Genomic DNA, 127,537 nt, shown 5'->3' with positions numbered 1-127,537 from the left:
ATTGCAGGAATGCAGCTGGTCTCCTCATCTTCTGGCACCAGTCTGTTAGCCGTGGGACAGATCCTCCAGGAGGTGCGATGACGTCATATCATTGCGCCTGCAGGAGACATCACGTCTCGGCTGCTCACAAAGTGCCAAAAGCCTATGACAATAAATAGAGCAGCAGGACACTGACAGGTCCTGCTTCTCTATTCTATTCCTTATGTTCAGCCCGCTCACCCTGCAGTGAGTGGGCTGAACATTTCAGTGGTGGGACATCCCTAGCAGATGTACTGGGTCTGCACTAGACAAATCAAAAAATATGTGTCAGCTAAAAAAGGGTGTAAATTCAATGGTTAAGGAGTGCATACTCGTTTTGGGTACATGTATGCAAATTTACTATATATGTACACAGTAAAGGTGTCCATACTGATTTGATTACCATTGATAAAAATTAATGATTTTAACCAATAGGGTCATCCATCAGGTGAAATTTAAATGATTTTGCTCATGAGTACTCAGAATAGGGGATAACTATCTGATCATGGGGGGTACTATTGTTGGGACTCCATGATCTTCAGAACGTGGAAAAGAAAATCTCACCTGAGAGTAGTGGTCACATGTGTGTGTCAATTTACTCTGTATATGAACCACAGAAAATAGCTGAAGGCTGTACTTGGCTATTGTCAGCAGTCTTGTTCAGGAAAGCTCTTTTTTTCAAGAAAGAACATTTGCAAGAAGGATCATATGTCCTCCACCTATTGTCATTGATCATGTTTGGCCATACTGGACAACTATAATTGAGAATATGGCCTAAAATAATCCCAATAATATTAAAATATAGCTTGGAAAAAAATATTTTTTCATTTACCTGTGGATACACTGTGCATACTCTCATCAAAGTAAGAATAATAGCAATAAAAACTAAAATTTCTAGAAATATCTATGCTCCATCTTTAGCTTCTTACATTTGTGGATCACTTACAGCAGATTCAGTAAAGTACCAACCAAATCTATGCAAAGGTGCTGCCCCCTGCAGTCAGAGAGGGGTTCTACCTGAGGGCAGGTTGGTGGCGATTGGTGAACCACTAATGTTGATTTTTGAACACCCATATTTTCTCACCCAGCAAATGAAAACAACATACAAAGAAATAACTATTAAATATACATTTTTATTGACACAAAAATCCAATAATTAAAAACACCCATTAAAATACAGATGGGGGGGACTAGGTACCGGTATATAAATAAAATAGGATAAAGTAAATGTACAGTGAGACTGAATCTATTCAATAAATATGATATCACAATTTATCTCCATAATTTCAAAATTGATTTATGTACATATAAAATGATAGTGCAATTAAGTAAAACAAAATAAATATATGGCAGATACAACACATATGAACGTATATATAAATATAAAGTGCCTGTGCAATGAGGTAGACTAAATTCATTGACAATGTCAAAATTATGTTAGGCACAATAGGCACACAATTACTATGTCCTAATGTAATTCCCCATCAGCCCACATCTTAGACCCTATACCGGACCAGAGCCACAAATCCCCATACCGTGAGCGCCTCGACGCACATTTCGCTGCTTGCTTTATCTAGAGGCCTCTTGATAAAGCAAGCAGCGAAACGTGCGTCGAGGCGCACATGGTATGGGGATTTGTGGCTCTGGTCCGGCATAGGGTGTGAACTTAGCTTTAATGTAGTCCTGTGTCTGGTAAGGCCTTTTGGAGCAGTGCCCCGCCCTGGAGTCAGTGAAGTGGGCTGGCCAGGGGCGGAGGAGCACCCTGGGGGCGGGGCAGTGCTCCAAACTGCCATACCGGACACAGGACTACATTTAGGCTGGGTTCACACTACGTATATTTCAGTCAATATTGTGGTGCTCATATTGCAACCAAAACCAGGAGTGGATTAAAAACACAGAAAGTATCTGTTCACAAAATGTTGAAATTGAGTGGATGGCCGCCATTTAATGGCAAATATTTGCTGTTATTTTAAAACAACGGCTGTTGTGTGAAAAAATCCTTTCTGTGTTATTAATCAACTCCTGGTTTTGGTTGCAATATGAGGACCACAATACTGACTGAAATATACGTAGTGTGAACGCAGCCTTAGGCTTTGTTCACACTACGTATATGTCCGGCCGCATATTTTCGCGGCCGGACATATACCTGTTAAACTCTGGCCAGGAATTTACGCAAGTTGCGGCCGGCTACGTATGGACCGCAAACTTACGCCCGTAGTCTACTTACGCTTCCCGAGCGCCCTACGTAGCGATCTGACAGCAGTCTTTTACTTGGAAATCTTCGCCTAGCCCCGGACACCCCACAGAACCTTTTGGATCGGCACAAAAAGCTTGCAAAATTAAGAAATCACCACTACGTACTGGACCGCATGTTACGCTACGGGCGTAAGTTACGGCATTTTCGTCCTCAAACAATAGTCTGGTTCATTTTTTACGGTGCCGCGTACGATCCGGGGCGTAAGTTCGTACGTAGTGTGAACTGTGCGGCCGTACATCGTATACTTTCCATTGTACGCAAACTACGTAAGTCTCCGGCCGCTTATTCACGGAACGCGCTACGTCCGGAGACTTACGTAGTGTGAACATAGCCTTAAACTGCACAGGAACAGTGACAAGGATAACGGTAATTATCCTTAAATAAATAACAAATATCAAAATATATCAGTATGTTTTAACACAATGAAACTTGAAGAATAACAGGAAAGTGAACTTTATTAATGAATTGATAAAATATATATTTTTTTAATTAAAGTGAAAAACACAAAACAATTCTAATATTCTAATACTATTTAGTTGAGCTCAATAAAACTGACAAAAACTATTTTTTAACTAGTAGTAAATTGACATTCCACTTCAATGAGGAAAAGGCAGAGTATGATCTGTAGACACATCACTGGTCTGACAATTTCAATAGCTCTAGTGATAATGTGAAATGAAACACACAGGAATCAGGAAGGAAATATCTGTTGTTACCTCTAGAGACCCCATTGTTTTCTCTCATCCTTTACAGCATGGGTAACATTTACAGACATCATTTTTTTCACCTTTTGCAATGTCGATCACTGACTACGTGGATTATAAAGCTGTCTTCAAAAGATTGCTTGCTTGGGTAATTGTCCAGCACACTTTCCAGGGAACTTATGGCAAACTAGTCATTTGCCTTTTACGTTTCTTTTATTTAATACGACAGATTAAAAAAATAATGTGAACATTGTAGTAATAGTCAGCCAGTAACCATAAAGGAAAATGTCCACATTTGAAAGCCATTATTTAAAGGAGTACTCCGCCCGCTGATGATCGCTGTTGCTGTTAATCTCTTGCCGGCCACATCCCTGTCATCTTCGTCCGCCATCCTCGGATCTCCCTCACTTCTAGGTTGCTGAGAGAAAGGCTGCTGGTGCACATGCTGGAGCGCATCACATGGCTTCCACCTTGCTCAGCCAATCAGGGCTGAGCAAGCTGGAATCCATGTGATGCACTCAAGCCAATGAAAAGGCTGCTGGTGCGCAAGTGCACCTGCGCTGGGCCACTCCGCTGAGAGTAGTAGGTGGTAGTACTGGGTAGGGACCCGGTTAGCCACTTGCTTGATGGCATGTCACGGTATGGGCACGAGGGATAGCAGCTGTAGACCGGGAACCTGACCAAGCGGAGGCCGAGCAATTCTTCGTTGTCCTTAGTCAGGGCACCAATAATTACACCAATGCCAAGGTTCAGAAACAACAGTAGTTGTGTATTTATTATAACGGTGGTAACTCGTAGCAACAGTCTCTCAAGATGCAACGGGGTATAAGGCAGACTTGGATATGGCAGAGTAATGGGTGATGCTGCAATAGGCTGTGAGAGTAACGTGCTGGATGATGGGAGTAGTAGTGATACTGAAGTTGAGATGCTGGGCGGAATGAAACTGAGATGAATACTTGAGAAGATGATGAGAGGAATGACTGAAGAACGGCACCCAGATCTTTAGTATAGATGAGGATCTTGAGACTTGAGAATAAGGACACAGCCAGGAACACTTCTGGTAATGCTGCAGCAGAGCACACGTCCTTCTCTCACCTGGCAGTGGAAAGCGGTCACACACACCCTATCCCCTTGAAGGTAGGAGATAGGACTCAGGAACAACAGAGCAACACACCCTTCTCCCCTAAAGGTGGAGAGAGGAATGAGGTAGGACAGAAAGTCACATGGTATTCCCAGCCAAAGCTCGATAGCCATTGGGGTTGCCATGGAAGCAGGGGACATTCACCTGACACCAAGCCATTGCATCATCACACCATTAGGACATATTGGACTGAATATACATGAGAAGTACCATACTTGAACACTGGGGGGGGGCGACATAATACCATTAGGCACTGATAACTGAATATGCATGAGAAATAAATGAAATAACAGACCTGAATACTGAGAGGGGTGACACAATACACACAGTTTGCAGTTTCCAGAACAGAGGCAATAACATATTGACTGACTCAGATATAAAGATACACTTTGAAGGAAACAACAAAAGAAGGAACTCTGTTCTGGGACACTGCACACCAGCAGCCTTTTCCTCTCCCATTCACTGCTGTGGAAGACAGCAAAGAGGAAGAAGACCAGGCCCGCCCCCTGCTGATGACATCGACCCAAGCAGGGGCGTAACTAGAAAAGGCTGGGCCCCATAGCAAACTTTTGATTTTGCCCCCCCTTCCCCTCTGACCACTACGCCATCAACATACCCAGCTCTACACAGGTTCTGTACTCCATGTAAATTACAGTGCAGTTATATTAAGTGACTCACAGGGGACGTCTTCTTTGATCAGAGTTGTTTCCTTTTCATTTTCTTCTCTATCTGCCTGGACCATTATGAGAGTTTCTTCACAGAATCTGCCAGACAAAGATATTAGGTTCCTCACTCTGGCACCATCCTTATCTCTCTGCAAACTGCACATCTGTATTGACTCCTATACGCCCTCATTTAGTGGGTAGGCTGACTCTATGTGACCCCCCCCCCATAGCATATGCCCCCCTCTGTGTAGCCTCCTTATAGATGGCCCCTTGTTCAGTCTTCCATATAGATGGCCCCATGTTCATCTCCTTGAGAGGCCCCCTCTGTGCAGTCCCCTATAGTATATGGCCCTCCTTTCTGTAGCCTCTCTGTCCCCTTATAGATGGCTCCTCTGTGTAGTCCACTATTGTATATGCCCCCCCATGTAGTCCCCCTTATAGATGGCCCCTTTGTTGCCCCCCTTATAGATGGTACCCCTCTGTGTATTTCCTATAGTATACGCCCCCTCTGTGTAGTCCCACTTATAGATGCCCCCTCTGTGTAGGGCCCCTTATATATGGCCCCCTATATGTAGTCTCCCTTATAAAGTATATGGCCCCCCTCTGTGTAGTCTCCCTTACAGATGCCCCCCTGTGTATTCCCCCTTATAGATGGCTCCCTCTGTGTATTCCCACTTATAGATGTCCCCTCTGTGTATTCCCACTTATAGATGTCCCCTCTGTGTATTCCCACTTATAGATGGCTCCTCTGTGTTGTCCCCCTCTGCCCCCTTATGGATGGCCCCCTCTGTGTATTCCCCCTTATAGATGTCCCCTTTGTGTATTCCCCCTTAGAGATGGCCCCTTCTGTGTTCCCCCCTTATAGATGGCTCCCTTACAGATGCCCCCTGTGTTGGCCTCCTTATAGATGCCCCCCCTGTGTTGGCCCCCTTATAGATGCCCCCCTCCCCCGTGTTGGCCCCCTTATAGATGCCAACCCCCCCTGTGTTGGCTACCTTGTAGATGCCTCCCCCCCTGTGTTGACCCCCTTATAGATGCCCCCTATGTTGGTCCCCTTATAGATGGCCCCTCTTTGCAAAGCAGATGAAAAGAAAAGAAAAAACACAACTCACCTAACAATACGCTCCCCCGTCGTGGCTCTCTTGTCTCCGGCTGATGCGCAGCTCCCAATAAGCTCAGTGTCCGCCTGGGCTGATACTTCTGGTAAAGGGAGCGTCTGTAAAACGCGCTCCCTGTGCCGGAAGTCACTGCCGCAGGCGCACTCTGAACTAAGCTCACTGGTGCCTGCGCTGCCTGGGGATAGAATAGGACATTCCGTCCTATCCTCAGTCAGCGCAGGCACCAGTAAGCTCAGCTCAGTGAGCGCCTGCGGTGGGGACTTCCGACACAGGGAGCGCGTATTACAGACGCTCCCTCTGCCGGAAGTAACAGCCTTGGCGGACACTGAGCTTATTAGGAGCTGTGCTGCCCAGGAACCCCCAGGACACCCCCTCCACCGACCTGACTCCAAACTGTTGCAGCACCTGCTATGGTAGTTGCTCCCCTGGACCCAAGATGGGGCCCGGAAGAAGAGGACGGGGTCGACAGTAATTTAATATGTATACTTTATTTAACATCCGGGGGGGGGGTGAAATAAGAGCCTTTAGATGGTGTCAGCGGTGTTAGGCAGCTGATACGTGTAGTGTTAGTTTGACTGTTTCAGTCAGTTCCGGGCCGGCTCTTATTGGGAGCAGGCAAAGTGTTGGGTGGGTGCCTGCTCCCCATGTTCCAGGCCGGGACTTGTTGGGTATATCTAAGTCAGCAAGTCAGCTGACTAGGTGTGGCTACTACCCTGGACTAACTGTTTTGGCCCTGGGAGAAGGAAGACTGGAGCAAGCCAGTATCTGCCACACATGGTTTTGTTTGGTTTTCTAAAAGGTATAGTGAGGGAACTTACCTGTATAGTAAGTGCTCAGACGAGCAGGTTTTTCTTTATGTTCTGCATGTGTTACTGCTGTATGCATCTTATGCTGTAATAAACCCATAATACGTGAAAACCCCGCATTTGCAAGAAAGACTGCTCCTGTCTCTGTGCCATAACAAGGACTATGCTACGATCCCAGAGCTGTAAAGCTCACATATGGTGGAGGATGACGGCATGTTAAAGAGACAGTACTCTTAAAGAGACATTACCACAGCATTACTAACCTATGTCCTGGGTGAAAGCTGCAACTGCGCAGTCATTATCATCAGCTAAAATGGTTGACCTGGTGATACAGCTGATCCAAGCTAATGCTAACCTCCAGCTGATGGCAGCCAACCAGCAAAAGGCGCATGAGGAGACAATCCAACGCCAGGCTGAAACCAATCGCTTGCTGATGGAATCCCATCAAGCCACGGTGAAGGAGCAGCAGCAGGTGAACCAGTCTCTGCAGCAGCAGCTAAAGGCCTTGGCTGGGAGGCCAGAGGGAATGCCAGGCGGGCAGTCCACACCCCACCAAGTGGTGCAAAGCACGATGCGCAAAATGACCAAGGATGATGACATTGAGGCGTATCTTGGGACCTTTGAGAGGATTTCTGAGAGAGAGCGGCTTCCCGTTGATCAGTGGGCAAATGTCCTGGCCCCCTTCTTAACCTGTGAGCCACAGAAGGCCTACTTCAACCTGAGGGTCCTAGATGCCAAGGACTACGCCAAGCTGCGAGGAGAGATACTAGCCCGACTAGGGGTCACTTTAGCAGTAAGAGCCCAGAGAGTCTACGCCTGGGAATTTGAACCTGAAAAACCAGCCCGATCCCAGATGTACGACCTCTTTCATCTTACCAACAAGTGGCTAGAGCCAGAGACTCTCACGTCAGCCCAGGTGGTCGAGCGAGTTGTCTGTGACCGCTTTGTCCGTGCCCTTCCCGTCAGGCTCCAGTGGTGTGTGGGGTACAAGGACCCCAAAAGCGTGGACGAGCTGGTTGGGGTTGTGGAGAGGTACAGTGCCACTGAGGAGTTTCTTCAGGTACTTCATCCCCTTGGGAACAAGCAGGCGCTTATAAAGGGTAAGACTGTTCCTGCCCAAAAAGGGGAAAGAAAATGTCCTGAGGGGAGGGGGGTCCGGGCTGGAGAGAGGGGGGGAAAGGTCACCCACCCAAAGAAGGGACCCTGTAAATAGGGCCCGGGACCCCATTGTCTGCTGGCGATGCCAAGGACTGGGACATGTGGCAGCCCGTTGCCCAATATTGGAGGAACCCTTGGAATGCAACCTAGGGAGGCGTACCTCCTGGTTTGCCAGACCGTCGTTAATGGACATACTGTGCAGGCTCTCTTGGACTCTGGGAGCCTGGTGAGCCTGGTGCAATCCAGGCTGGTGAACTCAGACCAACTCCACCCACGTCGTAAAGGGGTAGTCTGTATTCATGGGGACATCAAGGACTACCCGACTGCCCAACTTACAGTAGAGACTCCCTGGGGGAGGGTACAACATGACATGGCCATTGTAGCCAGTTTGCCTCACAGTGCCATTATTGGGTGTGATTTTCCCTTGTTTTGGGATATGTGGGAAAATAAAATGAGTGCCATGTATGAGGATGTACCACCCGTAACTGATGTGTGTAAAACTAGGGATGCCGCTACAATAGAACCCAATACATTCCCACAATGCGTTCTGGCTGGAGATGCGGAGGAGACCCCCTCTGAATTAGACATGTCATCCCTCCCAGTCTCCAGGGGAAACTTTGGGACCGAACAATTGAGGGACCCTAATCTGGTGAATGCATGGAAAAACATTAAGGTAATTGATGGTAAACCCCATGAAACAGGGGAAAGGTTGGTATACCCTCATTTTGCAGTATACAATGACCTATTGTACAGGGTGAAAAAGACACCAACTGAGGTGGTGGAGCAGTTGGTGGTACCACAAACCCATGTCCGCATGGTTTTAGAGTTAGCCCATTCCCATGTGCTGGGGGGACACTTAGGGGTGGAGAAAACTAAAGAGCGGGTGGAGCGGAACTTCTACTGGCCGGGGATCTATAGGGCAGTTGAGGAATATTGCCAATCCTGTCTGGAGTGTCAGATTAATGCCCCTAGACCCCATTTCCGAAGCCCTCTAATTCCTCTACCTATAATCGAAGTGCCTTTTGACCGGATCAGCATGGATCTGGTCGGGCCCCTTCCTAAATCCGCCAGGGGACATCAGCATATCCTGGTGGTGGTGGATTATGCCACCCGCTACCCAGAGGCCATTCCCCTTAGAAACACTTCCTCTAAAGGGATAGCAAAGGAACTTTTTACCATGTTTACCCGTACAGGTATCCCAAAGGAGATCCTAACCGACCAAGGCACTCCCTTCATGTCCAAAGTCACCAAAGAACTATGTTATCTCCTGAAAATTACCCACCTCCGTACTTCAGTGTATCATCCCCAGACCGATGGCCTGGTGGAACGTTTTAACAAAACGTTAAAAGAGATGTTAAAAAAGGTTGTTGATAAGGATGGTAAAGACTGGGACCGCCTGTTGCCCTACCTGATGTTTGCAATCCGAGAAGTTCCCCAGGCATCCACGGGTTTCTCCCCGTTTGAGCTTCTATATGGTAGACATCCCCGGGGGCTCCTAGACATAGCCAGGGAGACCTGGGAACAGGAAAATACCCCATACAAAAGTGTGATTGAACACATAGCAGAGATGCAGGATAGGATTGCGGCAGTCATGCCTTTAGTAAGGGAAAACATGCAGCAGGCTCAGGAAACCCAGGCCAGGGTGTATAACAGGGCAGCAAGGGTCAGAGTCTTTCAGACAGGTGACAGGGTGCTTGTACTAGTCCCAACCGTTGAAAGCAAATTCCTAGCTAAATGGCAAGGCCCCTATGAGATCAGTGAAAAGGTTAATGAGGTAAACTATAAGGTGTTCCAGCCCGGGAAAAGGAAACCCTATCAGATATACCACATAAACCTCATAAAGTCCTGGAAAGACCGTGAAAGCCTGGTAGCTTTAAGGGAGCCCAGGGAGGCCTCAACTAAGGAATTGCCCCCTGTACAGATTGCAGAGTCCCTGTCAGAGGTTCAAAAGCAAGAGGTAAGGGAGTTCCTACAAAGGAACCGAGGGGTCTTTTCTGAAAGGCCAGGCCGAACAGAAGTCATTAAACATGACATTGTTACAGAGCCAGGTCAGAAGGTACGGTTACGACCATACAGGGTACCTGAAGCCCAGAGACAAGCTATCTCTAAAGAGGTGGGGGATATGTTGACCCTAGGGGTAATAGAGAAGTCACAAAGTGGGTGGTCCAGTCCCATAGTGATTATCCCCAAGCCAGACGGTAGCTTACGGTTTTGCAACGACTTTCGCAAGTTAAATGAAATTTCGAAATTCGATGCCTACCCCATGCCAAGGGTTGACGAACTGATTGAGAGATTGGGACCTGCTAGGTATATAACCACATTAGACCTCACCAAAGGCTATTGGCAAGTTCCCCTCACAAATGAAGCAAAGGAAAAAACAGCCTTTTCAACCCCAGAAGGGCATTTCCAGTATGTTGTCCTTCCTTTTGGCTTACATGGGGCTCCCGCTACATTTCAAAGGTTGATGGACCTCATCCTGCGGCCCCATAAAGAATACTCAGCCGCTTATCTGGATGATGTAGTCATATATAGTCCCAAATGGGGGTCCCATTTAGCCAAAGTACAGGCAGTTCTAGATGCGATAAGGGCAGCAGGCCTTACAGCCAACCCAAAAAAGTGCGCAATAGGACTAGAGGAGGCCCGCTATCTAGGATACAACATTGGGCGAGGAGTCATCAAACCCCAAGTAGATAAGATTGAAGCCATCAGAAATTGGCCCCAACCTACATCTAAGAAGCAGGTCAGAGCCTTCTTGGGGATAGCAGGGTATTATAGGAGGTTTGTACCAGGCTTTGCCTCAATAGCTGCCCCTCTTACAGACCTCACCAGGTCCACCATAGTAAAGTGGAACCAGGAGGCTGAACAAGCATTTCAAAAGCTGAAGGAGGTTCTCTGCAAGAGACCAATACTAATCACTCCTAACTTTAGGAGAGAATTTATAGTTCAGGCAGATGCTTCAGAAGTGGGCTTAGGAGCTGTGAAGGACACCTTCACCAGGAATGAACTCCTCTCTGTTTCCGGCAGTTGCAGTAGAGTCCTGGCCGTGTATTTTAGCTGGCCCCTCCTGCTGTATCATAGGGGATGCAGTGACAGAGCTCTGCTCGGGCTAAACTATTGTGGCCTCTGTGGGCTTGTCCAAAACTGTAAGGGGGATAGAAAACTGTGACATAATCACTAATGTGGTTAGATATTTGTTTTCAATTAAAAGCTACCTGGTAGCCTGAAGTGTCTGTGACGCAGAATTCCTTCAAGAAGTGCAAATGTAGTCTCTGTATGTTCTCTGATCAGTTGCAAATCTCAAAAAGAAATTTCATGATTCTTGCGCTGTCAAAACATACTGTGATCATTTATCTTAGCGTGATCAAAGTCCTACAAATAATCTATATGGCCCAGACCTAATCAATCTCTTCACCCTATATGTGCTAGAGCTGGATGTGCTCTCCTTCATGCACAATTAATGGAGCCAAGAGGAAATGCCCATCAATACTTCATTCACTGCTTTTGGAAGTTGTGACTAGTAGAGCACTGTAGAGACAAAGGGAAGCATATGGGTCAAGTGAGGTGAGAATGTTCATAGCCAAAACCACACAAAACTAGTGAGGAGATTTATTGTAACAGGATAGCAATAACACACTTCAGCTTCAGTGCTTGTTTCAGGCACAGGACGCTTTGTCCTCCACATTAACTTGGAATAATAGAGGTCCTAGTCCTGACTATTATACCTCTGTATATCAATCTCTCTATACCTGTCCATTAGAGTACCAACGGATCATTTGGTGGGTCCTGGCACTGTTCTAGGAGATGAGAACCCCATTTGGTGCTGATTTTGAAGACAATCACTTTTCACTTGGTCCTTTTTCTTGAGGATTGGTTAACAAACTAACAGTTATAGTGTGAATACACAGAATAATAGATATGGTATTAAAAGAAAGCATAACATTCTGACAGAAACCTATAAAATAGCCAAAACAGTAAAATATTTTAAATAAGTTAAAGGAGAAGTCCAGCAGATTATAAAAGCTGGCTGCAGGCAGGGGGGAAATTGATTACAAGTACTAAGTACAAGCACGTGCGCGCGGTGAGCAGCGGGACCAGCTGCAGGACCCCCATGCTCTCCGGGATCTCTAGAGCTGCTCAGCCGGTCAGTGACTAGGGTGGGACGCTGCTCCAGTCACTGATTGGTTGAGAGGGCTGTCCATTAGCCGGGACAGCCCTTTTCTTCCAAGTTGTGACATCATGACAACTCTGGGGGGAAATGCCTTCCAGCAGGGGTCCTGTGGCCGTTCCCACCACTCACCGTGGGCACGTGAAGAGGTAAGTTAGTACTTGTAATCAATTTCGCCCCTGCCTCTGGCTGCTGATGGTTTTTATAATCTGTCCGACTACACATGGTTTGTTTGTAGTCTGTAACCATAGAGACACATAGGTCTGCACAAGAGCTGGATACATAAAAGCAAAATATTTTTATTCTACACAAGCTTTCGCTGTCCAGGCATTATGGGAATTATAGTTTTTCAACAGCTGGATGGCCGCAGGTTGACACCCTCATCTAGACTATATGCAAAGTCAGCTCAGTTTATTGTGGATGCAAGATGATGTAGCAACAAACATTTCTGGTGGACTCAATCCTTGAAGGAGGGTTCCTTCCCAACTCTAAACTCCTTCCCAACTCTAAACTCCTTCCCCTACACAAGTAAGCTCATCAAGTTTGATCAGCGGTTCTGAAACTAACTCAATATAATGAAGTCATGTTAGACACCACTATGGTATCACCCCACCTACCTTATTTTTCCGAGTCACTTGAACCACATTTCTGGATACAGCATGGGATATGTACACTAGGTAATATATGCGTACATCAGGTATTTTGTACATTCCAGCATTTGCAATCTAAATATGACTTACCTAGAGGCTCTATGTACAGATACCTACAATTGCGCCACACATTCAGAGCCCAGTTTCCAGGACCTAATCTTCCCTTTTCCAATTACCCACTAACAGGTGTTTTCAAATCTCAAGGCCCACGTGGGCTCATTTCAGCTCTGTATGCATTTTTGATTCAGGCTAGACCGGCATTCAGTCCTCTGAAGGTGGAGGAGCGATGGAGACAGGCTTTGGGTACTATGGAGGAGCGGGAATGGTCTGACGTCCTTTCGTCCCATCTCCCGGTTTCGCCAGCTGCTAACAATCGCATGACACAATTGTATATAACGCATGTTACCTTACCCCATCATGTATGTTTAGAATGGGGCGCTACCCTACAACAGAACGCCACAGGTGCAGGCACCCAGATTCAGATTTTTGGCATATGATGTGGGCATGCCCGGCGATCTCCAGTTTTTGGTCAGCAGTTATGAATCAACTATCTCAAATGATAGGCATTCTGGTTCCAAGCTCCCCAAAAATTTGTCTTCTAGCTGGCCACATTATCATAGAATATTTCTCAGAAAATCATTATTTATGGCGTGCAAGGCGGTGGCGATGCGATGGACGGACGTCAGGCCTTCTTCTCTTAGTAAATGGAAAAAACTGACTAATGCTGTCTTTTCGTTTAAATATGTTGTATTTAAGCACAGAGGATGCCCAGGGAAGTTGAAAGGGGTTATCCAGCGCTACAAAAACATGGCCACGTTTCCCCCTACTGTTGTCTCAAGTTCAGGTGCGGTTTGCAATTAAGCTGCATTTACTTCAATGGAACTGAGTGTCAAAACCCCACCCAAACTGGAGACAACAGTAGGGGGAAAGTGGCCATGTTTTTGTAGCGCTGGATAACCCCTTTAATAAAGTATGGGGATGGTGGTATGCTTCTCCGCTAACTAACTTCCAACCAAGCCGCTATGTGAGGCTAAATGATGACTCTAAGCCCTGGAGGGGCATTACCCCTCTCTTATGGTCATTTATGATGATGTCATTCCTACACGAGATGATATTAATGTCTGCATTTTTCTTTAATTGTGTTCTTTTGACTGGTGGTTACAGTTATTTATACCGGTAGATGATATATTTTGTTATTTCACAGATAATGTACCAGATGAGTGATTATTCATTTTCCTTTCTGGACTATTCTATGTCAAGGGATAAGACGTATTGCTGTATGGAAAGGTTATTCACCTGTGCATTGTCTGTATTATGTATCTCCTTCAATAAACTCAGTTTAAAAAAAAAACCAAAAAACATTTCTGGTGGACTAAACAGTAATGGTGGTCTTATCCAGCTTTCCTGGAAACAACTATAAGGAATTGACAAATAGCATATTTAATGTCAGAAATGCATGTATTGTATTTGCTGAATATTTTCTTTTAATCTAGGAGGAATAATCCTTGCTAAAATTTTAGGATTTTAATTTATTGGTCAATTGGTGCACATGAAAGTCTGACACCACTACTGTGGTAGATGGCTGAGATACAGCCGGACCTTTGGGTTTTGTCACATGACGCCAGGTGTGATGGCACAACTGCTTTTAGAGTGTAAGGCCGGTTGTACCCTTTTCCCCTGTGGTCGGTGTCCTGTCGGGTTGCTGCCGGGTCCCTTGGGATAGTGTAGTCACAGATGGTCAGAGCGATGTAATGACCCTCCCGAGGAATAGTGGGACCCCCCACCCACAGAAAGGGGAGATGTCCCAAGGTTGCAGTGTAAGTGCTGTGCAGGTGGTAGTGAAGAATCACAGACTCAGTTGATAACGTTGACTGGCTTTACTACTTGTAAATGTGCAGCAGGTAATACAACGAATCTTGATATACACTTGATACAGTTCCAATAAATACAATTGATACAATAAATACTCAAACATAGAACCACCAGTTCTGTCTGATAAGTGCTGAGTAGGATGTAGTGAAGTTGGTAAAGTTGTACTGAGGTAGCGTAGTAGAGAGGTGGGTGCCGTGAGAGTCTCAACCCAAGTAGTAATGTGCTCTGCCAGGATGTTGGAGTGTATAGAATACTTGTAGAAGAAGAAGAAGAAAACAACAACCTGTGCCTGTGTATTGACTTTCCTATAGTCTTCACACCACCTAATCCCCACTAGCTTTGGCTGAACCATACTAAAGGGTGACACAGGCCCCAGACCTTGTTACGTGGCATGAGCAGAGTGCTGAGGGTTTCCTGCTGACACTCACGTTGCGAGATGGAGTTCATAGACTTTCCAGTAACTTTGTTCCACCCGGATCAGTTCCTAGCTCTTTGGCTCTTTATTGGATACTGTCCTGCACTGTGGTTACTCCTAGTCCTTGGCGTGGGTTGAATTGATCTGTTGGCTAGTCCTCTCCTGAAAGGGTTAGCACTGCATCACACAGCGTGTGGGTGCTTCAGGAAAGAAGTTTGTAAGAGGGCTGTGTCCTACCCATGCGGGGTACTGACTAAGACTGCGACTGTTAGGGGGGACCCTAACCGGCAGTGAGCTGCGTCCTTTCTCTACAGAATCTCAACTAAGACTCCTCCTTCACTCAAGGGACTAACTTCCTAAACAGCGTGTAAAGTGCGCTGTGGATAGGTGAAAAGAGTGCAACAGAAGAGAAGAAAGGGAAGAGGTGATAGGATTGAAGAAAGGAAAGATCCTACTGGTTCACAGAATCTGGTACATACAAATACAATAACCCTTTGAGACACTTCAGCTGTGCAGCTTCCATACTTCAGTTATATAATACAGCGACATTAAGTGGTCATCTTTATTAACACTTTATCTGCAATAAGACCACAAAAAGTACTGACTTTTACAAAGGGTGTGAATAATAGTAACACCCCTAGTGGGACACCACATATATGTCATATTCACTAAAAGGAGTGCAAAACCCCATATGCACAGTGTGATTGGTGATTTCCATTACACTAAGCAGAGTTACCTGTGGCCTTTATCTGGCAATTACACATGTAGAATAACAGAGTAGACTATACTGCTCAAATTATTCTAACTAGTAGACTATACTATTCAAAACCAATACATCCACCTGATGCATACCTCCAACATAGACTAAAAGTGTGATGCAAACAGAGCTTGAAGGGGTATTCCCTAAAAGTTATATTTCACAATACAAAGGACCTGCTGGGAAGAAAGGGGTATTGAGGTCAGGGCTGGCGTCAGCACAGGGCTTATCCAGGCAAGTGCAAGGGCCCACAGCACCTCTAGGGGCCCAGAGAAGGAGAGGGGCCTGGTTTTCTAATGTTCAGCCCACTCACTGTAGTGCAGGATGAGCAACCTGAACATCAGAAGACACAGGAGACAAAGCAAGACCTGTACAGAGAGAGAAACAGGTGAAGGACCTGGTCAAAAGACCTGAAGGTCCTCAACCTTACAGTGTGGAGAGCAGACTGACAGAGAGGAAGAAGACTGAGCTGTAAGTGCTATGAGTGGGTGTCTGAGTCAGTCAGTGTCAGTCAGTCAGTGTCTGTGTCAATAATGTGTTATTGTGTATGTTAGTGGTGTCTCAAGTGATTGTGCATAATGTGTGGATGATGGGTGCATAGTGGATGGATGAGGGGCCTCTATACATCTAAATTTTAGCAATATATATACCTGTCACACTACAGTGTATGGGTATATTAGAATACAATGGCATACCCACCCATAGGTAATAAATAAATGAATGTATCTTGTACAGTTTTTTTCTGTGTACGTCTGTGACCTACTAAGCTATTCCATGTAGTAAATAGATGACAAATGATATACTAACTGCATGGTTTCACTGTTAGATAACAATGGAAAATCCCATAAAATGCTTAAAATTATAATTCCGAAGGTAATTCGAATTTTAAGTTCGTGTTTCACAATTCTCCCTCTCTGAACAGCTAGCACTCCTTTATAAGACCCACATGACCAAAATTAGCAGGATATGTCTGTGCTCACATGTCTGGACCTTATGTCTTTCCCATTCTGTGAGAGCAGCAATGGTAAGTGTAATACCATATCCATACTTGTGTCGTTTGGGGGCAGCCTTCCCCGCCGGTGGTGCTGGCTGGGTTTTGGTGGGGCTTTTTGGGTCTGGTCCTGTGACATTGGGGTTGCAGGGCCGTTCCATGGCCTCCCTTCCCTGCATGTGCACGCTTTGCGGGGTTGGCGGTCGCTGACCGACACGGTGTGGAGTTAGCGTAGGGAGCCGTGTGGACCAGAGGACCTGCACGTTAGTACACGGGGCAATATGGCTTGATCAATTCATATACAGACACTTTGGTGCCATAGATGGGATGTGCAGCCGTTCCATTCTCTCAAGTTCGTGTTTTAAAGTTTTTAATTATTTGCCATCAAGAATTCAATTCATATACCACTGAACAGCTGATAATCTAGTGTGCCTAGACTCAAGTGTATTTTCCATCCCGCCACTAGATGTCCTCCCAGATATAGCAATCACACAGCGAGGGAAAAGTGACATAGTCATTATCTGCTGCTCCAGGCAAACATTTGTGACACGTAACCTAGAGGGGACCTGTATGAAAATTCCCTTACTTTGCTCTATGTCTTGTATATTATACAAGGAAGACTAATTTCACATTTTCTTGGCAGTGTTAACGGAGTAGTGTGGTGTTTAACATTTATTCACTAAATAACACACATTACAAAGTTATACAACTTTGTAATGTGTGTTATTTAAGTGAATGGCCCCCTTCCCTGTGTCCCCCCACCCCGGAAGTGTGATGCCGTATACTCACCGAATCACTGTCGACCCCGGACGCCATCTTGGGTCGAACACGTCATCTTCAGGAGGCCCGCCGGACCGCTCCAGCCCTCCCTCATGCCGGCCGCTCTCCAGCGCGTCATCAGCTGCTCAGCTGCGATTTAGCTTTGGCTGTCCATGCATGATGGGAGTTGTAGTTTTGCAACACCAGGAGAGCCAGAGTTCCCTACCCCAGCTCTACAGGATATGTCATGAAGTCTGATAGATGTATGTCCACCTTTTTTGTATTGTTCAGGGGAGAAAAAGAGCGCTGCACCTCACACCTATGGCTGACACTAGTGCCTCTCGGCTGCATAAAAAACATCAGAATTTTGTGTATGAATTGATCAAGCCACACTGCCCCATGTACCGCGTGCAGGTATCTGATACACATGGGTCCCTACACTAAGTCCACACTGTGCCGGTCAGTGACCACCACCCCCGCAGGCGTGCACAGTCAGGGAAGGGGGGCCATGGAATGGCCCTGCAACCCCCATGCCACAGGACCAGACCCAAAATGGCCCCCCCCCCAAAAAAAAAAAAAACTCCCAGCCAGCACCGCCGGCGGAGGGAGCTGCCCCCAAACAGCACAAGTCTGGATAAGGTATTGCGCTCACCATTGCTACTGCAGATAGAATGGGACAAACAGGAGGGATAAAGGCACATGCACTCAGGTGTCTCCTGCTAATTGCGGTCATGCACATAAGGGGAGGATCTCCTAGTATTCTCCCATTCTACCTGCAGAGGAATGGAGAGAGGTAAGAGCTTGTCCACACTTGTGTTGCTTGGCGTCCACTTTTTCCGCCGGTGGCGCCTGCGGGGTCCTGGGGGGCCCTTTAGGGTCTGGTCCTATGACAATGGGGTTGCAGGGCCATTCCGTGGCCCCCCTTCTCTGCTTGCGCAGGTTTTGCGGGGATTGTGGTCGATGACCGGCACAGTGATGTTTTTTGGTTAGGGACTCATGTGTATCAGAAGACCTGCACGTAGTACATGAGGCAATATGGTTTGGCCAAATTATATACTAACTTCTGATGTTTGTTTTAAATGTAGCTGAATAAGCTTTCGTGTCAGCCATGGGTGCGATGTGCAGCCATTTCTGTCTTTTTGACTTGTGCATCTTTTTTGTATTGTATTGGCCATACACCTTTGGGCTGGGTTCACACTACGTATATTTCAGTCAGTATTGTGGTCCTCATATTGCAACCAAAACCAGGAGTGGATTGAAAACACAGAAAGGATCTGTTCACACAATGTTGAAATTGAGTGGATGGCCGCCATTTATTGGCAAATATTTGCTGTTATTTTAAAACAACGGCTGTTATATTGAAATAATGGCAGTTACTTATTGTTATATGGCGGCCATCCACTCAATTTCAACATTGTGTGAATAGATCCTTTCTGTGTTTTTAATCCACTCCTGGTTTTGGTTGCAATATGAGGACCACAATACTTACAATACCTTTAAGGGGTAATCCGCTCAAAAATAACTTTTTATATGTTGCTACCCATTGTGAGACTAACAGTTTATTCCATACTTCATACTTTATCTATTCAGTCTCCTTCCCCCAGTTCTGAGATGCTGCTTTGTGCTGAAGGAACAAAAACTGTGTGAGCGTTTCTCTCCGTTTCCACCCTCCGTTTCCTCCTCCTCCCCCCTCCCCTCCTTATGTAAACAAGTCCATATCTGCAACTTTGTAATCTTGAGAGAGATAATCACAGTGAGTTCATCAGCAACTTGACCTCAGATTAACCTTTGCAAAAGCTACAAAGTTGCAAATTCAGCCTGCCATTGTTTCGTTAACATCAGCAATATTGGAAGGGATGGGGAAGGAGGATTAGATGGAGAGAAAAGCTCATGCACAGATTTTTGCGTCTTCAGCAGAAAGCAGCAGCTCAGAACAGGGGGGAAGAAGACTGAATAGATAATAACAAGTATGGAATGAATTGTTAGTTTCTCCATGGACAGCAACATATGAAATGTTATGTTTGAGTGGAATACCCCCTTAATAATTAATCGCTCAGCCGTCAGTTGTCTCTCCCATCCAGCGACCCTCCTCCCCATAGACACTAACGTTCGGCACGGCTGAGCGTTTTTTGTTCTCTGACTGCGGCTTATCTCTCCCAGAGCAAGCAGCCATGTGGGATATTTTCACCATTTTGCATAACTCGCATTGACTTTACAATTGAGGTCTCTTGACCGTACTGGACTTGTTTGTCCTGGCTGTGAAGACTGTACAGAGATGCTATGTGATGACTTATAAACCACAAAGAATTTGCACCAGAGAAAGAGAAATCCTGACCAAAATGACTAAGGCTGGGCTATAGCAGGGTATTTCAGGGCATTTGGTCCCCAATAGAAGCTAAAAATATCTAATAGTAAGTAGAATTTTTTCCTGCCCTATTTTGAGGTGGATTCTGCCATGTGTGAGCCCGGCCTTATACTGGTATTTATTGAATTAAGATTGAGCGCCAGGAGAGACATTATTCTGGTTGCCCAGGAAACTACTTTCCTCTATATTCTTACTGGAATCAAATGTATTGCCATTTTGAGATCAGAGACTAAAATATATTGTGTCAATCAGATTCCCCCTTGGAAAAGGATCATGAATTAATGTACTATATTACAGTGTTATATTATGTAGTATAAAAGTCATTGCTTCAAATAACTGCAAATATATTTTGGCTTTTTTAAGGCAATAGACGGAGGGTAACTTCAGTAGTCGTTCTTTACAGGCCTAGGCCATGTTTACACATGTTATGAGACCGGCCGTTCTGTGACCCGGCCAGGTCACAGAATGGCCGGTGTTACTGAGGATCATCCCTGCAGTATTGCCCAGATGATCTTCATTTCTGGTGAATTCAGATGTGGGCGCATCCGTGTGAACTGGCATCCCAATTCACCTCTGCACATAATGGAGTGTGCGGCCGGAGCTGCACGCTCCATTGTGTGAACTGACTGGTTCTCTGCGGCCACTATTCAATGAATAGCAGCCGCAGAAAACTGACATGTCAGTTTTTCGTGCTGCCAGATGGAATCCCGGCTGGAGCGTATACTATGTGTATACGCTTCGGCCGGGATTCCATTCATTCACATACAACGTATGTTTTGTATAAATCACAGCCGTTATTGCAAATTGCAGCAACAGCTGTGATATATGCAAAACATACGTTGTGTGAACATTGCCTTAGGCTATGTTCATACACAGTATTTAGTTGATGGCCGCCATTTAATGGCAAATAACGGCCATTATTTCAAAACAACGACTATTGTGTTGAAATGGCTGTGTTTGAATTAAATTGTGGTCATGCACTAAATTTCATCAGTGTGTAAACATAGCCTTTCTGTGTTTTCAATCAACTCCTCATTTTGGCTGAAAAATTCTGAGCAAAAATACTGTGTGGGAACATCATAGCCTGAGGGTATGTTCACACTGAGAAATAGGTGAGTATTCAGCGAGTAATTCAAGAGGAAAGCTTTCTGCTTGAAAGTCCTCACTTAGAGATGAGCGAACCGGGTTCGGGTTCGAGTCCATCCAAACCCGAACGTTCGGCATTTGATTAGTGGTGGCTGCTGAAGTTGGATAAAGCTCTAAGGTTGTCTGGAAAACATGGATACAGCCAATGACTATATCCATGTTTTCCACATAGCCTTAGGGCTTTATCCAAGTTCAGCAGCCAATGCTAATCAAATGCCGAACGTTCAGGTTAGGATGGACTCGAGCATGCTCCAGGTTCGCTCATCTCTAGTCCTCACCTATTCTCACCTGCCAGAATAGGAGCAGAATTTCAGGCAGAATTCAAGCCCCTTTGACATCTATAGGATTCCTGTAGCCAAATCTGTCAATTCTTCAGGCAAAAAGCAGATCCGCGGCGGAATTCACCGCAGAAATTCCGCAGTGTGAACAAAGAAGCGGAAAGCCCATTAAAGCCAATTAAAGCCAATGTACATTCACAATGTTCTTTTTTTATGGGCGGAATTTCGGGCAGATTCCACATGTATTTTGACGCGGAAACCATTATGATACAGTGATTTCCAAAGCAGCTAAAGCACTATGCTGCTGAACTGACACAGCTATGTGCTTTAGTTGTTTTGAAGCTCACTGTATTCTAATGAATTAATTGGAGTCCCCTATGAGGTGAAGTGAAGTGTCAGTCTGTGATAGACATCCAGCATACGGATTGTATACAACCCCTATATCACAGACGTGTGAATGCAGCCTTAGACATCATTCACACATCTGTAGTGCAGTCCGTAATTGTGGGCCCACATTTGTAGACCACATTATAGATGTACATCCATAGTAGTGTGCAATGCACAGACCCCTACCCAGTTAAATTATGATCCGTGCTGCAATTGTGGGTCTGAACAAGGACAGAACAAGGACTTTTTTTTGAGTTCCGGATCACGGCGCCATAACACATACGGACATGTTAATGGGTCCATTCAATCCGCAATTGCGGACAGAACTACAGACGTGTGAATGAAGCCTAAGGCTCTGTTCACACAATGTCTTTTTTAAGGTGAGGAAACTGACGTTGGTTAATAATGACGACCGTAAATAATCAATAATCATTATTGACGACCTTCATTGTAAAACAGTGTCTGTTATTTTAAAAACAACGGCCATTATTTTCCATAAAAAGACAAATTAGCCTTGAGGTATATTCACACGATGTACTTTAAAAAAAAAAAAAAAAAAGAACGGCCGCTGTTTGCAATGAAAACTGGGCAGCACTGAATTAAAATCAATGCGATGCTGCCTTTTCCATGCGCAGGCCACACTGACAACGGCCATTGTTCCCCCTACGGCCACACAAATAATTCACATGTCAGTTATTTGCGGCTGCTAATGCAGGAACAATGGCCGCTGTTCCCGCTCTGTTCACACAATGTATGGCCGTTCTAACGTTCGTACATTGCATGGGCTTCATTGGTTAACTGGATTGCAGGCACACCCAAATGTGCCCTAAATCCAAATAAAATAAAGTATTGTTCCTGTGGCCAATATGGTAATATCAGCCGCAGGAACGTATCAAGCAGTGGCCGTTGTTTATACAGTGTGTGAACATAGCCTAAAGCTGTGTTCACATCTATGTCGAGGCTCCACTGGGGCCTTTGTTGCACATTCCATTTTTAACTGAGACAAAAAACGCTGCATGCAGTATTTTTGTATTAGTTATTATCCAATAAAATGACAGACACTAGACAGGCTCCATTAGTCAGTGGGGTCTCTCGGGGTCTGTTTGTGTCCATCACATTTACTGCTCTTAAAGGGAATATATGATGGAGCCTCCAAACAGAGAACCTTTGAGTGTCAAACGAACAGTATCTGGTTTATACTTTTATTTGTTGGTGTCAGGTCGACTTATTATCAGAATGGTAAAGTGTAATAATAAGTGACTGCTAAACGTAGCGCACACAACATACACAAATCCAGATTGGCAGGGAAGATGTAGACCCTGCTGAGCGGCTCATATAGCATTCTCTTTCCAATGACAGCTGACTCTGTATAAGAGTTTGTCGCAGTGCTTGGGCTTCTATATTGATTATTTCATAACAACTAGCGACCATCAGTTTTTAATGGCAATGGGTGGTCCAAATGTGCATACTGCTCCATACAGTTCACATGTTACAAGATTCTTACATACTGAGCCTTATTCACTGTAGTTACAATGTTTTAATCCTAAAGGCCATGGACATGTTTGAAATACATTTTTTAACTCTTGTCTTATACTTACAAAACATTTTCTCTATAGGTCTTTATTAAAAGTGTTGCTTACTTTTGTCATTGCAGCCTCTGCAGACTTGCTGCATTAGCTTCTGTACACATCTTATATAAGTCTCTTCTGCAGACTCTCAAAGGTTTTTCTCCGTGTCCGTTATTTGAGCTGATGTGTAACCCACCGCCTCCTACCTGCTGCTACATCCAACACTGACACATCAGAAAGTCTTTCTGATGCGCTTATATTCTGTGGAGTAGCAGCTAAATGGTAGGAAATCTCTAATAAAGCCTAGTAAGAAAGTTGCTTCATTTTCCTTTCTTCATTAGTACAGCCCAGAACAGGTCTAAAAAATGTCACTCATCCTAAAATCCACTGAAGCCATCCCAGCACTGTCACCGCTCCGGTCACCCCCCTCCTGCCTGCTGTGGTCAATCACTGGCTTCAACAGTCTCAGCTTACACATATGGCATGTGACTAAGGCCAGTGACTGACTAAAGTGTCACATGAACAGGGGACCCCAGAGAGTCATAGTGCTAAAGTGGAGGTGAATTTAGAGGTGAGTAAAATTTTTAATTAACGCTGGTGGGATTACAGAGAACAGGGCCATTACTATAGTTTACTGCAAAGTATAAGGTGGCCAACCCCTTTGATGTAACCATATAATGCAGGTTTTTGAAAGGACAGGTACCCTTTTAATTTTTCCCTATGTCTAGTGTCTGTTAATTTTTTGCTTACTATTATAACTTCTCAGAAATCACATGGCCACATAGTAACATCTGCATTACAATTGTAAGACCAGCGTCCGCTGTGGTTGTACTAAACCACCACAGATCACCATAGAACTCTATGAAGTAGCAGAATCATAGTAATGGCTGTGAACACAGGGGGTAGGGAACCCTGGCTCTTCAGCTGTTGCAAAACTACAACTCCCATCATGCCTGGACAGCCAAAGCTTTATATAGAACATGCTCTGTAAAAGTTTCTTGAGAAGAATACTAAATGTTGTTGCTAAGCGGTGGCGGCACAGGCCGCAATCTATCTAGTAACTACCCCTGTCAGAGTACTCGGACGTGGTATCCATGGTGATGTTCAGGGTTAAACTCGTGACGTTTTGGGAAGTGGGCAGGAAGTGACTTACATCCGATGTAAGTCAAGTGATACCTTGTACTGTGTGTTTCTGTGCCTCCGCCTTATCACTATCACAACAGATGGGCTGCGGTGCACTGAACACTCTCCACTGTTGTTTGGCAGCATAGTCTTATTTATTTTGGGGTCACCATGATACATGTTATATATATTATGATCTATTGTAATGGAACAGTCTCAATGTCTACTTGTTTTTGCCTCTCATATTAAATATGTGAAAATTGTAGTCTAGCTGAACAGAAATGCGGCCTATGGCTATGTTCACATGTTGTAAGAGACCGGCCGTTCCGTGACCCTGGCAGGTCACAGAACAGCCGCTCTCTGAAAAGATCATCCCAGCTGGTACTGCAGTACTGGCCAGATGATCTTTATGGCCGCAGAGTTCTAATGAGGGCGCATCTGTGCGCCCCCGCATCAGAACTCCCGACAGCACACTATGGAGGGAGCAGCCAGAGCCGCTTGCTCCATTCTGTACTGACAGGGTTTTCTGTGGTCGCTATTCAATGAATAGCGGCCACAAAAAACTAACATGTCATTTGTTTGCGGCGCCGCTAGGGATTACGGCTGGAGCGTATACTATGGGGGATATTTATTAAGTCTGGCGGTTTCTGCGCCGGACTTAAAAATGCCCCCGCATCTTCAGCGCTACGGAGATTTATATAGAAGCGGACTGCCTCTACATAAATCCTGTGCGAGCTGGTGCGCACAGCCAAAAACCTACGCCAGCTGAGGACTGGAGTAGGTTTTCGGCGTATCTTTAAAAAAAAAAAAAGATAAATCGCGCGGACTATGAGTCCGCTCCCCCCGTTCCGCCCCCTTCACACCCCCTCCCCGCCCCCCCGGCGTACCCGGCGTAAAGAGCATAAAATATTCGCAAATCGGCTCCTTACGCCGAAAAAAAAATACGCCAGATGATTCATGTCCCCCTATGTGTATACACTCCGGCTGGGATTCCATAGATGGAAAAGTTACGTATATTTTTGTAATAATCACGGCCAATGTACAACGGCTGTGATTTTACGAAAATATACGTTGTGTGAACATAACCTTTGGCTGTATCTATGTTTTCCCAGACTACCTAGGGCTGCATCCAAATTCTTCCGCCACCGGAATTCAAATGCTGAACGATTGGATTTGAGCATGCTCCAGTTGTGATCATCTCTGTTCATGATCCATACGGTGTCCCTATATACAGATAGGGTGTGGATATGAAATCAGCAATCTGTTGCTTTATGTTAGGGGTAGGGAACCTTGGATCTCAAGCTGTTGCAAAACTACAACTCCCATCATGCCTGGACAGCCAAAGCTAAAGCTTTGGCTGTCCAGGCATGATGGGAATTGTAGTTTTGCAACAGCTGGAGAGACAAGGTTCCATACTCCTGCTTTAAGTTACGAATACATTTAAACTGGGAAGTCCTCTAGAAAGTTTGCAGAGTTTAAAGGGGTTATCCAGCGCTACAAAAACATGGCGACTTTTGCCCACTCTTGTCTCCAGATTGGGAGGGGTTTGAAATTCAGTTCCATTGAAGTAAATGGAGCTTAAAGGGGTTATCCAGCGCTACAAAAACATGGCCACTTTTCCCCCTACTGTTGTCTCTAGTTCAGGTGTGGTTTCCAATTAAGCTCCATTTACTTCAATGGAACTGAGTTTCAAAACCCCACCCAAACTGGAGACAACAGTAGGGGGAAAGTGGCCATGTTTTTGTAGCGCTGGATAACCCCTTTAATCTATTATTAGTGCACATGAATATAAGTTAAGTAATAGGAGCAGTAACTCTTACTTCCCCTGCAGGAAATGTCTTCATTGGGTCCGTCAGCTCTTACTAAGCCACGTACTGAGCTTCTTATGTCATTAACATAAGAATTTATGAGAAATGTGTAAAGTCAGAGACATGTATTTCCGGGAATTCTGCAGAAAGCTTTAAACTATTACATAGAGGACAGATTGTGCAACATGTTCACTGAACTGTGTAAAGGAATGAATGGGAATTGTGGTCAAACTGATGGAGAGCTTGTGGTATGTAATAAATGTATTTGTAAGTAAAGGTTATGCTATCTATGTGTATGTACAAACATGTAACCATGTACTATGGAGCTGTCATCATCCTTTAGGCTATGTTCACACTACGTAAAAGTACGTCCGTTGTTGCCATCGGCAACACAGGCGTACTTTTTGCAGGGGGGGAAAATGCCTTATTTTCAATGGGCATTGACATGTCAGTTTTCTGTGGTAGGAAGCCCTGTCAGTTCACACAATGACGCGTGCGGCTCAGGCCGCTTGCTTCATTGTGTGCTATGGGAAGCTCTGATGCGGGCGCGCTGATGCGCCCGCATCAGAGCTCTGCGGCCGGAAAGATCACGCGGCCGGTACTTAAGTACCGGCCGGGATGATCCGGGCAGAGACCGGCCGTTCCGTGACGTCTGCATCATCTATAGCAGTTAAAGGAGTACTCTGGTGCCAAGACATTGGGGGAGATTTATCAAACTGGTGTTGCCCCTAGCAACCAATTAGATTCCACCTTTCATTTTTCAAAAAATCTGTGAGGAATGAAACGTGCAATCTGATTGGTTGCTAGGGGCAACTGATATAGTGCAAAATTTGGTCAAATGACCAAACTAATCCCCTTAAGGTAAATCATATGCAAAATAGCAAAAAGAAAGGCTAAATGGGCAAAACACCAATAAAACATCACTTTAAATAACAATCTTATAAAATAGATAACACCCCACACATTTAATACCACAGCCGTGGTCCTTGCTAAAAATTTAGCCACGCATCAATATCATGGTACTCTTTGGGCTCAATTCACACCGAAACAATTTTCTTTAGTGGATAGGAGAAAAAAATGATACAATCTCACCCACTCCACGATCAGTCTCAGAGTTTCTCTTCCTGGAGTCCAATATGATATGATGCAGGGGTACACAACCTTTCCGGGCAGTCAGGATAACTCACCCTAAAAAGCCCCTAGTTGTGTGTATATGTTGTCTACCCCTGCTAGCACAGGGTCTGTCGGGGCACTCACCCTAATAAGGGCGACCCCTGCCCCGAACTACCCCTTTGGGATACAATCCCTATATACACCCTATATCCACATCCCGACGTGGCCCGTTTCTATTGGTTTTGCCAAATATCATCAGGGGATATATTGGAAACAACAAAGGGTAAATGTATGTATATATTAAACTATGCAATGCGAAGAGAGTACCTACTAGTCATAGATCACAGTGGCGATCATAAAGTGACTCATGCAGAAAAATCGTACAAACAAAGATTAAAGTGCTGTAAATAGTACCTATACCAGTGGGCTAAGAGTACAATATTGCACTAACTTTCAGAAAGTAGCTAAAGTGCTGTATCAATACTAGTAAGATGACACTGAGCTATTGCACTTGCTATAATACAATTCTGCTGAGGCACAGTCTGGTGCAGTGGCTAACTACAGACTATCCTAGTGGTCCCTGGTCAAGAGAAACTCTGAGACTGATCGTGGAGTGGGTGAGATTGTATCATTTTTTCTCCTATCCACTAGAGAAAATTGTTTCAGTGTGAATTGAGCCCAAAGAGTACCATGATATTGATGCGTAGCTAAATTCTTAGCAAGGACCACGGCTGTGGTATTAAATGTGTGTGGGGTGTTATCTATTTTATAAGATTGTTATTAAAAGTGACGTTTTATTGGTGTTTTCCCCATTTAGCCTTTCTTTTTGCTATTTTGTTTTTTTGCTAGGGGCAACTGAGCCAATTCTACTTTACACCATGTTTGATAAATCTCCCCTATTGTTTTAAAATCAACTTGTGCCAGAAAGGTATATAGATTCTTAAATGACTTTTATTCAAAAATCTCCAGTGTTCCAATACTTATCAGCCGCTGTATGTCCTGCAGGAAGTGGTGTATTCTTTCCAGTCTGACACAGTGCTCTCTGCTGCCATCTCTGTCTGTGACAGGAACTGTCCAGAGAAGGCGATGTTTTCTAAAGGAATTTGCTAATCTGTAATCAGAAAAGTGGTCAGGCTGAGAAAATAAATGCAAATATGTAACCATTAGAGATGAGCGAACCGGGTTCGGGTTCGAGTCGATCCGAACCCGAACGATCGGCATTTGATTAGCGGTGGCTGCTGAAGTTGGATAAAGCCCTAAGGCTATGTGGAAAACATGGATATAGTCATTGGCTGTATCCATGTTTTCCAGACAACCTTAGAGCTTTATCCAAGTTCAGCAGCCACCGCTAATCAATATACCGAACGTTCGGGTTCGGATCGACTCGAACCCGAACCCGGTTTGCTCATCTCTATTCACGACACATGTTACAATAGTGTTTTGTATTGTGGGGCTCTCCAGCTGTTGCAAAACTACAACTCCCAGCATGCCCTTTTAAGCCACAATGTCTTAGGGACTGTAAAATAAAACAGATTTACAGTGAAATCAGGATAAAAAGTCCCCACATTTACTAGCATATTTTTCAATTTTACACACATTTTGATACATATTCTTGCCGTTTTACTTAGCACATAAGGCTATGTGGAAAACATGGATATAGTCATTGGCTGTATCCATGTTTTTCAGACAACCTTAGAGCTTTATCCAAGTTCAGCAGCCCCAGCTAATCAAATGCCAATCGTTCGGGTTCGGATGGACTCGAACCCGAACCCGGTTCGCTCATCTCTAGTAGTCATATTCCCTCGAGAAGTAGCGCCACTCTTGTCTGGTAATGCACGCCCCTCTATTTGGATAGGGCTGAGCTGCAATTTCAAGCATAGACCATAAAGAGGATTGGCACTGTGTCTGGTAGAATGCAGCCACGTTTTTCTAATCTCATACTCCCTGATTTATGATAAATTGCCATATGATCAATATATATTAGGTTGTCATTTCCGCTAGTTCTCTTCCCTTAGCTATCTTTATGCTGCTTTTTGATGGTCAGCAAAACAAACAAAAAACAGAAACACAATGGACCCATTATAAGTCAAAGCAGTAAAAAGGATCATAAAAAATCCTGATGAATCATAACGGATCAATCCTGACCAGCATGGCTCCTGTAAAGAGAGAAACCATGACATCAGCCTAAATGTATTCCGTATCACTTCTTTGTAGGGAATAATTGCATTTCTACAAGCATAATATTGTTCTAAATGTAAACTCGTAGGCTATGTTAACACAGTGTACAGTCAGTGTACGGCCGTTGAAGTGAGTGTCAAATAACCGACATTATTGCACTTAAAATTGCATTGAAATCAATGCACAATGGAGGGAAATAATTGACATGTATATTATTTCAATGGGCGTAGCAAACAACGGCCACTGTTTAATACATTGTGTGAACAACGGCCATTGTAAGCATTGATTTCAGTGTAAACCATTTCTCTATGAAAAGAATGTCCGTTGTTTTCAATTAACACAACGGCCATTCTTTTCATAGAGAAATGGTTTACACTGAAATCAATGCAAACAATGGCCGTTGTTTTCATAAAATGTTCGTTGTGTGAACATAGCCTTACAAGGTTAGACGCTGATCTTGTCCCAATATATGTTATACAGGATATGGAAATCTGTGCATTGCGTTTCAGCTGGGGATGCTGACTTATCATTTTGATAGCTTCTCTTAATAGAATCCACTACATGTACATATATATACTTTACAGGAACTGGGTGGAATCAGCTATTCACATATTTTGCAGATCTGTCTGCATCATTTAACACTTTCAGTCGACATTGTGCATTATGCTACTTCAGTTCTTATTTAAAAAAAAAAAAAGCACAGACAATATTATATTGTGATGACTGGTGCCAAATGACAAATTCAGCTCACCGGCATCTGTATAAGACATTCATCAATTATCCATCAATATCTATCCTTGTGTTGCCTTAGCACAGCATTACTGATCATGGCAGTGGCTTATAAATAACTAAACATTCTATTTATAGTGGTTCAGTAAGACTCATTATAGAACAGGATTGCTCAGACCAATCTATTCTCATTTATAGGTAAGACGTCTTACTAATTCCCAATGGGCAGCAGCACTGTCATCTGGAAGGCTCATTACCAGTGGCAGAATACATACCACCCAATATCACCACCATAAAAACACTACCCACCCCCTGTGTCCTAAACATGTCTACAATGCTTCTGCCTTCTTCTCTTTCACATAGTTTACCTGCATGGCATTTCCATTAGTGTTGGCTTGTTTTATATCACATTAATAAACCTGTCAGTCACTGTTTCTTACAGTGACAGTCAATGATCCGACTGGAAAGTATTATCATTAATAATTATTGGAATGATAGTAATAATTTTTATTTATATAGCGCCAACAGATTTACATTGTGATGTGTATTTTGGAGTATTGTTTGTTAGAACTTCTTTAGAGATCTCTTACCTGTTCACATCTGGGTTAGAAGCCTCCATAGCAGATTCCAAGATAAAAAGGTGCAGCATGCATAAATATATGAATTTATGCTGGTAATATAGGCCACGTTCACACAACGTATATTTTCAATAAACAACAGCCATTGTTGCAGGCTTGCAACAGCCAGCCATTATTTAATGACAGTGGACGATCGGTTTAATTACTAGGGAATCTTGGCCGGAGTGTATACACTGTATACACTCTGACCGGGATTCCATGCGGTCGCACAAAAAACTGACATGTCAATTTTGTGCGGCAACTATTCATTGAATAGCAGCCGTACAAAGTTGACTGTGCAGACAATGTAAAGTGTGGCTCCAGATGCACTTTACATTGTCTCCAATGGTCAATAGGAAAGCGGGCACATCCAAATGTACCCACATTCCAATTCAAAAGAAGTGATGTTCATCTGGCCAGTACTGCAGTACCGGCCGGGGTGAACTTCACAGACTGCGGCCACTCTGTGACATGGCCGTGTCACAGAACGGCCACTGTCTTACAGCATGTAAACGAGGTCTTACAGACAAAATCATATGATCACTGACCACCCTTTGCAGGTGGGGTGTCATCAGCATGCAGTAGCTGCACCATGCAGCTCTATTGGGTGGGGCAAGGTGTCCTGTATAAATAGCACTTTAGACTTTGTTCACTCTTGCCTTATTTCTTTCTACCATCACGTTTTCATTGGTGCACTATTCTATCCACTAACAAAATGGAAAGTCATTGAAAGGAAGTAATAAAATACAGATCCCAATGAATCATAATACAACATGACAGATCTGTAAACTTGATATCTGGCATGGTCCTTTAAAGATGGAAGCCTCGTGAACAAATCCGAGGATGTTTTTAACAAGCAAATGAACATGGACTTCAATGGATGATAAGCTAAAGTTGTGTTAATATAACACAAAGCGATATATGGAGAATAGTTTGGTCAGATCACAGAATGATCTTCATGTGGTTCACCTATAAAAGTAAAGTCAGAATATGTTTCTTCTTTCCTGGAATATAGCTATTTATTAATCTTTTATGTGGATCAAAGGGCACAAGATTATTTAGTGAAATGGTATTAAAGGGGTTGTCCAGCGAAAATCTTTTTCTTTCAAATTTAAAGTTGAAAGTTATATTCATTTGTAATTTACTTCTTCTGTAGGAAGTGGGGGATTCTTTTCAGTCTGACACAGTGCTCTCTGCTGCCAGGAACTTTCCAGAGAAGGAGAGGCTTTCCATGGTGATTTGCTGCTGTTCTGGACAGTTCCTGACATGGACAGAGGTGGCAGCAGAGAGCACTGTGTCAGATTGAAAAAGAAAAGAATATTTCCAGCAGGACATACAGCAGCTGATAAGTATGGGAAGACTTGAGATTTTTAAATAGAAGTAAATCTATGTAAGTTTCTGAAACCAGTTCTTTTGAAAGAAAAAGATTTTCGCCAGATAACCCCTTAAAGGGGTTGTCCGGCGATAAAAAATTATTCACACAATAACACACATTACAAAATTATACAACTTTGTAATGTATGTTATGTCTGTGAATGGCCCCCTTCCCCGTGTCCCACCACCCCCACCCGTGTACCCGGAAGTGTGGTGCGCTATACATTACCTGTCACGTGCCGACCACGGTCTCCGATCCTCAGCAGTGACGTCTTCTTCGGGAGGCCGGCGGATCTTCCCGATTGCCGGCCGCCCTCTGCAGCGTCATCCGAAGCTCAGCCGCGATTGGCTGAGCATAACTGTGCTCAGCCAATCGCGGCTGAGCAGCTGATGACGCCGCCGGCCTCCAGAAGAAGACATCACTGCTGACGATCGGAGACCGTGGTCGGCACGTGACAGGTAATGTATAGCGCACCACACTTCCGGGTCTAGCGTGGGTGGGGGGAAACACGGGGAAGGGGGCCATTCACAGACATAACATACATTACAAAGTTGTATAACTTTGTAATGTGTGTTATTCTGTGAATAATTTTTTATCGCCGGACAACCCCTTTAATGTCCTTCTTAGAAGCCAGCTCTCTAGCTCCTCATAGGACTTAACTTTCTGTTGGCTCCTCAGACAGATCTGGGCGACTCCTTAAGCCCGTATTCCACGGGTCGTTGGAGGAGCAAACGAGCGCTGTCAGCGCTCGTTTGCTCCTCGTTCGCCGCTATTCAACGCGGCTGCAGCGTGCGGGTGAGTGCGGGAGGGGGCGGCGGGGAGCTGCGGGGGGGCTGCCCAGGGATCGCTAGATCGTCCGGGCAGCCCATAGGATATAGCAGCATCTGCTGCCGATGCTCCTATTCAACGGAGCGACGGCAGCAGATCGCTGCTATATCAGTAGCTTGTTTTTCAACATGTTGAAAAACAAGCGACTCCAACGATCAGCCGACATGAACGATGTCGGCTGATCGTTGCACTCTATTCCACGGAACGATTATCGTCCGTAGCGGTCGATATCGTCCGAAAACGAACGATAATCGTTCCGTGGAATAGGGCCATTAGCCATGTCCTTTTCTCTGTGGTAGTATTGATCTATCACTGTGAAATTCTTCAGCTGTTTGTACCTCTGCCTCTTTCCTCCCAGCAGCCGGCTAAGAGTTTTAGCAGCTGTTCCCTTTTGTTTTCCAAGAAGAACATTCCTGAGACCTGGACAGGAACCAGCCCAGCATGGACCTGGAGGACTTGCCAAGAACATGAACAGAAAGTGGCATGTCACTCGGTGCACTTGAAGACTTCCTCCACCTCCCAACTATAATCTCAGCATGTTACAAAGACCTGGTGCGTGTACAGCAAACCGCAGGGTTTCCCCATCACATAGCTGGGCTGTCGGAGAGCTGTGACAGACGTTTCATTCAGAGCTGTGTCACCAAGGGAGCCGGGCACATAGACAATCCTTCCAATGAACAGGTAACGTGAACCTTACAAGTTAACTTTTACAAACTTTATTCTTAGAAACTTTTTATTATATTTAAACTTTAAATGTAAAATTCTTCCAAACCAATTTTTACTTGTACTTCGTATATACTTTTGCCTCTTTTTTTATTTTATTTTTTTTACCTGCGAAGTATATTGTAAGTTAGTATATTGTGAGTTAAAGGATGACCTGCATTTGTTCATCTAACTTTACAACAATATATTGTGTATAAGAAAGCTATTTTTCCTGTTTGCAGTCTGTTGGAATGGAGACATAATCATCTGCATAAAACCTGTAAAAGCAAATTAATAGGAATTTTTACCCCTTACAGGGAATGTATCCCCTAGAGCCATACGCTGAAACTTGTTTGTAATAATCTGTACATTTATGTAATAATCATGTCAGTTTATTACATTATTATGGGGGAACCATTATACATGACCTTCTTTTAACAGCATAAGGATTTATGCCCCACAAACATAAGGATATTAGACTGAAGAGTGTCCTATTGACTTGTATAGAAGAGTGTTTTCTAGGCATGCTCTGTGACCTGTGCAGATGTGATACTATGGGGGTTGAGCTCTGATCAACAGCTATCTTATCTTTACATTGGTGTCACCTATAACTGTACTCCTGTCTGTGCTTTATATAGTAAATAATAAACATGTATACTTGCTTGCCCACGCTTCCTGATGTCCTCCTGCCTCTTCCCAGCCGACCAAAGCAGTCACTAAAGCTTCTACACCGGTCTCTGAAGTGACAGGCAACTCAGCAGATCACTGACTGAGATGGGACAGTGCCGCGGCCTGTAATTGGCTGAGCAGCCTGTCACTTTAGAAATGGGTGTAGAAGCTTCAGTGGCGGCTCCGGTCAGCTGGGAAGAGGCAGGTGGACACTTGGGAGCTTGGGCAGGTAAGTATACATGTTTATTATTTACTGTGTACTTTCATCAGCCAACCTCATTATTCGCAATGCATAGTCGTCTGACAAGGATTTTATAACATGCTGAAAGACAACGATCAGCTGATCATTTTTTTTTTTTTATTAAAGAGGGCGATATCTGCCGATTCTGCCTGATTGGGCACATAATTGCCCAATGTAATAGGGCCCAAGGCTGTTTGCCAAGATGTTTCCTATTTAATTTTAGATGTATTTGGAAAATAAAGAAGGGTCGGTCTAGCCATTTCATATCAGTGTCTAGCATTAGGACACTGGTCCACTGTGATCAAAGGATCAAACATCCTCTTATAATAAATATCCAATTCCAGCAGGTAGCCTTTCTCCCCTGCAGTGTAGTCACCCTGAAGGATAGTTTAATGAATTCATGCTGCTGCTTCTATGTCCTTTCACTACAATCCCTGTGAGTTGGCATATTTCAAAGGAGAATCTTGTTGCTTTGTTGGGACCTTTGTTTACTGTTAGCAATTCATCATCCAAATGATAAAAGGGGCACTGTATCTTACATTTACCTAATTTGGATATACAGGGGTGCCTTGGACTACGAGCATAATTCATTCTGGGACCAAATCCACTCTTAAACCATAGCAAATTTTCCCATAAGAAATCATTGAAATCATTATTTTGAATAACATGTAAAACAAATAAAACAAACATTTAGAAACAGCTGAATATGTGATATTATAAGTTACTGTACAGTATAGCAATTAGCATGTGGTGTATAATGTATAGTAACTGCATAAACCTGAAAAACAGCAGCAGTTTGTAGATACAGGATGGAGCTGCAGATCCCTATAATGCAGTAGCCTAGTACAACAGGCTAGAATAGAGAAGCAGGGCTGCTGTCCGAGGTCTGTGTGGTCACATGACAACAATGGGGAAGGGGGTGTGTTCAGCAAGGACCAATCAGGAATTGAGAATCACAGAGCTGTGCAGGAGGACATTGACAGAAATTTTCCTATACAGCAGTATGAATGGCTGAGTGTAAGTGCAAGCAGATTATAGCAGCAGTGTGTATAGCTGAGTGTAAGTGCAGGCACATTATAGCAGCAGTGTGTATAGCTGAGTGTGAGTGCAGGCACATTATAGCAGGTATGGAAAGGATGGGAAACACATGGGCTGACAGAGACTGCAAGAAGCAGGAAGAAATGAGCAAGACATATGTGGGCACATAGAGGGGTTACAGCTATGAAAAGATTACCTCCACAGTCCTGTTTGCTGATGCAAGCCCCAGCCTGAAGTGGATCTGATGATTTGGAAGGTTAGGGACAGTGGCGGAACTACCGCCGTAGCAGCCGTAGCGGCCGCTACGGGGCCCTGCCGTATCAGGGGCCCGTGGCGCGGGCCCCCGGATCTCACATAGCCTGTAGCACCCGGCGGCCGAGCAGGCCTCCCGGGTGCTACAGCTGTTTGGGGTCCAAGCAGTGGCCACGAAGGGGGGCCCGTGGGGCCCTCCCGATCAATCACTCTTGTGACCGCAAGCATTGTTTTGCTTGCGGTCACAAGAGTCCGGCTCCGTCTTCCCCCGGCAGCGCGAGCATCCCATAGCTCCCTGGGCGCCTTGGGCTCTGACTTCCGGTTCCGGCGAGCAGGGAGCTCTGGGATGCGCGCGCTGCCGGGGATAAGACGCGACACCCCCGGCAGCCGCGCAGCAGCCGGGGACAGACCAGGAGGAGTGAGGATCAACGTGGGAGCGCGTTGTCAGGTGAGTTAAGTTTTGTTTTTTATCAGCCTGCACGGGTGGGGGGAAAGAGGGGACATCTATGAGGGTGGGGGGAAGGAGGGGGGCATCTATGAGGGAGGGGGGAAGGAGGGGGGCATCTATGAGGGTGGGGGGAAGAGGGGCCATCTATAAGGGAGAGGGGGAAGGGGACCATCTATAAGGGAGGGGGAAGGGGCCATCTATAAGTGAGGGTGGGGGGAGAGGGGGCCATCTATAAGTGAGGGTGGGGGGAGAGGGGGCCATCCATAAGGGAGGCTGAGGAGAGAGGGGGCCATCTATAAGGGAGGGGGTAGAGGGGGCCATCTATAAGGAGGGGGGGGGAGAGGAGGCCATCTATATGGAGGGGGAGGGGAGGCCATCTGTAAGGGAGGGTGGGGGAGAGGGGGCCATCTATAAGGAGGGCAACATGGGGGGAGAGGGGCCATCTATTTGGGGGGGCAACATAGGGGGAGAGGGAATACACAGATGGGGGCATATATTATTAGGGGGTCACATAGAGCCAGGGCTACCCACTAAATGAGGGTGTAAAGGGGACAGTACAGATGTGCAGTGTGTATAGAGATAAGGATGTCTGTCTGGCAGATTCTGTGGATTCGTGGCTCGGAGAAGTTCTCATAACGGCCCAGGACGGATGGAGAAGATGAAAAGGAAAAAACTCCGATCAGAGAAGACGTCTCCTGTGAGTCACCTGATATAACTGCACTGTAATGTATATGGTGTATAGAACCTGTGTGGAGCTGGGGCCACCTCTATATGACTGGATGAGGTGATTTAGTATACTGGATTTGGTCAGTAACAATATGGTGGTGATGGTTGTGGTGTGGCAGTAATGTTTCCTTCCTATATACTGGTATTACTGGTAATATTGGTCTCAGTATACAGGATTTGGTCGGTAACAGTATGGCAGTAATATGTATGGTGATAATACTTTCTCTTCCAATATGCTGGTGTTATTGGTAATATCTGTCTTGGTGTGTATATATATATATATATATATACACACACACACACACCAATAGCATCACTTGGTCATGAAAGGAGGGGGGGGGGGCAAGTTGGCCTCTCGCACCAGGGCCCAGGAGACATTAGCTACGCCCCTGTCCCGGGGATTCCCAGGCAGCACAGGTGACAGGCTCGGAGTGGCTTGGCGTCCGCCAGGGGCCAGGGTAAGTACTTCTGGCGCAGGGACTTCAAGCACTAACAAGCGCTCCTGTGTACAGGCTAGGGGCGGACTCTGAGCTCACTGGTACCGGTGCTGCCGGGGATGCTGCCCCCCCCTTGCCACCGTATTGCTGTCCCGGCAGCACAGGTACCGGTGAGCTCAGCGTCCGCCCCCAGCCTGTACTTACGGCACAGGAGCACTTGTTAGAGATGCACCCTGCGCCGGAAGTACTTGCCCCGGCGGACACTGAGCCACTCTGAGACAGACACCTGTGCTGCCCAGGAATCCCCAGGACGCCCCCCGGGAGAAGAGGAGAAGACAGCCGACGGGGGAGTTAGGTGAGTTGTGTTTTTTTTTATTTTCTATCTGCTTTGCAAAGGGGGATAATACAGGGTGGTATATACAGGGGGCCATCTATGGGGGATATACAGGGGGGCCATCTATGGGGGATATACAGGTGGGACATCTATAGGGGATATACAGGGGGCCATCAATGGGGGATATACAGGGGGGCCATCTATGGGGGATATACAGGGGGGCCATCTATGGGGGATATACAGGGGGACCATCTATGGGGGATATACAGGGGGGCCATCTATGGGGGATATACAGGGGGGCCATCTATGGGGGATATACAGGGGGCCCATCTATGGGGGATATACAGGGGGCCCATCTATGGGGGATATACAGGGGGCCCATCTATGGGGGATAATACAGGGGGGCCATCTATGGGGGATATACAGGGGGCCCATCTATGGGGGATAATACAGGGGGGCCATCTATGGGGGATAATACAGGGGGGCCAATCTTTGGTGGATTATACAGGGAGGTATATATAGGGGGATAATACATTTATAAGTGGACCAAATGAGAGGGCATCTATAGGGGGACAACATGGGGGACCATCTATAAGGGGGATGGACAACACGGGGGGTAATTTATAAGGGGCCAACAAGGATGGCATCGGTAAGGGGGAATACACAGAGAGGCATATACTATAAGGGGATCACATAGTGTCAGGGCTATCCACTAAACAAGGGTGTAAAGGGGCCAATACAGATGTGCAGTGTGTATAGAGATGAGGATGGTGCCAGAGTGAGGAGCCTAATATGTCTGTCTGGCAGATTCTGTGGATTCGTGGCTCGGAGAAGTTCTAATGGCCCAGGAAGGATGAAGAAGAAAATGAAGGAAACAACTCCGATCAGAGAAGATGTCCCCTGTGAGTCACTTAATATAACTGTACTGTAATTTATATGGTGTACAGAACCTGTGTAGAGCTAAGTGTGTTGATGGCGTAGTGGTCGATTGAGGGGGTGGGGGCCCCAATCAAAAGTTTGCTATGGGGCCCAGCCATTTCTAGTTACGCCCCTGGTTAGGGAGAATCCCTGGGTCAGAGTACAGGGCTGACCCTGTGCAGACCATGCCCTTCCCCCACTCGCCCTCCCACCCAGTACAGGGAGCTCTTAAACCAAAGCAATGCTCTTAAACCAAGTTACAATTTTGACAAACTCTTGGCAAGCTCTTCTTGCAAAACGCTCTCAATCCTAGTTACTCTTAAACAAAGGTACCACTGTACAATACTTTTATTTTTTATTTAATTTCGAGTAAGACAAATAAACATGGGTGGACCTGAAAGTAAACCCTGGGTAGGAAAGATTGAAGAGGCAAATATAATACCATATACACCAACATAAAGTATACACTTACTGATAAAAAAATAATACATATCCTAAATAAAATGAAAAAAAAACTTTGAACTTCAGGGTGGTAAAGGAGTGGAGGTGACCTGAAAAAAGAGAGAAAAGGAGCCACAAGGTTGCAATTCTATTTACAAGATTAACTTACTATATGTATAAAAGACTCCGAGTAACCATAGCTGATAATTATTTAGAGATACATTTCAAATATTTCCATTGTTTATATTAGTTTATCTAATGATTGAGAAGTATAATAAATAGGATTGGTGGTCTGAATTATTTTCTTGTTTGATATCTGGAGATTAGTGGTACTTTCAAAAAAGAAATTTAGCTGTAAAGCCCCTATTACACGAGCAACATAGAGGAGCAAACGAGCGATGAATCACAATGAGAAAAAAAAAGAATAGGCACTCACCCGCTGGTGTATCTTCTTCTTTATTTCAAAAAGCAGTAATCATAAAAAACCACAGGGAGAGAGAGCACGGCACACAGGTCACAGCGCTCGTTTGCTCCTCGTTGCCGGCTCGCTGCCGCCGCTATTACGTGCGGTGGCAGCAAGCGGGTAAGTGCAGGGGAAGCTGCGGGGCAGATGGGGCTGCTCATGTGATCGCTAGATCGTCCAGGCAGAGGGGAAATTGAACACCCCTGGCTCATTCCATGTGTAATGTAGAAGAGGTCACACAGCTATATGCTACTTTTGGATTATAAAATGTAAATGACAGAATGAGCTGATTCTTTTATACAAAATATATTCTTGTATATGTAAATACAAACTATGTGAAGCGCTGACTATTCTGTGATATTTTTTCTTGATTCATCTAATGCTGTGCGTGCAATCTGATGGAGAAAACGGCAAACTTCCCACCATCATTAGGACAATTTACAAGACACATGTGCCCTATTACATTCCTTTTTACATAGGCACATAGTATATGTCAGCTCTTTATTGGCTCATATAATGCTGTAGACGCCAACTACTACTACAGCTAAGTGTGTGCACAAGTACAAGAAACCACAGCTTACACCGAATCAATGGACAAATACTGAACTGTAAAGATTTAATGTGACCATCATTTACAATATGATGCTGAGCGGGATTCCCACCGGTTCATGTTGTACAGCCACCCTTCTAAGTCTTAGTAAGATCTAGAGCTCCACATTTTTTGTTTGTTCGCTAAAGGGGTATTCCCATCTCTTAGTTGTGCCACACTTTTCATGTAACTTCCCTTAAGCTCCCACTTAAAGGGAAGCATCTAACATGCTGATACGTCCCTATAGCGAACGGGGTGCTAAGGATGAAGGTACGTTTCTTACCTTCATCCTCTGTGCCCTTTTTGTGTACTTTATAGTTTAATCGATATGCTAATGATGTGGTGCACCGCTCTGCCTTGCCCCTCCTAATGAATATTGGGGACGAGCTCTGCACTGTCCCTAGAGCACCAAACTGCCTCATTAGCATATGTATTGAACTAAAGCGCAGAGGATGAAGGTCAATGGACACAGCGGGGAAGTGGAATGATCTATGCACTAAGGGATAAAGTTCTGCCCCCAGGTCATCAAATGCCCTAATTGGCATTTTATTATAAAGTATGATTTAATAAAAATGGCGCAGCGTATAAAGATAGATTAATAATCTGTGTCCCGTGCCCTATAAGAACATAGCAGTGGGTTAAATTCTTCTAACCTGCTGTTAGTTTCCCTTTAAATTAACTTTTGACCCAACACACAGACATGTAAAGAGTGACGATTGGTCAGAGTCACTATAGGAGATGGGTTCCTTAAGTATAATGTAACCTGTGTACAAGGGCTTTTAGATTACTGGCAGTAGCTGACAACCTAATGTGTATTGGTAATGCTGGAGTTTAGCATGTCTGATCCTTTGGTTGATGGCAGATAGCTCTATTCAAGATCTATCTTCACTACCTAAAAAAGGCATCATGCTTGAGGACGTATATTTTTAGGGTAAAACAGCTGTCAGCTATATGTGCATTAAGGTGAAATTGAATTTCCCACATTGTCACATAGATGATCTATACCTGACTGCCACTCTGCCCAGGACACTGGGATACACTCCTTGGGTCATACACAGACATAATATTCAAAGATCAGCCCCCCGGTGCCTCGGTCCTTCTTTTGAACCAGCTCCCGTTTCCCACGCCAGTCTATTCCCTGGCACCGCCCCAAAGCACAGGAGGTGGCCCCCTGGCCCCAAATGTGACAAAACACCCTCCCCTCTGTGACGTGACTCCATTGATTCTAATGGAGCAGTGTCACAGAGGGGAGATCATGTGGGGCCAGTGCCCAGCAATAGACTGGTGCCGTGCCTATGAACTGGGGGCCGGTTAAAAAAAGTAGCACAGCATCGTCATCTCCACACCAGTGCCAATCCATTCATGTAAAAAACTTAAAGCGTTGAATCTGATGGTACATCCGCTTTAAATATTAGTGCCAGTATTATAGCTTATTGTCCTATTATTGGACGGCTTTATTACTGCAATGCAATTCAGTCTGATACCCTTATGGGAGGAAACATATAAATACATGCCATATGTTGATCTGCCATTTTTGGGTTTCTTCGGTTGTCTTAGTCCCTGATTTGGAAAGTTTTACATGACGACATTGGAGGACGAGTTGTGATCGGAGCCCATTGTCATTTTTAGCATGTCAGGCATTACCTAGCATTGAACTTTCTGTGTCACATAAATTACCATCTGGTAATTTCATAAATTAGCTCAATAGCAAATAATTTCACGGCAGTCTTTACAGTGGTAGCCTGAACCTGAACATTAGAAATGCCTCCTGGTGATTTCCAATTTCTTCTCCGCGTTTTCTGTATGTGAAGTATCATTTTCTGCGAGCAGCGTGGTAATTGTAGCAGCATGTTTCTGGAGATATATTACTTTCGTATACTAGTAATGCATTGGAGGCTGCACTGACTTTCTTTAATTATCTCATTGTAAAATGATTGTGCGTTATGACAATGGCGGCAATAAGCCATAAATCTGTAGCTATAACCCTGTCACCCTGTAGACTTACATGGAGCCCATTTAAATGAACAGGTGAACACATAGCACTGGGTTGTGATGAATCCAACAGGGCTGCCCTTTCCAGTGACCAACAGAAATGGATGCCAGGCCGGAGCCCCCCCTCAATGGCATCTGGTTTCCCTAATAGAATCCTGCAAAGCAAGTGCATGGGATGTAAGAATGTGTACAGCTCATCGGAGCCCTTCCTTATATGACTACACAGGAGGCACGCATCTCCTGGCCGCCGCTATATGACATGATGATGATGGCGGCGGTAATGTGGTGAGAGCAATGAGATCAGGAATGGGCATCGTATAGGCCACTATAATGGGCAGCATATGTGCTCCATGCCATAAAGAATTATTTATTTGGGTGATGTATACCTATATATACAGGGGCACTGTGTGGTATTATATGGGTGATATGTAACACTATATACAGGGGCACTGTGTGGTATTATATGGGTGATGTATAACTATATACAGGGGCACTGTGATATTATATGGGTGATATATAACACTATATACAGGGGCACTGTGGTATTATATGGGTGATATATAACACTATATACAGGGGCACTGTGTGGTATTATATGGGTGATGTATAACTATATACAGGGGCACTGTGATATTATATGGGTGATATATAACACTATATACAGGGGCACTGTGGTATTATATGGGTGATATATAACACTATATACAGGGGCACTGTGTGGTATTATATGGGTGATATATAACACTATATACAGGGGCACTGTGTGGTATTATATGGGTGATATATACCACTATATACAGGGGCACTGTGTGGTATTATATGGGTGATGTATAACTATATACAGGGGCACTGTGATATTATATTGGTGATTATAACACTATATACAGGGGCACTGTGGTATTATATGGGTGATATATAACACTATATACAGGGGCACTGTGATATTATATGGGTGATATGTAACACTATATACAGAGGCACTGTGTGGTATTATATGGGTGATATATACCACTATATACAGGGGCACTGTGTGGTATTATATGGGTGATATATAACACTATATACTGGGGCACTGTGTGGTATTATATGGGTGATATATAACACTATATACAGGGGCACTGTATGGTATTATATGGGTGATATATACCACTATATACAGGGGCACTGTGTGGTATTATATGGGTGATATATACCACTATATACAGGGGCACTGTGTGGTATTATATGGGTGATATATAACACTATATACAGGGGCACTATGTGGTATTATATGGGTGATATATAACACTATATACAGGGGCACTGTATGGTATTATATTGGTGATATATAACACTATATACAGAGGCACTGTGGTATTATATGGGTGATATATACCACTATATACAGGGGCACTGTGTGGTATTATATGGGTGATATATAACACTATATACAGGGGCACTATATGGTATTATATGGATGATATATAACACTATATACAGGGGCACTGTGTGGTATTATATGGGTGATATATAACACTATATACAGGGGCACTGTATGGTATTATATGGGTGATATATAACACTATATACAGGGGCACTGTGTGGTATTATATGGGTGATATATACCACTATATACAGGGGCACTGTATGGTATTATATGGGTGATATATAACAATATATACAGGGGCACTGTGGTATTATATGGGTGATATATAACACTATATACAGGGGCACTGTGTGGTATTATATGGGTGATGTATAACACTATATACAGGGGCACTGTATGGTATTATATGGGTGATATATACCACTATATACAGGGGCACTGTATGGTATTATATGGGTGATATATACCACTATATACAGGGGCACTGTGATATTATATGGGTGATATATACCACTATATACAGGGGCACTGTGTGGTATTATATGGGTGATATATACCACTATATACAGGGGCACTGTGGTATTATATGGGTGATATATAACACTATATACAGGGGCACTGTGTGGTATTATATGGGTGATGTATAACACTATATACAGGGGCACTGTATGGTATTATATGGGTGATATATAACACTATATACAGGGGCACTGTGTGGTATTATATGGGTGATATACACTCACCGGCCACTTTATTAGGTACACCTGTCCAACTGCACATTACCGCTTAATTTCTAATCAGCCAATCACATGGCGGCAACTCAGTGCATTTAGGCATGTACACATGGTCAAGACAATCTCCTGCAGATCAAACCGAACATCAGTATGGGGAAGAAAGGTGATTTGAGTGCCTTTGAACGTGGCATGGTTGTTGGTGCCAGAAGGGCTGGTCTGAGGATTTCAGAAACTGCTGATCTACTGGGATTTTCACACACAACCATCTCTAGGGTTTACAGAGAATGATCCGAAAAAGAAAAAACATCCAGTGAGCGGCAGTTCTGTGGGCGGAAATGCCTTGTTGATGCCAGAGGTCAGAGGAGAATGGGCAGACTGGTTCGAGCTGATAGAAAGGCAACAGTGACTCAAATAGCCAACCGTTACAACCAAGGTAGGCAGAAGAGCATCTCTGAACGCACAGTACGTCGAACTTTGAGGCAGATGGGCTACAGCAGCAGAAGACCACACCGGGTGCCACTCCTTTCAGCTAAGAACAGGAAACTGAGGCTACAATTTGCACAAGCTCATCGAAATTGGACAGTAGAAGATTGGAAAAACCTTGCCTGGTCTGATGTGTCTCGATTTCTGCTGCGACATTTGGATGGTAGGGTCAGAATTTTGGCGTCAACAACATGAAAGCATGGATCCATCCTGCCTTGTATCAACGGTTCAGGCTGGTGGTGGTGGTGTCATGGTGTGGGGAATATTTTCTTGGCACTCTTTGGGCCCCTTGGTACTAATTGAGCATCGTTGCAACGCCACAGCCTACCTGAGTATTGTTGCTGACCATGTCCATCCCTTTATGACCACAATGTACCCAACATCTGATGGCTACTTTCAGCAGGATAATGCGCCATGTCATAAAGCTAGAATCATCTCAGACTGGTTTCTTGAACATGACAATGAGTTCACTGTACTCCAATGGCCTCCACAGTCACCAGATCTCAATCCAATAGAGCATCTTTGGGATGTGGTGGAACGGGAGATTTGCATCATGGATGTACAGCCGACAAATCTGCAGCAACTGTGTGATGTCATCATGTCAATATGGACCAAAATCTCTGAGGAATGCTTCCAGCACCTTGTTGTATCTATGCCACCAAGAATTGAGGCAGTTCTGAAGGCAAAAGGGGGTCCAACCCGTTACTAGCATGGTGTACCTAATAAAGTGGCCGGTGAGTGTATACCACTATATACAGGGGCACTGTAGTATTATATGGGTGATATATAACACTATATACTGGGGCACTGTGTGGTATTATATGGGTGATATATACCACTATATACAGGGGCACTGTGTGGTATTATATGGGTGATATATACCACTATATACAGGGTCACTGTGTGGTATTATATGGGTGATATATACCACTATATACAGGGGCACTGTGTGGTATTATATGGGTGATATATAACACTATATACAGGGGCACTGTATGATATTATATGGGTGATATATACCACTATATACAGGGGCACTGTGATATTATATGGGTGATATATAACACTATATACAGGGGCACTGTATGGTATTATATGGGTGATATATAACACTATATACAGGGGCACTGTATGGTATTATATGGGTGATATATAACACTATATACAGGGGCACTGTGTGGTATTATATGGGTGATGTATAACACTATATACAGGGGCACTGTATGGTATTATATGGGTGATATATAACACTATATACAGGGGCACTGTGTGGTATTATATGGGTGATATATACCACTATATACAGGGGCACTGTGTGGTATTATATGGGTGATATATAACACTATATACAGGGGCACTATGTGGTATTATATGGGTGATATATAACACTATATACAGGGGCACTGTGTGGTATTATATGGGTGATATATAACACTATATACAGGGGCACTGTGTGGTATTATATGGGTGATATATACCACTATATACAGGGGCACTGTGTGGTATTATATGGGTGATATATAACACTATATACAGGGGCACTATGTGGTATTATATGGGTGATATATAACACTATATACAGGGGCACTGTATGGTATTATATGGGTGATATATAACACTATATACAGGGGCACTGTATGGTATTATATGGGTGATATATAACACTATATACAGGGGCACTGTGATATTATATGGAGGGCTCCACCTATAGGCATTGGGCACAGTGTGACCGAGCCGCTCTCAGCATCCCACACTGTACACACACACACAGTCCGGGGATGACGTCGTGCGGGAACTCTAAGCCACGTGTCTCCAACCCCACTGTCACGTGACGCGCATGCCCCGCCCACCACTGGTCCAAACACAAGATGGCGAGGGGAAGCGGCGGGAGACACTGATCACCGGGAGGAAACCCGGTAGAGGTGAGAGCACCCAGCATGCCGGGAGAAGGGGAGGGGCCATACCGCTGTCCGGTGTGTGCGGGGGGAGGGGTGGTTGTAATAATAGTCATATAAGAGGTGCGGGAGGAGGAGGCGGGTAGCGGGACGTGAGGCGCCTGTCACTGCTTGTGCTCACATCCCTGACAGGATCCCCCGTCCTCCTCCTCTGCTCTCTGTACAGTGCGGGATGTCACAGATGCCGGCGGTAACGCTCCTGGTGTGAACAGGGCTGTCGGTATGGGATGCGGTTACTATTAGCGCGGGGAGGCGCAGGTCACACTGTAAGCGGCTGAGGTGATGCTGAGGATACTGACATTGCGACACATGGGCGACAGCTCCAGTCACGTGACCTGCAGGTGTTATCGCTCTATGGCTGACAGCGCTCCTGCTGCTCCTGTAGGGGGGAGCTCAGTGTGAGTGTGAGTGTGAGTGCAGGACCAGTCTATGGCAGCTTCGTGTGGTGGGGGGTTCCCAGTAATTGGCTGGCTTGTGGTGCCCCGGCTCTCTGGGAATGCTGGGAGTTGTAGTTTTCTACAGTTGTAAGGAAATGCTGAGTGACTCTGGCCGCGCTCATGTTGGGTACAGCTGATACCGTAAGGCTGTCTGCCTACAAGCATGTGCTGAAACCACGTCCCTTCATGTTCCCCAGTGGCCGTGCAATCTTCCTGGAAGTTTCGTCAATCCCCCGGCCATTGGTGAACACAAGGGGATGTGGTTTCTAGAGCCCCGCGTCTACATCTAATTCCTGGGCCTTGTATTCAGACTGTGTGCAGGTGTGAGGAGGCGGTACAGCCAGGAGCACTGCACAGGAGCGGGAGCGCCTCGCTGACACTTAAAGGGGTATTCCCCCCCCCCCCCCAAGAGCTAAAAAAATAAAATGCTCCCAAACCTAGCTGCTCTTACTCACCAAGTCCCCCTGAGAATTTTTAGCAGTCTTCCATCTTTCTAGCTGCTTCCATTCTATAGTTATGAGTTTTTTTAAAAAAGCCGATCTATATCCAACATGGCAATGTAGCGCCGCCTCTGGTCTTTGGAGGGGGGCGCAGCTGCTGGTGGTGAGTATCGCCGCACCACCTGCCGGTGAGTGATGGGGATGTGCTTCTGCCGCTACTGCTTGTTGGGCTGCAGGCAGGTTTAGGGTCCTGCCGCTGGTGAGTCCGAAGGGGGGGGGGCTGCTGCAGGTGCTGGTGGTTGACGTGGGGAGTGTGTGGGGGGGTTGCCGCAGCTGCTGGTAAGTTACCTGGGGGCGGGGGTTGCCGCTGCTGGTGAGCTGGCGATTGAGCTGCAGGGAGGGCAACGTAGAGGAGCACAGTGTGGGTGCCACAGGTGAGCTCAGGGGCCGGTGGCACACAGGTGACCTGTGGGGAGGCAGCAGCTGCCAGTGTTCTCCCTCACTTTAATGGGCAGGGTTAGAAGCGCTAACCCGGCCCATTGAAGAGACAGAGGACACTTGATGCCGTCTCGGAGGATGGGGGCCAGGAGCAGGGAGTGGAGACGGGTTAGACTGGGATTTGATGATTCTATGCATTTGGTGGGGGTGAATGCATCTACATAACAGCAAAACTTTGCAGAATCCATAATGAATTTATATTGGAAAGAAGGAAAGCTACGGATGGCCAACATATTAATGCAAAAAATTTTTCTGGAGGAATACCCCTTTAAGAGAATAAAAGCTTTTTTCTACATCAGGGATGGGGAACCTTTAGCCCTCTAGCTGTTGCAAAACTACAATTCCCATCATGCCTGGACAGCTAAAGCTTTGGCTGTCCAGGCATGATGGGAATTGTAGTTTTGCAACAGCTGGAGGGCTGAAGGTTCCCCATCCCTGTTCTACAGTATAGAAGTACAGACAGACTTGGGAAAGGGATCCTGTGTGTCTTAGGGTCCTATTACACGGATCGATTTTTAACGACTAATGATTAACTATGGCAAACAAGATTGTTTATCGTTAACCTGAAATAGTTCACCATATTACACAGAACGGTGGTCGTTAAATACGATCATTACTATGAACGTTTGCTCCTTCTGATCCCAGCATAACAATGAACAATGTGCAATTACACCGAAAGATTAGTGAAAAAAACACGGAACTTGAGCGAACGAATGTGGAAATACAGCAAACGTTTAACGACAATTTTAGGTTCAGATCTAGATTTTTCGATCGTTGCCTGCAATTACACGGAACGATTATAGTTTAAATGCGAACGATATAACGATTTTTCGCCCGATGATCGTCCCGTGTAATAGGGCCCTTAGTCCTAACGAGAGATGAGTGATTTGTACTGTAAATTTGCTCATCTCCAGTCCTAACTCCTAACTAAGGGTCCTATTCCACTGGACGATTATCGTTCGCATAATCGTTAACAATAAACGATCACTATTGCGAAAGACCTGAAATCGTTTACCCATTTACATGGAAAGATAATCGTTACTTATGATCCTTCTTGCGGTCGTCTTGTCGTCGATATTGCGTTCGTCACTACTGCGAATGACCGAACGACGTCTTATTCAATGCGAACGAGCAACGATAAAAATAGGTCCAGGTCTTATTAAACGATCAACGATTTCTTGTTCGGTCGTTAATCGTTAACTGCTATTCAACCGAACGTTTATCGCTTAGATCCGAACGATTTAACGATAATCTAAACGATAATCGTCCCGTGTAATAGGGCACTAAGGCTGTTTCTAAATACAGGCGTTAAAACTAGCGATCACTAAATCTCAAGCGTGCTGGGGTCTGACTGAATCCAAGTGTGCAGTGTTTGATAACCGTTGGATGCAGCTCAATGTTTTCCAGGACTCCTCTTAAGGGTAGCTTCACACGTACCGACTCGGCTAGGTCCTGGCAGATCACTTTCACTACATACACACAGCGGTCTGAACGACCGCTGCGTGTATGTAATTCTGCCGGCCGCTTAACCCCTTCAGCTCCCGCCCCCACTCCGCTGTATACATTACCTCTCCTCGCTGCACGGGGTCCCGGCGCACTGCTCTCCCGCCCGGCCAATCGGTGTGTTGCCCTGGGGCCATGTTTTTGTAGCACTGGATAACCCCTTTAGGATTGCATCCAGCTTCTGCAGCCACCAGTATTCAAATGCGGCACGCTTGGGTTCTGATGGACCCCAGCACACTTGAGATTCTCTCATCTCCAGATTTATAAACAGAGCCTTATGGTGCGTTTACATGAAACGATTATCGTTCGAATTTTTCCAATAACGATCACATTTGAGCTATTATCGGCTCATGTAAACACAGTGAACGATCAAGCGACGAGTGAAAAATCGTTCATTGTGATCTTTCAAGGTGTTCTCAAATCGTCGTTGGTCATTTGTTAAAAATTCGCAGTTCGCTTCCTGTAAACAGTCTTTCAAAGAACGCGGAGTTTTGCCGCGCTTAGTTTCCTGCAGTATCTCTATGGAAGCGTGCGCTTCCGCCGATCTCTGCTCAAAGAATTGACATGTCTCTTCTTTGAGCGGAGAGTGAAGAAAGCGGAGGCGCACGCTTCCATAGAGATACTGCAGGACACTGAGTGCGGCAGAACTCCGCTGTTTTTGCTCAGTGTGAACGAGGCCTTATGTATGAACATTTACTAGAGGACATGCTGGAAGTTTTAGTACTGAAAAAGAGAATTATCAGCTCCAGCGCTAGTTTCTACAATGGCTTCAGCATAAGTGGACTGTCCCTTTTTATAGTCCCGACCCTATAACTTTTTTTTTTTTTTTTACTAAGGTTTCTGTAATGTTTATATAGTTAATGTCCTTATGGCGAAAATACCTACATGACATGTTTTTTTTAGCTCCCTTTAGTACTGAGACAGTTTGCGGGCTTTAACCCTTTGGGGGCCAAAATCCACTCTAAGACTGGTGCAGTCAGGCTGGCAGGGAGGCAGTGGATATTCCCCAGCCTCTAAACGCTGCCAGTAAGTATTATGTGCTAACAGAGCATGAATGATGAAAACCCATGAAATCTGACAGTGCTGCACAGCTAAGCGGACGCCGTGTCTGTTCATCCAGTCCTGTCAAAATATCTTTTGGTGAAATGTGGATGGGGGGTGGGGGGGGGGTAGCGGACAGACCCTCTGAGAACATGAGCTGATAGCCCTTACTGGCACATTGGCTGCTTTTCAGACTTTGGGCATATAGCATTAGGTTAAGATACATTATGTCAGGGCCAGACACTCCATCAATACAATACTAGGGAAATAAAGCTATGCTGTCGCCTATAGCAATGCTTTCATGCCTTCGTGTTCTCCCGCTGTGTGAAAAAATTGGGCTAGAGTTAGCCACGGGCAGCATCAGTGTGTCTCCTCATAAATGTCCTGATCTAGTTTGTTGGATGATGTGATTGTTGTTATTGAGTTATATTGAGCTGCAGATACTTCTATAGGTTTTAAAACGTATCAGAAAGGATCTGCTTTATTTCTATAGGATTCAGACTGAGTGCATAAGGCTTCCTTCACATCTGAATATAGTTCATTAGGAATTGGTTAGAATTTGCACACTATGACAAAAACCCCAGTGGACCCCATTAAAGGGGTTGTTCAGCGTAAATATTTTTCTTTCAATTCAACTGGTTTGAGAAAGTTATATAGATTTGTAATTTACTTCTATTTAAAAATCCTAAATCTTCCCATACTTATCAGCTGCTGTATTTCCTGCAGGACTGACACTGCTCTCTGCTGCCACCTCTGTCCGAGACAGGAACTGTCCAGAGAATCAGCAAATCCTCATAGAAAACCTCTCCTGTTCTGGACAGTTCCTGTCTCAGACAGAGATGTCAGCAGAGAGCACTGTGTCAGACAGAAAAAATATACCACTTTCTGCAGGACATAAATCAGCTGCTAAGTACGGGAAGATTTGAGACTTTTAAATAGAAGTAAGTTAAAAATCTATCTAACCTTCTGAAACCTATTGATTTGAAAGAAAAATATTTTTGCTGGATAACCCCTTTAAAGTTTCAGTGTCCACAATGTAGGCATATTGTTGTATAAAAGCGTGTTTGCTCCTAAATATTGGGGCTTTTTTCACATCTCTTCATGTAGACATAGACCTCTGATAACTTGTCCGAGGCCTAGGGCTTTTTATTGCAAAAGAAGTGTGCTGCACAGTAGTATAGTATACTTATTTTCCCATTGTAGCTAATGACCAGCGTATGCATTGTAAAACTCCTATACACGCAGCACGTGATTTACCATACGGAGCTGTCCATTACTTGCAGTTCTTGCTCTATGTACTGAGAAGCTAAAGCTTTTTCGTTCACTATGTGATTCCCTCCTGATGAAACTGAAGCTACGTAAACCATCCAGTTACTTCTGTGGCCCTGCAGTAGGACAGGGTGAATTAACCAAGAGAAAAATCTCTAATGCCAAATTCAATATATACAAACAAAAGGGGAAGCTTTAACAGGAAAAGTATGAATATTCTTTATCATTTAAAAAGACATAAAAAAACCACACATTCACACAGGCACCAACACTGGGGTCTGTGTGATGTCACATGAAAAGAATTTGTTACAGAACAGACACTTATGACCAAACAAATGGGATCCCAGGACACCCCCAAATGAATATATCCAGTATAGTGATGTTCCCCGGAAGAAGCTATTGTAGCGAAACGTGCGTCGGGTTGTGGACTCGGAACCCTCCATTGCTGGTGCCTTACTGTCAGCCCCCCCTATACCTTATGTATGTATTTTCCCCCCTCATGTTACTGCCTACTGGTTGTATTAACCATTTGAGCCCTGTTACATGGTTTGAGCACTTGCACTTTCACTATATATAACTTATTGACTTTTATTCCATGTGTAGGGAGAAACATTGTGCGATGACAACATCACTATACTAGATATATTCATTTGGGGGTGTCCTGGGATCCCATTTTTTGCATTTGTGTGGTCATAAGTGTCCTGTAACAAAGTCTATTCATGTGACATCACACAGACCCCAGCGTTGGTGCCTGTGTGTGTTTTTTTTTATTTTTTATTTTTTTTATATCTTTTTAAATAAAGAATATTCCTATTTTCCCTGTAAACGCTTCCCCTTTTGTTTGTATAGTAGGACAAGATGAGCAAGCTTCTTCCTCAGACGACCTATAGCCACATCATTATTGGTCAGTACTTGGCTGTGCTCTTCTTCTTGGCCACCCCAGACTGGCAGTTCTAAAACATCTTGTTGGGGAAAGAGCTGTCTACTATTGTAGGTGTACGTCCCTCTATAGGACACCCATAGCAGTTTTGATGCTTTGTTGATTAGCAGTGTGGTTCTTGTCTGTGCACCAGCCACCTCTATATGTTGGACCTTCCCAGCATCCGAAATCTTTCATTACAGGAAGGACTGTGCAAACTCTAGAGAACCCAATCTTTTCTAAAGTCTGCCTCTTGTCTCACCACAATTACTTGACTGTGACGCTTTCCTTTTGGATTACTGTTCTAATGTCTGAAATAGGAAGGCTGCCAAGTGTGTTACTGGAAAAATACAGTGTATGAATACCTGGTTTCCTTACTCAGCTCAATGATGAACGGTAGAAATAAGGACATGAAAACCAGACATAGAGTAGTGAAAGGGGCTTTGCAAGACTATAAGGACCCTCCAATTCTATACAGAAGTATTTAAGGGTTTTTCTATGTATACAATTAGTGGCTTGCTTCAGTCAATGTCTTAAAGTGTCCCTGTCATTATAACTTGCAATTTACATTCATCATTCATCATTTTTTTTTTTTTTAGTTATCATGGAAAACATGGCACTTCCTGTGTTTAGTCTCTGAAAAAAATAAACTAAACACAGGAAGTCCTGATCATTTGAGCGCTCACAGAGAAGGCAGTCATGTGATTGACGGACACATGAGCTGTGTCCCTCTGTACTGGCCGGAACTTTATGGGGGACATGTATGAAAAGGTGTTAATGCCTTTTTTAGGCGCAGATGGGGCAAATCGGCGTAAGAATATTCGCAAACGGTATTTTTGCAAATTTTTTTTCCGCATTTGCGCCACCTTCGCCTGTGGGGTGGAGAGGGGGCATTACGGGGGTGCAGCTGCACGCAGAGAGGGCGCGGCCTCTGCATGCTCCGCATTTTCAATTTTTTCCCTTGAAAAAAAATGATACTGAAACCTACGCCAGCTCTGAGCTGGCGTAGGTTTCAAAATTTTCGCTTGGACTGGCTCTGAGCTGCGGGGACATTTGTAAGCCCACCGTAAAAAATGCCGGACTTCATAAATGTACCCCTATGTGTTTAGTCTTTCCCCCCCCCCCCCCCCCCCCCCCCATTCAGCTCAAGACTAAAAATCTGCCTTTATGAGACTGGACCTGAATTTCAGAGAAGTATAGCTTTGTTTTACAGCATAACAAAAAAAAAAAAAAAAAAAAAAAAAGAGTCATGCTCATGTCTGCTCAGGGCCGTTTTACCAGCTGCTGCTGCCCTAGGCACTAAACCTGCAGATGCCCCATCTTGTCTCACCAAAACATGGATACAGCCAATGACGATATCCATGTTTTCCACATAGCCTTAGGGCTTTATCGAAGTTCAGCAGCCACCGCTAATCAGATGCCGAACGCTCGGGTTCGGATGGACTCGAGCATCTTCGAGGTTCGCTCATCTCTACTTATCATGGATCCTGTATGAGAAAACACAATCGCCACGGTTCTGATATTGTATCATTCATCAGTAGTCAAAAGGCCGTTGTGCTGGATCTACCTATGGTGACAGGTTGTAAGAAAAGCAGAGGTCTCCACTGAGGAAGGAAGGAAGCCACTTGTCCTCACACCTGAGGGGCTTCTGGCCCTGAGAGTTTAGGAATGGGACAGGGCCCTTCTTTAGAAGAGCACTTGCAGTAGAGGTGGACGGTGGTTTCACTTTTTTTGCACTTGGGTGACAGAAAGGAAAGAAAAAGCACACATTTGGCCCCAGCTGTGCTATATCTGACCCATCCGCGAATCTGCATTCATTTAGTTTCCAGAACAGTCCTGTGTTCCCTGTGAGCCCTCTGTGTGACTAACCATTTGCAGTAATGAAATATTAAGAAAGAAGAGAAAAGCTAAATCTTCAGAAGCGCCTTCTCCCTGCCCATATGTTCCTGGTACTTTTACTGTTGTCTTTTGTGTTTGTTTGTTTTTTTTGTTTGTTTGTTTTTTTTTTTATTTGTTTTTTTTTCATAACTGAAAGAGTGTGAAAAAGATTCTTATTTTTGGACCTTTTTTGGTTCCATGCAGCAGAGCAGGTATATACATGCTGTCCTTCTAGCACTGATGGGGCCTGGTTACATAAAGTCATTTAGCATCAAGTATTGTGGTGAAAAGCATTGAGTCTCGCCAGTAATTACGTCTCAGCTTCTTGCCAAGTGGCCTTGTATTGTTTCAGTGTGCTATGTAGAAAGACTGAACTTTCTAAATGTCAGATGTTAAGTGTCAAACAAACTTCCCACCAGCAGCAATTTTGCTCTGTTCTAAGCAATGGTAATAGAGCTGAGCCGCGGGACTCCAATATGCTTTCTAGCTCTCATTAAAGGTTAACAGTCTCATGAGTAAATCAGGACATATCCCTCATTTATATACCGCGGTCATATGGTAAGGATTTAAGATTACCAACCGCGAACGTTGGGAGCCTCTACAGATCTGTATTATAGACCCATAGGCACGCTAGGAGCAAAACAGGATTGGATCATAGTGCAGAGAAGAAACCTTTCAAACCATTTCCTTAAGGGGGCATTTCAACATTGTCCCCATTATTTTTGCTAAAAGATTTACATATATGCTTGGAATCACATGGAGGGAAGTTGTTTGAAAATTTAAAGAGTTTTTCCAACATGAAACTAAGTTGTAGATAAGGGACAAGTAAGAGATTGCGGGGGTCTGACCTCCGTACCCATTGGTGATCTCCTAATTGCCCTTGGCTCCTTTGTTTTCAATACAGCTGTGGATACGGCACATGACCCTAGGCTCTTTAAATACTTTATGGAGCCGTGGAAAGAGCCAAGTGCTGTACTGAGCTCTCTCTGGCGGCTCAATAGAGATTGAATGGAGCCACGGATTACATGCTTTACTCGTGGCTGTATTCAAAACAAAGAAGCTGGGGGGGAGGTGGCCAATCAGGTGATCGCCAGGGGTTACAGATGTCGGACGCCAGCGATCTCTTACTTGTCCCTTATCTAAAACTTAGTTTTATGTTAGAAAACCTGTTTAATTTTTCAAACAACTTCCCTCCATGTGATTCCTAGCATGGTTTTAAATAATTTTATTTCGAAAAAATAACTCCTTACCTTAGAAAAACAGCCCTGACTTCATGGCCACTAGATGTCTCACTTCTTTGTAGTCTGCTGTCCAATGGCTGTTGTTAGGAGTAGTTTGCCTTTAGTAACAGAGAGACCAGGACAGAACACAGTAAGCGCGCGGGGGAGGGAAAGGGGAACAAGAATCACAAAATAAATGCTGTATATACCAAATGTATTAGGCCACTGTGTAAAAGCATAGGAGGATACAGCATGACAACTGTGCCACACCCAGGTGGATGTTATGGTTATTACAGAAGGCGTCATTATAAGGCCTCATGCAAATGCCTGTATTATGGCTGTGTACAGCCGCTGTTGTATTAAATAGGGTCAGAAATACAGATCCACCGAACAACAGGCACACGCCATGTCTGACAAACGCTGTTGACATTTTTAATTTTTAGTGAAAATTACAATACAGAAATTAATAAATCCAAAAGGTTTTGAGTAGGGATGGTCCGAACCTGCCGAGGTTCGGGTTCGTACGAACCTGAACTCTCAGCAATGATTCTCGCTGTCTTCCACCTCCGTGGAGAGGGTGGATACAGCCGGAGGACTGCCTGGAAAACTGGGATACAGCCTATGGCTATGGCTGTATCCCAGTTTTCCAGGCGGTCCTCCTGCTGTATCCACCCTCTCCACAGAGCGGGCAGACAGCGGGAATCATTGCCGAGATTTCAGGTTCGGACCATCCCTAGTTTTCAGCCAAGTGTTCTTCGGTAGTAAAGACATGTCCATGAGGCTTATTATTTAGACATGTGAGTGAGTCGTGGAGCTTTAGGGTACAAACCCACACACCGTATACGCAGCAAATACGCAACAAATACGCAGCAAATACGCAGCAGTTTGATGGTGAAGATTTAATGCTGAGTTCAGTTATTTAGATCTAATCTGCTGCGTTTTTGTTGCGTATTTGCTGCGTTTTTGCTGCGTATTCGCTGCGTATCGCAGCAGTAAATACGCTGTGTATACGGTGTGTGGGTTTATACCCTTAGGGTACAAACCCACACACCGTATACGCAGCAGATACGCAACAAATACGCAGCAGATTTGATGGTGCAGATTTGATGCTGTGTTCAGTTATTTAGATCTAATCTGCTCCGTATTTGTTGCGTATTTGCTGCGTATCGCAGCAGTAAATACGCTGCGTATACGGTGTGTGGGTTTATACCCTTAGTGTGAATAACAAAACACAGCTATCACTGAACTCAAGGAGAACAGTGAAAAAAATTTCCAATGAAGTACTCAATCAAGAGTCTCCACTGATGCTTCCCAAAATTTAAATATGCAAAACAAGAGTCCGTGGAGCCTCGGTTGCGAGTCTCAAAACACTGGATAGCCAGATATCTCTAGCCTGTTGCCACGGGGTGCCTCCATAATAGGGAGAGCACCACACCACCCTGATAAATAGCCCCTTAAGTCCCACTCGGTTGCGAGTATTGGAACATAAATAGGGAAACACAAGGGTGGCCCCTTTTTGTCAATGTCTAACTCAAGGTGCGAGTATTGTGATCATGACAAGGGCTTGTTCCAATACTCGCAACCGAGTGGGACTTAAGGGGCTATTTATCAGGGTGGTGTGGTGCTCTCCCTATCATGGAGGCACCCCGTGGCAACAGGCTAGAGATATCTGGCTATCCCGTGTTTTGAGACTCGCAACCGAGGCTCCACGGACTCCTTAGTGTGAATAGTAAAATAAATTCGGGGAGGTCAGTCAGGTTGCACTACAGGGGTAGTCCAGCTAAATTCTTTTTCTTTCAAATCAATTGGTTTCAGAAATTTATATAGATGTGTAATTTACTTCTGTTTAAAAATCGCCAGTCTTCCAGTACTTATCGTCTGCTATATGTCCTGCAGGAAGTGGTGTATTATTTTCAGTCTGACACAGTGCTCTCTGCTGAGAGTCCGAGACATGAACTGTCCAGAGCCGCAGCAAATTCCCATAGAAAACCTCTCCTACTGTGGACAGTTCCTGTCTTGGACAGAGATGTCAGCAGAGAGCAATGTGTCAGACTGGAAAGAATATACCCCTTCCTGTAGGACATACAGCAGCTGATAAGCATGGGAAAACTTGAGAGTTTTAAATAAAAGTAAATTACAAATATTTATAACTTTCTGAAACCAGTTGATTTGAAAGAAAGTTTTTTTTTTCTGGAGTACCCCTTAAAGGGCTGTTGACCCACCTCTGTTGCACTGAACTGCCTAATATATATATTGATTGATTGAAGTGAAGATTTTGTGAATATGGCGCTAAGGATGAAGGTGAGAAAATGAACCTTGTTTTCAGCTATGAGAACATAACAGCAGATGAGTCTTCTTACTGCTGTTACTTTCCCTTTAATTCTACAGTGTGAAATCCTCCCACCACTACCACCTCCAGCAGAAAGGCCAAACATAATGTGAACAGAGCCTAAGTTGGATGTTAGAGCCATTACCAATGTACGATCACCGTGCTTGTTTTACTGTCAGATTTATTGGCCTTTTTTTGTCTTCTGTGGATGTGACAATGGAAAGTGCAACTATGATGGTTTTATCCTATCATTTCAGATGATTCATCAGAGACTTCTCTCTATAAATAAAACCCATTGAATCACACGAAACACATTTTAGCAACATGCAGGACATTTTCCTTGGCTTAAGGATTGCAAACACAAATAGCGATTGGCCTAGATAGCAAGATGATCATTGTGCCGTGCAGGTGCATAGATCCATAAAGGACACTGGATGTGGAAATGTGAGGATGGCGGTATAGGAGCGCCACTTATTTCACAAGCCTCCAGCTCTGTCCTGGATTCTTGAGTTAATGTAAAAAAAGTAACATTGCTATATTTCTTCCTTATGAACGTAGCCTTATAATGCCATGCCTCTAGGCCGCACATATTCCCTGACCTATACCTCCGATGTATGCCTTTATTTAGCCATACAGTGGCATTTCCCAGTCATTGGCTGCAGTGTTTAAAAAAAAAAGTTTTTTGCAGTGATCTGTATAGAAGAACCACAGCCTGTAAAGCTTTTTAATGTTGTATAAATAAAGGGGGTAGTACATACCCCCCAGCTGAGGCCAGAAGGCCAGTGAATGTTTGGTATGTCTTTCACAGATATGTTGCGCATGGTGCTGACCCTTCACCATAAGACCAGGTCCACTGCAGATAGTGTCATGTCATGCTTCATAAGACACGGTATAGAAAGGCTGTATTCCTCTTATGGTTTCATATGCATCAGATGAACAGTACTGAGTGATTATTCATGTAAATGTCTTATTGCTGGATAGATTGGACTGGCAGCACACAGCGATGTCCTGGAACCCATCCTTGGGGGCTTCTGTGCAGCGGATGGTGAATAGGCCTTGCTTTATCACTGTCAGGTACCACCACGAGACAAGCTCTGTTTCAGCATATTGAGGATTTAACCAGCAGATCACGTATTCTCAGGATTATACATGTTATACATTCCATACTGGTAATACACAGTCAGTAATACTGTTAATGCCTTCTATACATTAGGAATTCGCCCGGCATCAGGTGATTGTTTCCTCCAATCACATCCACAACGATCTATAATTCTGATGTGAGTAATTGGTGTGAATGTCCCTGTAAATAACACAGGGAATATGTATGTTGTAGTAGAGAGTACATGTGGCTCCAGCATTCTGCTAATAGATGGACAAGGCGACAGCCGAGTAGGGGAAGAGACTGATCGTAGTGTATCTTCATGGTTAGGATCCATGTGACAGCTGTGTATTATTAGTAGTCACATACTAGTATATAAGTGCAGGGTCACTGAGGGTAAGCCTAGACGCTGCTGTTTGTACAAATGTTTCAGTACATGTGTAGTCAGACTTTGTTTGTAGAGGTCGTATCCCTCTCCCTTACTGAACTTCACCTCTATTTAGCTACTGGTGTTCTCTGTACTGGCGTTGGTGTATTTGTTTTATTTGGAGGCTTGGATTTTGTTGTCTGATAGATCTCGTTCGGGTACGGCTGACATGTTGTGTCTATCAGCTAAATGAGTAATAGACTGTGAGGACAGATGGGATTTAGTGAGTCTATTGAGTTACCTGGTTAGAATGGACTCAATAATTTATTTCCCTAATAATGTGGATTATAATTTGGCTCCTGAATGTCGGTCTCATAGACATTACTGTTGCAGGTAAGGGTACTGCTTTTTCTATGCTTCTTTCATAATACATACCACCTGTTTTGTATGATATTTATGTAGTGCTACCATGTTTCTCCGAATATAAGACCGGGCCTTATGTAATTTTATTTCTCTTTTTCTTTGGAGAAAGACAGTATGCCTCTACACTGTAGTTAGCTGCCATACTGTATATCCCACTTTTACGCTTCTAGACTGTATTTCCCCTGTATTTCTCCCCCATACTGTATAAATTCCCCCTCTGCAGTAAGGCCCCCATACTGTACACCTCCCTACCCCCTGAAGGTACCCTCTCTGAAGGTAGTTCCCATACTGTATACGTCCCCACTCTGCAGGTAGTCCCCATACTGTATACCTGCCTCCCCCTGTAGTTGGCCCACGTACTCTCCATCCCCCCTTATGCAATGTCCCCTCCTGTGCCTCTTCTTACCCCTCCTGCCTCCCCTGCAGCTTATGTTGAGCAGGTGGGGGCATAACAAGTCTGGCTCTGATTGGCTGATGCTTGGCCATACAGTGTCATCTGGTCAGCTGACTGTAACTAGGGCTTATATTTCAAGCCAATTCCTAAAAGGCTGCAAAATGACACTAGGTTTTATTTTCAGGGTAGGTCTTTATTTCCGCGGTATATGGAGTGTCACATATTCAGGCTTCTGTATTTTAGGTCAATTTTTTACGGGCCGTAAAAGGCCAGCAGGCGGCTCAAAAAATGTACCAAAAGCAGCTGCTTTTTAAATATAGTGAACTAAGTGGCAATCCTTTTTCGGTTCCAAAAACTTACATTTTCAACTTCATTGTAGGATTTGCTGTACTAATAAAACCTCTAACCCCCATATGATTGTAGATGATCTGGCTAGCTGTAGCCGAGTCCTTGCTGGTAGCACCCTCCATGTGATGACCAGCTCGCACAGCCACCGGGAGATTGCACAAACATCATGGAACTAAGGGAAAAATAAACATAAGCAGGTTCTATTTTTTGTAGTGGACAAAACCCTCCTGCATGCGTGTTTATGGGCAGCCCTCTGACCCCTGTAACCTATGGAATATTGTGCTATTGGAGGCAACATCCGGCCATGAAAAGGCCTATTATTGTGGGACGCTTGTTATTCCTGCTCAAATTTTCACATTGCTGGAAGCATCTGGAGAGGATAAGCAACACACGGACATGGGAGGAGGATAAAAGACACAGAAACTGGTCGGGGTACAGGGCATTGACGGCATCATTAGGTTTTTATTCGGGTCTTTACTAATGTTAGCTTGTTACGGCATCAGTGCCGCTATTCTCAGAGCTTGTTCTATTTTTATTCACACTGTATTTTCCCAATACAAATCATTGGCCTCTGTAATAGTTTGCAGCCGCTTATATTGATCAATATGTCAGCGGAAACCTAGCCTAAAATGCAGATTATGATAAGGCTGGAAAAACTCTTCACATACAGCTTGAAAAATGACTATGGACAGGGATACAATCCACCATGACCATGCTGGACAGGACTGGGGGGAGGGGTCCTCTTTCTAGAGGTGGGGAGCCCCCTTCTATCAGACATTTAGGGCATATCTTGTGGGTATGTCATAAATGTATGAAAAAGAAATAACCCTTTAAGTTTGTTTTTTCCGGCACTAATGAGCAGTTCACGGGACATCTCATCAGTAAGTGATCGGTGGGATGCGGACACCCACTGTGATCAGGTGTTTGGTGCCACATTACACGGTGAGAGTTTGTCTCCGTTCATGGTGGCAATGTGTGACTGCAGTTCGGCTCCTCTTCCAGTGAATAGGAGCTGAGCTGCAGTTACAGGTTGCCTGTAAATAGCTCATGGGCTGCCTAGTATTGCAAGTTAAAGAGGCTGAGCTGCAGCGCCAAACACCAGATTTGGAAGAGAGGGACTGTGTGTGTTGTAAAACTATAGTACTCTGCCCGGAGATTTCCTACCTAGTGGGGCTCCCAGTAGTCAGACCTGCACCATATCTGAGTTATATACCATCACCGTCCCTGTCCAGAGGCATTTTAGACACAATAACAGTATGACATACATATCTAATAGATGACCATTCCACCTGTAGCTGAAGCAGACACAGTGTACTTTATTATGTGCTTCTTAAACCTGTCTGTATTCCTTCACTATTTATAGTTTCTGGTATCCTATGCCTCTGTCTAGCTGATGTAGTCAGATCTGCTCAGATGCCACATGGCTATTGTGTGGCATCCAGTGGCCTAGAGGTAATCCAGGTATCACTGAGGAAATCATTGGACACCAGTCACCATTGTGGAGAATAGGAGTCCCTTCATCTTTGCTGGAGAGATGTAGCATGTGATGAGGAGTGATCAGACAGGCGCACAAGATCTCCAGCTGTACTGCACATTTGCTTCAGCTGATTTCTTATTGTTGACCATTGAGTGATAGAATGAAGCGGACACAGAATTCAGTAGGGATCATGTGCTCCTTCTCTTCCTACCCGGGTGTCGTTCTTATGTTCCCTGATGCATGGCTCAGTAAATTCCTGGATACGCATATACTGCTTGAGAAAATAAGAGTAAAGAAATGAGCCATCCAGGAACTGCTGGATTACAGTCCTCAGTAGCTGTTGGAAGATGGGATTTATATGAAGAGCTTCTGAACTGGTTTTCTATTATAAAAATGGCTGTAATCCCCCAGCAGACCCTGTACTAGACAGAAGATGAGAGCACCACATCCAGCGAGAATATTCCCGAAAGTGCAGGTTTCTGAGAAGGTTATATCAGACTAGACTGGAGCTTATTTCTACCAATAATTTGGAACACCCTAAGGCTATATTCACACATTGCTATTTGGGCTGTAATTTTACACTTCAAGAACAGCTGTTTTTTAGGTCAGCATCCTGCATTGAGGAAAACCACAAATTTTCCATTATATCAATTGTGAGTGTACCCTTGGGAGTAATATGGCAGACAGGTGTGAACGTGGAAGATTAGACATCATATTTTTAGAGGATACTGCCCAAAATATGTGCCAAAACACAACTGAAAAAGGGCCCCAAACTTAAAAGGGGTACACTGGTGGGAAAAAATTTCAGGTCAACTGGTGTCAGAAAGTTGTACAAATTTGTAAATAATTATTTGTAATAATTATTACTTTAAAAAATCTCCAGTCTTCCAGTACTTATCAGCTGCTAAATGTCCTGCAGGAAGCGGCGTATTCTTTCCAGTCCGACACAATGTTCTCTGCTGCCACCTCTGTCCATGTCAAGAACTGTCCAAAGCAGTAACAAATCCCCATAGAAAACCTTTTTCTGCTCCAGATAGTTCCTGTCATGGACAGAGGTGGCAGCAGAGAGCACTGTGTCAGACTGGAAATAGTACATCACGTCCTGTGGGTAATATAACAGCATAAAAAATTTTTTTAATAGTAATTTACACATTTTTATAACTTTCTGACACAAGTTGATTTCAGTTGTTTTTTTTAGCTAGAGTACCACTTTAACTTTAGCTTTAACATTTGTAAAAAATGTCTGTAAAATTAATAGGGGAATTAATGATCTGTGGTGTATGTGTCCTTCTGCTTATGCCGACAAGTACATGTGTAGTCCTACCTACCCCAATTCATTTAAAGTAACACACAGCCTGATAAATTTGTGTTTTCATTAGCATAGCGATCCGTGCCGCAAATTACAGTCCACTTTACAGCAGATCGCGGACGTGTGAACGGGGCCAATGAATAACATTTGCCCCATGTCCTTTCTGCAATTACGTATCTGCAGTTGCGGACAGGACAACGGACGTGAGAATGTGGCCTGAATGTAAAACAGGGGTGGGGAACCTCCGGCCCGCGGGCCGCATCCGGCCCCTGAGACCTCCCGATGCGGCCCGCGGCCCGCGGCTCCCCTGTGACACGCGCTGCTTTGGAGGAGGAAGGAGCCGGCGCACACAGCATCCTCTGTGACAGCTGCCGTGCTGTCTGTGTCGGCTCCTTCCTCCTCCAAAGCGGCGCGTGTCTTCAGTCTCCTGCGGGCCGCGCGCGATGACGTCATTTCATCGCGCGCCGCCTGCAGGAGAAGACCGGCACAGAGGACCTGGGAGAGAAGAGGACCTGAACAGCGTGGGAACGGAGGAAAGGTGAGAGGGATGTTTATTTTTTTTTTATTTGGGGGTTAAATAGGCTACCAGGGACATGCCTGATGGGGGGGGGGGGGATAACTAGGCTACCAGGGACATGACTGATGGGGGGGGGGATAACTAGGCTACCAGGGACATGACTGATGGGGGGGGATAACTAGGCTACCAGGGACATGACTGATGGGGGGGGGGATAACTAGGCTACCAGGGACATGACTGATGGGGGTTAACTAGTCCACCAGGGACATGAGTGATGGGGGGGGGATAACTAGGCTACTAGGGACAAGACTGTTGGGGGTTAACTGGTCCACCAGGGACATGACTGTTGGGTGTTTACTGGTCCACCAGGCATATGACTGTTGGGGGTTAACTGGTCCACCAGGGACATGACTGTTGGGTGTTTACTGGTCCACCAGGCATATGACTGTTGGGGGTTAACTGGTCCACCAGGGACATGACTGTTGGGGGTTAACTGGTCCACCAGGGACATGACTGTTGGGGGGGGGGGGGATAACTAGGCCACCAGGGACAAGACGGTTGGGGGTTAACTGGTCCACCAGGGACATGACTGTTGGGGGTTAACTGGTCCACCAGGCATATGACTGTTGGGGGTTAACTGGTCCACCAGGGACATGACTGTTGGGGGTTAACTAGGCTACCAGGGACATGACTGTTGGGGGTTAACTAGGCTACCAGGGACATGACTGTTGGGGGTTAACTAGGCCACCAGGGACATGACTGTTGGGGGTTAACTGGTCCACCAGGCATATGACTGTTGGGGGTTAACTGGTCCACCAGGGACATGACTGTTGGGGGTTAACTAGGCTACCAGGGACATGACTAATGGGGGTTAACTAGGCCACCAGGGACAGGCCTGATGGGGGGTTAACTAGGCTACCAGGGACATGCCTGATGGGGGGTTAACTAGGCTACCAGGGACATGACTGAGGGATTAACTAGGCTACCAGGGACATGACTGATGTGGGTTAACTAGGCTATCAGGGATATGCCTGATGGGGGTTAAATAGGCCACCAGGGACATGCCTGATGAGGGTTAACTAGGCTACCAGGGACATGACTGATGTGGGTTAACTAGGCTACCAGGGACATGCCTGATGGGGGTTAACTGGTCCACCAGGGACAGGCCTGATGGGGGTTAGCTAGGCCACCAGGGACATGACTGTTGGGGGTTAACTAGGCCACCAGGGACATGACTAATGGGGGTTAACTAGGCTACCAGGGACAGGCCTGATGGGGGGTTAACTAGGCTACCAGGGACATGGCTGATGTGGGTTAATTAGGCTACCAGGGACATGCCTGATGGGGGTTAACTAGGCCACCAGGGACATGCCTGATGGGGGTTAACTAGGCTACCAGGGACAAGACTGATGGGGGTTAACTAGGCCACCAGGGACATGCCTGATGGGGGTTAACTAGTCCACCAGGGACAAGACTGATGCGGGTTAACTAGGCTACCAGGGACATGACTGATGGGGGTTAACTAGTCCACCAGGGACATGACTGATGGGGGTTAACTAGGCTACCAGGGGCATGACTGATGGGGGTTAACTAGGCTACCAGGGACATGGCTGGGGGTTAACTACAATAGCAGGGGCACTAGGCGAACAATACTTTGCCTTGCCCTGGGTGCTGCAAACCCCCGCTACTAACTGCCGCGCACGGTATGCGGCCCTCGAATGATTTTATAAATGCCCGACCGGCCCTCGACATGGAAAAGGTTCCCCACCCCTGATGTAAAAGAAAACTGAAGAACAGGAAATGGCTTAGCTTGAAGTGTTTTATCGTCCTGAGCTGTACAGGCTGTGTGGACGTTGCACACATTTGGTGTGTCATCATGGAATGTGCACCAGATGGAGGAGGCCCTGTGCACGCTCTGGAGCTAGCACCTACTTAATCACAAGCTTACTCCACTCAGCTCATCCTGTATCCTCTTATACTTATTGATTGGATTGGACGCTGAAGCCCAGTATAGCAGTTGTATACTGTATGTGCTACTTCCATATATATGTAGCAGGGGCTAGTTGGTGTCAGTAGCACAGTTTACTATATGTTATTATTTAGCTTTACATAAGACTTCATTATCATAGGCTGGAGCATTTGGCATCCTATGGCACCATAAACATGAACACTTGGCTTAGCTAAGCAAGCATCTGTTCCTAATGGCAGAGTAACCCACAGGCTTACTTCCCTTCTCGGGCATGTTGAAATCTATTAGGAGTGAGTTAAGAGGACGTCCTACACATGATCTTGCCAAATCCTGCTTTCTAAGTATAGCCAGGACAGAAGGACCCTCCAATCTTTGCCGCTGCGTCCCCTCTCCCTTTTCAGGCCTGGTCATTTAGGGGATATTAAAGTGAACCTGTCACCATCTGACCGCCTGCCGAGCTGGCGGCACTGATAGATATCAAGAAAAGCATTCAGAACATAGCTGTTGTCTGTGTTTTTTATTTTAATAAAACAATTTCTTTATTCAGGCCATCAATAGTGTCAAGGAGGCGGAGTCTATCACTTGCTAAGCCCTAGCACTAATGCAGGGTTTACACGGAACGATTAACGATTTTGAAGCAACAATTTTATTTTTATAACGATCAGCATTTAGAAGGAGAAAAATCGTTAGAAGATTTGTAAGAAAAATCGTTATTGCGATCGTTTTTAAGATCGTTTAAGCCCATCTTTCACATAGGGTGAATCTTTGAAAGACTGTTTACACAAAGTGATCTGCGAATATTTAGCGAACGATGGATGACGATTTGAGAACATGTTGAAAGATCAAAATGAACGATTTTTCACTCATCACCTGATCGTTTGCTGTGTTTACATGAAACGATTATCGCTCAAATGCGATCGTTATAGCGAAAATTCGAACAATAATCGCTCCGTGTAAACCCAGCATAAGTGCCACTAATTATGCAAAGCAGCAGGCATGCAGTGCTAGGGCCCAGAGAATTATAGGCCCCTCCTCCTTGACTCCATGGCTCAAATAAAAGCTTTGATTTATGAAAATAAAAGGTATGTTCTCAATGCTTTCTTTGATACCTAACCGGCATTGCCACCAAGCAGTCGGGGGTGACAGATTCTCTTTAATTGTAAAACCATAATTAATTCCATGGAGGGGAGCGACTTTGGGCCGTTTGGTAGATGCATTGGTAGAATATGGAACCAAAACGCAGTCATGTCCACTTTAAGCTCTCATTGACGTGTCTCGCCTTCTGCAGCTGTTGAAGATGTGGCAGCAGTAATGATACAGTACGTTCTGTAAATTACAGTCCTCCTCTGTGACCAGTGTGTGGTCAGCGGCAACTTCCTAAGACTCGATTTATCACCCTTGGCTTGTCTGTAAAGCACCATCCTTTTTCATTTATAGGCTGTAAATCCTGGGAGCGTCTCCCACACATCAAAAGCAAAAGGCGATGTTCTGCGCTCATTAGGATCCGTACGCTGGCAGGTTGTGAGAGAGCATGAAAGCGCTGTCACCTGCTTATTTTATGTCACTACCTCAGATGGCTGGCAGCACCTTCAGCTTGTTTTAATGATGGCACTTTTAATATTTTATGCTTTAATCCATACTGTCAACATTATACTTTTTTATTATTTTATACTTTGATTAACATGAACAAGTGTAGCACACTGCATTAGAATAAGTAAGGTGGGTGAAAGTGCCTTAAAGGGGTATTCCAGGTTATTTTGATATTAATTCTACTGATTTCTCTTGTAATATAATTAATATATCTCATTGGTTTCTATAATAAATTTTGTCTCTTTCTCTCTATTTTTATGTAAGTCACGTGTTTCTGTGACGTCACCGAACCGGAAGTGTGGGGACTTCCCCGACTCGGCCGGCCTCTTGGTGTTTATGTAGTTAGAAAGCTAGCAGAGCTTTACAAACGGCCTCCCTGCGCACGGGAGGTCACATGACACCCTGTTCCCGGGCGGCCTGTCAGTGTGAAGGAGGTCGCATCCACCTCCTGTATAATCACTAAAACCCTCCACCCCCTGCCAGTATAATCCTCCCGATGTCTCCCCCGGCCCCCTCCATCCTGTGTATACAGTCCTTTTCAAAGATCTCTCACCCCATCCCCCGGTCTCGGCACCTCTTGCACTCAGCTGACAGGCTCTCTCTCTCTCTCTCGCTGTGTGTGAAGCAGGAGAGATTTCTTTCCTGCTCCGTACACAGTTCCTGGCAGCTGAGTTTTATCGGGGCAATTGACAGGCACTGTGTACGGAGCAGGAAAGAAATCTCTCCTGCTTCACACACAGCGAGAGAGAGAGAGAGAGAGAGAGAGAGCCTGTCAGCTGAGTGCAAGAGGTGCCGAGACCGGGGGATGGGGTGAGAGATCTTTGAAAAGGACTGTATACACAGGATGGAGGGGGCCGGGGGAGACATCGGGAGGATTATACTGGCAGGGGGTGGAGGGTTTTAGTGATTATACAGGAGGTGGATGCGACCTCCTTCACACTGACAGGCCGCCCGGGAACAGGGTGTCATGTGACCTCCCGTGCGCAGGGAGGCCGTTTGTAAAGCTCTGCTAGCTTTCTAACTACATAAACACCAAGAGGCCGGCCGAGTCGGGGAAGTCCCCACACTTCCGGTTCGGTGACGTCACAGAAACACGTGACTTACATAAAAATAGAGAGAAAGAGACAAAATTTATTATAGAAACCAATGAGATATATTAATTATATTACAAGAGAAATCAGTAGAATTAATATCAAAATAACCTGGAATACCCCTTTAAGTTTAGGTTCTAACAGCCCTCAAAGTTTAATTCAAGGGTTAGAAGAAATTACGCCTTCCTTAAAGGGATTTTCTTAGATCAGTTGCTCTACAATTCTTTTTTTTGTGCTCTTTGCCCTGAGAACATTCATAAGCATGTGTCTGCTAAACCGGGAAGGAAATACAGTATATTTAGAAGGATTTATTGAGAAGTGTGATGAATAGTTTCCTACCAATAAGAAAACAGAAGTAGCATGGTAAAATTGCTGCGTTGTCAATATTTCTATCAACGTCTGTCTCGTCTTCTCCATTACTGAAGAACAAGAGGCTTCTCTTCTCAGTAGGATTGCGTGTCATTTTTTTTATTTGGTCTCAAGTGACAAAGTCACAGCCCAACCCAGAGATGCTGACTCCTGAGAGAAATCGGGGCTATACATAGACGCCAGTCCCAGAAGTCTTTCTATTACATGTGTACAATCCAGGCCTGATCCTTTCATTGTATCTTTACACAATGGTAGTTGTAGAATCTAAAATCATTATTAGACCACAGTGGAGCGATCTGCATGAAGCCTATACAGTCCATCATACAGTACATCTTCATTTGACAGATGCTTATAGTATGTTCACAAAGCAGATTGCTTTATGGGGTTAAATCCATTGTGGGAAGCTGGAAATGGAGAGAAAAAAAAAACAATACCAGAACTGATTCTGGTTACATCTGCCACAAAATGGTCCAGATAAAAATATACAGATCACAGTGCAAGAAGTAAGCCCTCACGCTCCGTAGATGGGATTAAAAAAAAAAATTACAGAGTTCACAAGATGCGATGGAACTTTTTTTTTTTAAGTAGTGAAACATAGAAAAAATAATTGGGATCTTAATGACCTGCAGGATGAAGATAACATGTCTGTTTTACAGTAGGGTGAATGGTGTAAATATGACAGCCCCTGCCCCCTTCATGGTAAAAGGGGGGGGGAGAGAGGAGTGAAAAAACAAATCCCATAATTAAAAGGGATTAATGAAATACAAGATAGAGGTGATTAATGTAAATGTAAAGCTGTATTGGGTATGGCCACTGCTCTAAGGTCACAATGCGTAGCCCTGACACAGCTTCATGTCAAACTGCTACATGTCAGAGACGTGGAAAAAGTTTTGTTTGGTCCAAGCGCTGAGCCCCCTATCAGTTACCTGAACCAGCAGGAAAGAAGTGCTCAGCTTAGTGCTTCTCTCGCCATCTCTCTTCCTTCACATTAAACAGACTCTATAGAGTTTCTGTAGAATCTGCCTCCTGCAACGAGAAGACAGTTAGAGAAGCGCTTAGTTGAGCACTTCTTGCCTATTCTAGCGATGACTGGGTGTCCCTTTACCTAGACCCTTACCATTGAAAACTTTGATAACAGTGACACTTTAAGCCAGGGATGAGGAACCTTTAGCCCTCTAGCTGTTTCAAAACTAAAGCTTTGGCTGCCCAGGCATGATGGGAATTGTAGTTTTGCAACAGCTGGAGCGAAGAAGGTTCCCCATTAGAGATGAGCGAACCGGGTTCAAGTCGACCCGAACGTTCGGTATTTAATTAGCTGGGGCTGCAGAACTTGGATAAAGCTCTAAGGTTGTCTGGAAAACATGGATACAGCCAATGACTATATCCATGATTTCCACATAGCCTTAGGGCTTTATCTAACTTCAGCAGCCACCGCTAATCAAATGCCGAAAGTTCGGGTTCTGATCGACTCGAGCATGCTCCAGGTTCGCTCATCTCAATTCCCCATCCCTGGTTTAAGCTACTCAGAGTCCAGGTTCCTCATAAGAGCTGTTAGATTTGTGTGGACCTGGATGGTGTTCAGACTCTGGATCATGGATGTTTGCCATTTACCGATGTGGTCAGAGAGAAAATTTAGAATTTAGTAAAAATAAGGTAGCTTGTAGATGATTACTTCTTCCATGATCGCTCTCATGGACTTTTCTCCAGACAAGCCATTGTATGCTTACGCTGCGGGGGAAAAACTTACTACTCTTTACTCTGATTTCAGCTGTCTCACCCCAACACGGAAGATGATGGAAGACAAAGGACCCCGTGTTGCCGACTACTTTGTTGTTGCAGGATTAACGGAGTCATCGAAACCACTTGAGGAGGAAATCCACTTCAATGACGCCTGCCATAGGATAGCGAAACCAAAGGAACCAATCACAGATATTACAGTGATTATCAAATCCCTTGGGGAAGAGGTGCCCCAGGGATATGTATGTATGGACACAACCCCCACCGGCTTGTCGGCTGATCTCAATAACGGGAGCCTCCGAGGTCCTCAGATATATCTGTGTTATAGAAGAGGGAGAGACAAGCCTCCTCTAACAGATCTAGGGTAAGTTCACATAATATGAGGATTTTCTCAGAATCTTCTGAACAATGACTGTGGGTGGGCAGAGTGACACATCAGTCCTTGTGTCTGGTTTCTCAGTCTGTTTACAATGTATTCTGTGATGGATACATAACATGTATTAACTGGGAACATTAGCTTATATCGCTTGCCTGAAATAAAGTGTTATGTGTTCTGCCATTAATCCTCTGTTTTTACTATGTGTGAATACCATAACACGACTGATACCCCCGCCAGAATTAGAGGCTTATTGTGTAGGAAAGCTGTGGGAGAATCAGAAGGGCCTCATAGATTACTGACAACGGATACAACACTCTCTACTGACAATAAGCACTGATTTATTAAAGGGATTTCCAGGGCTACTTCCAGGATTTGATGGCCGACAGTCTTATATCAGTGTAGACCCCCCCATTAACCGACTGAAGTTGTGTATAAGATTTATTGTTTACCAGTCATAGCTTTGTATTTTTCCTGATGGCTGTGCCTGGTATTGCAGATGAATTCTATTCAGGTGGCTGAGACTGAGCTGTAATACCAAGCACAACCACTACAAAAGTAAGCAGTGTGTCTGCTGAACAATGAAAGAGATACAGCACCTTTAGTCATCCGATTGGCAGGGAACACAGGACTTGGACACTTGAACATCCTTATGTCTATATCTAATGGTTGGCCATTAGTCCCTAAACAAATATTTTTAAAGGGAAACTGTCACCTCTATATCATGCTCTGAGCTGAATTGTCAAGAAGACTTTGCTGAGCCGCAGCATGCATTCCTCCTTCTCCTCGCACAGGGCTCAGTGCTGGACAGTTACCTGTCCATTATTTATGCAAGGTTGGGGGAGGCATGTATACAGCAGCTCAGTGCGTAATATAGTGCTGACAGATTCCCTTTAACAAGGGTTTTCTGGGGCTATATTGGTGGCCTACCCTTAGATTAGACAGGTATTCAATTCAAGGTGTAAGGGATATATTACACTGGGTGATTATTGGCTGGACAGGCCAACGAATGAGCAAGCGTCTCTAGAGAATAGCCCTTTAAGGAATCATATTTACATGTACCTGTAATTTTTAAAACTTTAGTAGCAGTATTATAATTGCAATGGCGTGTCACATAGAATGAATGACACACAGTACCAAACCAGTCAAAAGGAATAAAAACAACATGTCCTTCATTGTTTGAGTAGATGACACCATCTGGATAACCTTGGGGAAGCGATGCTGCCTGCCAACCTTATTGTAGGCTTGATGCCAACCAGCTATGTTGAAAATGGTACAAATCTGTTTGGACTACATATCCATAGGAGCTTGGCAGTGCCATCCATCAGCAGTGAACCTGTGCTTCCTTTTTCAGGGTCCTGTATGAATGGAAGGAGAGGCTGAAACAGGGTTGTCACATCATCCAGACTACACCATATGGACGTCCTGCCAATATAAGTAGTAGCACCTCCTCACAGAAAGCATATATCACCTTCCGAAGAGCCTCAGAAAACATGACCCAGAATACCCTGGCTGTGACTGACATATGTATTATCATCCCCAGCAAAGGCGAGACTCCGCCACATACCTTCTGTAAGGTGGAAAAGAACCTTAATAGTAGCATGGTAAGACTACAGCGCTCTCTCCACAATTACATATTCATTTTATTATTGATTGTTAAAGAGTCACTGTGTTTTTGTTTTTTTTTGCAAAAATCAATAGTCCAGGCGATTTTAAGAAACTTTGTAATTGGGTATATTAGGCACATCTGCCATTATCTGCATTCAAGAAGACTTTCACCAGTCCCCCCCCTCCCTCCTCTCTCTCACTCACTGCTCATTATCAGGAAATCTCGACTCTTTTACATCAGTCGGGCCCTGTGTAACCTATGGAGGGGGAGGAGGGAGATTGCCAGTACAGAGCAGAGAACAAAGGATTACACAGCGGGAGCTGTGTGAAAGCCGGCATTCAAAGGTCAGAGAGGTCAGTGCTGACTTCACAGCAGATAGCCCTGTGATGTACCTGTAAATTAACTCTTTGTTGTCCTGTTTTGGTGACTCATATTCCTCCAATCCTCCCCTCTCTATAGATAACCATGAAGACAGGGGGGATAGCTTCAAACTACTTTTTCATGATAAAAATGCATTTTTCAGCTAATAAACCCAATTACAAAGTTTCTTAAAATCACCTGTACTATTGATTTGTGCAAAAAAAATGTAAACCACAGTGACACATTCACATTATTTTGTGTTCTGTCATTAAAGATTGTGCCGGGTTAGGCCACATATACCCCATTGCGGTATTAGTCTTTTTTTTGCCCCCCATTGGCTAGGTGTGTATAAAGATTTATAAAAATGGGTCTTTGCATTACGAAATCACTGTTCCCTGATTGGGTATATGAGCCCCCCGCCCAGGATTCCCTCTTGGAGCCATGTGTACAGTGGCTAACATGCCTGTGTATTACATTTCAAGTGCATGGTTGGCATGTCCTATTAGATTTCCATTGCAGCAGTCCCTAAAGTGTAACTGTATGACCTTAGTGAGATTCCTTCAGGGATAGCAACTGATCGCCGGTGGTTACTAGAGCCGCCTAAGACAACTACTTCAATCCCCTATTATACACAGTGGCATTTACACTATAGAGCCTTGTGCACTAATAGTGTAATCACTTATCAAAAATCTAAAGACTTAGCCACTGATTTCTGATTGGAATTTTTATTCTGTATCTGCAGATTTTATCATGGTTCTTGTTGTGGATTTCGTTTTTTAACATTCAGTGGGGTAACCCTGCATCCTGGCTAGTTTCCATGTGGAAGCTGCGCAAAAGTGACGTCACTCTTTCAGAACAAAACTATTTCCTTTTAGGTTTATTATTATTATTTTTATTATTATTATGATGTATTTTATTTATATACAGTACAAATGCAGAGTGTATGAATGCATAAAACATGCAAATAGGTTTTACTTTTATATTTAGGCAGTGATACCAGGATAGGCAACAGAGTAGTGGGGAGGCCAGGAGAGGGTTCCCGAAAAAAAAAGTTGATCATTAGAAGAATAAAAATAAAATAAAGCAGAATAACTGAGCTCTCCCAAGCTGTCAGACATCATCTGCTAGTAATAGTTATATTCTTGCCCACATTTTCCTGCTATAGATGTCATTTTCAATGGAAAGTAAGAGATTACACTATAGATTGGATCTTTCCTAGTTAAACAATAGACATTTAGCAGCTGCCACCCACAGAACTGTCTCTATATAAAAATGAGGGACCCTGATTTATTTATGAGGTAAGCACAGCTATTTATAGTAGAGCAGACGCAGCGCTGGATGATTTTTTGCCGTGACTTAGTGTCTCCTTCTCTCTTTTTTTTTAGTGGGGATCAGCAGTGTACCTCTGTTACAAGAAGTCAGTTGTGAAAGCCAATGCAGTATCTTATAAAGCTGGTAAGTAGTCATCAGTTCCAAGTTAGTCACATACTTGTTGTCAATTTCAATTCACTATTTAAAGGGTTCTAGGGTTGTATTAAAGGGGTTTCCATTGTTTAACAAAAAACATTTGGGGTAAAAGATGAAAAAAAGTCTACTCACCACTCTTGCTGCTACTTTTTTTCCCATCTGGAAGTGCAGCAGTAATATCCCGTCCATTGAGTACATGATGCTGCAGACCAATCATGGTCGCTTTGTGCATGTATTGTACATAACGGCCTAGTGATTGTCTGCAGAATCACATGCTCAATATACGGGACATCATTGCAGCACTTCCAGTGGTGGAAACAGGAGTGTCAGCAGGACTGGGGTGGTGGGGAGTTTGTGTGAGTATGCGTTTTATTATTTATAATTTTTATACCATTCCCTAAGGCAATGGTTTTTTTTTAAAATTCTTGAGAATACCTTTAAACCTTACAAAATAGTGAAAGCATTGGTAGGGCTCATTCTTATTATTTAATTAGGAAAATTCATTCTAGGAAGCATGAACTTACTAGACAGCATATGTTATCCTGTTTATCAAAACCGTGTAGGCAGCATGGTACCATTCAGTGCAACTCTTTAGGCATGCTTGCTGCTTTCTTTCTGCATGCCCAGCTCAGCTGAGTGGGCATATGTTCTAAATGGGTTGAGGAAAGTAAGTCACTACCTGACACACCACACAAGGATCAGCAGTGTTGAATTCTGACAGGCTAATCCTTCTTTTCCCTAACATCAGCTGGTACAAGGTAAGGCAACCAATAGATGCTGTTAGTCTATGTTTACACCCTTACTTTACATTTACAAGAATTTGACACTTTTGGTAGATCTGTCCCAATGCCTATGGCCACCTTAAGGGTTTATTCACATGCAGTTTTTATGGAGAAATTACTGCTACCAAATATCTGTTCTTTACATTAAGGTGGGATAGATTCTTTATCAAGTACATGGATTTCTACATGTCCGTGTAGATGAATGGCACAGTTATACCTGCACTGGACCTGCAGTGTGGGCATAAAACCTTACCTGGTGGAAGATTTCTTTAACAGAACTGCAGATTGCTGGCGCAGTTCTATTGCGATCATTTCACAGAGCTTGAGCGGTACCTGCGTAATTCTCCTCTGTGGTTTTTAAAAGTGAAAAGATGCTTTTAATCCCATGTGTAAAGAGTCAACTCCTCTCACTACTGTAAATCGACGTCTCCCCCCCAACCCCTCCAGCTGTGGCTGTATCTATATTTTCCCAGACTCCCTAGGGCTACATCTAACTTCTTCAGCCACCGGTATTTAAACTCAGAGTCTGTGTGATCAGACTCAGGCATCTCTAAGACCTGTGTCTGTATAATATTTTTGTGTTGATCCGTGAGAAAAAGTTTTAGATCTACATTATAATCCATCTGTCTGGTAAGTATCAGGTTAACCCTCATATCTGTGATTCCATAACGTACTCATTGTGAAATCCTTCATTTTGGTTTTGTGCCTTTGCCAACAGAGTATTTGGTTGATGACAACCATAAGCGCATTCTGGAAGCGCTAAGCACCAATTACACTGTTAGCTAAGTAGGTGTCAAAGCCTTTTCCTGTCCTAAGATAACTCCTATTGTTACTGTAAATGAGAGGAGTCAGCTCCTGGATGCTGACCATGCTTTTCTTATTAGCCATGATTGATTCTGGGATGTTGGGCTGTTATTTCAGTGTAGCTTTTAAAACCACTCATTTTATATAGGATGATACATAAGGAGATACATCTATATAACTAGTAAGCTCTTGTTAAGTTTGAATACAAATAATAGTGTAATAACCAACAAGGGTTGTCACCCAGCTTTCCTGGAGCTCTGAGTAATTCATGCGCCTGGCTATGTAAAGATACTGGGGAGAGACATCTGTCATTGATTACCTTTGCAGATTCCCTTTCAGAATGGGGAAAGAGCTAGATGGATAGAGCTGTATTAATTAGTCTCTAGAAGCCGATACAACCTAGGCTGCACATATATTGTGTTTCACTGAAGATAAGACATTTTTCTGTGAAAAAAAAGGTCTAGGGCTTATTTCCGGATCTTGAATATAATATAACTGGCACTCCAGTAATAGTCCGTATGGCGGTGCTCGTGGCAATGAATAAGCAATATAGAAAGATAATCCCGGCATCAGTCGTAATGCGTGCAGCACCATTTAATAAATTTCTTAAGAAGCATTACAAGTAGTGAGTGCTGGGATTTTCTTCCTATATTGCTTATTTTCGGGGGTAGGTCTTATTTTCTGACAATCACAGTATACCTCTACACTGTAGCCCCACCCTATACGGTAGTTAGCCACCATACTGTATGTCCTACTTTTGTTAGGCTCCTATACAGTCAGTTCCCCTGTAGTTAGACCCCCATACTATAACCCCCCCCCCCCCCCCCCCCCATACTGTATAATCCCCTCTTTGCAGTACTACTTTATACCTGATTCATCCCTCATGTACCCACATCTACACATATTCACTGTCCCCTACTGTGCATCATTCTCCCACACCTGCCTCCCCTGCAGCTTGTGTTAGGCTGGTGGGGGCGGAGCATAATATGATGTCTGGCAGTGATTGGCTGATGCCCAGTGTCAGTGATCTGGTCAGCTGACTGTCTCTAGGGCTTATATTCGGAGTAGGGCGTATATTTCAAGTCTACTTTAAAAGGAAACTAGGTCTTATTTTCAGGGTAGATGTTGTTTTTGAAGAGACACAGTATGGGAAACGCTGTTTGGAGATTCCATCTGATTGTACAAGGTATAGGATGCTGCTTTATGCAGCAACACTGTTCATGACCAAATGATGGACGTCACAATGGTATTTAATAGAACCCATTATAAGTCAGCAGGGTCTGCCATTGTATGACCGATCCTGCACTGTTATCGCCTTAGACATGTCTGATGGTTATTATAATAGATCTTATGGATTTCTAACAGGTGGGTTGCCTTTCCAACTGAACAAGGTGCTGATCTTGCCTGAAATTTGGTAAAGTTTGACATGTGGTAGAACGTAGGGTAAAAACACATCTGCAGACTTATATAAACTGCAGCTCACTAGTGTCATAGCGTCTCCAAAGCTGTATGTAAATATCCAAATAGGTAGTTGTAGTATCTTGTGATACCAAGATAAGAGGCTGACCTTCATTTTGTGGAGCGACAACATCTATGGCTGGTGTTGGAGAGTGCTTTTCCACCTTGAAAAGGCTATTCCCGTTATAGGTATCCGTCTTAGGAATAGAGATATTCAGGCATCAGGGTTTATATTATTTTTAAAAACGTTATTCGAAATATGACCTCCCTAGGTTAGCTTTCCACAGGTTGTTACTGCTTAGGCCTGCCTTTCATTATTAATTCGAACCTTGCATAGGGGTGTTTAGGTCTCAGTGCCCCAAAGGTTGCAGTTCAGCGCTCTACACCAGATACATCTTTACCAGTAGAGGGAAAGCGCTGACGAATATCTCATGATGTTGCAGACACATTGGGGTGACATTTTATCTTCTCATTTACATTTACATCTTCTGCAGTCAATAATAGGTAATGAAATTCTTTATAATTCATCAGATCTTTTCTACCCTAATAACAATGCATACAATGGGTATATACTAGAGATGAGGTTCAGGGAAGAAAAAGAGTGCTGCACCTCACACCTATGGCTGATACTAGTGCCCCTAGGCTAAATAAAAAACACATCAGAATTTTGTGTATGAATTGATCAAGCCATACTGCCCCATGTACCATCGTGCAGGTATCTGATACACATGGGTCCCTATACTAAGTCCACACCGTGCCAGTCAGTGGCCACCAACCCCGCAGGCGTGCACAGTCAGGGAACAGGGGCCATGGGACGGCCCTGCGACCCCCATGCCACAGGACCAGACCCAAACACACCACACCAGAACCCGGCCAGCACCGCCGGCGGAGAAGGTCGCCCCCAAGCAGCACAAGTCTAGATGAGGTATTGCGCTCACCATAGCTGCTGCAAACAGAATGGGAAAAGACAGGAGGGATTAAAACCATGAGCACTTCTGGCTTGTGCATATTTTATGTATTCTGTCCCTTTTTTCATTGTGGCTAGCACTCGTGCTTTGTAAGACCCATGTGATCCAAATTAGCAGGAAGCACCTGTGTACATAAGGGGAGGATCTCCTAGTATTCTCCCATTCTACCTGCAGAGGAATGGAGAGAGGTAAGAGCTTGTTCACACTTGTGTTGCTTGGCGTCTACTTTTTCCGCCGGTGGCGCCTGCGGGGTTCGGGGGGGGCCCTTTAGGGTCTGGTCCTGTGACAATGGGGTTGCAGGGCCATTCCGTGGCCCCCTTCTCTGCTTGCGCAGGTTTTGCGGGGATTGTGGTCGCTGACCGACAGTGATGTTTTTTGGTTAGGGACTCGTGTGTATCAGAAGACCTGCACGTGGTACATGAGGCAATATGGTTTGGCCAAATTATATACTAACTTCTGATGTTGGTTTTAAATGTAGCTGAATAAGCTTTCGTGTCAGCCATGGGTGCGATGTGCAGCCATTTCTGTCTTTTTGGCTTGTGCATATACTAGAGATGAGCGCAACTCGAGCATCCTTGAGTCTGATCGTTCAGCATTTGAATTCCCAGTGGCTAAAGAAGTTAGATGCAGCCCTAGGGAGTGCAGGAAAACATTGATACAGCCTATCCATGTTTTCCCGGCTTTCCTAGGGCTGCGTCCACCTTCTCCAGCCATCGCTAATCATATGCCAGACAATTGGACTTAAGGATGCTCGATTTGCACTCATCTCTATTACATACCCATCCCTACAGTGCCACAGATGTGTATTTCCTAGGCTTTAAAGTACTGGGTTTGTCGATCTCCTCTGAGCGTTGATAGGTATGCAAATATTTGTAGACATTACACCAGTCTTGTTTATAGAGTTAGATTGTAATCGTGTATATATATATATATATATATATATATATATATATATATATATATATATATATATATATATATTATATATATATATATACATACATACATACATTTTTCAGTAAACCAGTAAATAAAAGAAACCCCATAGATAATTTAGTCCCAATAACTTCCAATAATCTTTATAACAGGCTGGTTGTTGTGAATTGGTTATAAAGCCATCATTCTGTTCCAATAATGAACACATTTTTGTTTGTACAGGTTTAATATGCAGATACCCAGAAGAGGATTACGAGTCCTTTCCTTTGCCAGAGTCGGTGCCTCTCTTCTGCTTGCCCATGGGGGCGACAATAGAATGCTGGCCGTCCAACAGTAATTATCCGCTTCCAGTTTTTTCTACCTTTGTGTTAACTGGCGCATCTGCTGAAAAGGTACGATGTCTCCTTCATCCTTTGCCTTTATACAGACAGACAGTTCCATTGTTCAAAGTAATCTGGTGTACAGATGCATCTTTTGCTACACTCTCTGTCTGTTATACATAGTGTATCCAGACATGGTTGTCATTTCTCCCATGCTGAAAAACTGTTTGTAAATGTAGTTTGGCTGCTGCAGTGATGAACGGTGTGGGAGATTGGTGAATGATATTTACTTTCCCCTACACCCTCCCTAAGCATCTATATATGTAGCACCAATAAAGCCTTCCAAATACATAAGGCAACTACTAGCCAAATTTGTAGTTTTTAGCGGGAATGGACAGCCATCTAATAGGTATGGGGGCCTCCTGATTTTTCCCCAGTGGCAGATGTCAGAGGAGAGAAAGGTTGGCATGTTGGAATATAACTGCCCTAGCCTTTTGTTCTCAAGGAGATAAGCGATCACCATAAGCTTCTAAAAGCAACTGTCTCCCCATTAAAAAAAAACACGCACACGCCAAGCTGAGAATGCTTGTGCGTATATGGATCAGGAGAGACCGTTGTCTTAGGTGTTTGTCCATCTTCAGTTTGTTTAATGTAGCTAAACTAAGTTGGTCATTCTGCTTAATCCATTGTTTTAGTTTTTTCTAACTACATCTCTTTGTCTAGCAAGGGCTGTAACCATTGATCTTTAAGAAGGGGTAGATGGGAATACTAGAGATGAGCCCCTGCCAAAACCTGAACAATCAGGCTATGTTCACATTTAGTAAGAGACTGGCTGTTCTGAGACCCAGCCAGGTCATGGAACGGCCGATCTCAGAAAAGATCATCCGGTACCGGCCGCTGAGCATCAGAATTACCCACTGCACACAATAGAGCGTGCAGCCGGAGCCGCACGCTCCATTTTGCGAAGTGACAGGGTTTTATTACCAGCGTTGCTAGGGATCCCGGCCGGAGTGTATACTGTGTGTATACACTCCGGACGGGATTCCCTCAGCCTGCAGCACTACGTAAGTACCGCAGAAATCACGGCCATTGTAATATCAGCCACGATTTCTCCGTAATTTAAGTAGTGTGAACATAGCCATAGGCTGTATTCATAGTTTCCAGGCTGTCCTTGGGCTGCATCCACTCTCTCCAGGCAGCTGGAGTCAAAAGCTGATCGTTCGGATTTGTGCAAACCCTAAATTTCAGCAAGTTCACTTATCTCTAGTAAATACTGTATCTGGGTCTCTTGCTTCCATCCTACCAAGCATTATTAAGACAGAGTGAATTAAGCTCCTATCCAAAAAAAAGAGTAAATAGAAATTGTTGGCCTAAAAAGTCTTTCGAGTCTTCCCTTATATTATTTCCTTTATTATTATCTTATGATAGATATATTACTTATTTAGATATATGGAAGCGTTTAGGCCTCTTAATCCTGTGCAGCAAGAACCAGTGTGTTCACTGTCCAACAAAACTGAGATCACTGTAGAACCATATAATCACCTGACTTCAGTTCAGGAGAACCATGTGGGGTCCGGATGTTATGCCTATAACATGGATGCTAGTGTGTGGCGGTATTCTAAGAGTGTGATACCCACACTTCTGTTTGTTTTTTAATGGTGAGGTTTTCACAAACTGCATTCCCTCTAGGTATACGGGGCGGCCATACAGTTCTATGAGCCATACAGTCATGAGCAGCTGACAGAAAAACAGAAAGTTCAATTAGGATTGGCAAACAACGCAGAGGGAAAGCCGGATGCTTCTAAAAGCATCCATGTCAGCAAGTGCATCTGCCTTCTGTCTCATTGGCCGTTCTTTGACGCGTTCAAGAAATTTCTCACTTTCCTCTATCGCTATTCCATCTCTGGACCTCATGTGCTCCCAATAGAGAAGTAAGTTATCCTTAGTGGAGGCTTTAAATAATTCACTGACATTGTCTTGTTCCGTCTGCTCACATGAATACACACTGTTCTGAGCCGCCTAGTGTCAAACCGAGACTTTCTCTAAGTACGCCACAGATCGCCTTTCAGGCTTCATTGTCAACAGGGATTTTGCCCTGTATTTTAAAGGGACATAATAATTGTATTTAGGTTACTGTACTCCTTTTGTCAAATAAATGGTTGTTGGATGTTTTCTGTTTGATTTGAATGTAGTTGATATTCTATGGCGACTATTATCATCTTTCTGACTTTTATCCAGACACATCTCCCACTTCATGCACAAAGTTCCATTCCCTTCTCCACAGAGGCCAAGAATATTGGTACAGGTAAGTCTACTGCTACATTATTGTGTGGACTAAAACCTTAGCACGTCCTTACATCTATTTCTTTGTTGCCACTGATAGAGGTTTGCTCATCTCTAGTAACAAGTCTCCTATAAGAATTTAGTAGTACTGTGTTGTCAGCATGGTGCCTGATATATCCTCATCTGAACAGCTGAGTCATGTCCAACTGTAAATCTTAGGGTATGTTCACACTAAGTAAAACAGGCGGAATTCCCCCTGTCTCAGTGTGCCCATCTATGGGAGAGCGGGCACTCCTCCGCAGCCGCCGCTTTCCACTCAAAGAAGTGACGTCACTTCTTTAAGAGGAAAGCGGCGGCAGCGGAGGAGAGCATGCCCTCTCATTCACTCACATCAGGACACTGAGCATGGTGGGATTCCGCAGCGGAGAGATCCATTTTCACCATATTTGCTTATTGTGAACATACCATTACACTCCAAGGCAGCTCATCCCTAGCATACAGTCTGTGTCAGGAAAAAGTGTGTCCGAAAGGGTTTTCCTATGAGTACGACTTATCCTCTCTTCTCAGGAGAGGGGATAACTATCTAATCATGGAGGGAGGGGGGGGGGTGTCCAAGTGCGGGGGTCACCTTTCACAATCTCAAGAATAGGGACCTGAGTCTTCTCTCAGAATGAAGGGGTGGGATGTGCATGCAGACTACCATGGCTCCTGTAGACAGTAAACAGAGTGACAATGCACATACACTTCCTCCTGCTCCATTCAGAGAGTATACTCGGGTCCTTCCCAACTTGGGTTATTCCCAAGTTTTTGGAGGATCTCGGCAGACAGGCCCCCTATTATCAGATAGTTATCCCGAGAACAGGGGATATTTTGTAGTAATGGGACAACCCTTTTAAAGTCTATGTAACCCGTTCAGGTATTCTTTCTTCCATTTGTTTCTTGCTTAGTGATAAAATACATTTGGTGGCTTAGCCAGAAGTGGAGGACAGATAGAGGGGAGTATGCAGGATCAGACTACACAGATTGTTGTCTGTTACCATGGAGACACATGATCTATATAGGACTATAGGAGCTGTAGACACAGATCGGAAATTGTTAAGACCTATTGCAAAGTTGCTGTATTTCCATATCATATGCATTGAGAAAATGAAATGCTGTTTCCACCCCCCAAGACGATATTTATGTGCCACTGATCACGTTGTAAGGAGCATATATTGAAGATTGTTAAAGCACTGGGATGTTTTTCTCTTTCTTCTTTTTTTGCTGCACCCCTTTATGATGTTGCCATGTTAAAGGGGTTGTCCGGCGAAAAAAATTATTCACAGAATAACACACATTAAAAAGTTATACAACTTTGTAATGTATGTTATGTCTGTGAATGGCCCCCTTCCCCGTGTTTCCCCCCACCCACGCTAGACCCGGAAGTGTGGTGCATTATACTCACCGCATGTCGTGTCGTCCACGGTCTCCGATCGTCAGCAGTGACGTCTTCTTCGTAAGTTCGGCGGATCTTCCCGAGTGCCGGCCGCCCTCTGCAGCGTCATCCGAAGCTCAGCCGCGATTGGCTGAGCATAACTGTGCTCAGCCAATCGCGGCTGAGCAGCTGATGACGTGGCCGCGTCATCAGCCGCTCAGCCGCGATTGGCTGAGCACAGTTATGCTCAGCCAATCGCGGCTGAGCGGCTGATGACGCGGCCACGTCATCAGCTGCTCAGCCGCGATTGGCTGAGCACAGTTATGCTCAGCCAATCGCGGCTGAGCTTCGGATGACGCTGCAGAGGGCGGCCAGCACTCGGGAAGATCCGCTGGCCTCCCGAAGAAGACGTCACTACTGAAGATCGGAGACCGTGGTCGGCACGTGACAGGTAATGTATAGCGCACCACACTTCCGGGTACACGGGTGGGGGTGGTGGGACACGGGGAAGGGGGCCATTCACAGACATAACATACATTACAAAGTTGTATAACTTTGTAATGTGTGTTATTCTGTGAATAATTTTTTTCGCCGGACAACCCCTTTAATTATAAGAATAACAACCAGTATTTGTTGTGTTGCTTTCCCTGTGTGCTTCTCCTTTCATGTAATTCAGCTCTGCTGATCAAACACAATTTGCTGTCTTTCTGAATAGCTTTCGCCGCATGATACCCTGATACTGAGCCAACCTGTGTCCTCACCGCTTCCACTGAGGCAAGTACACATTATTCTCTTCCACACATACAGGTGCACTAGTAGAATTCCAGCTGCCTGTGGATTAGCATTGCATAATACCCCTCCACTAAAGCTAATTGAATCTGATGGGTGCTGTCATGTGACGGACATGTTTTTTAAGCCTCTTGGCACGGTTGGGGTTTGGTTACTTTAGCAACCTCTCTCCCCCTGCAGTGCGACGTCTCTCTCCTTACATTGTGTCACGGGATCCAGTGCTACGACCAGCCTTGGACTGTAAGCTGGTGTTCATTAGTTCACCGAGGACACATTGAAAGGACGGTGATTCGTCATTCTTCACGACTGCAGAATAGCGCCAACATTTACATTTAATTACTGGGAAATTAATTAGTGATGAATAATTCTCTTTTTTTTTGTCCTGGTTTCTTGCCATCCCTGGCAGGGTCCCACGACCTTCACTTGCAAAGCACAGAAGCTGTGTGTCTCCCATTGAATAACTCAGTTGGCTGCATTCACCCTTGTTGATTTAGTTTCTAGTCCCATTGCTCCTATAGATCTTGCTAAATCATTTGCGTAGCAGAATCCTGACATACATGATCGGTAAATACAGTACTATAGCTTAGACAGGACTTTAACCTGGGTCGAACATTGTGCAAATACACAGTGGTGAATAGAACATAATAGATGATGTTGAAACAAAGCGCTGACCTGCTAGTCTTCTGGTATCTATATCTAAATCAATGATTCTACAGGAGCTAGATGGGCAATGAAGCCAAGCCTACTGGTGCAAAAGCCTTGGATAATTGACTGAAAATATAACATATACATGTCATATATGTGACACTACCTGAACATGAATTATGGCCACATCCTAAAGGGGGTGTCTCCCTGCTGTCCTTAGATTTGCCTGACCAGCCCACAGTAAGATATGGAGGAGTCGTTGTATATTTTGGGTGTAAACTCTGAAAAAGACAATGCTAATAATCCCCATTTACATGTACAAATCTGTTGGGGCATGCTGTCGATAATAACGCCTAGCATGTTGTAGATTTTCCCTATTAAAGTGTCTCTGTCGTTTAAATTTTTTTTGCAGAAATCAATAGTACAGGCGATTTTAACCCCTTAAGGACAGAGCCAATTTCGATTTTTGCGTTTTCGTTTTTTCCTCCTTGTGCATCAAAGGCCATAGCACTTGCATTTTTCCACCTAGAAACCCACATGAGCCCTTATTTTTTGCATCACTAATTGTACTCTGCAATGACAGGCTGAATTTCTGCATAAAGTACACTGTGAAACCAGAAAAAAATTCAAAGTGTGGTAAAATTGAAAAAAAAAAAAAACAACGCATTTTGTTTATTTGGGGGAAATGTGTTTTTACGCCATTCGCCCTGGGGTAAAACTGACTTGTTATATATGTTCCTCAAGTCGTTACGATTAAAACGATATATAACATGTATAACTTATATTGTATCGGATGGCCTGTAAAAAATTCAAACCATTGTCAACAAATATACGTCACTTAAAACCTCTCCATTCCCAGGCTTATAGCGCTTTTATCCTTTGGTCTATGGGGCTGTGTCAGGTGTCATTCTTTGCGCCATGATGTGTTCTTTCAATCGGTACCTTGATTGCGCATATACGACTTTTTTATCGATTTTTATTACAATTTTTCTGGATTTGATGCGACCAAAAATGCGCAATTTTGCACTTTGGGATTTTTTTGCGCTTACGCCGTTTACCGTGCGAGATCAGGAATGTGATTAATTAATAGTTCGGGCGATTATGCACGCGGCGATGGCATGTTTGTTTATTTATTTATTTGTTTACTTTTATTTATAACCTGGGAAAAGGGGGGTGATTCAGACTTTTATTAGGGGAGGGGATTTTTATTGACAACAACACATAATTTTTTTTTTACACATATACTAGAAGCCCCCCCTAGGGGACTTCTAGTATATACACTTTGATCTCTCATTGAGATCTCTGCAGCATAGATATGCTGCAGAGATCCATGAGATCGGCACTCATTTGCTTTCGGCTGCTGCAGCCGGAAGTAAACGAGTGCTGAGCCGGGGACGGCGCCATCTTGGAGCGCTCCCCGGCCGGCTTCAGAAACGGAGATCGCTCCTCCGGGATAACATCCCGGAGGAGCGATCTCCACCACTAGACACCAGGGAGACGCTGGATCCTGTAATCGGATGCAGCTGTCATGTTTGACAGCTGCATCTGATTACTGTATTAGCGGGCACGGCGATCGGACCGTGCCCGCTAATACCTACGGTCCCGGGCTACAAGCGGCACCCGGGACCGCCGCGGTTCAGAGCGGGGTCGCCGTGCGGCCCCGCTCTGAACGCCCTTACCGGCAATAGGGCGTACCTATACGCCCTTTGTCGTTAAGGGGTTAAAGTGACACTGTCACCTCCTTTGCACATTGTGACATCTCTACACAGGTGTAAAGGGTAAATTTAGCGGTTTTCATACCTTATTTTATATCATACATCATGGTCACTTTAAGAAACTTTGTAATTGAGTTTATTAGCCGAAGAATGCATTTTTATTATGAAAAAGCAGTTTGAAGCTCTCCCCCCTGTCTTCATGATTGTCTATGGAGAGGGGAGGGGTGGAGGGAGATGAGGCACCAAAACAGGAGTTAATTTACAGCTACACCACCGACCGGGCTATCTCCTCTGACAGTCAGCACTGACCTCTCTGACCTCTGAATACTGGCTTTCACACAGGTCCCGCTGTGTAATCCTTTGTTCTCTGCTGCTAATCTCCCTCCCCCCCCCCCCCCCATCCCTCTTCATAAAACAGACAGGATCTGACTGATGTAAGAGTCGAGATTTCCTGATAATGAGCTGTGGATGACAGAAAGGAGAGGAGGGGGGCCTGGGAAAAGTCTTTTGGAATGCAGATAATGGCATATTTGCCTAATAAACCAAATTCAAAAGTTTCTTAAAATCGCCTGGACTATTGATTTCTGCAAAAAGAAAAGAAAAAAAAAACGAAAGGAAATTGACACTTTAATGTAAGGGTAGGTTCACATTATTATGACATTGCTGGTGTGTATTAGATGCATTGGGGGATTAGCATGCTTTTTCACCTCATTCACTGGGGCTGATTTGTGTAGAATCTGCATGAAGAATAATCATGCTTATTCCTATGGACAACAGTCCACACACAATTTTTCCATTGCATGTGAGAGTGGTGTAGATACCCCATTCACCTACATTAGATTCAGAGTTACTGAATTTGATAAAATGTATTAAAACCTGAACGTGTGAACAAGGTTTTAAATCAACTTGGGCCAGAAAGTGGCAGAGATTTGTAATTTACTTCTATTAAAAAATCTCAAGTCTTCCAGTACTTATTAACTGCTGTATGTCCTGCAGGAAGTGGTATTATTTCCAGTGTGAAGAGCAGGAGAAGCTTTGTATGGGGATTTGCTACTGCTCTGGACAGTTCCTGACATGAACAGAGGTGGCAGTAGAGACCACTTTGTTAGGCTAGAAAAAATACACTACTTCCGTCAGGACATACAGCAGCTGATAAGTACTGGAAGACTCAAAGTTTTTAAATAGAAGTTAATTACAAATCTCTGGCACCAGTTGATCTGAAAGAAAAAAAAAATTGGTGAACTAACACTCTAAGGGCCGGTTCACACTGAGCAAACACGGCGCAATTCCATGGCTGAGCTCTCCGCCGCGCTCAGTGTCCTGCTGTTAAGTGAATGGAGAGGGCACGCGCTCGTCCGCTGCCGCCACTCTCCGCTCAAAGAATGAACATGTTCATTCTTTGAGCGGAGAGGAGAGAGAGAGGGAGCGGACAGGCGCACGCTCTCCCATTCGCTCAAAGCAGCACACTGAGCACGGCGGGATTACGCGGCGGAGAGCTCCGCCGCGGAATTGCGCCGTGTTTGCTCAGTGTGAACCGGCCCTAAGGTCACCATACACTATCAGTACACCTCCCTTTTAACAGGAGTGTTCGCCATTTGTATTTTATTTTTTTAAATAAAATGTTTATTTATTCATTTTTTAATAAACAGTTTACTAGAGTTTACTTTATTGGATGACAAACTGTTATGAGATCCAGTGCCAAAAAGTCAGAGTACAAAGTGACTATAGTATTGTTAACAATAGAGATACAACAACATACCGGAAGAGAGTCTTTTTTTCTTTTTGAAACAAACTTTTGTTCTTCCAGTGGCGGGAAGTTTTCTACATTACTGCAGAATCTGGGCCCTGAGAATGCAGTGACTCTTCTGGTCTTTGCTGTAACCGAACACAAGATCCTCATCCATTCCTTACGGCCGTCTGTCCTCACCAGTGTGACTGAAGCTTTGGTCTCTGTAAGTGGCTTTTATTTCATACATTTACATTTTTGCATTTTCTTTTGAAACATTTGTGTTCGTAAGAAATAAAATAAGGTTTATCTTATCCATCCCACGTCTCATTTGGATAATTGTTTGAAGGAGACCTAGCAGAAGAAAGTGACTGGTCGGAAGCCTATTGCTGTTCTCCTGGGAGATCCTGTTGACAACGTGCCCCTTCTGCGTTCTCTGATAGGCAGTGTTGTCATGGAGTCCTTGTATACAAATGATCACAACAATATCTGCTTAGCACAATGCTTGGATAGTGGTAGATATACAGCATGTATTGTATATATAAGGACATTGTTGTATTTGGCGAACGGGATCCTCACAATGTCTTTTAAAAACCATACAAGGAACAGTCACTACAATCTCTTTTTTTATTTATTTTTTATACCCTTTAAGGGTGCCTTCACACATACCGGATCCGCAGCGGATTTCGCACTGTGATTTTGCAGCGAAATCTGCTGCGGATCCTGGTATATTGAAGGCCTATCAGGTCACATACCCGCAACGGAACTTTCATTCTTCTGCAGATATGGGACCCAGCCTCTTTAACCCCCGGCTGCCTGCAGCCCCTGCCCGCAACATGCATTACCTGCTCGGCGCCGCGGCTGTGTTGCAAACTTGCAGCGTGAAATCCGCTGCGGATCTGGTACATGTGAAGGCACTCTAAGGGTCTGTTCACACCACGGAATCAATGCCAAAAGTCCATGCAGGCCCCCACCCGCGGAATTGGCGCAGAATCCCGCCTGCTATGTGTTTAAATGGGAGGCCTTGCGCAAATCCACTCTCTACATCTCTCCGCTCAACGAATATCTGCACCGATTCTGTAGTGTGAACAGACCCTAATACATTAAACAGGAGTGGCACAACACAGAGTTGTAATATCATGAGAAAAACTGGGTTTTTACTAAATCGGACAGGTTAGGAGAGTGAAGAGTCCACAGGTCCTCTAATGCAGTGGTGTGAATGACCCATATATGACATCATGCATCATTAAAGTGGTATTCTTATCTCAACTAACATAGTTGTACTTGAGTTTATAAAGTTAAATATTTTTGCAAATACTTTTGTTTAGCAAACTTTTCTCCTCCTGATATGCTCGTCTTTCTCTCCTATTGTTGACAGCTAGTTGTCTAGGTTACAGACCACCACTCTGCTCTAAAAACAGTGGTCTGGACAGTGTATCTATAGCTATAATGTACACAGATAGCAAAATAGTTTAGTGTATAATATATATATATATATATTATATATATATATATATATATATATATATATATATATATATATATATATATATGTGCTATATCTATACATACAGCAGCCACAGTGGAGTGGTGGTCAGTAACCTAGACAAAGAGCTGTCAAAACTTAAAAGGGAAGGAGCAGCCATATCAGGACAAGGAGGCAAGTTTGCTAAATGAATGTATTTTTTCACAAATATTTAACTTGACGCGTCCTACAAGTCCTCCAGTGCACGCTTTCCCTTTAGTTGTCTCTTACACTTATTACTTTTGCTTTGCCTACCATAACATTCACTTTTTTCTACATCATAGCACCTTATGCCAGTGTACATATTGTTACACTGTGCAGCTCCTGATCCCAAAGGTAATTTTTTGCAATGCCCGCGGGGCAATGTTAGAAGCAGATTGAGATGCTCCATGGCCTCATTTACATCACATTAACTGGCTGCTCTCTAGTTACTGGACCAAATCCAAATGCAGTATTTCGGAGCCAGCCTGTAAAGCACTGGTGAATGAGGCATATGGCAGAGGAGCTTATCACTGCTTTGCCATGCTACTTCTCATGCAGGAGCATATTGCAAAGGCTTCATCAGTAAATCACAGCCAGTTGCAGTTAGCCAGAACCATATCCATTGCTTAAAACCTGTAGCTGTGACACATTGTGATGCGTCTGCTAATGGTAAAGCCTCATTTAGACAGGATACTTATGTATGATGCATGGATTTAGTTGGAGAACTAACTTAACGAGAATGTTTTAATTTAGTTAATCTCCATTTTCTGCTTTAGCTTTCAAGGTAAACAGTATGATTAACAGGCATTGGTACATTATCTGGAAGCTAGAATACACTTGTTTCCTGATTTCTCCTCTCACACTAGATCTCTATTAAGTTGTCTTCAGCTTTGTTTTTTTATGATCTGATGTTTCATTGAGAAGCCACTGGTCTCTGTTATGAGTACAAGACTGTAAAGCTATGCTTGATATGTATTAATATGTAAAAAACATTTGGTGGGCCGACTCTATAGTATGACATCCCTGCATTGCCTCTTTTATCTGATATGTATTTCGTGTTTGTCATCTGTGCTAATGCAGAAACTGGCTATCATAAGGGGTCTATCAGGCTTAATGGCCTTTAAATGCATTCTGTTATTCTTGCTTTGTACTTGGTATTTTCTTTATCAAAAATTGTTTAGTTTCCTCCTCCAGCCTCTTTCCATTCACATGCAGTGTAGGCAGCTGTGTCAGCCCCCATCCATATCACATTTATGGGCATGCACCAAGCTATATGTCAGCAGCATCATAAATCCTGTATATTCCTGTTGGGCTCGTTGACTTTAATGTAGTCTAATCGTCACTGTATTCTCTAAATGTACCTCATTGAAAAACTCTGTGTTGCCATTTCAAAGTCGACCTTTGTTCTCCTAAACCAGCTAAAAAGTTTAGTAGAGGAAAGGTAAGGACTGGAGATAAATTCACCAAGGCATCTTCACTGATACACATCACGCTTAATAAAGCAAACAGCACTACTGACTGCGTGAATGCAAGCCGGTTGTAGAAGAGAACCTGAGCTGAAATTATTATTTATTATTTTATTTTTTTTATTAATTCCAATGAAAAAAATTTTGAAAACAAAAAGTTAGGTACGACTATAACATTTGCATTAGTGTCTAGTATTCCCATTTCTTCCCCTTCCTATTGACATCAGTATGCATGTTTAATAGGAAGTCCAGAATGTTTGCTGTGATTCGAACTAGCGTTTGTCTGACAGCTTTCATATGTGTATGGCGGGCTAAAGGCCGCAGTCAGATGGCTGTAAACCAATCCTGTTATGTTTATTCTGGAGAGCCATTCACACAGTCTTTTTTTTGTATTTTAATAAGATATCCTCTCTCTGGCCATGTATAGTGGCAGAGATTTTAAAGCTACTTGGTGCAATGTCTGTATTTGGCCGCACAGTTTTTGCAGGTAAAATGCATTTAACATCAGCACAAAACCACAAGGTCATAAACACACAGTGTAAAACCAAGCCCATTTGCAGTAAAACCACATGTTGTTGTAGTTTGCTGTGACACGTGGCCTCGCCTTTAATAAACAACTTACTGAATGCACGATTACCGTTGTGGTTACCTTTTATATAGCTATTACTTGTATGGACAGAGTGTATAGAAAATCTGAGGAGACATGAAGGATGAGAATAGAAAACACACAGGAGCATGTGGCAGGGAATTTTACTACAGATGGGAGTCTCATACATCTGGACCATGACTTTTAGACCTGTATACTGTGCTTGTATAGTTATGTATGCTATGCTTGTCTCATTGCTGTTATTTAACCAACGAAAACCTTTTCTCTTCTTTATTCCCAAAGATGATTTTTCCCTTCCATTGGCCGTGCCCATATATTCCTCTTTGCCCTTTGGCCCTGGCGGACGTGCTGAGTGCCCCATGTCCTTTCATTGTGGGAATTGATTCTCGCTACTTTGATTTGTATGAGCCCCCTCCGGATGTGAGCTGCGTTGACCTAGATACCAACACCATCTCTCAGTAAGTTTTCCTTGATTAGAACTTGCTGCGCTACAACAAAAGGAGATTGGCATGGTATTTCACATACAGCAAACCCTCCAGCGGCCGTAGACTAAAGTGATTTTTATGGACTGATGATTGTGCACAGGGTCATTGTGGGTTTCTTATTCATTCTATGGTGGTCAGGAGCAACCAGTTTAATAAGTAGATGCCTCACTGTGTGATTTAGTAAGTGACAGTACAATCCCTCACCATACAGTGGTAATTGGTGCCAGGGCTGTGTGTGGGAATTTCTGTATATTGCGTTCATAATGCTATAGAAAACTGGTAGTTGGTTCCAGGGCCCCCAAAATGTCAACCCAAAATAAGAAAACATTAGCAATGACGGAAAATAAGCACAAACTAGTACAAATTAACCATACCCTTACTTTGAGTAGTCAGAAGAAGCATCTGGAAATTGGTCAATCACTTTATTGGGTATGCTAAGCACTAGTGGCTGTGGCTAAAACTTGCTATTTAACAATAATTTCTGGCTGTACTGAGAACTTCCCTTGAAAACATTCATCATTCTCTCAGCGCAGGTAACAACTGAGGTCACAGGATCATAGGGTGAACTGGGGTCATGGGATGATTGCGGCTCAGCGAGTGATTGAACAACCTATGTTAGAGTGAAGTGTCAATGGGGATGGTCTACAAACTAGGAACACCAGTAATGTGTTATTGCAAGCCCCTTGGACCACTAGGCTTCCCAGCAAGCACATGTTAACATAAAAGATATGACCACTGAGAGGTGTATTGAATAACATTGGTATTGTGACAGTGTCATCTGTCAGGGGGAGAGATATATTAGGCAGCAAGTGAACAGTCATTTGATGTGTTGGAAGCAGAAAAACTGGACAAGTGTAATGATCTGAGGGCCAAATTGTGATGGCTAGAAACTGTGTCAGAGTTTCTCCAAAATAACAAAATGTCTTGTGGGATGTTCCCTGTATCGCAGACACAAAGACAAGTTTGGTCCGCTCTTCTACAACACCATTCACACTAGGCAGGGACACATTGCTATGGCTAAAATAGCAGACACACAACAGCTCACTGCAATGGCAAGATACAGACCCAATATGGGGGAAAAAATTAATCGCACTGAAAGCCTTCAGGCTAAGTCACTCACTATTGGGTCTCCACTGACCCTCCAATACCAATATCAGAAAAAATTAGTGAGAGTGTATATATGTAACGAAGGTACCTGAGTGTCATAGGATAGTAATCTTCTTGTTGAGCGGGATACCCGTGTAGAAAAGAATCCAAACACTGGTGCTGCAATCCAATTTGCTGCTTTATTTTTTGGCAATATACTCGGTACACTTCAGCTCACCGGCTGATCCACACACCCAAGCGTCCACCTGGTGTCCTGCGGACGTTTCGGAGGATAAGGAGGAGCTTTATCCTCCGAAACGTCCGCAGGACACCAGGTGGACGCTTGGGTATGTGGATCAGCATGCGAGCTGAAGTGTACCGAGTATATTGCCAAAAAATAAAGCAGCAAATTGGATTGCAGCACCAGTGTTTGGATTCTTTTCTACACGGGTATCCCGCTCAACAAGAAGATTACTATCCTATGACACTCAGGTACCTTCGTTACATATATATACTCTCACTAATTTTTTCTGATAAAGATACAGACCCAATACAGATATGAATATCACTAAAAGCAGCCCCCCAACTGCTAAAGAAAATCTCCATTAAAATAATGAGGTATACCATTTGCAAATAGGGAATATCATCCCACCTCTATAAGGTGGCCTCATGTCTGGGATGGACCCTACACTAACTGTGGCTAATAATAAGCATATACTCTGGGCATGAAGGATCCAACTAATAACCCCCAAGATGCATGGAGTGCACGACCAAGTAGGTTATTTTTGCCAGTATTAGTAGGCTCTTGCATGACCAGAATATAGGCTTTTTTTTATTAGCCAAGGATAGGTACAGTTAGTGTAGGGCCCATCCCAGACATGAGGCCACCTTACTGTGGTGGGATGATGCACACTACTTGCAAATGGTATGCCAAGAGCCTTACTATTTTTATGGAGATTTTCTTTTACAGTTGGGAGGCTGCTTAAGCAATTTTCATATTTTTATTGGGTTTATGTTCCCTGTATACTGAGGGTTAGTATCTAAGAGGAAGGTCAAAGGAAGGACAGTCAGAGACAGGTCAAGGGCAGCCAAAGTTCATTGATGTGTCTGAGGGTGAAGACTAGTCTGATCTGTTCCCACTTAGGCACTATTGTAGTAATAATTTCTGGAAAGATTCCGGAGTAGGATAATAATTGTTCAGGAATGATTTTAAGAATCTGACAATTATTTAAAGGTGGTGACTTGGCTTCCAAAGTCCCCAGATCTCAGTGTTATCTGTGGGATGTGCTAGAATAACACATCCAATCTATGGCGGTCTCGCCTTAAAGGACTTAAAGAGGTTATCCAAGCTTAGAAAAACACAGCTGCTTTTCTTTTTTCCCCCTCTCTTTTTTTTTTCAGGAACAGCGCCACTCTTGTCTCCAGTTTGGGTGTTGTTTTCCAGCTCAATTCCATTAAAGCGAATGAAGCTTGATTGTAATACCACACACTACCTGAGGACAAGGGTGGTACTGTTTTTGCAAGAAAGTAGCTGTGTTTTTTTCTAATCCTACAATAACAAATTTAAAGATGTGTTGTAATTTCAGAATGTCATTACCCATCTACAGGATAGCTGGGTATAACTAGCAGATCGATGGAGATCCGACCAGTTCCGACCAATTCGTAGAACAGAGGACAAAATGAATGATTGGTGCGGCAATACATATTTGTTGCTAGTGTGTCATTCATTATCTATGGGGCTTCTGAACATTGCTAAGCTCTATTTTTAGTAATGTTTGGCAGCTCTATAGAGAATGAATGAGACATCCAGGAAGGCCTATATGCGGCTAGCCGCACTGTGAAGCACTTTTACCAGAAAGTGTTCTTATGGGACTTGCATTGTTCCAGCTCCAGATGTTGTACAATAGTGCTGTGACAACTTCTCTCAGTGTATGACATGAGGCCTGTGCATTTCTTCATGTATGAATTACATCTAGATACAATTCTGCTAAGGGACATACTGACACTTGGCAGCTGCATGTATATTTCATAAATGGCTAGATCTGTATGATGTTTGTTTTCACTATTACTTTTATTACATTTATTACAAATGTTTGTAAATCTCTCTCTCTCTAAATATATATATATATATATATATATATATGTGTGTGTGTAATATCAATGGAATGTCTAATTTTACAGGTCAGAGTGTAAGAGGAATGTCAGCTGGAAGAATCTTCCTAAAAAGGCCTGCAAGAATCTCCTGAATACCCTCAGCAACCTGTATCAGCAGTTGGCAGAGTGTAAGTATATAGTAGGGATGTCACGATACCAGAATTTTGAGTTCGATACCGATACCATCTTTTTTTTCCGATACTCAATACCATTTCGATACTTTTGAAAAAAAGCACTTAAAATACAAATATAATGACATCCCCCCCCCCCTCACCCAGACTGTGGGTATGATGCCCCCATGCACCACATTTTTATTTATGTGACTTTTTGATCACTTTTTTTGTTACTTTTAATGGTTCGGACAATTCCGCATGCAATGATGCCAAATGTTTATTTTTTGACATGAATAAAAGGGAAAGGCGGGGATTATTAGAACTTTTATTCTGAAATTTTTTTAATTGTCATCTGCCTCATAGGGGTTTTCGCCTTCCCCTGGATCAGCACAGTAGGATTTCCCTAGGTTTTTTTTTTACACTTTTTAATTCCCTTGTACCTCCCAGCATACCTTCTTGTGCACTACAACTCCCAGCATACCTCCTTGTCCACAAAGAGGTATGGTGGGGTTGTAGTACACAAGAAGGTATGCTGGGAGGTACAGTGGTGCAGCAGCAGCCTCCCAACACAACAACTCCCAGCATACATCTTTGTGCACAAGAAGGTATGCTGGGAGTTGTAGTGCACAGAGGTATCCTGGGGGTTGTTGTGGTGTTAGGAGGCTGCTGCTGCACAACTGCAACTCCCAGCATACCTTCTTGTGCACTACAACTCCCAGCATATCTTCTTGTGCACAAAGAGGTATGCTGGGGGTTGTAATGCACAAAGAGGTATGCTGGGAGTTGTTGTGATGGGAGGCTGCTGCTGCACAACTACAACTCCCAACATATTTCCTTGTTTGTTATAACTCCCAGCATACCTTCTTGTGCACTACAACCCCCAGCATACCTCCTTGTGCACAAGAAGATATGCTGGGAGTTGTAGTGCACAATAAGGTATGCTGGGAGTTGTAGTGGACAAGGAGATATGCTGGGAGTTGTGTCGGAAGGCTGCTGCTGCACAACTGCAACTCCCAACATCATCTTGTGCACTAGAACCCCCAGCATACCTCTTTGTGCAAAGAGGTATGCTGAGAGTTGTAGTGCACTAGAAGGTATGGTGAGAGTTGTAGTTGTGCAGCAGCAGCCTCCCGATCCCAGCATACCTCCGTGCACTACAACTCCTAGCATACCTTCTTGTGCACAAGCAGGTATGCTGGGAGGGGACTGGCCGGTGTGAGGGACCGCAAAGTGCAGCGGCGGGTCCCGGGGGACGGAGGGGAGGGGTGGATGAAGGGCTGGACTGGCGGTGCAGAGGTGGCTGCCGGGGCTGACAATGGGGGGCAGGACTGGAAGGACGCAGCCGCGGCGGGGGAATAGTTAAATAGTTAAATGCCGGCCGTGGTCTCTGCGCTGTACTTTATATTAAGCTGCGCTATTATGCAGCTTAACATAAAGTATCGATACCAGGAAATCCTGGTACCGAACCGTTTTTGTGCCCGAAATATCGATAGTAGTATCGATATTTCGGTGCATCGTGCAACACTAGTATATAGTACCAAATATATGTGGTGTCATTTGCCTCTTTGCTAGAGAGCATTGCCATCCATGTATGTACACTGAAAGTCAGTACGGAAGGTTAGTTTTACACAGCCATTATATACTGCACCACAAAAATAAATACACAGTATGAAAAAAAGTTTTATTTATTTAAAGTAAATCTTCTTTTTCTGTCATGAGGGTTTTTTTTGTTTGTTTCTTTTTGTTTTGTTATGTTCCCTTTAAATAATGTACTTCAAAACAACAATGGGGTGAAAATGAAAAATAAAAATGATCTTTAGGGGTTTCATTTTTTTTTAATGATGTTTATTGTGCGGTGAAACTGATATGTTAACATTTTTCCCCAATGATACCCAATTTTTAAAGTTGTTTTAAGAAAGTAAAAAAAATGATAACTTATAAAACTTTTTACTTCTCCTTTTACAGAGCAATGCAAGAGAGCTATTTTTTGTTTGCGTTGTCAGCTGTAGTTTTTATTGGTACCATTTTGGAGTAGATGGAACTTTGTCATCCCTTTCTATTTGCGTCAAGGCGACCAAAAACTGGGTTTTGTTTTTATTTAAAATATGGCCTAAGGTGACCAAAAACTTTTAATTTAACTTTTAACTTGAATTTGCTTGATTGTTTTTTCGGCGCAATGCCTTATTGACCTTCCAAAACCTAGGGGACTGGAGGTTTTTCTGTTTCCAAATGGAAGGGACACCTTAAATTTTTTATAAATACTACTTAAGTGGCCTAGATAGTGTTTATATATGACCAAATTTTAATATAAAATGAGTGGATCAATAAATTTATTTTTTTCCTCTTAGTACAGCAAAGACCTAGAGAAGATGCCCTGCTCGAAATGGCTATGAATGACTATGACTTCAATTCGGGAAAGAAACTACATCAGCTGGATATGGAGATTCAGGAAGCCTTCTTATGCTTCATGGCGTCCATTTTGAAGGGCTACAGAGCCTACCTGCGACCCATCACCCAGGCCCCCTCTGAGACTGCCACAGATGCCAGCTCACTTTTTGAACTCCAAGGTAACTACATTTTGTGTGCCATCTCCTGTTTTGTGAAGCGAATTATTTGTTACTGATGTCTGATTCTAGTAAGTTACTTATGGGTTGGCAGCTTGAGTTGGTGAATTTGGCCCTGCTACTAACATGATCTACTCTGGGTTTGCCATTTAGGAGTCTAGTAAAGGGTGACAGCCACTTTGGAATTGGCAGTAATAGCCATTGTTTACATAAACAGATATAAATAAGACTGGCTTCACATCTATGTCAGAAGCTCCATTTTGAGCCTCAATTGCAGTTTGTTTAATGCAGAAGAAGAGAGATGGGTGGTCTATTGTACAACGGACAGGGATAGATTCTACTGACTTGAAGGGTGCACTTATTTAGCATGGTATGACAAAGAGTGAGTTTGTCTGGTTGCTAAATAAGTAGAGTCTGCAGCAGAGCTCCGACACGGATGTGAGCCTAACCAAAAAATAACTACCCTTCAAATAAAGTATTCCTATAAATAAGGCCATTTTATGACTTGTGTGTCTTTCTAAATATTTTAGAAGAGTCTAACTTCAGGATTGTAATCTGTTCTCTTTTTCTTAGGATTTTTAAAGAGCCGTGATCGTTCCCACCACAAATTCTACAATTTGATGACCAAGACTCAGATGTTTATCCGGTTTATTGAGGAGTGTTCATTTGTTAGCGATAAGGATGCCAGTTTGGCCTTCTTTGATGACTGTGTTGAGAAGGTATGTGATGGACACATTTTGCTTTATAAGGTATATTTTGCCCCATTGCAAAAATCTGTACTGTGCCCTATGAATCCTGAATGGGTAAACCCCCCCCCCCCCCCCAAACACACATACACTCACTCACCTGGCCCAGCACACTTCCCTGGCGTTCCTTCTATCTTGGCAAGTCAGGAAGCCAATGGTTTTTTGCTCTGTAGGTCATAGCGCTGCAACATTTAACTATAAGCGTTCATCACAGTTAAAGGGCAAGGGGACTGTGGACCCTCTTAGTACACAAGCCCCGCAGTAGTGGCATGGTCTGCCTTTATGGTAGCTACATCACTGATAAAGAGGGATTCCAATCTGAACGTGTTAAAGTATTTCACTGGGAAATACCATAAACTTTTGATCAGTGTGTGTGTGGCCTCTGCGACCTCTGCTAATCCCAAGTATTGCTCTGGTTCCTTTATTCTGTGGATCAGTTGTACCCTTGCAATTGGCATCGGCGTTAGTAGGGAGATAATGCAACTTCACAAAGCAGTCACATGTTAATTTGTAACCTGCCCTTTTGCTTGTGTGTTTCCAACCCTGAACAATTCTGGGTATAGAGCACAGTCACATTAAAGTCTTGCATGTACATTTGTTTTTTTTTTCCTTTCTTATTCATACTACTTACTTATTCTTAAAGCATGAACCCAACTAAATAAGTGTTATCATATGTTAGTAAGCTGCAACACAGTGCCCAGTTCTGATGCTTTATTGCTTTGCTCTTTCATTAACAAGCTGTTCTCAGAAAGGAATTGTGCAGAGAAAGGTGTCAAGGTAAGTGGTGCCAGGAGTTCACACACCACTATGGTTGTGCGTCAGTACCCCTCAAATGACTTTAAAACTTTCCTTGCATGGAATGTTGGTGGTTGTACAAACAGTTAACAGTATCTATAACAGTATACAGTATCTCTTACACGACCTGACACGACTTGAGCATGTATTGGCTTTAATGGAGAGTAGTCACAGGACTCATTTTCTCTTGATAAGAGGATTCATGAAGTGAAACCCCTCCCTGTCATCATTTATTTATGACTTATCCTTCGGACAGATCCACTGATTTCCATATGCCCTGTTAGGACATATTAACAGCATAGATGGGTTTCCTTGTTTGCGATCCTAATCTGGAGTAGAACACCATGCTGGTGGGACTCCGTGTTCTTTCATTTTAGAATGCACAATTGACCACCGGCCATACATATAACCTAGCTGTTGGCCAAATGCTTATTTGTCCAGCAGCCCCCCATACACTTGAACGCTCAGATCAGCTGAGAACATGTGTGTGGAAACCTCAACACATTTGGCCCTATAGTACTTCAGTCTATATGCCTTACTAACATTTCTACACATTATTTTATTGCAGCCAGTGTAAAGTTTAAACTGCTGAAATGAGGTTTTTAATACTGTGCGTAGAGTATGCTTATGATGCCTAAGCATATAATAGCTGTAACTAGTCGCGGTCTCTGTCTGTATTCACTCTGCAAGCAAGATTGACAGGTGTAGAGACTTCTACCTCACACGCTGCTGGGACATAGAAGCCTCTTTGCCTGACAATCAGACCTGCAGCGCGTCTCTTCAGTAAAAGAGCTGTGAATGCTCTGAGTTTATCTTTACACTTGCTTAGAACCATTATTAAAGCATCTATTACACAGTGCCCTTAGTATTATAGGGCTGGACATGCTGACAGGCACCTCTTTCATTGGCTTAAGAACAAAAGGATCTGGTGAAATTCAGCATAACCAATCCTTACATCTGCCATTAGGAAAGATGTCTAATGTGTATGGCCAATTTCAGAAAGCGGCTCCCCTCACGACTTAAAAGCTAGTCTCAGTTGTTCAAACAGAATAAAAATGTTAATGAACGTCTGATGTGGTAGGTTCTAGTTTGTAATTTTTTACTCTTAATGTGTATGGACTTATGGCTTATATTTGGCTCATATCAAATGTAGGTCAGTGTAATTCCTTCCTAGTGATGACATTTCTGAGCACATAGAAGCTGACATTCTGTAATTGAGTACATAGGCTCCATGGTGCGGCTTCTGTTTGCAGTTGCTATCTATAATTACGTCTGTGCTTCACGGAATTAATGGCCGTCTGTCATTTCTTGCTTTGCCTATTACAGTAGCTGTTTCCATACCATTATGTCATTATACCAGAGCAGATTCTCATCATCTCCACCACTGCGCCTGCTGTACCTGATGATAATCATTATGTTTAATTCTAGTAGTTCTGTAATATATAATCATCAGGGCTTTTGCTGTAATGACCAATTGTATGACTATAGCAGTATTTCTGCAGCCATTTCTTGTCATTATGTACAGTAAATATAATATAGTGTTTTTGTGTATATAGTATATATTAAGTATTTTAGCACCCCTCCCTTCTATCCATGCCTTCCTCACATAGGGATAGACCTGACAGCCTCTATAAATACATGCAATACTGTTGCTTGTCATAGAAGAGTGTAGCTAACATTACACATCATTTTATGTGCACAGGCTGCAGAGAGCCAATGTACTCTTTGTTGTAGGAGTGGGGTATATTGTTCCAGACACTGCAATTTTAAGAAGATTAATCCATGATGTTGGATTCCCTGAAAACTGGGTCACCTTCTGTCCTTTCAGCAGGAATTAATGCAGATTATATAATGCATAGTACTAAAAGTCTATGTTACAGCAAAGAATATAGAAGTATGTAACTAGCTGCATTGTGCACCACCCATGAGCTTTAAAGCAGATCTGTCAGCTGAGTATGCTGCCTGCGTTCCCGGAGGCCAAAACTGCACCAAATAATTGTGTGAACAATCTACCATGTAAACGGCTGAGAACAACTAATATAGCAATTGTATAGTCACTAGTGTCTGCAGTTTACCAATAACTGTGAGATGCCCCTGGGCTTGCCACTGTTTAAGGCTATGTGCACTGGTAACGGAACGGCCGGTCTCTGGCCGGATCATCTCGGCCGGTACTTAAGTACCGGCCGGGTGATCTTTCCAGCCGCGGAGCTCTGATGCGGGCACATCAGCGTGCGCCCGCATCAGAGCTTCCCATAGCACACAGTGAAGCGAGCGGCCGGAGCCGCTCGCTTCACTGTGTGAACTGACAGGTCTTTCTGCGGCCGGAATTCACTGAATTCCAGCAGCAGAAAACTGACCTGTCAGTTTTTTCCGGCGCCGCACAGATCCCGGCCGGAGCGTATGCGATGTGTGTACGCTCCGGCCGGGATCCAATTGCACACAAGGCTATGTTCAACTCCGCAAAACTACGGCCGTAGTTCTGCGGCGAGAACTACGACCGTAGTTTTACGTAGTGTGAACATATCCTAAAGTAGTTAGTTCAGGTATGGCCTGCATTTTTGAATTGCATGCACCACTTGCGGCGGTCATGAGCGTTGCGTGTAAAAGCACATATACGCAAATCGAGTGTTTTCTCGCGGATCACTGGCTAAATTAGTTGTAGCAGGTATGCTTGAGATAAACGTTGAATACCTGGACTGGTTAGGGCTTTGTTGGCTGTGACCTTTGATGGCGTGAAATATGGATAAATTAATGTCTAAAAAGTTAAGACCTTAACATCCTTAATGCTAAAGGCCTTCACAAGGGAACTCCGTGACATACATCTCAACTGACCCAAAAGCACAAGAAAAGTTGTCCCCAGTGTTAAACCATGGGTACACAATCTTCTGCCCTCCAGCTGTTACAAAGCTGCAATTGCCATTATGCCTGGCTTTACAGGCATGGTCGAAATTGTTGTTTTCAAACAGATGGAGGACCAAAGGTTGTGTACCCATGTAAAGAGGCCATAACGCTTTGGTATTCTCTGCCAGTCACCACTGCGGAAAGCAGGGGGAATGAAGTGGACTCATATCTATGTGTTCTCTGTATTCTTCTAACTTTCCTAATAAACAAATAGCACACATGTTTTGGCTAATACTTTTAGTTGTAACATGACAGATCTGCTTTAAAAGGGTGCTCCAGCGAATATCTTTTTCTTTCAAATCAACTGGTTTCAGGAAGATTTGTCATTTACTTCTATTTAAAAATTCCCAGTCTTCCCATACTTATCAGCTGCTGTATGTCCCACAGGAAATGTTTTCTTTTCAGTCTGACACAGTGCTCTCTGCTGCCACCCCTGTCTGAGACGGAAACTGTCCAAAGCAGGAAAGGTTTTCTATGGGAATTTGCTACTGCTCTGGACAGTTCCTGTCGTTTTCTGCAGGACATACAGCATCTGTTAAGTACTGGAAGACTAGAGATTTTTAATTGACGTCAAATCTACCGTATATAACCTTCTGAAACCAGTTTTAAAAAAAAAAGAAAAAGATTTTAGCCGGATAACCCCTTTAAAGCTGGTGTGTGGTTTTCACTACAGCTAGTTATACACTTCTATGTATGGGGTATGGGTGTGTAGCTGTAATATTTTACCCTTACCCAGAGCAGCCTATTCAGCTGACAGACCCGACACAAAGGGTTACCTTTACCTTAATAATCCGAGTGCTATATATCTCATATACTACCTCTTTGGACCTGGCCGCCCATTACTAGTGCTCACTTGATTACAATGTTAGGCTCTCGCTAAGCTTTATAGTTGATAATTAATCTTTGCTTTTAATCAGGGAAGTTTTTACAGCAACAGAAAATATATTCCAGAAATATAGATCAATGTCCTCAGCGACCTTCCTGGCATTGAGGAGATTAAAAGAATGTGCTAGTTAACTGAATGTTCCCTGCCCTATGGTGCGCTCAGAAGTGCTGGGCCCGGATAGCAGATCAATCAGTTTTACAGCTACCTAACTAGCTGAAACCAATTACATGAACAGTAAGGGCCAAAAGATATTTATTTTTGGCAGAAAGTGTAGTGCTTTACTCAGCAGCAGACCCCGCTGGCTGTTCATTATCAGGGGAGTAACAGGCTCACCTTGTTGAGGTTTTTTGGCAAGTTCTCTGTTTTTTTTTTCTCTACCCACTGGGATAAGTATCTTCAGAAGTAACAAGCGTCTCCTCACTACTCCTTCCTATATTGAAGTGGCATGCAGGAAAAAGATGTCTAGCTAATGGAGCATTGGAGAGAGCGCCTGGATTGACATCATTATCAGGACAGCCTGAAGCCTGTGTAATGCCCTCCGAGCTGCCCATAGTATGCCCTACCCCAGCGCCCCTCAGGAGTGCCATCAGCCACAGTGCCCCTGCTTTGTTTTCTGCAGCCTAGGAAAGATATAATGGAGCCCCTGTCAAATAAATTGGATGTATTTTAACCATAGGACACAAACAATCATGCTTGGAGGTGCACTTGCCCATCTAAAATATATGACCCCCTTAGGCTGGGTTCACAATCCGTTTTTTTGCGAAAAACGGATGGAAAACGCAGATTCATGTGTGTGCATTCGTTTTGATCTGTTTTTCCATTGAATTCCATTATAAAAAAAGATCAGTTTTTTTAAAATACACAAAAACGTGTGTCCGTTAAAAAAAAAAAAAAAAAAAAAAAAAGATCCTTTTTTTTTTTTAAATAATTCAATGGAAAATGGAATTCAATGTAAAAACAGATCAAAATGGATGCACACACGCATTCGTTTTTTGCAAACGGATGGAAAAAAAAAAAAACGGATTGCAAAAACGTAGTGTGAACCCAGCCTTAGTGAAGGCTATTATGGGCCTTAATGACCAAGCTATTATTTTCATTATTACATGTTAAGAGCCTTACTATTTTAATCTTTATTAGAGATGAGCGATCCTTGAGAACACTTGTGTTTGTCTGAACCCGAGCATGCAGCATTTATTACCTGGATGCAGCCCCAAGGTTTCCTAGAAACAGCCATCCGCCATAGGCTGTATTCTTGTTTTACGGACTCCCTAGGGTTGCATCAATCATCTTCAGCCACTGGTAATCTTACTATAGGGCTTTTGACTCTTAATCTTATTATAGGGCTCTTGACTTTTTGTTGGGGAGATGAGCTTAGATTTAGTTGCTATAGACTTTAGTGGCTGTCTTATGCAGAAGTCCACTGGGGTGAGATGGGCAGAGTTGATTAAGAGACTTGCGCCTCATAGGAATTTGGGCACCAAGCTGTGAGCTGAGCTGTAGATACCTGCTATAACTTACACCAATGTCTGTGTTAGATTATCGTAACTCTGTTGGTTCACACAAGGCCATGGCAGGTCAGTATAAACCTTGTGTCTTATTTATAACAATTTGTCGTATTGCTGGGGGTAAGGGGTTATCCACTATTAGAAAACACACAGCTACTTTCTTGCAGAAACAGCACCACCTCTTCCCCAGGTTGTCTGTTATATTGCAATTCAGCTATGTTCACTTTGACGGAACTGAGCTGCAAAACGCCCAAAAGGACGAGAATGTGCTGTTTCTGGAAGACATTGGCCATGTTTTTTTTAAGGCTGAGTAGCCCATTTAAAGGGATTCTTAGCGGTTTCTCATTCATTCTCAATGTGTAGTCACATTGCATGCTGTGCATAGTATCGTCTTCGACATCTAGGATAACTAAATGACCGAAGGACATCATGTTATATAAAGCTAACATAATGTGTAAGTGGACATATCACATTGGCATAACCTTATGCTGCTTTGCTCATTTTTCTTTTAGGTGGATGTAGATAAGTCTGGAGACATGCGTCTTATTGAGCTGGATGAGTCTCACAGGAGCGAGCACACAGTCTTCATTACGCCCCCTGAGATCCCTCATTTACCTAATGGGGAGGAACATCCAAAAAAATACAGGTAGCTTCTTCCTAGAGTCCTGTCTGTGATTTCTTTTTGTGGAATCTGGAATCTCGGCTTCCCATTACTTTAGACAAGTGTAATTGTTAGACTTATTGACATGTCTTAAAAGAAGAGTTTTGTCTGTGGCGAATGTTTGGTGTTTTATAATAGTTGAAGAATGGTTAAATTTATAAACCTGGTGCCAGGAAACAGGACTGAGGAATCTGTGTTTATTAGATTGACGAGCCCATTAAAGTTGTATTCTGAGAATATGTTAGAATAGTTAAAACATACCTATGTGATCTCTAGATAGATGATTGGTTACACCTGTTTATAGTGGATTATCTGATATTGAAGACATCTATTGATAATGTTTATTCCTGATCTTCAGTTACAATGGGTTTCCTGTTCTCACAATGGACCTGTTTGACACTCCGGATGGACTCTTGAAAACTCACAGACTTTCCACTAAAGTTACTGCACCCTGCAGTCCTTCTCCAATGTTCAGGAGAACTAAACAGGTATGCCACCAATGAATTTCTTCAATGAAAAGTACTTGTCACATGCAAAAAAAGAAATGTATATGAAATAAAAAGTTAATAATATTCATCTACTAATCATAAAGTTGTACCAGACTGCCATAATGCATTTTTTATAGCTGTCACTAAGGGGGGTTACATTATTGCCCATATGCTTTTTACAGCATGACAGCCAGGCTTCTCCTCTATTGTCGGGAACTGGAGAATCCCAGACGTATAACCCCTTAAATGCCATGGTTCATAGCAACCACTCTCTGTGATTTCAGTAATAGGGTCTCTGTATGTAATCCTGTCATCCTTGCAGTATGATTGCAGGGTGCTACCCAGCCCTCGAATTTTTGTACTCTTGTTAGGTTGCAGTAGAGACAGGAATTGAGAGTGCCAGGAGGGTTATATGTAATCCTGTGGTTCCCACAATTCAGCTGGCATAGGTCAGACCACTTGCTGTTGCACATAAACCTATGTAGTTTTCTGGTGATCTGAGTGGTGATTACATGACCCAGTTGCAGTAATATGGATGCAGAAGAGCCGGGATGAAACAGATGACACTACAGGAATATTGGGAATGAATTTGCATTATATGGGCAAAAAAACTAAACAAAACTGGGTTGCTTTAAATTCAGTGTAAACTGTGCAGAACACCCACTTTTCTTATCATTTTTTTAACTGACAAATTCTCTGCAGATTTGCTGCAAATGACGTATTTTAGATCTTGTCAGAGTAAAGATTTGTTGGAAGCATTTCTGTTATGTAAATGTTCTGAGCTAGTAATTGTGATTCATTATAAGGCAAATATATTCCCTAGAGTTTAGGGCTTTATATTTGTGGCCTGAAAGTCATTTCCTGTTAGGCTTACCTGTGGAGAGTAGAAAAGTTGCACTTATGCTGAAAGTATCTACAATTTATTTTCCTAAAAGATGTAAATCTGCTGTGTCACTTTTGTAGGAAATTAAGTCAGCTCATAAAATAGCAAAGCGGTATTCGTCCATCCCCCAAATGTGGTCCAGATGTCTGCTGAAGCACTGCTACGGCTTGTGGTTTATATGCTTGCCTGCATACGTCAAAGTCTGCCACTCCAAAGTGAGAGCTCTGCGTACTGCATATGACATCCTGCGGAAGATGCAAGCTAAAAAAATTGACTCTCCTGATGAGGTACGATGTGTTTTTTTTGTTTTGTTTTTTGCACAACTTCCTGTGATTATGTTTAACAGATCTTCATATTGCACTTTGCAGAGTTTCTGCATTTTATATTATTTAATTGCACACATTACATTCGGAAGTACTGACTAGCGTTCAGCCAGGAAACAAGCAAAGTAATCGCTCACTTTTAACCTGTCAAAAAATAATCTGCTGTCAGCCACACTTCTCCCCCTGTAATAGGGATTGTTTGTGCAGCCCTGGTCAAACGATCATTAAACCATGTAATAGGGTGAGCTTACAGCCAGCACTTGCTGACAACACGGGTCTTTTTATAGGGGAAAATCGTGTGTTTTAGGGGAGACAGCACTGTGTGGTGGTGGTGCTTGTGGCGAGGTAATGTCCCAGAAATAGTGTTAAAGAGAATCCTGGCACTCAACTAGTAGAGTTATGCTTGTTTGGTAGTTTGTTGGAGCTGATGAAGGCTACATGCCGAAACACATCCTCCTGTACTTTATCATGTTTTGCACATAATAACCAAGCATAACTCTACTGGGCGAGTGCCAGGATTCTCTTAACTGCTTTTATATAGGCAGACCCATGCCAGATACAGTTCAACCCAGCACCATTGATGATAATAGTACGAATAGAGCTTGCTTTATATGTGTGGCAAGAGGAATAACTTGTAGAGAGCTAGATGGTGCTCTGCATGAAACGCAAATAGAACTTTTGCTGTCCGATCACACAAAGGAGAACTATAAGAAAGAAGAAAAGTTTTTCAGTAAGTGCTGTGCTCCTTCTATTTCTCCTTTGTGTGATCAGACCCATGCCATATAGTTTAATGGACCCTTTACATGGCTCAATGATTCTGGGACCTGGGACCTGGATCTTTTGTGACCCTTTACTTTCATCATTGTTGGCCACATACCCCCTGCCTACATGTGCCCTGCCCACCACACAATAAACAAGCCATGTGATAAGCTCTTGAAATTGGTGCTGGTCTACTTGATCAGGCACAGGTCCGCCTATGTAATACTACGCTAACTTCTGAGACTGTGGACAGAGCCTTATTTTTTTTACCAAATAGAGCAGAAAAGGCTGATAACCCCCTGTTCGTCTTTGTGTATTCTAGGTGTGCTATCGTGTTCTCATGCAGTTGTGTGGTCAGTACGGTCAGCCTGTTCTTGCTGTTAAAGTTCTATTTGAAATGAAGAAAGCTGGAGTGCAGCCCAACGCCATCACCTACGGGTACTACAACAAAGTAAGCGGAGCCGTATGGAAACCATAATGTCCCATACTGTATCTCTTCTCTGCAGTGGCAAAGGCATATTTACTTTCTTAAGCATTCGTCTTGTAATTCCTGACTATTACTCTATTATTCTCACAGTCACCATTAAAGAAACACTATGTTAGAATAAAATCCAAAAAATGTAAAAAGAAATCCTGTTCAACATCTTTAGAAGACTGTGCTAAGAATATGCTGCAGACCTAAAAACCATGGGAGCAAGTTCCCATTTCCGTTTTCATTCATTTCTAGGTTTAGTGTTGACTTAGGGTCCTTTAAGACAGCCCAATATGGGGCTCCATACGGCAGCAAAGGAGCATTGATCAGCGAGATCACCGACACTCATTGGCACAACTAATCGAGTGGCAGGGCCACACAAACTATCCCAGCAGCCATTTAAATTCATTGCTGTGGTATGTACATCTCCTGTTTGCACAGAGAGGATGCGGCCGGTAAACGATAATTTATTGACCTGCTCAAAAGATGCAATTAGCCGAGTGGACGTTTTTCCTCCTCCTTTACATGGGCCAGATTATCGTTTCTAGAAACACTTGTCGCCTGTATCGGACTGTTTAATTGGGCCCTTAGTGCAATTTAAAGATATAAGAAAAGCTACGACTCCTGGCTAAAAGGATGTCACCCAGTTTGTTACTTTATATAAAATATGCAAACACATCTGACACATTTCCTGAAACCTACTTAAAATGTGAAGGGGAACTATTGTAATGTGTACCGTTGATGCAAAATAGCTTGCCATAAATCACTAGTACAAGCAAATTTAGGACTCTAAAATAGGAGTGTAAAAAATGCCCCTATCTCCGGTCAGACTACTAGACTTTCTTTCAGACAATTTCTGCGAAAACAACTTTTTCTGACATGTATGGGGTTGGGGATGTATGAAGTGGGCTCTGGGGCTGAGGCAGCCAGCTATCTGCAGCCAATCCACACCATTGGCACTGTGATAACTTTGATGACGGCTGTTTTAGGGTCCTATTAAACGGAGTGATTTTTAACAATTAACGACTAACGATAAACGATCGCAAAACGACTGAACGATGGTCGTTAGTTATGATCGTTACTATGATTGTTATTGCGATTGTTACTATGATCGTTTGCTCCTTCTTATCCCAGAAAAACAATGAACAATGTGCAATTACACTGAATGATTAATGGAAAAATGTGGAACTTGAGCGAACAAATGTGGAATTACAGCGAACGATTTTTCGATCGTTGCCTGAAATTTCACAGAACGATTATCGTTTAAATTCAGACGATTTAGCTATTTTTTGCACAATAATTGTCCCGTGTAATAGGGCCCTAACCTCCTCACTGTTGACTGCGATATCTGCTTGGTTAGACCTAATTACCTCTGTCACTGCAATTTTTATGTTTCTATTACACCCTGCCATAAGCAGCATGGAGAAAGCGAAATAATAGCACACTTTAATAAATGGATATTCAATCAATGATCACTTATACAAGACCCCTAAGGGGACTAAAAATGTGTGGGGTACAAAAAGCAAAAATAACCCTACTATAAAATATCAAAGTCACCCAATCTAAGCTACAAAAAAAATTGCTGCTTTTGGGATTGCCACGTGGAAGTATATAGTGAGTACCCTGGCAAAAATAAATTTCTTTCAAATCAACTGGTTTCAGAAAGTCATATAGATTTGTAATTTACTTCTATTAAAAAATCTCAAGTCTCCAAGTACTTAGCAGCTGCTGTATGTTCTGCAGGGAGTGGTTTATTATTTCTAATCTGACAGCAGAGAAGTACAGGAACATTTGATTTGTTTTTTTTTTAACTAGAAGTAAATTACAAATCTATATAGGTGTCTGACACCAGTTTATTTAGAAACATTTTTTCTTTTCTGGAGTATCCCTTTAATGCAAAGGAATGAAAGCTATTTTTTTTTCACTACCTTGTTAGTACCAGGGTCCTGGTGGCATGATCCATGGCCAATGGCCTCAAACAGTGTGGATCTGAATGTGATTGACTATGGATGGTGGAGATATAGAAAAAATGGTTCATGACGAGGCCTCAAAGAATTCAGATGTCGTAAAGAAGAGCAACAAAGCACTAACTGGGATCTCCATGAGGATTATAGAATTTATTATTACTTGATCTCCAGAAGGATACATTATTCATTACAGTAATGTTCTTTCACTTGTTTCATGAAGCCAGGATGTTCAGATATTACACAACCATTGCTTTATGCCATATTCAGTTATGTCTGTTACAAAGTCAAAAGCGCCATCCTCAGTGCGGCGATCATTTTTGCTATGGGTTTTAGAAAATGACTGGCGGTGTGTAGGCGCATCATTTTGTACATCAAAGAATGAACTGCTCCCCCTAGTAGGTGACCACCACATAACACTCAGACCTCCAAAGAAAGAGCATTCAGACAATGGCAAAATCGGCCATAAAGTGGCACTGTCATCAGAAAATGTCTCATGTCGCAGGGACATGTCAATTGTTTTGATCAGTACCAATTGTGAGAAGTCCGCATTCTCTACCGTTTCTGTGTCATGTGATAAGATGGCAACATAATGTAAGTCTATGAGACACATCTTTTCTTAATGACACAGAGTGGGACACGGACCATGTGGCAGCTCATTCTATTGATCACTCAGGGTCTGAATGTCTCTCTGACATGTCAAAAGGTTTTTGTAATGAACATGTCACTTTTAAGAACCTGCTGGTGACTGCTGTCAGTTTACATTATGAATAATTCTATATACTAAATACTATATACTAAATTCAATCTATTATATATTATATTCTAGTTGTTATCCATGTTGCTAAGTATTGCCTTCTTTATACAGGCTGTTCTGGAAAGCGTATGGCCCTCTGGGAACCGCGGAGGTTATTTCCTGTGGATAAAGGTCAGGAACGTTCTTCATGGAGTAGCCCAGTTTAAGCGAGCCTTGAAAAAACATAATTCTTTAGCACCACATGCCACACCTTCAGGTAAATCACAGCCATCTTCTATTACTGCCGCTCTAGTTATCATACAACATTGGTTTTAATCCCTTTTTTCTCTTCCATATGTCCTCAATAGATGGCAGTGATCTGGATGCAGTTAGTCATGGCAGTATGGACAGTTCTATTGACATGAATGCTACAGACCAGCCATCATTCAGTACAGATGTTACCAGCACTGACCCTGCAGATGACAGATCTAGTACAGGTGTGTTGGTGGGTTCTGTAGAAGGGTGGACCGTGTAATTTTTAGTTTTTCCTCTTTAAATCTATAGTAATCTGAGTTGCTTGCCTTTCTAGGTGGTCAGTCTGATCTGGGATACAGTTCTTTATCCAAGGAAGAGGTTCGCAGAGGAGCCGTGCATGATATACAAGAAGAACAGGAAGACTCTAGAGGGAGTGACTCTAGCTCATGTAGGTAACTTTTACAAGTTCTGTCATTGGCAAACTCAGTGGGATTAAGATGATATATGCTCTGCAGTAAACTAAAGACAATGTTGTTTATGTTGTTTTGTCATGTATACGTTTACTTTAAGCATCTTAGTTTTGTAAATTCAATAGCAGTTGTGTCTGGTATTACAGCTTGTGAATAGCAGGAGCTGCAGTACCAGGTACAGTCACCACTGGATGTACCCAAGCTGTGCATGTTCAGAAGTGAAGAGGTACACAAGATGATAAATTTACATTAAAGTGTTAACTCATGCAGTATTAGGACAAAAATACAGATGGAGACAAGGCAGAACTTTTCCAGGAACTTAGCGAAGTACTTGTCATGTGTCTGATTATTCAGTTGTGTCATCGGCCTAGCAGATACATGTGATGTATGAAATTTGCAGTAGGTACAGATTTTCTTAAAATAGGTTAATTTTACTAGTAAAAAGGGATTGGACACTAGTCTGTAAGGGTGGTCCATGGGCAGACGGAAGTCAGTGTAAGGGTACTATTACACTGAACGATTATCGGCCAAATCAGCCCTATCCGTCCTATTATCATTCCGTGTAATAAAGACAATAATCAGCCGATGATCGTTGATATAGGTTCTGACCTATAATTGTGGTGGCGCCGACGCGCATCGCTACGTGCAATAGCGGTGCGTGACCACCGCTGACGATTAGCAAAGAAGAATACATTACCTATCCAGGCTGCAGGGCTCCTCTTGCTCTGTGCTACTCCCTGGGTCTCGCGCGCTCCAGCTTTAGAGCGGCCTGTCTCAGCTGACAGGCCACTCAGCCAATCACTGACCGGGACCGCCGTGGCCAGTGACTGGCTGAGCGGCCTGTCAGCTGAGACAAGCCGCTCTGAAGCTGCAGCCTGGATAGGTAATGTATAAAGTTTACACAAGGCCTGCAAGGACATCGGTAACGATGTCCCTGCAGCCCTTGTTAAACGATTATCGGGCCGTGTAATAGGCCCAGTAAACTACCGCTGATCTAGCAGATCGGCGCTTGTTTTCACTTGTTATCGGGCCTTCATCGGCCCGTGTAATAGTACCCTAATAGTCCCAGAAACCCCCTCTAAAGGGAAATGATTAGCACGTTTGTACATATAAACAATTGCTTGCAAATCTGGTTTGCTATTTTTTGTATTATAACTAAAATTCATGCTGTTAGTTTAAGTATTGTTTTTTTAAATGGACCTTATTTTTTCTACTTATCAGTATCAGAGACGGAGAGTTCTAAGGGCAGCCGAGATGGCCTTCCCCAGCTGCTTAGTCCTGTTTCTCAACCTTCCAAGTCATCATCCAGCATTGTTCGGAATGAGGTCAAACCAGACAACATGGCTAATACAGTTGGTACAGGCAAGTAGACACCACAATATCTCCATTGTGCAAGGAACACTTCAGTCTCAGGATTGTAGGGGTAGTTGGATTCCCACCAGTCATAGAGTGGCGGCATGTCCTAATGATAAGCCATCACCTTATGGTATGGGGAAACCCTTTTATCAATTCTACTTACACATTTCTTAGTTATGCAGTAACTTTTTCCAGAAAGCTTTTCAGTTCTTTAGTGCATCATATACATTACTTGTAAACACTCTGTTAGTTTATGTAGATGCTCCATCTAGTGGACATATCTGTAATTATGCTTTCCTGTTACAGAAAATCATGTTAAGACTTATGGTGATTTTACCTTTGTGAAATAGTCACATCATGGTCTTGGATCTGACTGCTGAGGCCCTCACCAATATAATTTTTACGGCATGTTCTGCATTGTCGAAGTTGGTCCAAAATATTAAGCAATGTAACACACAGAATATGCATTAATATATCTGCTCACAAGCATCTAAGACCTATGAACCCTCAATTAACGCACGCTCTAAAGCTGGCCAAAGGGGGGGGGGGCATTGCCAGACAGTTATGGCAGTGGCTTATCTCCCAGAGAATAAAGGATCAGGCATTTAAGTCCCCATGCCTCACACTTCTCTACCCTGACACAAGTTGGAGGGCCACCATACACATTGCAGGTATTTAATGCAGATATATAATGTCTATGGCTAGCTTTAGCTCAGTGAAAGAAAAGTTTATTCTTGTGGAGGAGAAACAGCAATTGGATCTCCACAGGAAAGCTGTTATTCATGACATACAATAGGCAGTAGTAAATCTGACTAATCTGTGGGCACATCAAGTTGCTAGACTTCACCTCCATGTGTATCGGGGAGCCACAAATGACTTCTAGTGTACTGGACTAAAAGGTTGTATAGGTTTAGTCTCAGCAAGTACAGTACAAGAACTGGATAGAACTTGTCATGTGTGTAGCACATCTAGTGTTAGAAGGACATATATAATATTAAAAGTACAATAATTTTACTCCTGTAAAGTCATGTCACAGTCAGATAAGGGATATATTTCTAAAACCCTGTCTTTTTTTTTAACCAAATATCAGGAAATACAGCTGGAGTACTATTTGCTTCCTCCTTTGAAGATGCCAGGGAAAGGGAAATATACCAAAGCTGGAGTTTACGGAAGAGGCACAAGAGCGCCATGGAACCAGGTTTGAAAGATCACGTAGAATGGGCAGCTAACAGTGGACAGTGCAAGCAAGAAAATATTGCAGGGTTACTCATCAGCGCCACCGACCAAGAGGAAAAAGCTGGGAAGATGCTTCATAAACTGGGAGCTGATGCCAAGATACTCAGTGGAGCTCTCCAAAAAAGCATTCCCCGGCCAAAGACCTTGGACATCAAAAGGTCATCTCCAAGGAAGGAAATTGTTAGCATGACCAAGGAATGGAGTGATGATGAGTCCCCAGTGGGGGAGGAGGGGTCCCCCGACAAGACTGACTCGCCAGTGATATTTGACCTTGAAGATCTTGACAATGACAGTGTAGAAGGCAAGCCAATAAAGACAAATGCTCAGAAGGAGAACCTCATAGAAAGAAACATGAGCACAAGCTCCTCAACATCAGTGTTCCCAGCCAAGCCTGTGGAGAAGAAGGATGTAGAGGTAGGATTAGACCCTCTATCAATGCTAGCAGCAGAGACCGAACAAGAGGAAGAAACAGAAGAAGTGGATGACAAAACCCTATTGACGCCATCTGCTAAAAGGGACCTTGCAGAGGAGATTGAGATGTACATGAATAACATGAGCAGTCCATTGGCCAGCAGGGCTCCAAGTATGGACTTACAAAGAAACTCCTCAGATCAGTATAAAAGCTCTAAAGCTATACCACTCTGTAGACGCTCGAGTCTTCCCTCAACACCTCCACAGGCACCAAGACTTACAAAGTCAAAAACATACCATGCAAAACCCGAGGAGAGGCAACGAAGCCGGCTCTGGTCTTCCCCTGCGTATTCATTGGGAAGTCCAAAAACAGAACATCCTTCAGACTCCACAGTTGCATTGATGTCACCAACATCTTTTAACTTTGACACAATTCTCACCCCCAAGCTTGATGTGCTTAAGAGCAGCATGTTCTCTGCAGGAAAGGGAGTTGCTGAGAAGGCTACCAAATGGTACTCAAGGATCACTAGCTACACCGGCCCAGGGAAGGTAACTTTCATTTCAAGCTAATTCTCAGATGTGTGCATGTGAATAGAGTGGGGATTATGTAACGAACTACAGCTCCATTCACAAGGGGCATTTGGGGACTCTTTTCCCCTGATCAGTGGGCTCTTGACAGCCTGACTCCAATCATGAATACGGCCTTTAAGACTCATGTTGAATATACATTGAAATAGTTACTGTATTATTTTCTGACTACTATGTAGGATCAGAATTCTGACCGTATGAGCCTGTGTTCGAGTGGGACAGGAGATGCAGAATCAGGTTCTATAAATGAAGATGACTTTGAAGGCATCAACTCATCACGTGACAATGACCTTACCACTGTCAACAGCTCGGTGGGCATGAGTAGAACCAGCCTGGAGAGTAATACTTCCCAAGAGGGCAACTCAAAGCAGCTGTACAACAGTAGTAAGCATTATAGGGCTTATGTTCTCAGGAGGTTGATGGGAAAATAGTCATACTAACCAGTGTCTTCTCTTGAACACAGGTTCGCCTTCTAGGATCACAATCAACTACAAACCTGAGCCTCATTCCTCCTGCAATTCCAGCAGTACCAGTGTCTTCCAGAACTATGCCATGGAGGTTCGTGGTTTTGCATCGTACACAGATTTTCATTTATACGTTATATGTTCTGTGCAATAGACATAACCAAAGGGTGAACAGATTATCATTGTAAACTGTTTACAGTACTCAAATAAAAAAAAAGCTTAATAAAAAAAAGAACTGTGTCTTTTTAGAACAAAGAGGCCGCCGGTCACTTACCCCCCTGGTTCCAGCGCCGGGTCCCGGATTGCGCAGCCCCGTTCTCCCGTCCAGCCGCCGCTTCCTTGTCTTAGCTTTGGCTTGAGACGTGACGTCTCAAGGCAGCTCAGCCATTCAACAGTTGTAGCGGTGTCCCGCCTCGGCCACTGAATAGCTGAGCTGCCTTGAGACGTTACGTCTCAAGGTCGTAGCGGAGTCCTGCCTCGGTTGCTGAATAGCTGAACTGCCTTGAGACGTTACGTCTCAAGCCGCAGCTCAGACCAGGTAGCAGCCACAGGATGGAAGATCGGGGCGGCGCGATCCGGGACCCGGGGCTGGAACAGGGGAGGTAAGTGATCCTCGGCCTCTATTTCCACCCCTTGGCTGGCAATACCCTAAAAATAACCCCAGCCCGCAGTACCCCTTTGAAGGGTTGTTTTTATATAGACATCACTTAAGGGACCTGCTGCTTGGAAAGGCCCTACCTCTGTGGAGGACTCGGTAGGGCCTTACATGTATTTAAATGGGAGCAATGTAATACTACATTTCACCTGCAGTGGCCGCTGCTGAAGAAATGTGTCAATGACCTGAAGCAATCTCTTGATCTCCAGCAAGTCCTCATTTACAGTAATGACAGAAAGCTAGGAACCATCTAAATAACTTCAAATATCTCTATGCCAGTGTACAGGGTCCGGGCAATGTGGCCACATGACAGTGGTGATACTGACGATAGACATTTCCAGTCATTGCACATCTTTTTTTTCTTTTCTTTTTTTTTCCGTAAACAACCTTGATTCTGTATGTGTTGATAGAGAGAAAGAGATGTATAGGTATGCCTAGATATATAACAGTGCAGTTCTCATCAAAGGTCCTGATCTCCAGTTGCTCGCGGTGTCTGACCTGTGATTGTCTAGTTCATGATGAAGAGATTATGGCAGGCTGGATGGCAGATGACTCGAATCTCAACACAACCTGTCCCTTCTGTGGCAATGCCTTCCTCCCTTTCCTAAATATTGAAATACGAGATTTGCGCCGACCTGGCAGGTAAGATTCCTTGTAGTCAGTTAAAAGGATAAGAACAAAATATGTGTCTATTATCCAGAATCCTCACTATTGTCTTTCTGTTAGATACTTCTTGAACGAGAGTCCATCTGCAGAATGCATGCCGATTCCTTCTGCTTCATCCCAAAGACCCAAGTCTGAAATTATTACTCCTACATTTTCCCTTAATCCAAGGTTGGTACATTGCTTTGGAGCTTTAGATAGTAATTCTAATGGAAATGTTCAGCTTTTAACATATTCTGGCTTCACAGATTCACAGAATCTACTTTACATAAGTCTGTGGGACGATCTGCAGATCTGTCACTTTTGTAGAAGTACGTCCATAACATCCGCAAAACAATACAAATCACATTTGTTTAACTATGACTTTCTCATTTTTTGCGGATTGCGGACAACAATTATGGACATAATATACAGTCCTGAAAAACTACTGAACTGTGAATGAGGCCTCATTGTTAATGTAGAATAGTGGAAGATAAGCGGGCAGACAGCGAATAAGCATATATTGGAAGACTGTATAATGTTTTTTTTTAATATATTGAATAACCTTTAGATGCTGTTACTGCATGTATATATAAATATACACAAACACTATATTTATGTCATTTTTCATAGTAAAACAAAATCACAGGAGAATAATGTCAGGATGATACAGATCCCAAAAGGAAAGAGGAAAAATGATAGCAGTGAATCATCGTCTCCAAGTCTCCCTGTAGTGAGAAGCATCAGTACGTTCAGCCCTTTGGATGAGAAGCCATCTTGCAATCTGAGCCATGTTTCCACTGGCAGCCTGCCTACTAACTTTCAGACATCCGCTGTATGTGACCCTGTAATTCTACATTAACATGCTCATATAACAATGTCTGGGACCTGCTCTTCTAACAAATTTTAGTTGACTACAATAAGAAGAAGACATTTAGGCTTTGTTTCTAGGCACAGCCTTGCCATATGTCACATGTTTTATTTTATGTAGAAAACTGTGTATACAGTTCCTAGCTTCGTATCGTGACCTGTCTGTTTTATCTACTACATGTAATGTCAGTAAAATAACAATTCTGGAACATCTCTTCTTACAGCTTTGTGATGTGCTGTTCCTCTGTACTGAACTGTACTAACACATCAGAGAGCTGTAAGAAAAGATAATCCAGAATTTCATGGCCATTGCAAGTGTTTGTTTAAAGGGTTTTTCTGGGCAAAATGTACGGATGAGCTGTCCACAGGTGCACACCCACACCAATCAGCTGTTTGAAACTTCAGTACACAGTCAACAAAGGTTGTCTCCATTCATTGTTTTGCTGTGGCAATGTGTAATTATGGTTTAGCTTCTGTTCACTCGAATTCCTTTCACTGTGTAGTGTGGTGCCAAACACCCAATTGGCACAGGGGCCAAGTGTCAGCACCCTGACAATCATTCACTAATGAGCTATCCTGTGGCCAGAAAACCTCTTTAAACAGACAGGTGAGGAGTGGTGGCAGGTCCTCTTAAAATATTATGTTCACTTTTAGAAGTGTGCTTGGTAGAAAATATAAAAAAATATATATACTTACTCTCCTTACTACCACTGCCAATGCTGCTCTTTTGGTTCTGTTGTAATGCACTTCTTGTGTTTGGTGTTGGTGGCTGAGGGAGGAAACCACTGTGACCACTGTGCATGTGCTGATCCTAAACAATGGAAGCGTTATACACTGGGAACAGTGGCAGGTATGAGGATGGTAAGTAGGCAGCACAGGTCCTATCAGACATGTGCATCATATGATTTCCTTAGTAGATCTCAAGTAAAGTTGCACTGAAGTATATTAGTCTCAGGAGTGGAACAGCCTCAGGAGCCCACCAGTCAGCATAAGTCCTGAAGAACAGGCTTTGAGCTTGTAGTGCACCTGGACTGTGTGAATAAGCCCTGGTGGAGTCAGTGAACAATGTATTTTTAGTCTATATTGGTTTGTTGTAAATCCTATAAGCATCTTCTATATGTCAGTGAATCTGAGCTTTATAGTTTTAGAATTTTAAAGAACATCATTTTACTAACAATTAGGCAAAAAGGAGTCCTTAGCAATGTTCTTAGTGTCTGATGTAACCTCTGTATCACTACAATCCTGCATAGAGCTGTATGTAGGTAATAACTCCTTTTACTAACATGTCTGTTCTGTGCTCTCACCACTGATCGCAGGACTCTCTGGACTGGAGGATGTCACACCCCGAGCCAATCACTGTCCCTTACCTCAGCCCCCTTGTAGTGTTAAAAGAACTGGAAAGCCTGCTGGAGAATGAGGGGGATCCAGCTATTACTGTACCAGGTTTTGTGGACCATCACCCCATTGTTTTCTGGAACTTGGTGTGGTATTTTAGGAGACTGGATCTTCCTAGTAATCTGCCTGGATTAATCCTTTCTTCAGACCATTGCAACAGATATGCCAAGGTGAGTAGAGACCTGTCCTTTCTTTACTTTTACTAACTTAGGTTCTATTCTCTGTTTTGTTCTTAATTTGTGGTGGGTTGTTTTTAGTCACCTTTCTCTCTAAGAACAAAAGGAATTAAAAGTCAGCAGGCATGGTTCTTACCCCTGACAAGATATGTCGAAGGAGAGTTGAGAGGTCGCTATACACATTAGGTGGTTGGCTGGTCCCACCGAAATTGACGCACATCAAATGTGTATAGGGGTCTTGTGTCTAAACCAGCTTCTGCAATGTGTTAGAAGGCAACAGCCTTATAGATTTTATTAGGCCATAGTCATTATTGTTTTGCGTTTTTTATTATCCCCACAGATACCTAGGCCCTCAATGTCTGAAGACAGCAAACATGTCCTTATTCAAGTCTTATGGGACAATCTGAAGCTACACCAGGATCCACGGCAGCCGCTGTACATCCTGTGGAACACTTTAAGTAGGTTTCATTGTGAATGAGCTTGTGTTGATGGCTGTATTCTCACTGGGGTCAGAATGTTTCCTTATTCTATGCACTGAGATCCGGCCACATCTCTAAAATTTTAGTGTAAATGCAGATTTATTATGTTCATTCTGCCTTTGGGTTATAATGACTTTTAATCTTGTCTCATCTACAGGTCAAAACTGCACTGTAGTGTATGAGAGTGAGTCCTAGGTGTTAGATGGGCTTTTGGTGACCTAAGTCTGGTTTTGCATGGCTATTGTTTCTGGAGAAATTAGTGTTACTTGTCTTTGCCAAGATAAGCAGATACTCCATGCACATAGCACCTTATATACAGCCAGATGTTTCCCAGTAATAACACACTACTGGCAGCTCATGTGAACTTTAAAGTGGAACTCCTCCTTTGGTTAATCTTAGCTATAGAGTTAGGTCATTTCAAATCTTCTCTCTAGGTGCTGTAGCTTCATTTTATTGATGTGTAGAAACAATTCTAGTGTTGCAACTAGGAAATGACCAGCAAGCTGCTGTTGATGGATCTGCTATGCGCCTTTAGGCCACGTTCACACAACGTATAATTTCTGTTAATCACAATCATTGTTGCCGATTTGCAACAACGGCTGTGATTAATAGAAAAGATACATTGCATTGAAGTCAGAGGAATTCTTGCCAGAGTGTATACACATAGTATACACTCTGTCCGGGATTCCTAGTGGCCGCACGAAAAACTGTCATGTCGGTTTTGTGTCGCTATTGACTGAATAGTGGCCGCACAGACCTGTCAGTTCACACAGTGGAGAGTGCGGCTCTACTACACCTAAGTGAAGCAGCAAAGAAACAATAAAGCTGTAAAATCAAGGTAAGTATTTGCACACTGTGTTGCCAGTTGTATACAGAGATGGTGCTCCACTTTAAACCATATAACGAAACGCTTATCCTCCATATAATGAATACTATGTGCATGGGTGTAGAGCTCTACCTGCTATAAGTCACTGTTTGTCAGCCTCCCATCTTCACCCTGCAAATGTGTTAAATATTGGTCAATGTGATCCTGAAAGCCCGCATCGCTTATCATATACAAGGCCTGGACGTCTATGATTATGTGTGTCTCCTTTTTGTGTGTCTCTTGTGTGCAACCACATTACAGAATTACTATCATGTTACACATACATGTCCTTATGAAAGTAAATGCAAAATACTGGGAGGAGTTGTCAGTATTGCTTTCCATACTAAACTGGTATCTGTTTTATTATTAGGAATACATGAAGCATCAATTTGCACTAGATTTATAAAGACCGTAAGGTTTGCCGATCAGTGACCATAAGGTTTGCCGATCAGTGACCATAAGGTTTGCCGATCAGTGACCATAAGGTTTGCCGATCAGTGACCATAAGGTCTGCCGATCAGTGACCGTAAGGTTTGCCGATCAGTGACCATAAGGTTTGCCGATCAGTGACCATAAGGTTTGCCGATCAGTGACCATAAGGTTTGCCGATCAGTGACCATAAGGTTTGCCGATCAGTGACCATAAGGTTTGCCGATCAGTGACCATAAGGTTTGCCAATCAGTGACCATAAGGTCTGCCGATCAGTGACCATAAGGTCTGCCGATCAGTGACCATAAGGTCTGCCGATCAGTGACCATAAGGTCTGCCGATCAGTGACCATAAGGTCTGCCGATCAGTGACCATAAGGTCTGCCGATCAGTGACCATAAGGTCTGCCGATCAGTGACCATAAGGTCTGCCGATCAGTGACCATAAGGTCTGCCGATATATCAGAGCAGGGCCTCTCACACCTAGCAGCCCAGCTTTCTGCCCCTTTTCTATAATGTGCATATGGTGTTAGACAGGACCATGTCTTTATGAGACAGCCCCTGTAATACAAGCTGCTTGCCTTGTAGAGATGGAGAAGCATCTGCCCAGGACTTGTGCCCAGTCTTTTGTATAACTGTGTTTATTAGGGATTGTTCTGACTAGAGATGAGGGAACCGAGCCACCCAAACCCTGATCCATTCCGAACTTTGCAAAATTTTCGGTTCGCAACCGAACTGAACTTTCTGCTAAGTTTGCAGAGGTTCGGGAAGATGGCACCACTCATGTAAAAAATTGATCACTAGACTCTGGAGAAGCAGTTGGCTGAGTGCTTCTCTCCCTGCTTCTGCTGGCTGCAGGAGATGGGCACCATAGATTTCTATAGACTCCATCTCCTGCAGCAAGCTTAGCTAAGCACTTCTAATGATTACTGGGGTCTCAGCACCCAGACTTTGACCGATCAAAATTTGTGGCATGTTTCTGATATATATCAAACATTTTTTTAAATGATATTAGTGCTTGGTGGATAAGAAGCACTGCGTACACTACTTCTTACAGGTCTGTGTACCTACAGGACTATAGACTTTTATGACCTGTAATATACCTCTCATTACATTTAGCAGCCCAGGAGCATCCACTGGCCCTTGCCCAACATAAACAAGAGGAAACGTTTAATCAGGAGTTTCTCCAAGGTCTGGTGAGGAGCATTAGGAGCAACAATGTGTATGGTCCTATGAGCCAGATACTGGAGTCCCTGCAGCAAAGCCCAAAGAATACACGACAGAGGTACAGTGTACACAAATGTATCATTGTATAACTTTTGGCCTATGATAGATATATATATCTCTTTTTTTACCATTGTGTGACTTTGAATCGGCATTTGCATACAGCATGTGGATTATTAAAACATAGGCCTTATTCACATGTTCTGTAGGGCCCATTGATTTCTATTAGGCTATTCACACCTTCTGTAGTTTTATGGATCCGCAATCTACCTAATAGAAATCTGTGGGAGCATCCGTAATTTTTACAGTCCATATCATCCATAATGTCTGCAAAAATATGGATAACCTTAATTTAACTATTAGTTTTCCTTTTTTTGCGGATCCACAAAAACTACGGTTTACGGATGCACTAATTTTTTATTTGCTGATTGCAGACATAATATATGGTCCTGAAAAACTAAGTGTAAATGAGGCCTTGAAGTGAAAATAGTCAAGTAAACGTGGTCTATACAGGCAATAATTATTTTTTTGTGTAATAATGTCTGTGTTCTGTTTTAGGAGTTTGTACAGAGAAATTCTGTTCCTGTCTCTGGTAGCTCTGGGGAGAGAGAACATTGACATAGGTAAGGCTTCAGTGACCCGTGCGTATAGCTTTATTTCTTTTAGGCTGAAATCTGTCACCTTAAACAATGCTTAAAGGGAACCAATCACGCCGAAATTGCCCCCATTGATAAGGAAGCGTGCTGGTACATCAGCCAGCACGCTTCCCAAACATCCCCCTGTCCCCTCCGTCCCCTCTTTTGTTAGCCCGTAATCTTACTTTTGTGATGTCCCGCGCCGTATGCTAATCAGCCCCAAGTAGTCAAGGTGGGCTGAACTAGTCAAGGTGGGCTGTACTAGTCACGGTCCTGGGCGCTGTAATCACGCCCAGAGGGGCGTGATTCAAAGACCTTCGCTCCGCCGACGTCATCTCTGGCCCGCGTTCACGGTGGCGGCATGCCAACGCCGACGTCTTCCGCACGCGCAGTACGTCAGCGTCTTCTCCCGCCGTACTGCGCATGCGAAAGACTCAACGCGCCGACGACGTGAGCGCGGGCCAGAGATGACGTCGGCGGAGCGAAGGTCTTTGAATCACGCCCCTCTAGGCGTGATTACAGCGCCCAGGACCGTGACTAGTATAGCCTACCTTGACTAGTTCAGCCCACCTTGACTACTTGGGGCTGATTAGCATACGGCGCGGGACATCACAAAAGTAAGATTACGGGCTAACAAAAGAGGGGACGGAGGGGACAGGGGGATGTTTGGGAAGCGTGCTGGCTGATGTACCAGCACGTTTCCTTATCAATGGGGGCAATTTCGGCGTGATTGGTTCCCTTTAAAGGGAAACCGCAACATGATTTAAGTTTTCCATTAAGGAATTAGTTGTGTTCATCTCTTTTTTTTTTTTTCCCCTGCTGCTTCTGTCACTAAACATTGCACTGGACACTGGTGACATTTATTTTGGTACTTTGGTCTATGGAATCTACAGTGTGTCACTCATACAGGCAACTTCCCTTGTAAAGAAGATGTATGGATTGTTTGTCACAATGTGTCTACAGGATTTATTGTGATAATTTATTTTTACCACTTTCAGATGTATTTGACCGGGAATACAAGACAGCTTATGATCGCCTTACCCCTGAGCAGGTGAAGTACACCCAGATCTGTGACCGACCTCCAAGTGCAGGCGTCACAGAATGCAGGAAGACATTTGGGCAGCCGTTCCTCTGAGGGGTGTCTGATCTGCCACCACTTCATGGATACTGGAGCCAGATCTCAGCACATATGTGTGTCTTCTCAGAGATCCAGCATTGGGAACAAGCAATATGGGAGATTTTAACGCTAGCACGAGGACTGTGTGTAAAATGGAAGATAAGAGGCGAGCAGGACCTATTGTCTACATAATCTCGCCTATCCAGAGCTGGAAGTTCAGGTCTCTGCATTATGGAGAAAGGAAGGCGAGATATTTACATCATTCCGAGTGTTGTAGTTTACACAGAATATTTATACTTAATGTTATATAAAATCTCTATGTACAGTAGGTAGAAATGCCTAGTAAGTCCTAACTGTCTAATTTTTTATTCTATGATGAGAGTACTGAGCGATGATCATGTTGTATGGACTGTATGTTACAGTGCCTCATAGTGCAGGCACCCCATGTCTTTAGCTGTCATCTCTTAATTTATTAGAAGTCCTGGGTGCTGTGTGATATTTGCAGTGGAGAAAGCGAGTGATATATATATATGCATTCAGAGGTGACCATCTGCAGCCGGCAGCTGGCTGTGGATTACCAGACCTGGCGGAGGATTTCTGCATTGGAGCAGCAATAAATACACTAATCCTGTACCCATGTGAATGATGCAGTACGCTGAGCTATGATGGTGGTTCAGGGACACCACTGGAGCTAACTAGAGGAGTGCATCATGCCACATGTACCCATCTCAAACCCCCCACCCCATGGTTTACAGTAACTTTATACACGGGATGGTTCCTTGTTATGGTACTTAAAGAGAAAATATGTAAACAATTGTATGAAGCAGGTCTTGACCGTATACCTGACAAACAAGCCTATACTGCTATCACCATACCTGGGTTTCTTTGGTTAAGACAAACAACCCCTTTCCATTTGCCCTATCAGGGCATACCGACTGGGACCTTCATGGCTTTCGGACCACATAACACCTACTAAATTCAATGCCCCCTACCCCTGACCTCGCAATCAGCATTGGTCCAGGAGATCAGCTGACTCCTTAAGTAGATGAATTGTGCCCATTTCCTTGAGTGCCCTTCTACTTGCATATTACGGTTCTTGTATCATTCCTATCAAGCATGCAATATGTAGCAGTGACCAGATATGAATAGTGAAGGCTCCGCTGCCCCCCAGTGTCGTACCTACCTACACCCGGGACTCTCAGGTGGCTTGTTTACACACACAGATGTAAGCCTTGCTGATATGAATTAATCCTAGTGCACTTAATGCTGTTACATTCCCAATAATACAATGCTATAGACTATTATAAGACGTTTGCTTTGCACTATAAATACTGTTTTATAACAACGGTATATGATGCTTAGTTCAGAAGAAAAGCCCCTTTCCTGTGTAAGGGATGAATACACAGTGGACTGTACTGCACACGTCATCTCCATACTGGAAGATTCGCCATTATCAGCTTCAATGAAATATGTCAATCTCTTCTCTGGCCTTCATCTCATTCCTGACTGACGGTACTGTCTGGAGCTGTACATTCTGTAGATTTGTAATATTCCCAGAAATAATATACTGAGAAGAGATGAGTTTATTATAGAAATCCTCTTTATTTTTGTGGTAAGAGGCAAGTTTACATTGGTCAGACATTTCGGTTATTGGTTGAGAAGGCAGTGTATGGAGCAGGAGTAGAGATGGGTCAGCATCTATAGCTGGACTATGTCATGAGAGGTCACGTCAGATGTAGCACTGTTACTGCCCAGGCCCAGTGTGCTCTACCTTAATCACTGTAAAGAATCGACAGATCCCTTCTGGTTTACAGGCGCACAGGCACTGCCAGGAACCACTTGTGTACTGAAAGATACAGTATATATGAAGTTGGTTTACCGGTGACATGTGAGATCTTTTCATGGCTGTTACCATGTGACCTTTTGTTGTGTTACTTTTATTTAATAAAACATCTTTAGAAATTGGAAGGTTTGTGTATTGTGTCTTATTGCTTCTTAGTAGAACAGTCAGAAGGACAACGCTGACCGTCAGTGGTGACAGTGCCAGGTGATGTGGACACATCGACGAGGGGGCGGTAATACTGTTTTCTATATGTTCACACTTAAAAGATGCTCCAGAATCTTTATTTTTTGGTGAATACAGGTGGTTACTAAAACAGACATAAAGTCTATAAAGCTGACCAGTCCACCTTTTTAAAAATGATTGGTTCTGATGGGTATTCACACCTTTTGTTCATGTTTAAAAAATTATTGGAGAAACGTAACATGCTTTTATGAAAAGCCCTATATTTTTGCAAAACATTGGCGCCTCATAACAAATCTGCCAAAGTGAACAAAAATTTTAGACTAACTGAATCCAATATATTCCTCACTACCAAAAAGGGGTTGTACAGACGTACAAAACATGGCTGCTTTTTTTCAGAAACAGTACCTCTCCTGTTCTCAGTTTGGGTGTAGTTTTTGCTGCTCAGCTCCTTTGAAGTGAATGGAACTAAATTATAATACCACACACAACCT

At 43.6% G+C, this 127,537-nt stretch overlaps 1 protein-coding gene across 6 annotated transcripts; it reads left to right on the top strand.

The window, feature by feature from the left end:
• Nucleotides 1–33,579: 33,579 nt before the first annotated feature.
• Nucleotides 33,580–126,988, top strand: DENND4A (DENN domain containing 4A). 6 transcript variants are annotated; one of them, XM_069985798.1, is made up of 33 exons: nucleotides 33,580–33,671; nucleotides 71,034–71,366; nucleotides 72,733–72,982; nucleotides 74,733–74,802; nucleotides 79,985–80,154; nucleotides 81,772–82,013; nucleotides 82,321–82,387; nucleotides 84,495–84,553; nucleotides 88,736–88,880; nucleotides 92,517–92,692; nucleotides 95,987–96,087; nucleotides 98,421–98,639; nucleotides 99,210–99,355; nucleotides 100,121–100,159; nucleotides 105,982–106,115; nucleotides 106,489–106,618; nucleotides 107,582–107,788; nucleotides 108,906–109,034; nucleotides 111,888–112,032; nucleotides 112,124–112,252; nucleotides 112,345–112,458; nucleotides 113,702–113,842; nucleotides 114,927–116,032; nucleotides 116,251–116,455; nucleotides 116,535–116,629; nucleotides 117,657–117,832; nucleotides 117,917–118,024; nucleotides 118,466–118,667; nucleotides 120,019–120,267; nucleotides 120,614–120,731; nucleotides 123,164–123,329; nucleotides 123,827–123,891; nucleotides 124,902–126,988. In XM_069985798.1, the coding sequence occupies exons 1-33, from the start codon at nucleotides 33,664–33,666 to the stop codon at nucleotides 125,036–125,038; spliced, it is 5,781 nt and encodes a 1,926-aa protein (XP_069841899.1). In that variant the 5' UTR covers nucleotides 33,580–33,663; the 3' UTR covers nucleotides 125,039–126,988. The 6 variants fall into 6 exon arrangements, with proteins under 6 accessions (XP_069841899.1, XP_069841908.1, XP_069841882.1 ...); XM_069985807.1 differs by lacking the exon at nucleotides 33,580–33,671 and adding an exon at nucleotides 46,657–46,745; XM_069985781.1 differs by lacking the exon at nucleotides 33,580–33,671 and adding an exon at nucleotides 59,999–60,171 and having other exon boundaries at nucleotides 123,167–123,329.
• The last annotated feature ends 549 nt before the right edge of the window (nucleotides 126,989–127,537 follow it).

Source organism: Dendropsophus ebraccatus, chromosome 1, assembly GCF_027789765.1.
Source record: "Dendropsophus ebraccatus isolate aDenEbr1 chromosome 1, aDenEbr1.pat, whole genome shotgun sequence".
In the NCBI taxonomy this organism is placed as follows: domain Eukaryota; kingdom Metazoa; phylum Chordata; class Amphibia; order Anura; family Hylidae; genus Dendropsophus; species Dendropsophus ebraccatus.
The sequence above is the reverse complement of the archived record's forward strand: the minus strand, read 5'-3'. Positions and strand labels throughout refer to the sequence as shown.

Bases quoted from the DNA above. Each gene is read 5' to 3' on its own strand.
- DENND4A (XM_069985772.1), top strand. From the start codon at position 60,089: ATGGACTCAATAATTTATTTCCCTAATAATGTGGATTATAATTTGGCT. The intron at 84,554-88,735 runs GCAAGTACACAT...TTGTTCTTCCAG, and splicing joins TCCTCACCGCTTCCACTGAG to TGGCGGGAAGTTTTCTACAT. The intron at 96,088-98,420 runs GTAAGTATATAG...TTTTCCTCTTAG, and splicing joins GTATCAGCAGTTGGCAGAGT to TACAGCAAAGACCTAGAGAA.